Source organism: Lissotriton helveticus, chromosome 7 (assembly GCF_964261635.1).
Source record: "Lissotriton helveticus chromosome 7, aLisHel1.1, whole genome shotgun sequence".
In the NCBI taxonomy this organism is placed as follows: Eukaryota; Metazoa; Chordata; class Amphibia; order Caudata; family Salamandridae; genus Lissotriton; species Lissotriton helveticus.
The window spans coordinates 1,723,175,243-1,723,319,421 of record NC_136068.1 but is presented as its reverse complement, the minus strand read 5'-3'; the positions used below and the strand labels follow the sequence as shown (position 1 = coordinate 1,723,319,421).

Sequence of the window (144,179 nt, the reverse complement as noted above, 5' to 3'; positions counted from 1 at the left end):
GCCACGCCTGTGATAACCTCCTGCAGTGCCAAGTCTGTGACAGCCTCCTGCAGTGCCTGGTCTGTGATAGCCTCCTGCAGTTCCACGTCAGTGCTAGACTCCTGCAGTGCAACGTCTGTGCTAGACTCCTGCAGAGGCAAGCCAGTGCTAGATTTCTGCAGTGTCAAGTCAGTGCTAGTTCTGCAGTGCAACATGTCTACTAGACTCCTGCAGTGCCAAGCCAGTGCTAGACTTCTGCAGTGCCAAATCAGTTCTAGACTCCTGCAGTGCCAAATCAGTGCCAGACTCCTGAGGTGCCAAGTCTGTGCTAGACTCTTGCAGTGCCAATTCATTGATAGCCTCCTGCAAATGCTGAGTCAGTGCTGCACGTCTGCAGTGCCAAGTCTGTGATAGACTCCTGTAGTGCCAAGTCTGTGCTAGACTCTTGAATTGCCAAGTCAGTGATAGCCTCCTGCAAGTGCCAAGCCAGTGCTGGACTCCTGCAGTGTCAAGTCTGTGATAGGCTCCTGCAGTGCCAAATCAGTGCTAGACTCCTGTAGGGCCAAGTCTGTGATAGCCTCCTGCAGCACCACGTCAGGGATAAACTCCTGCAGTGCCAAGTCAGTGATAGCATCCTGCAGTGCAAGTTAGGGATAGCCTCCTGCAGTGCTCACTCTCTGCTAGACTCCTGCAGTGCCAAGTAAGGGATAGCCTCCTGCAGTGCCAAGCCAGCGCCAGATTCCTGCAGTGCCAAATGAGTGCTAGACTCCCGTAGTGCCAAGTCAGTGCTAGACTTCTGCAGTGCAACGTTTGTACTAGACTCCAGCAGTGCCACGCCAGTGTTATACTTCTGCAGTTCACAGTCTGTGATAGTGTCCTGCAGTGCCAAATCATTTCTAGACTCCTGCAGTACCAAATTAGTGCTGGACTCCTGCAGTGCCAAGTTATTGATAGCTGCCTGCAAGTGCCAAGTCTGTGCTGAACTCCTACAGTGCCAAGTCTGTGATAGCCTCCTGCAGTGCCAAATCAGTGCTAGACTCCTGCAGTGCCAAGTCTGTGATAGCCTCCTTCAGTCTCAAGTTTTGGATAGACTCCTGTAGTGCCAAGCCAATGATAGCCTGCTGCAAGTGCCAATTCAGTGCCAGAGTCCTGCAGTGCCAAGTCAGTGCTAGACTCCTGAAGTACTAAATCTGTGATAGCCTCCTGCAGTGCCAAGTCTGTGCTAGACTCCTGGAGTGCCAAGTCAGTGATAGCCTGCTGCAAGTGCCAAGTCAGTTCTAGACTACTGCAGTATCAAGTCTGTAATAACCTCCTGCAGGCCAAATCAGTGATAGACTCTGGCAGTGCCAAGTCAGTGCTAGACTCCCACAGTGCCAAGTCTGTGCCACACTCCTGCAGTACCAAGTCAATGATGCCTCTTGCAGGTGCAAAGTCAGTGATAGCCTCCTGCAGTTCCAGGTCTGTGATAGCCTCCTGCAGGCCAAGTCAGTGCTAGAATCCTGCAGTGCCAAGTCAGTGCTAGAGTCCTGCAGTGCCAAGTCTGTGCTTTTACTCCTGCATTGCCAAGTCAGTGCTAGAATCCTGCAGTGCCACGCCTGTGATAACCTCCCGCAGTGCCCAGTCTGTGACAGCCTCCTGCAGTGCCTGGTCTGTGATAGCCTCCTGCAGTTCCACGTCAGTGCTAGACTCCTGCAGTGCAACGTCTGTGCTAGACTCCTGCAGAGGCAAGCCAGTGCTAGATTTCTGCAGTGTCAAGTCAGTGCTAGTTCTGCAGTGCAACATGTCTACTAGACTCCTGCAGTGCCAAGCCAGTGCTAGACTTCTGCAGTGCCAAATCAGTTCTAGACTCCTGCAGTGCCAAATCAGTGCCAGACTCCTGAGGTGCCAAGTCTGTGCTAGACTCTTGCAGTGCCAATTCATTGATAGCCTCCTGCAAATGCCGAGTCAGTGCTGCACGTCTGCAGTGCCAAGTCTGTGATAGACTCCTGTAGTGCCAAGTCTGTGCTAGACTCTTGCAGTGCCAAGTCAGTGATAGCCTCCTGCAAGTGCCAAGCCAGTGCTGGACTCCTGCAGTGTCAAGTCTGTGATAGGCTCCTGCAGTGCCAAATCAGTGCTAGACTCCTGTAGGGCCAAGTCTGTGATAGCCTCCTGCAGCACCACGTCAGGGATAAACTCCTGCAGTGCCAAGTCAGTGATAGCATCCTGCAGTGCAAGTTAGGGATAGCCTCCTGCAGTGCTCACTCTCTGCTAGACTACTGCAGTGCCAAGTAAGGGATAGCCTCCTGCAGTGCCAAGTATCTGCTAGACTCCTGCATTGCACAGTCAGGGATGGCCTCCTGCTATGAGCTCCTCCTCCTGTCATCGGCCTGACAGTGCTAAAGGACCCCACTTTTTTAAACTTCAGTATTCTAATATACAAGTGTGCATCAGTAAGTAATATTAGGTACCAGGAATATTCATGGTGAAAAGTGTCCATAATGACTTTTGCTGGTGAAGCATTCATTTCGATTCATTGGTAAACGGCGCTCCTGTACACTGGAAACAAACTCTGAAACAAGAAGAGATTGCAGGGTAAAGTTTCGATGTGCAGTATTGGCAAAGACTTTTAAAATACAGTGAGTAGAGATGCATATGTTGTGCAAATGGTGTACACATCGTATGCAGCTGTTTGAAGTTAGTAGTGTGTGGACAGAATGGCAGTTATACTGGAAATTGCACCAGTTGAGTGGTAAGAAACGGGAAGCTAAAATGTGAAGAAGGCAGGGGAAAGGGGAAAGGTAGAGGAGGTGAAGTGAGGACAGTGTTCAATTAATTTAAGACTCGCAAAACGGACCCGGTATGGCTAAACATGCTGACCTGCACAGTAAAGGAAGACAAGCTGAGTGGGCATGTACTACTGACCAGTTTTCCGAACTTTTACAACTCTTCAGTATTTTCACCCTGGCATTCAAATAAACATTCCTTACGTTATTTTAGAACCTGCCTGATTTAATAACACCTCCTCTTGACAGATTGTCTAGGTCCTTGATTTCACTGTTTGCATCAAGAAAGAATTCCATGGCCTTTAGGGTGCAGGGCAGCTGGACAATCCTTGTGACAAGTATTGCCTATATTACACAGAACCACAGGAGTCAGATACTTCTGTGAGCCAAATGATTTACCAAGCGCCTCTTGAAAGAAACGGGGTTGTTGGTTGGCTGAGATGTGAGCCCTGGTCAAGCAGTAACCTCAATCCTTGACACAAGGGAACCCTAAATTAACCTAAGCTCAACACTTTGGTAGCTTTGCACAGAGCAGTCAGGCTTAACTTAGAGGCAATGTGTAAAGTATTTGTGCAACACTTCAAACAGTACTAAAGTGAAACATACCACACTAAAAGGGACCCACACCAAGTTAGAACAAGCATTTGCAATCAGCCGCGGCCGGTAGTGGGAGTACCTGCCGGGCGGTGACGTGGGCAGGGGAGGGGCAGGGTGAGGGGTAGTAAGGAATGGATTACGGAGTTTAACAGGTAAGTAAACCTTTAAATAAAAAAAACTAATTTTGTTGCGTGCACTGCATCACCGAATGTGATGCAGTGTGCGTAACGAAATTCATTTTATTAATTTATATTATTACTTACCTGTTAAACTCCGTAATCCATACATTACTACCCCCCACCCTGCCCCTCCCAATCCCCACATCACCGCCCGGCAGGTACCCCCACTACCGGCCGCGGCTGTTTGCAATGCAATAGGTCTTGCATTTAAGAGAGTTTGAGCTATTGGCTTTGTAAATGACAATGCCTTATATTTATGTGTTGTTTTTAAAATAGCTCCAACTCTCTTAAATGTGAGGCCTATTGCATTTCAATTGTACTTGGCAGCAGTGCTATAAAAATAAACAAAACGGGTTAGGAGACCGTGCTCGTCACAGTATAATTTTTGTATCTGGGAAGCATCACACAAGGGGAGGTTTTACAGCAGCACATCGAACATGGTAAATTGTTCTAGTGTTTTTAAAGCCTGCCAGCTGAGCTGCATCACATATAATGAATACAGAAAAAATGCTACTGCGAGGAGAGTAGGAAAGGTCAGTGAAATGATGGATGAGCTTGGATCCCATGGCATAACACCCAGTGGACTGTGGCCATGCAGGGACCCCAGGTTATGAGAAGGCTCTGGTGACCTAGCACGGTCCTCGCTGCAAAGGCACATAACACATGTGTCAGAAGCAGGGCCAGATACACAGCAGTCATCTGTTTGAGCTGTCCTAAGATCTGCGTGTCCTCTTAAGAACAAATGCAGTTTACCCCCTTTAAATAGAAAATAAATACAGAAACAAATTCTATGTTCCAGATTGCAGGCCTTTCTCTGTTTGCTTCATTCAGACTTGACAAAATTACAACAATAACATAAGGCACTATAAACACAAAAACTCAACTACCTAGTACCCGCATTTATTATGACTGACCATAAGACGTGGTGATACACAAAAATAGGTTGCTTGGGGGTGCAGAGGGTACCTCGTGTACGTGAGATGTGGAAATTGTTGTGTGGAATGACCAGCCATTACATCTAGATGCCGTACCTGTTTTTTGTTGCAGTTTTATATAGTGCAAACTCGACCCAGAGGTATTAGTGCGCTTTACATGAGCACTAGTTACCTGACACATGGCCGCATTTATTTTTGGTAGGCACGGTGAGATTTAGGGCTAGATGTAGGTAAATAATATTTACCGACTCTTAAATACCGAATTTTACCGATTCGGTATTTAAGAGTCGGTAAATATGAAGGGGGGAGATGTAGGACAATCCAGATTTTTTTTTACCGAATCAGTAAAATTCGGTATTTACCGATTCGGTAAATATCGACCGGTAATGCCCATTCATTCCTATGGGCTTTGAAGCCCATAGGAATGAATGGGCATTACCGATTCGGTATTTACCGAATCGGTAAATACCGAATTTCACAAGGGTGCAGGGGGTGTCACTTTGACACCCTCTGGCCCCCCCAAAACAGGCTCGGGTGCCATGTGGCAGGCATACATGCCCCAAGGGCAGGCCTGCCTGTCACATGGCAGAGGTGTGCATGCACACATGTGCATGCACACCGGAATCGGTATTTTACCATCAAATTGGATTTGATGGTAAAATACCGATTCGGTAAGGCTTGTGGGACTCAGAAGAGTCCCACCTACATCTCAAATTTACCGAATCGGTAAAAATACCGATTCGATAATTTACAGAATCGGTAAATTTACCGATCGGTAAATTTACCGATTCTGTAAGAATATGCCCCCTACATCTCAAAATCCATTTACCAGTCGGTAACGGCCGAAATCGGCCGTTACCGACCGGTAAAAGCCTACCTACATCTGGCCCTAAGTGATTTGCCCAGAATCACAGGATGCCGAGCTGACGCCGAGATTCGAACCTTGTTCCCCAGCACCATAGTTGGCAGCTCTGGCCGTTACACCACATGCTTGTCATAAATACACAAACATTCCAATAACAGGAGCACAGCTTCCATAATATAACCCTTCAATAGATTGAGGAACACATGATAAGCATCTCCACGAGCCAGTGGGGGCAGTAAACTTTACCCCATTGCCACTAAGGCCTGGCCCAGGGGAGGCGGAAGAGTGGAGGCATTTATTACTCGAGACAGATGTCGTGGGAACTGCCTCTGGGCACACGCCACTGTCCGGTTTTAATGCAGGATGTGGTTTCCTGCTGGTAATGTCCATTCTGATATCAACAGCGTAAAATAATTAGCGATATTTGCCTGCTATTAACAGGGGAGGCGTCCTTCCAGAAAACAAAATAGAGACCCGGAGATGTGCTAGCCACAGTGGCGATGTGGGACTTCCCCGTGGGCTGCTACAGTGCGAGCTGTAGAGTTGCTGCTTGTCCGCATGCTTCATAGCCCATAGGAATCAATAGGAAATACCGAATCGGTAAATACCGAATTTTAAAGAATCAGTAATTCAATTACCGATTCTTCCTAAATCTCCCTCCTTCATATTTACCGATTCATAAATACCGAATTGGTAAAATTCGGTATTTATGAATCGGTAAATACGATTTTCCTACTTCTGGCCCCAAATGATTTATGACAGCCCAATGATTTATGACCATGATTTATGGCGGCTGATTTATGACGATCAGGCAGAGCGATTTATGACAACAAGATGATGACCGATTTGAAACAGAATGATTTATGATACCCGATGATTTATGACCCACAAGTTATGATGTCCAAATGACACTGAGCCATAACCAATGGTGATAATGTATGATAATGATTTATGACCCCGACCTGAGAAGGTATCCAGGGGAGATGTACAAATATGACGTATGTCATGAGTAATAAAACTGCGGCCAACAACCACCACAAAAATCAATGTCTGTTGGCTGTGTGTAGGAATACATGTACACGGGTATGGTTCAGTTCCGGGAATGGGTGCAGTGCGGCCGTTATGGCATCCAGCATCTGTTTCTGCCTTCCCTGCGAGGACATGAGTCGGGAGAGGACTCATACTTCGGGCAATTCGACTTACCACACCACCTTGAAGTTTCAATATGGGCTCTGCTGAGTGGAGGGGGTATGATAATTAAAGGTGGCTTGCTAACTCCTCTGTATTTACTCAGTGAGACTGTTTTCAGATTTTATTTTCTTGTGGAGCAGGTCACTAAAAGCAGATGAGTTCTGCCAGTTCATTTCTCACTAGAGACAAGCTCTCCTGGAGGCTTTTCACAGGCAGATATGGCTTGGTGAGTCGCACTTGGTTTAGTGAGGAAGCCAGTGGAGTTTCTGCAGCTGTTCTCTCTGGCAGCCTGTTAATTTGAAAAGTGCATCGGCATGAGGGGTAAAAATAAAGCTATTCTATTCCTCCTGCCAGCAGCAGCAATGTTTTATTGAACAACCTTTAAATTACGAGCAGAGTTACCAATTAAAAAGGAAACAAAATGGTTCATCTGTAGAAGCTTTTGGTTTCCTGTACGGAAACGGTGCAAGAGCAGGTGGGGGGGAGGGGATAAAGGAACTCGAGCAACGGGCGGGTGAGGAAAGGGACAAAGAAAGACACATTACGGCACAATCCCATGAAAAAATGGAGAGTGCAACTCTAGGAAGTTTGGGAAGGGAAGGGAAGAGAGGAGTGGGTAGACTTTCCAATAAGGAGCCTGTAAACAAGTTCCCAGCACATCCTCCTATGTCATGGCACACAAAGATGGCGTTGGCCTGTCCAGATGGGCCGTCCGAAAAATGGACAGGGCGGTAACTAAGAAGCCCAATTCCCAATCGTATGCCAGCGTTTACTCTAAATGATGACACCAGCCAATGGAATAGAGGGGCGGGGCTTCAAGTCTCCTTCTGAAATTGTATTGATTACAAGAAGCCCTCACATAGCAAGCAGTGCTTTGCGCTGCAACACCAGGCGTGACCTAAATATATACCAAGACCAAAATGACAAGATCCAATCACTAGAACAGAAAATATGCAATTTTAAAGATTTTTGTTAAAATAGTGCCACAAAGCGCCACCTGTGGCTAGCTGGTCGCACAGGACCAGGACAATGTCACAAGTTCTAGCTGACCTCGATGGATAGTGGACTAGCTACAGGGACCCAGTTAGGCCTGCCGAGTACCTTAAACCCATGTTTGCGAAGCCCTGCGAAGATCCACATTAAAGATGTGTTGCACAGAAAAACGGATGCATTGATTGTGAGATGCGGCTAGGATCTGCATCGTCATTAAGGATCCCGTCGATGGTGCTTGCTATGTGAATTCCATCATCGAGGATGCAGCATGCAGTCAAGGCACTGTGTTAGTTTCGAGGAACTGCGAGGCTGTAATAAGGAGTTAGGCATCCTCATTGAGGCTGCTGTACATGCGGGATGTTAGGATAAATCGCACAATGGCAGCGATTCCTAAGTTCTGCTAGGATTTGCACCGCACAGCAGAGAAGATGTGCTGTTTTCACTTGATCCATAGAGGCCGGCAGTGCACCTTAAGCCTATTTTCAAAGGTCCAGGATTGGGGTGGCACCATTTGGCAGCATAGACTCACAGATGACAGAGTCATTCATGGCCCATCCAGTCTCAACTAAGCTTCCCATTGTGTATGGCTGCCTAGAAAGAATACACACAGCCCAACTGTCAACTACACCCAGTCAAGTGACCCAGTGACAGACGACAGACACTAATTAGCTAAAAGTGTCATTTGTAAAGTTGTAATTTAAAATCTGAATTCACCATCAGTTACGATTTTTCATTACAATTCCAAAAACACCAAACATGATCTGAGTACATGCTCCCATTTGAAAACTACAGATTTTTTAAGATAATAAGGTAAGCCCAATGTTATCCAATGGGAGATGCAGGCCTTGCAGTAATTAAAAACTAATTTAAGAGTTTTTCACTACCAAGACATATAAAAATTAAAAGCTTAAAAGTACATGTCCAACTTTTCAAAGACACTACCTCTTTCTGTCTGTGCTGTCTGCGGCCTACCCTGGGTACGGCTTACATGAATTAAAAAGGAAAGTTTGTGCATGGAGAAATGCTTATTTTCCAAGTCAAAACTACAGTTTAAAACTGCACAAACACAGCTGAAATGGCAGGCCCGAGACATGTTTAAAGTGCCACTTAAGTGGGTAACAATTAGTGCTGAAGGCCCACTAGTAGCATTTCATTTACAGGCCCTGGGCGCAGGTAGAGACACTTTATTAGGGACTTGCAAGTAAGATAAGTATGCTGCGTGTGTATATGTCAATTCTAACATGTTTTAACACCTTACATGCATTTTAGCACTCCCTAGCAGTGGTAACATGTGCCGAGTCATAAGGCCAATAAAAGCAAAGTCAGTAAAAACAGGAGGTCTGAAGGCAAAATGTTAGCTGGAAAGCAATGCCAAATATGCCAGATCTAACACCTCCTATAGGCTACGCTTTGACTTTCAAGGGTGGGCCGTTGAACAGAAAACGTGCTCTTGGATTTTGGTGTAGGATACCATGTTAGGTATGGTTAGCACAATGAAAATGAACATCAATTATAGTACACAGTCAGAGATACATCTTTTATGAATAAGAGGTAAGACATTGTTCAGGTTTATGTCAATGGTGAAGTAGCTAGTACTCAACAATTCGCTTTCATATCAGTTAGATGCTGCCAGCAGTCTGAGAGTCTTCCTGTGCAAGGCATCATCTATGTACACTAAGTAGGTTAAAAAAACAAATCTGAATTGAAGTCCAGGTCTACTGGATTATGATGCACGGTGGGGGCAATGAAATATAGACAGCAATAAGAAAGAATTGGGGAGAGGGAAGTTAACAGGAAATGAGAGACTGTAGATTGTCTATCTTTCATTGTCCCCATGGAGCTCTCATGCCCACTGAAAACTACTTATCATCGTTTAGCCCCAGACACACTTATACAAGTCATCTGCCTACACATTTGCCTATCTGGGGCTACGCTGACTGCCATGGCCATTTCTTGTTCTCCCTGCCTAAACCACTCTCCTGAGGGGCTTTATTGACCCCACAAGTACTCTGAGGACTAGCGGTGTTATTGCGAGCGGTACTAACTCTTGCCACACCACAGAAGTCTCCTGCATCATCTGGTTGGGCGGTGCATACGTATATGAGCCAAACACTCTATAATTGGTTCTCACTTATCTTCTAGACATGCCATATCTCAGTCTACTGCTGCTCCCAGAGTTGCAGATGTTCTTGAGTGTACCGTCACAGGTCCTCATTTCTTCTGATTGTTTGGTCTGATGAGCTACTTTTTTGATGTATGAGGCATCCCTTAAGCTTCTGCAGACATTGCATGCAGATGCCCTTGTTTTCCCACTGCTATTGTGAGAACGAGAAACCATGAAACCACAGCAGTTAGGGCTCCCTTGGTGTCTTATCAAGCCCCTGGCTACCGTTAAGCAGGGCCTGCAATGACAAGAGAATAGCATTGTCACCTAATGCACTCAAGCAATATATAAAGTGCACACACCAGCCATCTCATCACTGAGCTCTCCTAGACTGTCACTCACACCGCACACCAAGCACAGATAGGGCTGGAGCTAGTGTGTGCAGAACAGCCATGTTTGGATATGCCATATACACGCTACGGTGAGAATCCCCTTTTGTCACCGATTAGAGGGAGGGTCACAAACACCAAGGGGTACATAGTTAGATCAATTAATATAATTTATATATTTTTTCTAACAGAACTTGAGGTGAGAAGCTCATACAATAGTGAAGCATGTCCTAGGGCACAACTGTCCTCAACAGGCAAATGGGATTAGTTGGAGTGGTGAGTACGAGTAACCTCATGGGGGGCCAAAGATAGTCAAAGGGGCCAGTCCCACGAGAATAGAAAACGATTCATTAAAATTCTGATGTCCCTCTTTAGTGCACACGAGAATAAGGAAATGGGTCTCAGAGACACCCCAACTCCATATATGAAATGAAATCTGGGGACTTGTAATTGATGCAAGACAGGTCCATAGTAAGATGGGAGAACATTACTGCTTGGTGAGTAAGAGTATGTTAGTAGATGTACAGGCGATATCCAGCAGAGTGACAAAATGATTTGATACTGTATGGTAAAGTATGTGAATGAGGCATATGGACCCTCCATACATAGGTTTATTACACAAAGTAAAGTGAGTAATTAGCACAGTGAGGAGCATGAGTGTTCTGGATAAGTGGTATGATCCTGGGGAATGATCCAAATGGTACCACTCGAGTATGGGAAACGCAATAATGCATGTCTGATTGCAGGAGAGCTTTTACAATGTCAATTTTTTCAGTTTTTATATACAAATGTAGCCAATGGGGTGGACAATATAGAATATTGTATATTTTTGTTTGCAGGTTTTAGTCATTCTGTGTTGTGAATTGTGGGAGAATTATTGTTATTGTCCTGAAGAAGGTGGCTATAATTGGAAGCTCACCGAAATGCGTTGATGCTTTTATATTTACCAAATCTGCCTCATTTTCTGGATATACTAGATGATCTTGCGGAATACATCATTTGTCAAGGATATTGTGTTCATCAGAGTGGTACTAAAAATAGACAAATGTTTAGTGTATTATTTATTTCTCCCTTTATCTATGTATATAGGTGATATGTTCTGTGCCACTTCTTATGTTTCATATTAGAACAAAGTCTAATTAATACAGTAGTGATCCATACTCTGGGATCATTTTTTTTTTATATTGAATAGGAAGTAACTGATTGGCATTTTTAAACACCTTTTTAAATGTTTTAAAGTTCCATATTGGTGTGGAACTACTTTGTTTGAGGTATTTTCCTTTTGGGTGAGCCTGCACAGATTTGCATGTGGAGTGATTGAGTTGTATGAGGATCTTTTTTTCAAGAAAAAGGATTTTTTTAAATGTATTTAATGCATTTTTATATACCGCGCACTTTACCCGAAGGTGTCAGAGCACTGTACAATAGAACCAGTTACGTTACATGAGAGAAATGTTACAAAAATGGAAACAAACAAAAATAGCAGGCCATAGAATCAAAACAACACAGGCAAAAGGAACACAATATCAAACACAGCAAGCACAGAATGTACAAACAAAAATATAAATATATATGACAAATTTACAATGACTAAGAAACTTGCTGGCGGGGTCTGAGAAAGGAAGGAATTACTTCTGAAAGTGTCTTTGTAATAGAAGAGATTTGAGGTCCGCTTTGAAGATCTGGATGGAGGTGATGGCATGGAGCAAAGGGGGAAGCGAGTTCCAGATTCTCACTGCATTACCTGAGAACGATTGAGCCATCAATTTTGCCCTTTTGAAGGAGGGGGGCTCAAGCAGGAACTTTTCCGCATTCGAAAAGGTCTCGAGCCTCCAGACAATTTCAGTTTATTCGCCAGATAGTGAGGGGAGAAAGAGTGCTAAGCTTTGTGGGTGATGCACACCGTTTTGCAAATAGCTCTAGCCAGTGCTTAATTTGTAAAATATTAAGTCCAGGTGCTCAAATGTTTGTAGGAAGTCACACCCACTTCCCCCGACTCCACCCTCTTTCTCCACTGACTCCACCCACGTACTCTGTTTGCTCCACCCACAACCTTAACTGGCGTAGAACAGAAATTAAAGTACCCACCAATCCTGAAAGATATTTTCAGAAGCAATATTACAGCAGAATATTGTATAATAATATAGTACCCCTTTAATTCCTCTTTGTCTACATCTTGCACACGTTATAATGTTGCCCACTGTAGAAATGTGCCTCTTCTGAATCTGACCAGCTCTGCACATAGATTTAACTGTGCATGGCGGCACAGAATAGAACAATGCACAGTATCCATAATGCATACCCTGGGCTGTATATTCTGCATGGAGAAGGGCATCACTTTTACTTTACATGGGCAAATCCTTAACCCAGTCATTCTCTGCATAGGAAAATTCAGTGATGTTGAGAAAAAATAGTACAGAAGACCACCCGCAGGCCTATCCCATCCCCTTCCTTGTCATTTTGAGAATAACTAAATACCCTCTCCAGGCCATGGGTACAGTTATTGAGGTATCATTGTTCAAAACCCCAATTAAATATATCAAACCCATGTCAATCCCAATTTTTCCATATTTTGACAACGGTTGTTTTGAGTCACAGAATTGAAAGCCTGGGCAAGCAAAAGGAATGCTACATAAAGATGTAGATTTTGCTTCTCTTCTCGTTTGGTACAGAATCCCTGTCAAAAGCCATCTTGATTAAACTAAAGAACGCCATTTTCAAAAATCTGTTTCTGCTTGCCAAAGATCCACAAGTAATACATTTGAACACATATCATTTGGATTTTAGGGCCTATATGCATCCAAGTCCCCTGTGTCCTTTTCTACACAATGCAGACTAATCTAGTGTCAATATGTGACTCTGTAATCCACCATTTGATATTTATAAAAAGTAACATACGCCCCAAAAGAGTTCTAGTAGTGTTACACAAGCCACCATGCTGGCTACTCAAAAGTTGGGGTGATGGCCTATTGTGAATCAAGCATCTTGAACACTAAAGACAGATACTCTCCATGTTTCATCCTCGAGCTTTAAAAGACCTGCAGAACCTTCTAGCATCATAAAATCTTGTGATACTCAAAGTATCCCAGAGTGTGGCAAATGCATGTCACCATGGCAAAGTCAGACCATAATATGAACTCGATACTCAAACCTACTACCAAATGCAGAGCTCTTCCCAAGGCTCTCTTGTACTCCCAAAACGCTCTCATAGCCAAGCCCTCACCATACTTATAAATTGACCAGGATCAGTACTTCCCTGGCAAAATAAGCACCAACAAGTCTCAACGTCAGCAGCACATTAAACTCACACTGACAAACAATAACAGTGTCTTACCTCACAGTATTACCTCAATAATTCAAAAATATCACTTCTAGAAAGAAAATCTAAAATATGTATTCTAACATTAACTAGTAATATTAATAGCTCCTATAATAAGATTTGGGAGTAGTTCTACTCTTTTTTTTTGTTTGCAGTTTTATATAGAGCGAACTTGACTCAAAGGTATTGGAATGCTTTAAAGGAGCACCAGTTACATTACACAAAGACACATTCATTGTTAGGCATGGGGAGATTAAGTGATTTGCCCAGAATTACAGGATGGTGAGCCGCCGCCCAGACTTGAGCCTGGTTTCTCAATTCTAAAATTGGCCGCGCTGGCTGTTATGCCACATCCTCTTCCCTAATATTGGGGAGAAGCTTGGAGAGTGGACATTCAATGGCAAGAGTTCCTTGCAAATGATGTGAGGTCCCACAAACTTGCATGTTTGCATGCATTCACAAAGGCACATTTAAACAATGATTTATTCTTGTTGAGGAAAAAGGATGCAGTGCAGTGGGAATAATCCCAAAATTCGTGAGGTGTAGGAGAAGGGGATTGTATCGGGAAAATCAGCATCCCCCTAAAAGAAAAGGTTATGTGTGAACCCCATTTTCATATATGTTAATAAATGTGTAACTGTGCACCATGGACATTGACAAATACGTGTGTATTCCTAGAAAGCTACTGTAATTATAATCTGTGCTTTAAATGGGCTAGTACTTTCAGGGATCGAGTATCTGCACATCTTTCATTTTCAAGTGAGAGTATCTGCACTTCTCAGCAGAGTTCTAATACATTTAATGGGAGAGTACCAGCACTTCTCTGTAGCATGAAGGTACTCTTGAATAGTAAATACCCACACTTTCCTATTTCCATTTCACGCATCCGTTATACTGTCCCCTGGCGCTCTCTCGAATGTTTTGTCCAATTGCACATTATCTATCCTGAAGTAAGTGTAAGCCCAAAGGGGCCGATTTACAATTTACATCTGAGCTTTACGTAGATCAGAATTGGTGTACTAAAAAGAAATAATGCTGTTGGTCGAAAATGTATGTATTTTTTAAATAGTGACATTGCTGTTAGGGAAATACGCAGCTGCCTTCTTTGAAAAAAATTTCTTTGAATGTATTTGCTCCTGGTATGTCTTGCAGGACTGGATATTTGTTCTTTCCTCTGGTATTAAAAGTTTATTAAATATTTGACTGCAAGTTGTTTTTTACTCATTTGAAAACTGATGTGGTTAGATCAGTTTTCATTTCTTTTGCTACGTCAGAATGAAAATAAAATTGTGTTATTTACGTAAGATCTCTGTGAAGTTGCACTCAGCAGAGCATCGGTTATGAACTGTGCAGGGCCCGGGCAGAATACGGATGTCTCTTTCGATGTGAATAGACATATTATTTATTATCACTCATAGCTCGGGTCGGGTAGCCGGCAATGAGGATTATACAGCAGCAGTTCGTCATCTGCAGGGGAATTTGCAAACGAGCCCTGAGTATGATCGGCCCAGTGCACGGTGGTTGCACTTTTTCTAGCATGTTACATACGGTGTACATCAACCATTAAAGTACTAGACAGTAGCACATGTTATGAAACAAACATGAAATAGTTATTAATTACTTACTGCCTCCGAGGCCTGGTTATGTGCATCACGCTGCTTGCTTCCTTGAATGACTGCAGCTGCGCAGTATGGTGGGGCGGGTGAAAAGACGGGATCTTAATCTGATTGGCCATTCCGACCCAGGAAGAAACAATTCCAATTTAAGGTCAAGGAGGGAGGACGAGTCCCATGCCTGCCAAGTATCACGCATGGGGTGTGACACTAACGCATTTCAGTGTGGTGTTCCGCAACACCGCACTGAAATGCATTGTCACGCATTTTTAATCATACCAGTCTGAAACGCGCCGCCGGTATCTATAGCACGGTGTCTATAGCATATTCTGTGCCTCGGCTCTGTGCTGCTTCCCCCAGACTTGCGTTGCCAGCAGCACTCTGGCTCCGTACGTTAATAGTTAAAGAACTGACTGCTCATCTCTGGAGGAGTCAGAGTGCTACAATGTTATATTCTGCCTCCCATGCAGTTAATTTCCTACTGCGGGCGCGGCTTTCAGACACCACTGACTCGCTCTCTCTCATTAGACTGGCAGCTGTCGCCGTGGGGTGCCCCGGGATTGGATGTGACCTCGTGCCTCGGCTCGTCACGTCCTGGAGGAGCCAAGAGGAAGTGAGGTAAGGTGGTTGGCATGTCAGATAAACGACGGGGAATTCAAGAGTCGGCAAGTCCTGGTTCACTGCTGTCTGCCCAGTAAAACCGTCAGGAGGCGGCCAGCATCGAGTGACTAACTAGTCACTCACTTGCCGCTGACCACGTGACCCGCAGGGGCCTCTACCATTCACAGGCCAGGGGAGGGCCTACATGTGGGAGGGGCAAACCCCCTATATCTAACGCAGTGGCCAAGGCCCGGCCTCTCTCATCCTAGGCTTCCTGCGGCTCAAGCGCTGCAATCTGTCTAACATCTGGCAGTAGCTCGGGGTAGTAGTCAACAGACCCATGCATGAGCTCATGGGACGAGAGGCTTGGGTTTCATCAGGCAGTACCAATACAAGAGAACACTTATGGGTACTGCGACAGAGACAGGGTTCACTGGTCTAGATTGGGAGTGTACATATTCCTCCCGGAAGTACAAGAGGTACGAAACAGTGTCGGGAAGTAGCTAGGTGGGTGGGGGGCTCTGTCATCGACGGAAGCCTCCTCCAGAGCTGTGGCGGAGTTACAGGGCGATCTGGAAGCAGACGGGAACAGTAAGGGTACCTCTGCGGCAGAAGGGTACAGTAAGGGTACCTCTGCCTGGCACAGTAAGGGTGCCTGAGCCAAGGACCAGGAGCCGAAGGAGGTTCCGGGAAAACCCGACGGCGCCCCGTTAGTCCTTCGGGCGGTCGGGGGGCCTGAACCGACCGGGGGGGACCCACACCGCTCCGCCCCGACAGGGGGGGGCGGGCGGGAGTATAACGAAGTTGGTAATGTGCTGCACCGTCAGAGCATCGACTCGCCGTGCAAGATGGCTCCTTAGGCATGCGGGACAGCGAGGGGCTGCCTGCTTTGGATCGCCTGTAAGATGACCCACCTTAAAATGTCATACGTATGTTGTATGAAATAAAACCTGCGACAGTTCTTTCCCATAAATATGTCTCCTGAGTTTCATTGGGGAGGAATGGTGTATATGTTCAAGCAGGCGGGAGTGAATGGCGGTGTGGGCACTATGAGTCTTTCATGGCATCAGAGGTGCCACCAACATCGTGGTGATGATTGACCGCCTGCGCAAACTAAGTGCGGGGCGGCTACAAATAAATTAATCTCGTGGCAGCGCTGCACGCAGCATGACAAAGTTATGCAATGTCATGGTTATTTAATCAAACAGGCAACGGGCCCGACCAGCGGCTCAGCCAAGACCCCCGTACAGACCGGGGCAGCCATTGGAGTTGCTGAGCCACATCATAATGCCCAGACCAGTGTTTTCTGCTGCGGGAGTCATTAGGCAAGGTGCGGCCCGTATGAAAAATCGTGTCGCAAAGTTTGTAAGTAGTGCCTCATGATGTATCTCTCCATGCTGTGAATTGTTTTATTAATGGCGCGCTGCTGTGCTGCAGGTTGACTTCATACTTTTACTAATATGACTGAGCTTGGATATTAACTACATGCAGCAATAGAGCAGGTCTAGGAAAAACGAGGCTGATTTGAACTTGATTAATTTCCGAGTAGGGGCAGCACTGACTGTAAGAGTGACCGATCGCCGTCTGCCTCCAGAATGCAGCAGTAGGGGGTGCAAGACGGCCTGCATTGAGCAGGGGTTGCTAAAGTCAGACAGCAGCAGAGAAGGTATTGCATAGACCGGTGATCGGATGAACGGAATGCACACTTGAAGTTCATTGGAAATTTTGGAATGGAGATTTGTTTCTGTTTAAGCGATGTAATCTGTTTTATAGGGACTAAGCACAGGTGTTAATAACGTACCTGCCCTTCATGAAGACAAAGGAAAAGCAGACGGTTAGAGAGGAGATATATATATCCCATTATCTTTCTGAAAACAAATGTGTGTAGGGCCCTCTCTGTTCATCTGGGCGTTATATTACAATTGCAAGTTATCTCATAACGTGTTGCAAAGGTGTCATAGGGACTCGTTGAGCAGCTCGTTTTCTGAGTTTTAATGGAGTGCAAGTTTCAGCTATGGGCCGAATTTAACTGCATCTTTATTTTTCTTGTTTTTGTTCATGTGCGCAGGCCTGCTTAGCATATTTACAATGAATTTAAGAAAATGTCACACATAGCAATCTGAAACCTTGGCAGCTATGGAGTCCCGGGCTAACAATTCATCATAAAGCATGAATGCAGCATTGATTGGTAACAGCCGTAGGGCACCCGTGCTACCATGATTTACTTATGCTGAGCTGAGGCAAGGATGTCTCGTCATGTCACCAGCTGTTTCTGGTGCTCCATGTGCGAGTAGAAGATCGTTAACTCACACTACTAAACATATGTTGCTGACGCATGCACTGTAATAGGTAGACCCGGCCCTATGAAATAAGTGCCGGTGCTAAGCACCGGAAAGCACCGGCACAAATGGGAAGCCATCGGAGAGAAGACAGTATAGGATTTATGTGGTCACTTCATTTGGACCCTGAAATGAAGCGAGCTGCTCAACGGAGGACGGATTTGAGGAGGGAGAGGTGCGATTTGAGAAGGCCAGTCGGAATAGAATTACAATAATCTAGTCTAGAGAGAACTAGCGATTGGACCAAGGTTTTTAGGTCATTCTCCGGGAAGAACTGACGAATCCCCCATAAAAGGCGCAGCTGATAACGTGCGCTCTTGGCAATGGAGTTGATGTGTGAGATTAGGTTGAGTCTTTTGTCAAGTATGACACCTAGGGATTTAGCGCAGTCAACAATGACGTGTTTACTATTGAGTAAATTCAACTGATCCATCCAGGATTGAACAGGAGGCGGGGAGAGAGAGCTAGATATGAGGAGGAATTCCGTTTTGGAGGGATGGAGAATGAGTTGGTGATCTAACATCCAGTTGTGAGCAGAGTTGAGAGTAGAGTTGAGTAGTGAGAGATCATGAGAGGAAAACACCTTGAGGTAGATTTGGGTGTCATCCGCATAGAGATGGTAGAGGATTCCAGATTTGTTTAGGTGGTTCCCTAGTGGTTCCAGATAGAGATTAAACAGAGTGGGAGCAAGGATAGAGCCTTGAGGGACGCCTTGACCAACCACCAGTGGAGACGAGAGACTGTTCGCAATCTTGATCATTTGGGATCTGTCCGAGAGGAATGAGGCAAACCATTTGAGTACTGTGCCTTCCACGCCCATTCTCTGTTGAAGAGTGTTAAGGAGGGTGTTGTGATTAACAGTGTCAAAGGCTGCAGAGAGGTCAAGAAGAATCAAAAGACATGATTTCCCCGAATCAAGTATATGCAGCGCATCATCGATCACTCGCAGCAAGGCTGTTTCAGTGCTGCAATTTTGAATAAAGCCAGACTGGAACATGTCAAGGAGATTATTGTCCATAATGTGTTGGGAAAGTTGTTTTGCAACACATTTGTCTGTGATCTTTAAAAGAAAAGGGAGATTGGAGATGGGGCGGAAGCTATTGAGGTTGTTCGCATCTGCAGAGGATTTTTTTAGAAGGGGGGTAACCTGTCCTATTTTGAGGACCGTTGGGAGGGATCCTTGACTGAGGAAGAGATTAACTAGCCTGGTCTAATAGGAGAGAGTGTTGGTATAGAAATAAATGGCGATGACACTGGGTATAGGGTCAGAAGAATGGTTGGAGGGTTTGGTTTCGAGGATGCATTTGAGGAGATCATCTTCCGAGTTGGTGGCAAAGTTCTGCCAAGTGACTAAGGATTTTTGCTCCTCAATGGGGGTGGGGTAGGTGACCTGTTCCACCAGTGATTTTACCTTTTGATCAAAGAATATAGCAAACTCAGTTGCTTTCTTCGAAGCATCCTCAGGTTTGATGGTTTGGGGAGAACATTTTGGGTTTTTGATGAGGTCCAAAAATTTTTAGGGTCTGTTTTTAGCTGAATCAAGGAGGGATCTGAAATGTGATTTTTTTCCTGGAAGATATGCTTGTGGTATTTGGATCTTGCTGAAATTAAAAGAGAGAGGTTGGAGGTAGATGGAGATTGTCTCCAATGTTTCTCGAAGATTCAAAGGTTTTTCCTTTCGTCATAAACAGCTTTATTGAACCAAGGAGCTGAAGGGGTTGGTCTTTTACTTTTGCTTTGGAATGGAGCAACCTTGTCGATTTCGACTGCAAGGATTGAGAGGCAATGGGGAGTGAGATCGTTGACATCCGTATTGGGGTCTAGACTAGGAAGTGAACGCAAATCAGAATTACATAGAGTCCCAAGATCAATGTTTTTTGTATTGCGAAACAAAGTAGAGACTCTTTTAGGTTGGCCGAGAGTTGTAATGTGCGAGAGGTGAAAACGGAAGGGAATGAGGAAATAGTCTGACCAGTCTACATGGATGGGGGCAGCAGCGGTAAGCTGGTCTGATTTAGAAATACCAAGGTCCAGAATAGAACCTTTGGCGTGTGTAATTTCCGAGCAGTGTTGGACAAGATCATTAGCTGTGAGAAAGGTTGCAAGCTTGTTGGCAACCGAGTCTTCCACGGAGCCCAAGTGAAGATTGAAGTCACCCAGGAAGATCTGTTTGTCGCTTTGTGAATATTGGTCACTAATGTGGTCGATGAGTTCCTCCATGAAGGAAGAGCAATTACCGGGAGGGTGGTAGATGGCATGAAACCTGAAGGGTGAGCCATGATGAACTTGGAGTTCTAAGAAAAAAATTTCAAAAGTGCGAAAGAGGATGGTGGGAAAGATTTTGATTTGAAGGGAGTTTCTGAAGATAATCGCAACACCTCCCCCTATCTTGTCTGTTCTGTCGTTTCTGAGAATAAAATAGTCTGTAGGTATCAAAAGATCAAATGAAGTGTGAGAGAAGTCATTAAACCAGGTCTCAGTGAGAAAGAGCATGTCGAGATTGTGGTGGGTGATAGTGTCAGATATTTACAGCTTGTGTTTGGTTGCAGATCTGCAGTTATGGAGCATACAATGAAGCTCTGACGCAACTGTTTTGGTGATGTGAGTGTCTTGAATTATAAGGGGGATATGGATTAGATTCTTAAATGAGGGTGCCCCTTGCGGGGCAGGCTGGTAAATTCTGACGGAAGAGATGGTATGAATGGCAAATTGAGTAGAATTGTTAGGAGAGGCAAGTGGAGGGGACTTAACACTGGAGGTCTTGTAGCTAGCTAGTAAGTTGGTGATGTCTGTGGAGGACAGACTGTGGTTGGCTTTAATGGGGCGTGGGAGCAAGGAACTCCTCGGGAGGTTATTCGGGGAGATGGATATCTTAGCCCTTCGGAGTGAAATGGAGGCTTCAAGCTGGGAAATGGAAGAGATGAGAGAATCAAGTTTAGTTTCCAAAGAGAGGTGAGCTGAGCACGGAGTGAAGGGTGGCTCAATGGTTAAGGGAGGGAGTGGCCTAGGCGAAGGAGGACAGGGGCATGTGGGGGACCGGGGGTGTTGGGGTGCGAGGGTCGAAGGTGGGGGAGGAATGAAGTAGGCAGAGGTCAGTGGGCTGTGGGGGACTGGGGAGAGAGATGTGATGCAAGGGTCTGAGGGGGGGAAAGATGGTGATAGAAAGAAGCGGATGGAGTAACAGTGATATTTTTACTGGTGTTAAGCAGAGGTGAAGAATAGAGATCATACAAAGGAGGAGAAAATTGAGAAGTAGAAATGGATGGCGAGAGGAGGAGAAGGGAGGAGGAGGGGAATTATGGGAAGGCCATGGGTACGTTGAGATGAGAGGAGAAGGGGCTGTACGGGGGGGGAGGGAGGGAGTTCAAAGGAAGTCCACAGGAATGGGGAGAAGAGAGAGGGTGCAGACCGGGAACCAGGGGTAAGGGGTGTGAAGCATAGGTGGGAGTGTAAGTTGTGGAGAGATGGGAGGTGAAAGGTCAGAGGGAGGGAAGATGATGGAATTACAGGTAGGGGAGACAGGGATGTGAGGCATAGAGGGGGGTGAAGGTTGTAGAGAGATGGGAGGTGTAAGAACAGAATTGAAGGTACTAGCAAAGGGGAAGATCGTAAAGGGGTGAGGAGACGAGGGGGAGGGTAAGGCAAGTTGATCAGTAGTTCAGGTTGTAAGAAAGATGGATTAAGTGGGGGGAAATAGGTAGGGAAGTTAGGGGGCGGGAGAAGTGAGGTTCCGTGACGATTTTACCCGTGTTTGTAACATTGTCGTAAATACATAATTTTGGTATCAGTGAACCGCAAATGATCCATTTAGTATATCCTGGTGTTTTCGCTATGCTACGAGCAAGAGCACTCCAGTTACAAACACATTTCTGTTCTACCCATGGCATCCATCTTAGAACACGGAAGCCATTTTGTATTCCTTGCCCTCACATAGTCAATGGACACACAATGACCTCTTTTTATTTAAGGACACGTAGGCTTTAGCCGGCGATTCACCTTGCGAGTGACACGTGCACCTTAGGCCAGCAACGCTGTAGCAGCATGACTCGGCAAGAACTGCCTCCCCAGCCTGAGGCCAGTCCTGCTATACTGGTTCTTGTGTTCGTTGGCCTGATCATGATTAGGCGGCCGAAGCTGGTAACCGTGCCCATTTACGACCCACAAACATCTCTTATCCTGTCTTTCTATCTTCCACACCTGGCTCTGCTCCTTTCCTTCTGGGCCTTTATTAGGGGGAGGTAACGAAATTTACGATGAGGCGGTCCGGGTCTTGAATGAAGAATTGACATGGGATTATGATGGACTAGTGGGAACCCCTCATTCGTAATGTTTTGACATCAGATACTGTTGACGATTCCTGTGCAACGCCAAATATTTATTGTTTAAGACACGAATGTTTAGAACTGTGGTAACATGTAAAGAATTTGCCCCGAGCAGAATATTTGGTATATAAGGAACAACCCTCTTTGTACAAATTGAACAGGCTCCTAGACACTGCCCGTGTGCAGTTTCTGTGACTTCTGTGTCCCTGCAGTAATAAACCTTTGGTCTTTGACGCCACCATCGAGAAGCCCGTGTTTCTGTTTGTTTGTGCACCGAGACAGGTTGAACTCCGGGGTCTTCGGGTGTTGTCCCTGACACCTCTGGACGGAACCAAAAAGTCCAGAACTCCAATTGGTGCCCAACGTGGGGCGACGTCATTCGGTACCGGTCCAAAAGCCTGAAGAGTTCGAGGAGCTTCGTGTGAAGATTTCAGAGGGAGGCGCCCCACTTCATCGATCCCGGCATATCGCAAAAGTGGCCCCGACGTTCTCTTCCGCGAGGGTTCCCGTTCAGACGGCTGCAGTGGTCCGTTGCCTTGACCGTCGCCCTGTCTTGGACCCGAGGTGCAGTCCTTAGTACGGCGAGACGTGACGGGTTTCTCCTTGGTGACGTCTTCAGTACCTCAGTTAAGTATTTTGTGAGGGTTGCTCCTGTTTGGATAATCCTTTTAGTTCTCAGTTCAGTTCAGTTCTGTAAGATTATCACTGGTTATTCTGGTTACGATAATCATTCTGTTCAGTTCAGGTATCGATACGTTTATCAGTTCTGGTAGGCCTAAGTTCTTGGTTCGAGTGCTCATCTTTTCTGTTTGTGTCTTGTTTGTTTTGTGTTCCGGATTATAAAATGGTAAGTCGGAAAAATTGTATGTTGTCTTGTTTTAGTTGCAACAGTGATTCCCAGTTGGAGGACTCGTGTTTGGTTCCTCCGATTGGAACTCCCCTTTATGATCTATATTGCAAATTTGGTGTGGGCCCTATCTCTTATAACGAGGTATGGATCCGCTTCACAGAGAAAGATGGTGTCCTTAGTTGGCCACTACATGGTAGTTTTGAACCTGACGTTCTCGATAATCTAGAAAGAAGGTTGTTTAAGAAGAAAGCCCGGCCGGCAATGTTTGATTCTTTCCGTTATTGGCGAAAAGAATCTAAACAGAGAGAAATTAAAAAGGTGAAGAAAGAACAGAAAGAGCAAGAGTTGACTTTAGAACAGTCTGCTAGGCAGCTGCAACTCAACGAGTCTGAAAAAGCGATGGAGGTGGCCAATAGAGAGCGTAATTTAGCGATAGACAAGTGCTATCCTGCTTTACCATCGAGTACGACTAAGATAGTAGAGGACCCTGAAAAAGATCCCCTGTTGTCTTACTTGTTACGATCACCCCCACCGTATGCACAGGGTGCTACGGCTCCACCTATACCGAATGTTCAATTACCGGTTGCTGGACAACCTGGTGTTCCCGCTCCCCTGAATCAAGTTCCTGTACCTCCTGTGGTCAATATTAATGTTCCTTCGACAACCCCTCTTCCAGGGTTGCCGGCTTCTTTACCTATGCCTGTGTCGCTCACACCTGCTACTTCCCAAGCTATTTTTCCTGCTACTCCTACTGCTCCTAATCTATCTGTTCCAACTGCTACTCTATTTACTGCCTCTGCTAATATTATGACTCCGCTTTCTGTTCGTCGGAGAATCACTGATTCTGTCTCTAATATTCTATCTCCCTTCTATAAAACTCTGATTAAGACTCCTACCTCTGACTCTGTACAGAGGCGTAGTCAGCTTCCCAGTACTGAAGAAAGAGGAATATTAGATTCCACTGCTCTTAGATGGGTTTCGAAAGTTGGAAGATATAATGTACAAGATGTATTAGATACATTTATGCAATGGAATGAACCGACACAACGATATGTGTTCGATGAAATGTGTTTCCTTCTACGTGAGGAATTGGAAGAGGATGACCCTGAATCAAATCTAGGAGAATTAATTAATGTTCAGAAAGAGTTTGCTGCAGGTATGATAGTCAGTCAAAATATAAAAGAAGCGATGGAACTGGTTCTAAGTTATAGGACCGACTCATCCCTTCGTTCACCGAGAGAGTTAGAGAAACGCAGTACGAAACAAAATCGTCAATATCCAATGAGAGAGGTTCCACCAATTTGGCGTGAAGCTGTGCAAGCTAATGCACCGCTTGGTATTGCGGCCGCTCCGGCCCAATTCCAGAGAGTATGGATACATATTCCATGGAAGCGAGCTGAAGTATTAGCAGTGAAACAGGCCTTGCCAGATCCGCGTAAAAATCCTGCAGGGTACTACAAAGAGTTGGCTCAAACAGTTGACGCTTGTGTATTGAATCTTGCTGACATAGATCTGCTATTTGGTAATGTAGTACCGCAACCAATTTGGGCTAAAATTCGTAAAGAGAATCATCCAGTTGCCCTAGGTGGTGACTGGGCAGCTATAATTGCAGCGGATGGTCAACAAATAGGTGGTTCCAAACCAGAACCCTTAATTGCTAATTTGCCTGGTAGGATAATCGATTTAATGAAAACTTTGATGCCAGCATTGCGCGTTAACTGGGACAAATTGTCCGCGTGCAAACAAAAGAAAGACGAAAGCGTCTCCGACTTTTTCACAAGATTCGAGGAGACTTTCGTGGATCATAGTGGTCAGGATATGAGCACAGAAGGAGGCCAGAGATTATTTGTTGATAAATTTGTGCACAATCTGTTGCCAGAACTTAGTGGTAAATTAAAGAATTCTGAAAGTGCGTGGGCTGTCTCTACTACTGCGCAAATACTTGCGACTGCCCAGTACTATGAAAATAGGGATAAAGAAGAGAAGGAAAAATCAGATAAAAAGACGAAAGATTTAAAAACTAAAGTACTTTTACAGCAAGCTTATCCGCCTCGCACTAATCAGACTAATATGCAGCAAGGGTCCTATCAAAGAACGGATTATAATTTTCAAAGGCCACAATACCAATGGAATCAATGTGCCTATTGCAAAGTGGAAGGTCATTACAAAAATGAGTGTCCAGTTCGGGCACAAAATAATGCTGCGGCAGCTCAAAGAGGTCGTGGTAGTTCCATGCAAAACTCTAGAGGTCGAGGACGAGGTGCTATGCCTCCGCAGACGAGTGATCGCCCTTCTAATTATTTCGACCAGCGAAATGGACAATCTGCCCAACAGAATAGGTCTCCACAATATCATGTTGAAGACTATTATGAAGCTAGTGAGGAAGTTCAGCAAAGTGAGTACTAGGACAGCCATGGACAAAGAGAGGGAGTAGTATCAGTTCCAGTAGATCAGAGTGGGCCTTATGTCGCAGTAGCAACATCAGGTATAGTCGAACCGTTTCTGTTGGATACTGGTGCAGCAAAAAGTTCTATCATACATGCGAAACTCCCTGGCGCACCTTTGTCTGGCTCAACAAACGTTTCAGTAGGTTTTTCGGGCGCCCCTGTTCACAACCCTGTTTCTGGTCCTTTGTCGATTTCTGTTGGACCCTGTCAATTGAAAGCACTCCTGATTTTGACGACAGGTTGTAACGAAAATATGCTTGGTTTAGACTTGTTAAAACGCCTGTACGCGACATTGTACTGTTCTCCAGCAGGAGTACAGCTTACGTTGGGTAAAAGAATAATCTCTCCGATGTACTTGTCGATGGATGCGCTCCCACCAGAGCTGCGTTCACTCCCTGATACTCTGTGGGCGACTGGTCCTAATGATGTAGGTCTATTGGAAATTCCACCCTATGTAGTAACTTTGAAAGCAAATGTCAAACTTCCACGAATTCCACAATACAGAATATCTAGTGAAGGTGAGCGTGCGCTCCTACTGATAGTGCATGATCTGATTGAGAAAGACGTTATAGAAGAAACTAGAGGTAATGTCTGTAATAGTCCCGTACTGCCTATTTTGAAACGAACTGACCCTACAAAACCTCCAGTATATAGGTTTGTAATTGATCTCAGAGAGGTTAATAAAATTGTGATTCCACAGTTTCCTGTGGTTCCAGACATTACTGCGTTGTTAACGTTGATTCCTGCTACAGCAGCATGGTTTTCGGTTGTCGACTTGAAAAATGCCTTTTTCAGCATTCCGATAGCCGAAGAAAGCAGAGATATCTTCGGTTTCTCTCTAGGAGGGCGAAGCTTCAGGTTTAAACGCGCTCCACAAGGCTATTGTGAAAGCCCATCCATTTACAGTCAAGCATTAAAAAGCCAGTTAGATTCCTTCGTACTTCCTCCTGGTTCTGCTTTAATACAATATGTTGATGATCTTCTAGTGGCTGCTGATGACAAGGAAACTTGCAAAACAGCTACGATTTCTTTATTGCATCACTTGTCAGATTTGAATCACAAGGTGTCACCTTCAAAAATGCAATACTGCTGCCAAGAAGTGACCTACCTAGGTCATCTCTTGTCAAAGGAGGGAAGGAAGTTGACCCCAGAGAGAATAAAAGCAATTACACAGATGAATGTTCCTAGCACGCAGAGAGAAGTACGTGCCTTTTTAGGTATTACCTCATATTGTAGGCAATGGATCCCGAATTTTTCTCTTTTAGCAAAACCGTTGGTAGCTTTGACTGGGAAAAATGTTCCGAGTCCGGTACCATGGTCTGCAGAATGTCAACAGAGTTTTTCTGAATTGCGAAATGCACTGTGTTCAGCACCTGTATTGGGTACACCCGACTACAGTAAGCCATTCACGCTCTATGTCCACGAGAGAGAAGGTTGTGCATTGAGTGTGTTGACGCAGAAATTTGGTGATAAACAACGCCCTTGTGCGTATTTTTCATCAACATTAGATCCAGTAGCTAGAGCGTTGCCTAGTTGCTTGAGAGCTACAGCCGCAGCTGCAGCTTCCATTCGACAATCTGCTGGTTTAGTAATGAACAACATGCTAGTGGTTATGGTTCCTCATGCGGTGGATACACTCATGAACCGAACCAAGACGCAACACCTTACCAGTGCTAGATTATCAGGTTATGAACTGACACTGTTAGCTAGTCATATTCAGATCAAAAGATGCAATGTATTGAATCCAGCAACATTGTTGCCGACTAGCCAAGAGTCGAGTGATTCCGAACCACACGACTGTTATTTCAAAACTGAGGAAGAAACAAAAGGACGAATTGATCTAAAAAACACTCCGTTGTCAGATCCAGATGGCACGCTGTATGTTGATGGGTCTTGCTTCAAATTGGAGAATGGTGATGTGACTGCTGCTTATGCAGTAACGACCTTGAGTACGATTGTGGAGACTGCGAGAGTGAGTCAGAATTCTGCCCAGGCTGCAGAATTGATCGCGCTAACAAGAGTGTGCGTTTTAGCTAAGGGAAAGAGAGTGAATGTGTTCACAGATAGTCAGTACGCGTTCGGCGTGGCCCATAGTTTTGGCCGTTTGTGGAAAGAGAGAGGTTTCATTACGTCCCATGGGACTAAGATTCAACATGGCCAGCTAGTTAATGACTTGTTGGAATCTCTAACCTTGCCGACTGAAGTTGCGATTGTGAAATGCAGTGCTCATAAAGCAATCACGGATGATGTTGGTCGTGGGAATGCTTTTGCCGATGAGACTGCAAAACAGACAGCTAGAAACATGATGAGTAGAATGTATGTTTCAACGTCTGCAAGATGGATTTCTGAGTCTGGAATGTGTGAAGACACAGTGGAAAGCGTGAAGGAAATTCAGAAAGAGGCGACTGAGGAGGAAAAACTTGCATGGAGAGAGAGCACGGGTAAATTGGACTCGAGTGGGTGTTGGATTGACTTGTCGGAACAACAGCGTTGGATGTTGCCTGATGCGTATGTGCTTGCAGTAGTGACGATGGCACATGGAACAGCACACATCAGTTCAAAAGGGATTTGTAAGATGTTGGCTCCGGTCTGGAAAAATGATGGGATTAGTAAGTATGCAGAGTGTGTGTGCCGGTCTAGGGATTAGACAGAAGTTTCATAGTGCGAACCATCCCCAGTCCGCGGGTTTAGTCGAGGGTTACAATGGCACCCTTAAACTGAAACTTGCTAAGATACAAGCATCCACGGGTTTGTCCTGGCCAGACGCATTGCCTTTGGCTTTGCTATCAACAAGAGCAACCGTACATTCTAGAGTAGGGCTTAGTCCTTATGAAATAGTTTTTGGTCGTCCTGCAAATGTTTGGGGGGTACCTAGACCAAAAGAATTCAAGCAGCTGGAATACCCAATGTTAATTGATTACCTTTTCGACTTGACTGCTAAATTGAGTCTTATTCACCAACAGGTTTTCGATGCATTGCCAAAGCCACCGGAGAGTTCAGGCCATCAGCTGAAACCGGGTGATCAGGTGGTCATTAGAAATTTTGCAAGAACGAAAAATCTTCAGCCCAGATTCATTGGCCCTTTCCAAGTCCTACTAGCAACGAGAACTGCTATTCGTGTGGCCGGAAGGAAGAACTGGATCCATACGACACATGTCAAACGTGTGCCTCTGCCACTTCCTTACGACAACTGGGTAAAGAAAGGAATCGGTGCCTCTGAAACGGAACAAGTCCCCAGGTTCATACCTTTCAGCGATGCAGAACTGATCACTGATTCACCAAATTCTGACTCTCCTCTTGAAACTGCTCTTTTGAACCCTGAACATTTGTCATCCACACCCAACGAACATTTGCCATCTACACCAAAAGAACATTTGTCATCTGAAAACGTGAACATTGCAACGTCGGCTGAAAATACATTGTTTCCAGACCAGACAGCTCCTGCAAAACTGAGATACAACTTACGTTCTCGCAATATGGACAAATAAAGCAGGAAACTGCCTATTTTCAGATTTGAATTTGCTATACATTGCCTCCAGTCAGGAAGTTTGCTAAAACTTTGTATTGTTTCTTTTTGTTTTAAAAATTGCCTTGCCGTCTGGGTAGCCGTAGGGTCGTGGCTGTGTGCCTAGTTGAATCTGCGGGGGTCAGACACAAGGTCGATCTTTCTGTTAGTTCTGGGAACTCCCAGGGCTGATAGAGGCATTTTCATCTACGTACACATCATCAGTGGTCGCGAACGGTCGTAGAAGATGGAGCTTCCTGAGCTGCAACGAGAAAATGTAATTTATGTTCGCAGAAATAGACTGTACAGAATACTTCACAGCAAATGCTTTCTAATGCAATGTGCAGTTACATTTTTAATTGTTTTGATAACGTTGGTGGGTGGAATCGTCTTTGGTGTACATTTGATTTTTATGCCAGTAACTACAGTACCTCCCCTTGATCCTACTACTTCTACGGTTTCTTCTATGCATTCTTTTCACTCATTTCCTGAACACGAACAAGCTCGACGCTCAGAATTTATTAACAATACATTTGTACAGCTCTTGCATCAACACCAACTGGTAGTTAATACTACAGACTGCTGGGTGTGTGGCTTGATACCTCACACTATGGATAAAGGCATTCCCTATCTAGTCTTGCCTTTTAGCTACAATGGATCATTTCAGGCCTTTCAGACCATTTTTTCATATGCCCTTGAGACCTATCCTCCGCGTCCACCACGGTCCACTAAATACAACTCAGCCAACAAAGCTTTAGTCCAGGGAATCATTGACATGATTAAAGACGTCAATAATACTCCATCTTACCCTAAAGATGAATTACGGGTGTATTTGAGTTGGAACTCTACAGAGTATCGCCTTAGTTTGGGAGAAAGCAAGCGTAAAAGCTCCACTTCAGTTTGGGTCGTGCCTCACCGAGGTCAGGTCTGCTTACAAGGAAATGGGAGAAATCTGAGAGCTCAGCTAGGGAGGAGTGAGTGCGTTGAGACTTACGTATTTCCGTCTAACTCCTCCCCTGCCTTTCTGACTGCTAGGGGTACCTACTTCATCTGTCAGGACAGAGCATATACATGGCTGCCTGCTGACTTCTCAGGTTCATGTTATATTGCTCGATTGTTACCTCCGACATACACTGCTTCTTCAGATTATCACAAGACCAGAGTAGCAAGAGGTGTCTTCAGCAAGGAAGATACCGCTGGTCAAGAAGCTGGAGACTTTTTCAAAGGTTTCCTTCCGTTTTGGGGGCCTATGGCCAATAGTAGAAATCTACGTCAACTAACACGGGTAGTTGAATCTACTATTACAGAAACTGCTGGTGCCCTTAGTAACTTAACAGCTGAGCTTCAGGCGGATCGTCTCATGACGTTGCAGAACCGAATGGTTCTAGACGTAATACTTGCAGATCGAGGTGGGGTATGCAGAATGATCCAATCGAGCTGCTGTGTCTTTATTCCAAATAATGCTCCAACAGTCTATGAAGCAATCTCTAAACTACACAAGATTTCCGACTCTATACACGTAGATAAGGGAAACTGGTCCTTCATGGAGTGGTTTTGGACTCTGGTATCAGCGTGGGGATGGAAGGTTCTGATGGTCATTGGTGTCATCCTAGTATTTCTGTTCTCGTGCTGTCTTATTATCCAATGTGGTCCCGCTCTGTGTAGTCTCTGTGCTGCAACCTGTTTCAGAAAACCACCTGCATTAGGAGAAAAGGCACGAGACAGGATGATGATACAACAACATGTCACTGACCTAATGAGCATAGAATTAGACTCTGACTCTGATATAGACTGAGGAATTGCCTATGTAAGGGCAAAAGGAGGGTCTGAGGTTCCGTGACGATTTTACCCGTGTTTGTAACATTGTCGTAAATACATAATTTTGGTATCAGTGAACCGCAAATGATCCATTTAGTATATCCTGGTGTTTTCGCTATGCTACGAGCAAGAGCACTCCAGTTACAAACACATTTCTGTTCTACCCATGGCATCCATCTTAGAACACGGAAGCCATTTTGTATTCCTTGCCCTCACATAGTCAATGGACACACAATGACCTCTTTTTATTTAAGGACACGTAGGCTTTAGCCGGCGATTCACCTTGCGAGTGACACGTGCACCTTAGGCCAGCAACGCTGTAGCAGCATGACTCGGCAAGAACTGCCTCCCCAGCCTGAGGCCAGTCCTGCTATACTGGTTCTTGTGTTCGTTGGCCTGATCATGATTAGGCGGCCGAAGCTGGTAACCGTGCCCATTTACGACCCACAAACATCTCTTATCCTGTCTTTCTATCTTCCACACCTGGCTCTGCTCCTTTCCTTCTGGGCCTTTATTAGGGGGAGGTAACGAAATTTACGATGAGGCGGTCCGGGTCTTGAATGAAGAATTGACATGGGATTATGATGGACTAGTGGGAACCCCTCATTCGTAATGTTTTGACATCAGATACTGTTGACGATTCCTGTGCAACGCCAAATATTTATTGTTTAAGACACGAATGTTTAGAACTGTGGTAACATGTAAAGAATTTGCCCCGAGCAGAATATTTGGTATATAAGGAACAACCCTCTTTGTACAAATTGAACAGGCTCCTAGACACTGCCCGTGTGCAGTTTCTGTGACTTCTGTGTCCCTGCAGTAATAAACCTTTGGTCTTTGACGCCACCATCGAGAAGCCTGTGTTTCTGTTTGTTTGTGCACCGAGACAGGTTGAACTCCGGGGTCTTCGGGTGTTGTCCCTGACACCTCTGGACGGAACCAAAAAGTCCAGAACTCCAGAAGGTAGTGGAATAATAGGGAGATGCAGAATGTAGAGGTGAAGTGCGGTGTAAAGCAGACGAGGTAATGGGGGGTCCAGTTGGGAAGGGGGCACATTGTTGCTAGTCTTGCGTGTGTCAGTGTTTTTAGCTGTTTTAGTGTTGCTTGCAATGCAGGCTTGGTTGCATGGATGGCGTGCTGACTTGACATTGTTTTTTATTATCACGTACTATGTGTTTGAGCTGCATTTGAAAGTCCGGGGAGCAGAAAGGAGGCCAGCTGGCCTGTTTACATTTTAAAGTTAATAGATGTGTGCTTGGACTGCAATGTTTTTCCTAAGTCGTGCTACTAGGATTAGGAAGGAAACTCTCCATTCTTGGATCCATAAATTGTTGGGAAGGACAGTAGCTGAAGGGACAGCTACAAAAGATATGACCTTGTGTGTTCCATCCTGTAGGAATAAGGAAGGAGTGTGGTAGTCCGCACATGCATACATTTTTTAACAACATGTATTGTTTGATTATTCTGCATTAAGATTCAAGGGGCCGAGCGTGAGCTGTTCCCACTTGCTCCATTAGACATAGACAAAGGCAGATCTAGCAGAAAGTGCTGCAGCGTGGCACCGCAAGCCCTTTGGCTGCGCAACGCTTTGGCACTTTCAGAGCACAGGAATGCAAAATATTTACAATGATATGTCGCATTGCTGTACTCTCCCCTGTGCTGGCACACAAACAGCTGCCATGCGCTGGCACAGGCACCCTTGCTCCATTGTGCAAGGATGCCTGCGTCATGGGGAGATGTGTTTTGTGCAGGAAGGGTCACCTCCCTGCACAAAAACAATCACTATAGGCATTCTTCTTTCAATACGTGCTGTAGAATGCAGCAAGCATTGAAAGAGAAAATAAACAAGGATAAATGAAATAATTTCTCCTCGTTGTGCATCGCTACACCACCCCCAGGGTGGCGTAGCATACTGACACATTTCCAGGTTTACGAATGCTCATAAATCTGGAAATGTGTCTGGATCCATGTGTGTTGTGTGGGAACACCCACAGCAAAACCCATGGAAAGCCCCTTTCACGTAAAATGCTGCATGTAAAGAGGCTGTGCTTACAAGGGCAAGAAAAGTTACACAGGGTGTTTTTTCCTGTCCTTGTAAATATGGGGCAGAGGAATGTGCTGCTAGTGCGACACAAAGAGTGACGTACTGGCAGTGCAAGGGGCTTGTAAATCTGCCCCACAGTTTGCTTTCTGGAGGGGACGCCGGACTATTCAGTTCCAACTGAACTTCTAGACTGAATTCACCACAAAGTATCCAGGTAGACATTGCACGACTTATCACATTAACATAATGATGTATAATTACAAGCCAGTCCATTAGATGCTTTGTTAGAACCAATCTAGGCACACTAGCAGAAGAGGGATGTGTGATGAAATATCATTGGGGGTCACTTGACCTCAGCACTCATTTGCATCTTTATCATTGAGCTATAATATGTGCAATCATTCTAAGGAACTTAGGGGCATATTATCAAGAAACGGCTTTAAGAGGAGGAGCTTGGCGGGCATCCGAGATGGCCGCGTGAGCACAGCGCTCTCCGGACCCCCGCCACTCCCGGCATGATATCCTGAACATATCCTGACTTTTCACGAGGATTTGTGTAGAGGACGCTGGGCTGATCGTCCTGGAACTTTCGGAATTTGATTCTGACCCGGGGTGCCGGAGTTACGGTGATTCGAACTTTTGGGATCCGCCCTTGAGGTACGCCCGGGACTGGGTGAGGCTCTGTGGCCGTCTTGGAGTTGAACAACAGCGGCAGGGGGATTGGACTTGTGGGTCCCCCTCTTAAGTTTCGGTTTCGATTCTGCCTCAGACTGAGACATCTGGCAGGGGAGTCTGGCCTGGGCTGGGTCCGGGGCAAGAGACGGCTGTCGGGCCTTTGGCTGGCTTATTCTCCTATCTGATTGGCTCTATCCTGGTGGTACCCTTTTGGCGGCTCTTTGATCCCGAAGCCTTATTTTCCTGTGCCCATTCCATCGAGCCTGGTGAATCTCTTTGTGACGCAGTTTCCAACATGGCGGGCAGAGGGGACCGAGAGACACGGAAGACCAAGACACCCCTGCGCGGGGGCCCGGTCCAGTCTAACGTTATGGACCGTTACACCCACTCGAAGGGGTTCCCCGGAGCCGCCCTGCCCGGTTCAAGTGCTGCTGACCACATCGTAGACGCGTCAACGGAGCCGTCCTTGCAGGACATCATGGGCGCCATTTCTGGCATGAGGGAGACGATAGGCCAACAATACGAGGCCTTGGCCCACAAAATCGACACCCTGGCCATTGATGTGAACTTGATTCGTGCCGACCTATCGAAAACCAATGAGAAGGTGAAATCATTGGATCTCAAGTCATCCAGCCTCACGGCGGACGTCTCGGAGATACAGACGGAGATTGGTAATCTCCGTAGGGTGAACGATTTCATGACCCGGCGCCTGGAGGACTTTGAGAACAGGGCACGTCGCTGTAATGTGCGCGTGGTTGGCGTTCCGGAGAATCCAGAACCTCACTCTGTTGATCTCCTGGTTGAGGACCTGATCCAAAACTATCTCTCTCCGTCTGGACTGAGTAAATTTTTCGCAGTAGAGCGTGTCCATCGAGTTCCGGGCGGCCAGGGTAAGCCAGGTGCCCCGCCGAGGCCTATTGTTGCGAAACTCTTCCATTATAGGGATCGGGACGCTATCCTGCAAGCATCACGTGTGAAGGGCCCGGTGGCCTTTGAGAACGCCACAGTGAACTTTTATCCGGACTTTTCTCAACAGGTCCAGAAACAGCGTATGGGCTTCCGTGGTGTCAAGAAGCGACTTCGGGACATGGAGTTACGCTACGCTATGCTGTTTCCGACCAGGCTGCGAGTGGAGTACAATGACCGAACCTTTATCTTTGATCGGCCAGATTCTGTGAACGACTGGTTGGACTCTCTGCCTGGCCGACCTCCTGCGACTGAGTCCGACGCCCACCCGGGTGGTGCTGAGGGTGGTGTGGAGAGCTGAACAATTCATCTACGCCTGGGCCCTCGTATAGAGTAAACTCTTCCGGGATTCTATGCCTAAGTGCCTCTACTGTTTGTGTGTTTTCCTCGTCATCTGTCTTGATCGGGGTGGCGGGTGGGCCAGAGCCTTTCCTCCTCCGGGGTCTTTTTGTAGAATGGGGGTTCTTGGGCGACAGGCACACTGCATGTTGGGGTGGCTTTTTAGCATTTTGCAGGGGTGCAGGGTGGGGGGGGGTTTCTTGATTGTTGGGGGGTGGGTGGTTGGGAAGTTCGATGTTTGTGTGTTATGTTCTCAAGGCGACTTTATCTTGCTACTGATGGTTTTTATGTCATGCTCATGGAGGAGGGGTTTCGGCGTTGCTGTGTGGGATGGGGGGTAGCGGGTTGAGGTTTGTTTCGTGGAATGTTAATGGCCTGGGGGATCGTATTAAGCGGAGTGTGGTGTTGAAATGTTTACGACGTTTATCTCCGGATATTGTTTTTCTGCAGGAGACTCATTTGGTGGGCAATACTTGTCATGCGATGAATAGGTGGGGCTATCGCCTTGCCGCACATTCGGGGTTTACCACCGGTTCCAGGGGGGTGGGTATCCTTGTTCGGGCTTCCCTCCCCCTAGCTATTGATGATGTGATCCTTGATGATCGGGGGCGATATGCTGTCCTCGTGGGTCGTTATGAGGGTCGTACCCTCTCCTTATTTGCTGTTTATGTGCCCCCCGGCCTGCAGACTACTACCTTTTCTGATTTGGACCGTGTTTTGTTAGACCTCCCTAATAGTACTCTCTTCATTGCAGGTGACTTTAATTCTGTGTTCTCCGGTCTACACGATCGCCACCCCCCTAGGGACACTCCTTCGGCCCAACAGTGGCTGGGTGGGTTTCTGGACACGTTTGGCTTGGTGGATTGCTGGAGGCTTATGCATCCTACTCAGCTTCAATACACTTTCCACTCTGGGGCCCATGGGAGTTTGTCTAGACTGGATTATTTCCTGATGCCTGCGGCCCAGTCGCCGGCGGTGCGTGAGATTAGACACCTCCCCCGGGGCATTTCCGATCATTCTCCGCTCTGGCTTTGTTTTGAGATGGGGGTGGAGGCGGCGGGCCGGGTTGCTCCTATCAACCCATGGTACCTTACCTCCCCCGAGACCCGCAACCTTTTGACTAAGTCTTTGGACGCCTATTTTTTGGACAACGAGGGATCCGTTTCCTCTGCGATATCCCTGTGGGAGGCCTTTAAGACAGTGATTCGTGGTCAGGCCCTTTCCCTTATTGTTGAATCCAAGAGGGCGAGGGATCGGGAGGTGGTGGCTTATAAGTCTTTGGTCACGGATGCGGCCAAACAGATGTTCCGGGAGCAACAGGGTCGTCTGTATGATGTGGGGGACAAGGCGGGCAAATTATTGGCGTGATTGGATAAGAAGGAGAGGGCGAATCGTGTGGTGCCCGTGATTCAATCATCGAATGGTGTGAGAGTGACGGACCCGATTGGAATAGTTGCATGTTTTGCTGAGTATTTTCGTGTGGTTTATACCCCTGTGTCTGGACGGGATGTTGCTGACTCTCGCCTTCTGTTGCGCGATATAGCTTTGCCCAGTGTCTCCGATTTAGACTGTAAATCGTTGGAGTCCCCTTTTACTACTGACGAGATAGCTACTGCCATTCGCTCACTCCGTTCGGGCAAAGCCTTGGGCCCGAACGGGTTGCCAATTGAACTGTACAAGCTACGTCCTGATAAGGTGGCGCCCTATCTTCGCGACATGTTTTTGGAGTCCCGGGAACGGGGTGTTCTCCCGTATGATCAGCGTCTGGCTACGATAGTCGTAATTCCCAAGGACGGTAAACCGCGGGACCTTTGTTCGTCTTATAGGCCCATTTCCTTGTTAAACGTTGAGCCCAAGGTCCTGGCTAAGCTCCTGGCGACCCGCCTCTTGACGGTCATTAGTGACTTGGTTCATCCGGATCAATCCGGATTTATCCCACATCGCAACACGGCTCTTAACCTACGTCGTCTCCACGGTGCTGTTGCGAGGGCGGGGCTTCTGACGGAACCGGCCATTTTGGCCTCGTTGGATGCCTCGATGGCTTTTGACACAGTGGAGTGGCCCTATCTTTGGGCTGCTCTTGAAAAATGTGGTTTTGGTCCTGAGTTTATCGGTTGGGTGAAGTTGTTATACGCTGAACCCTTAGCGCAGGTAGTGGTGAACGGTAGAGTTTCTGTCCCCTTCTGCCTCGGTAGGGGGACCCGTCAGGGTTGCCCCTTGTCTCCGTTGCTTTTTGCGCTCGCCCTGGAACCGTTAGCTGCGTGGCTTCGATGGGAGCCTTCACTCAAGGGGATCCGTTGGTCACCGGACTTTGAGGACCGCGTCTCACTTTACGCGGATGACATTCTTTTATATCTTACTTCCCCGCGTAAATCTCTAAATGTTTTATTTGATGTTCTTACCTCGTTTGGAGCTAACCCGGGCCTAGTTATTAATTGGGCTAAGTCCTGCGTGTATTTTCTTTCGGGTGTTTTGCCCCCATTGCCGGACAGATTTCCTATCCAGGTGGTCCAGTCTGGCTTCCAGTATTTGGGGATCTTTATTACGCTGGACTCCTCACTCCGATTCGAGCGCAATCTCCTCCCCCCGCTTCTTAGACTGCGACTAGATGTGGCCCGTTGGCGTAAGCTGCCCCTGTCTCCTCTGGGCAGGGCAGCCCTTTTTAAAATGATGTCCTTGCCGCGGTTCCTCTACGCACTTCAGAATTCTTATGACGACGTTCCCGCTACCTATTTCCGAGAGATCGAGAGTCTTCAAAGACAACTGATCTGGGACGGGCGTCCACGTATTGCCCTTGCGAAACTCACCATCCCTTGGTATGACGGGGGCATGGCGCTCCCCGACATCAAGAGATATTACTGGGCTGCCCAGCTGTCTGCCATTAACCACGCGATGTATTCACCGGGTCGGGATCCGGCCTTTGAGATGGATAGACTCCAGCTGCCGGGAGGGGACTTTAATAGAGCGCTTTATTCTAGATCGGCCGGGCGCCATCTTGTGGGCCCGTCCAGGATCGCAGTCACTGTGTGGCGCGCCGCGCATGTGAGTTTGGGCTGGGAGAATCGATTGACACTGGCGACGCCGCTTTATGCCTCCGAACGTTTGGGGTGTCTCTGGTCTACTAAGGGATTCGACCGCTGGGATATGATTGGGATATGTAAGGTGGGTGATGTCTGTGCGAAAGGTAGCGTGAAGTCATTCCAGACCCTTAAGGCAGAATACGACTTGAGTGATAGAGAGTTTTTTCGGTATCTGCAGGTCCGGCATGCCCTGGCCTCAGTTCTAACTCCTGGTGTGACCCTGCCTGAGTCTTCCCCCCATGAAGATCGTATACTAGATGGACACCTGCCTGATAGTACTATCTCCCTTATTTATAAAAAATTGATTCATAGCCGCGCCGACCTGTTGGTCCGCCTTCGGGAGCTGTGGGTCGGTGACGGATTGGAATTAGATGACGAGGATTGGCAGTCAGCACTCTCTTCTCCTAAGGAGGTAGCCATTCCCGCCCGTCTTCGTTTGGTGCAACTTAAGATCCTCCACCGCGTGTATGTAACTGGTCCGCGCCTGGTTGTAATGGGTTTTTCCCTGGATGGCTTATGTAAGCGTGGCTGTGGGATGAGTGCTACCTTTATGCATATACTTTGGGAAAGCCCGTTGGTAGCGGCCTACTGGATTGATGTACTTGATGTGATGACTGTCGTGACTGGTGTTGCCCTGCGGCCTGAGGCCCGACGATGCCTGTTGAACGTGTGGGAACCCACCGATTATTCTGTGGCTCAGGCCAGATGGGCAACCTTGGGGTACATGGTCGCGAAGCGGGACATTGCGCAACTTTGGGGCGCATCCAGACCTCCGGACGTTTCGGTGTGGGAGGATAACATGGACTGGTCCATGTTTCGAGAGAAGACCGTCTATGTGGCTAGGGGCAGACCCAGGGCGTGGACTAAAATTTGGGGTCAGTGGAATGCATATCGTGGAGACATTTGTACCCCTCCCTTGGTTGACACATCCGATGTTACCCTGTCTCCCTAGGCTGACGTTCCCGAAATCTTTCATTCTCTTTTTAAGATTTTCCTGTCCTCCCTGCTGCCCCCCCCCCCCCGGCCTTGCCGAGTCTCATTGATTTACCTTTATCTTCCTGATTAGTGGACTTCCCCTCTGTCATCTGGGCTGACGTGATTGCTACATTCGCCTTGTTTTGGTTTGTTATTTTAATGTTTAAGACAAAAACTGTTGTGTCCTGTCATATGCTTTGTGCAATATTTAATCTGTGATTTGGGCCTGGCCACGGAGATTAATGTTTACTGCATGGTACGTGCTTTGCGAATTAGCGGCCAGCCCGTGTGGTTGTAGGCCCATCTCTGTACTTTTTATCTGATTGCTCAATAAAAGTTTTTAACCCAAAAAAAAAAAAAAAAAAAGAAACGGCTTTAAAATTATCGCCGCTTTAGCGGCAGAAAACTGCCGCTAAAGCGGCGATAATAGGCTTGATAATATGCCCTTGAGAATTCCAATAGAAGCCCATATTCTGGTGTCAACACGGGCTTCTATTGGAATTCTAAAGGACATATTAACAAGCCCATTATCGCCGCTTTAGCAGCAGTTTTCTGCCGCTAAAGCGGCGATAATTTTAACAGCGTGCTTGATAATATGCCCCTTAATGTTAATACTTAATCATTCAGTGAAATGCCAACTGTGGTATATGTACTTATTCCGTGTGTGTGAGGGACGGGGCGGGCGTGGGAGAGGAAGCAGGGCTCCATTTTAACCACCTGTGAATGAAATATTCTCTGACAAATTTGTCAGATGACATAATCCTGACCGCTCGGGCTAAATTCAGTGCAGGTGGAGTGGGAGGCCCCGGCCACCTCTCATTTTCCACGAAAAGTCTGTCTTGCATCGACCTTTTGGGGTACAAGGAACCTACACCAGTTTATAGGGGATAAGATGACAATAGCCTTAAAGGAAGGAGATGCAATCCAAAGGACTCCACCCCAGGCTCTCCCTCACACCAGGGCCCCTTCCAGCAGTGTCTGTGCTCATCTCACTTCTAGGTCTGGAGCTCCTGAACCAGCTGCGCCGTGACACAGCCTGTTGTTGAAATGGATCAGAAGACGACAGGCCCTCTGAACAATCCCAGCCACTGCCTTCTCGGTATACAGGATTGGATGGAGAAGGCCTCTTTAAAGCAGACCTGCAGCAAAACTGAACTGTGGCCCCTGGGTAAGAATAGGAGCCCTGAGGATGGCCCTATCTGGTCCCCCAGCTCTGCGTCCCACCTACACCTGTTGAGAAGGTGAAGCCTTGATCGTCCTGCTTGGTGCAAAGTTAAGGTGCAGATTCATTCAGTTTCCTCAACTTCCTTTCATATATTGTATTGACTGGGAATAATATATACTTTGACTTCAGGTGTCTTTGCTTGTGTACTATCAAATTTGGGGGCTGATTAGCATGGCGGGCGGACTTTGTCTGCCTGCCAAAACCCCGGGAAATGGGACCGCCCGCAATGCATGCAGCAGTCCCGCATATACAATTAGGATGCACCCATCACACTGGCAGGTGCATCCCACATTTTTAACTTTGCGGCGGCGGTGCTGCCAGCAGCACCCTCTGCAAGGTTAACAAGCATTTGCAATGCAATAGGTCTCGCAGTTCTTGAGTTTGAGCTATTGGCATTGTAAATGAGAATGCAGTTTATTTATGATTTGTTTTTTTTAAAAATAAATAGAAAGGCATTGTCATTTACATTGCTAATAGCTTAAACTCTCGTAGAGGCGAGACGTATTGCATTGCAAATGCTTGTTCAGGGAGAAGGGAGAGTGAAGTCGAACCTAAAGTGTGGCTAGAAGAGCTGGAGATGAGAAGAAAGCGCTAGGGGCAGAATGATAGTAAGGGAGAGGTAAGAATGGCATGGGAGTAGTAAAGTTGGAGACACAGGACAGGGATGGACTGAAGGAAGTGTGAAGGAAGGTGTCTGGGAGAGGCATAGAAGATGACGTCACAGAACAGGAAGGTACAAATGGAGGTGGCGGCAGGGTGGAGAGGGCAAAGAATGAATCTAGAAAACAATTAAAGGCAAGGTTGGATGAGGCAAGGATAATTAAGAAGGAGAGACAGGTGGGCTACTAGAAGGGGGAGGGGACGCACGAGAAGCTGAGAAGACAGATGGCTAAAAGCAAGTGCAATGGGAGTTAGAGAGAGAGAAGAGTGGGATGGGAGGGAGGGAGTCTAGAAGCTAGGGTAACGGAGAAGGGTGGGAAAAAGGCAAGGAGAAGTAGGTAGCGCAGTAGTCTGAGCGGAAAGCAGCAGTAGATGGCAAAAAGCAGCAGTAGATGGCGAAAAGCACAAGAGGTCAGCGGGGTAAGAGGGGCGACCACAGGAAAGAGGTCCGGGAGGAGGGAGGCAAGCGTGGGAGCTAAGAAGATGAGGCAGAAAGAGTGGGGGGCCTAGGCGGGAAACCGGGGGCGGTAGGAGATGGGGGCAGAGATGGACAGTGGGGCACGGGACGTAGATACGGTTTAATAATTTAGTAATTCCTCAGAGGGAACGTATTCCTCATTCCTCAACATTGGAGCACAAGGGCGGTGGAGCCGAAGAGGCCAGGGTCAAACTGAATGAGAAGCTGTGTCCACGTGGGCGTGCAGGGTACAGAGCGAGGCAATGAGAGGGTGGGGAGGTGGCACAGAGGAAGGGGGCACAGAGACAATGGGACGGACAGACTCTGGATGCTTAACCTCAACTGGCTGAGACTTATGATTTTAAGAAAGTGCTTGTTGTATATTGTTTTGAGGTTCAAGTCATCGAAATGACTTCCAATAAGGACGCGTGCTGGGGCTCGGAATATGGTAATTATTTAGTGGGAGTCCACAGTACGTTTCCTCGTGTGATGTAACTGGTTGGTGCTCATCTAAAAGCACTCCAACACCTCCGGGTAAAGTTTGTGCTATGTAAAAGTACAACAAAAACATATATTCTGATAGCTTGAGTAAAGCGTATTAACTGGATAAATATCTCACTTAGCCGCCCAGTGGTGTCAAGAGCGGAGCAGGAGGAAGGGAAGGCTACAAAAACGAGCTGGGTCAAGGAAGGGAGAGTAAAGGAGCGCTGGGACGTGGAAAGACATGGAGTGAGGAATGAGAGATGGGGGTCAGAAGGCAGATAGAGAGCACACAACATACGGCATGAGCCATGCGCAAGCAAAAGAAAATTCACATATCCGCTCCTGCCTTTCATGCGTGTTTTCCCCAGCCTCCGCCGGCCGCCCCCGAATCTGTAGCTTCCTGGAAGGATCACAGCGCCGGGCCGTACATCGCCCGCTACATTGCAGAGAATGGCTGTGACCGCGCGCTTTAGGAGACACGCGCTGTGAAAGTGAAAGTGTGGGAGAGCGTGAGAAGAGACGCGCGCGTTCACAGCGCGTGTCTCCTAAAGCGCGCGTGTTGACCGCCCGTGTCTGCTAAAGAGCACGGTCACTGCCATTAACTGCAATGGGTTTATTGAGCTTGTGCACATGTGTTGTCCCACTTCGCAGCATACACAGCGACAATAAGTCTTGCTTCGCGAGCAGCGCATAGCGCTGCATCGCTAGGCGAGTGCTAAAAACTACCCCTTATCTAATTATTTAAACAATTCGTAAAGATATCAAGAATAAACAATGTCCCACAAAAATAGAGTTTACTTCATTTATCAAAAAATATATTTTTCATTTTATAAAAATCACATCATACTTGTATATACAGTAAGTGTATTACTGAACAGAGACGAAATACATAGTATGTATTGCCTCTAATTATTCCATCCTCCCCTATTATAGTTTCGCCAGGCCCTCCAGTCCCCAAATGACCTTCTTTATTTTATTTTACTTTATATTCTTCCCCAGATACCCTAATCTCGACAAGACTGTTCCCCTTGAGTTGATGACTCTGTCCTACAGATAGTCATATCTATATGGAATATTTCATCCTTGGAAAGTAGGTCAGTTTCTCCTTTCTATGTCTCCATCATTCCTCTGTGCAGTGGGTTCAGACTAAGTTTATTTTCCTTATAATTCTCACTGTTCTTGGGCATGTTCACAAAATCTATTCCCATTCATATTGCACACTGGGTGACATGGTGTCTCCTCTACTGCGACCTATTAGTGATGGTGATCTGTCTACCAGTCATCTTGCTCCATCTTTTTAATCATAAAACTTAAAAATAATATATAGATTGATCTGGTCTGCTTGTTCTCACAGAATATTGTGTTTACACTGTATACAGCCGGTTATGACATTTATGGTGACAGATGGCTCCTTACCACTGAACAAAAGTATTAATTCAGCGCCCTGATGAAGGATGGTTTAAAGTATATGAAACCCGCGATGGCGCATTTTCGTTGTTTATGTATTAAATATATTGTGTGTAATTTGTAATGTGTGTTTTTCTCTGTTCAATGTGACACTTGTTTTTTCACAATATATGGTTGTTTTTTGTATGTTATGTTTGGAGACATGTACTGACTTTGTATAGTTCTTTTTCTACATGTTTGGGGCGCTTATGTTACATATGTATTTTGTCTATCTCTTCAGTAAAAAATATATTTTTTGATAATAAATGAAGTAAACTATTTCTGTGGAACATTGTTTATTCTTGATATCTTTACAAATTGTTTAAATAATTAGATAAGGGGTAGTTTTTGTTCTTTGTTGTTGCTTTCACTGGTTCCCCTTATAATTGACATTTTCAGGGACGCTGTCCTGTGTTATTATGCAGAAAATTATTATTATCTTCAAATTATGAGTGTATGCATCTATTCCAAAATTATATCAAACTGAAAGAATATGTCCAGAAAAAAACAAAGAACATTTTCTTGAATCAAAAAAGACAGACTGGGGAAATAGATGAATTTGTCGACGTCTCAGTCGCTGTGGCATGTATGTGCCGCTTGCAGTGACAGCGTTTCGCGTGAGGAGACTTAGCCTGTGTACTGTGTTTGATGGAAGCGAGCAGCTACCACTAGCAAATCCTTTTGGATTGCACATATCGGACTCCCAAATTGCTGAAGAATCTTTCAGAGTTCTTTACAGTGTTTTGAAATCTGGAACATTCCTTTTAATAAGGGACTAGCTTGGTTTATTAACATTTTTATATGACCAGACCTAAGGGACCATTACCATTCTATACTCTTCGTCCTGAAGATGGTCTAACGGACATTTATGCCACTAAGACCCTGTCCTCTCCCACACAGCCGCAGTTCTACGGCCTCCGCCGCAGTTTATTGTTCAGACCTCCCACCTCGTAATCTGTGCTGAGGTACTTCAACTGACGATTCCTGTATTTTGCAGAGGGGCTGGGGGGCAGGATATTGCTGGATGGAGGATTCAGAGGCTGGAGTTCCGAAAATCACTCCTGTCCACATTGGTGTTAGGCCACGCCCCCTCCCAGTTACTTGTTAGTCTTGATATTTCCTCATGGACTTTAGTATATTTACCACTGCCCACAATGTGGGATTCTGAGACAGAGGCAGCATTTAATTATTCACGATTGACAGTTGCATGGTAGTCAAAGTGCATTGACTAATTTATTTTATTTCTGAGCTTTCATACTTAAGCCCAAAGAAAAAGCCACATGATGCTATTTATCATAGATATGTCCCACAAGAATAAAAAGCACAAAAAGTTCATCGCACACAAAAAATGCAAACCACATTCTGAAACAAGAACTTTATACGTTAAAATACACTAAATTAATTCAGAGGTGATGAGAGAGATAAATACTCTACAGTGTACTGGACAATGAGCAGCATGGCGCCATGAATAAATAAATAAATAAATAAATAATTATATATATATACATACATATACACACATACACCTACATACACACATACACCTTCATACATACACACACTATGCAGGACCACATTTGATCAAATCAGTTATCAACAAAGACAATACATCCATTTATATGACATAGTTAAACACGCAGACAACTAAGTGAGTTTTTTTCAGTACAAACACATAAGCAAGTGAGTGCTGAACAGAAGAAAACACGTTTAAGTAAAAGTCTCGAGGTCAGCAATTAATTGGATAGCAGACCATGCTCCAAGATATAAAGTCAACACGATAGCTCAGTGAGCTCAGATCTCTTGGTAGAAAAAGGCAGCCCGCTTTTCAAGAGTTCAAATCTTACAAGGCCAATTCAACACTGTGTGCTGCTAAAGTGGATAAAATAAGAATCGTTTAGGGGAATACTAATTATCTTCCACTCAACTGTCAAAAGACGTAGAATCCGAGTTGTTCACGATATAGCTGGTAACTTATGTACACAAGGTCAATTTTCTTAAGAACTGTAATAGGTAAACTACAAGGTGGAAGGCCAATTTTATAAACATCAGATTCTTCCTCTTCTAAAAAATGGCTTACATAAACAATGCCGGTGGATGTGTTTGGTCAATACAACATGATTGACGGGTTCCGTTCTCAACATCTGAGAAGGTGTGTTAAATGCCAACAGGATTATTTGCAATTAATCCAGGTAAACACCATGTGCAGCCTCAAGGTCACTTAATAGTACAAAGGGCTAAAGAAATCCAACAGTAATTATCTATTATTTGGTAACCTTTTGGCTCTGTCACACAGTTACAACACACCACTGAATATCACGTTACACCTGTAACATTTAACTCAATGCTGCATTTAATTCTCAACGGACCACAAGACAAAAATACATTTCAATAAAACGAAACACTCACCCAAATCCACAGAATTTGTCGAGCTCTGCTAGTCAATATGGAGGAATCCACACATTTGCTTCACAAAAATAGAATAGAAGCTTTGAATTCGAAGTTTAATTCACCATCTTGTTTTGACAGCAGTGGGCTGGTAATCCCCAGAGATCAGCGTCTCCGATTCTAATTACATAATTCAGATAGCGAGTCCTTAGGTTACAGGTGACCGTGCTGCAGAGCTGTAGTATTACTGCGAACACGTCATATTTAATAAAAGACAATTACTCCCTGAGAGCGAGCACCGTACTTATGCTGGAGACGAGTCTGGTGTGTATTAATAGCTGGGAGCTGTGTACTCTGCTCTGCCGAAGTCCCTGGTACATCTCCACCCTCGGTCCCTGGTACATCTCCACCCAACCACGGCGACGGACCTGCAATTCTATATTCATTGGGTTACTCGGTTACAGCATGAGGAAGGGCTGATGTCAGCCCACAGCTATCCTCCGGCCTCTACGAGAGAACGGCTTGGAGGGACTGGGAAGCAAACGTATATGAATGAACCAGGAAAATGAAAAGAAGCGCTAAACTAGAGAAACAAGACGTGAGCAAAACTGAAACCTTCCGTGGGGCGGGACTTCCGTCATCGGAAGCCCGCGCATGCGCCCACGGAGTGCATGGCCAAACAAGCAGTGTTGGTGACGCGGGGATCCCATGCCCAGGGAGAGCCCCGCGGAGGCTGCAGAACTCTACAATGGCAGTAAGTGGGGCTTAGTTGTAGGAGGGAGGGGGGTGCGCTTGTGTGTGTGTGTGTGTGTGTGTGTGTGCGCAAGCGCGTGTGTGTGTATGTGTGCGGTGGCGGTGGCGGCAGGGGTGGAGGGGGGCGGGGGTCTCTGTATGTGTGTGTGCGTGCGTGTCTGTAGGTGTGCTCGTGTGTGTGTCTCTGTATGTGCGCATGCGTAAGCAGGGGGAGTTGTGGCTGTGTGGTACAGCTTTCCAGGAGAGGAGACAGGAGCTGGGCACAGCGAGGGCGTTCACGTGCGTGTGGCCCGCTCAATTCCGACTCTTGAAGAACCGCGCGCCCAGCTCCTGTCTCCTCTCCTGGAAAGCAGAGTCGATGACAATAGGTCTCTGGCGAGACCACGCCTTGCGCGGTTAACACCACGAGACCTAAAAATGCAAGTTGTGCATTTGAATGCACAACATGACAGGCACGGTGCCTGTCACGTTGCACATGCAAATACCTGGGGGCCCGCTACAGGCCCCCAATGTCAAGCACCACATGCCTTTCCGTGGTGGCAAATCCCCGCATGTATCCTAATATGGATGGCAGTATCTATCAGACACCGCCACCATATTAAAACCTTTTCCGCCCTGTCGACTCATCGACCGGGCAAAAAACTGGCAGACGGTCTTTCCATGCACCGGAGTCTCCCCGCCATAGTAATATGGCGGGGGAATTGGGTGGCGGACGGTAGGTTTTGGCGGGCGGATCGCCACCGCCATGCAGGCAGTGGAAGATTTGCCCGCCATTGTAATCACCTCCATAGTATTCAGCAGTACCTAGGGCTCCCAAGCTGCAGTGTTTTGAAAGCGTTGCTGCAAGGAAAGTGGCTGAAGAAGACTGGTCATGTTTTGCCATCTGAGTGACCTTTGCACTGGCTACCTGTTAAGCAGAGAGTGTGCTTCAAGCTTCAGTGTGTGACGACAAGGATATATTATGAGATCCAACTTTCCAGCTTGCAGGGACTGCTTGTTGAACACTTTCCTTTTGTTACACATTCCTCTGATCAATCTTACCTGAAGGGGAGGATGTTGCTTCAGATATATGAACCCAACAATTTGTAACAACCTCACTGTCCATGTTTGTTGTATTTCTCTCCAGTTGGATTTTTTGTTCAGTACAATTTGTCTCTTGGTATTGTCTATTGATCAGTTCAATTCAATTAAAAATTATTTATTCAGCCAAATAAAAATAAACCATAAAAGCACATAGGGGGTGATTATGATGGCAGTGAATCCAACACCGGCAGTCTACCGGTGGCGGTTCACCGCCATCGTGCGGCCAATTACTGCCTGCCAGATCAGGATGGCGGGTGTTATGCCTGTCAGGCGGAAAGCCCATTCGCCACGGGTCAGACAGAGGCAATCGTTACAATTGCCTGTCGGATCCACCCCGCATCTACAAAATGGTGCCGGTGCCTAGCAGGCACCGCCCGCCAGATGTGGATGCTGCATCCCCGCCAGCCTGCCTATGGTGGTACAACTGCCATTGAAAGGCTGGTGGGGATGTACTTTGGGAGCCATTGTGGGCCCCCCTTGTGCAGGGGCATGTTCATTTTGCACTTGGGGGGAACCTATGGTGCCCCTCTTCAGTTCCCTGCACCAGGTGGCAGGCACCACGTGGAGCCTGCCATGCAATGCAGGGAAATGCACAACATACATTTTTACAATTGCGGCGGGTGCTGCAGCCAGCAGTACCTGCCGCAATGGTAAACATGCACAATGACACCGCCATATCAGCGGTGGCATTGTAACGTCATGTGCAGGACCGCACCCATATAGGCGGGCAGCCCCAATTCCCGAGACGATGGTGGACTGACTTAAGTCCATCTGCCATCGTAATCACCCCTACAGTTATCAAGCAAAATAGGAGGACAAGTAGGAAGTTCAGTGCAAGCCATCCATAGTTTTTTTGGCTTGAATGGTTGCTTCAAAAAAAGAGCACATGCGATAAAAATGTTGGTGTGAGCTTAAAAACTGTATATGGAGCAGCGCTACTCTACAATGTCCAAAGCCAAACTCATGTAACAAAGGCTGAATAAAGTGCTTGGATTCTTGCCTATAAAAATTGCAGAAAAACATGAAATGCAAAAGCGATTGTGCAGATTGATTATCATTGGGGCAGGCCAGGCTGTGTTGACAGCGGAATCAGGGGGATTAAAAAAAAAACAATGGACCGGATGTACAACCATTTAATTTTGCGAGTCGCAAATTGCTTCGAATTGCGACTCGCAAACGTGTCTGTACAACAGTGTCTCAGACACTGTTTAGGATTCCCAATGCGGTCGCAAATTGCATGCCTCATTAATATTCATCAGTCAAGCGCAATGTGAGATCCCATTGGGAATGGCTAGCACTCCCAGGGAAGGTGGCATGCTGGGGTCAGCAGACCACTATGTCTGTGAGTGAATTTTTTAATAAAGCAGTTTTGTTTTTTAAATGCAGCCCGTTTTCCTTAAAGGAAATCATGATTAAGGCTCCCGGTTTTCCATTTAAACGGATTTTTACACATAAATACAGACGGAAAAATATTTTTTTTCCGTCTGTATTTATAAATAGAAATGGAAAAATATGACCAAACCAGTGCTCCAGCCAAGTAGTTGCCTCGCCACGCTGCACGCCGCTCTTCCTTATTTCAGTGTCTGCCTGCCCACATTAACACCTGCTGGGCCTTTAATCTTTCGATATGCGCAGGGGAAATTCCTTCCTATGAGGGTCTTGTATTGACCTCTGGCCTGCCCTCCATAGCCCTTTTGTTTCACTGTTTGCTTTTTATGGAGGCTGGGGACGCGCTAAGTAGCTGATGAAAGAACAGGAGAAATGAGTTGATGGCAGGATAGATTGTGAGGATCGGCAGGGTGAAAAAGCATTCCAAAACTCTTTTAATCCTTTCTTTTACATGTGGCTTCAGTTATTTTCTTTTTTTTAAAACTGCTTATTGGAAGCGTGTGTCAATAATAATTAATTAACCAAAATGGTCAAACATAACTTTGCCTTCTAAATTCAGTTAAAGGTTCAATGCTACTTTGCATTAAAAAGTAAAATAAGGCAAATGAAACACGTCTAAGGCCCAGACTCTTCAATGCAGAGATTGTCTCTCTTCTGGAAAATGTATTTTGCATTAGTGAAGGAATTAGTTGAAAAAAAAGTGATTCAAAAGATGCCAGCTCATGTGGGTGTTCATTATTTCAGGCTTTAGAAGTGTGAGGAAAATAGAGCCTTGCAGGATTAATGCAGGGCCTTAATTTCTGAGGAGTGCAACTTTATTCCCACATTAGGTGGACGATTTATACTCAAGACTGCCCTAACCACATGGGAGACTATGGCGAAAGGTGAAGATGGGACGAAGGTGTGGGCATGATACTTTAAAGATCCTTGGTCGTCAGAAATAAGAGCCCTCTGCCTCAAAGGAGGTTGTTTGCTCGCTCAACTGTGGACAGCAACTTGCACCACAGAGTATGCTGCGGAGAGGAGCATGGAACTAGCAATGAGGCACCCAATATATCTAAATTATCATGAAAGCTGTCAGCTCTTCCATGCCCTCTTTGGCCAGGTCACTGACAATGCACTGGTGCACTCATCTAAATTCTAAACATGTTTGCATCTAATAATCATGGCTAGTGACATAGTGTTTCCAATATTGTAACAGCAGCAGCTCAAGAATGCATTGTATTCACTTAATTTGGCGTATATATAAATGTAGCTAAACCTATAACAACCGTGTGCACTGTCTATTTAAATAAATGAGGAAAAATACTAGCTCCAGAGTCTTATCTTGCTTGCGCCAAAAATAAATGCAGATATATACAGATAAAATGACAAACAAATAAATATGGATAAATACGGACGGAAATGCTAAAAAAATAAATACCATAAAACTGGGAGCCCTAATCATAATGCATTTAAAAACAAAAAATGAAACTTTTCAGTTTCATTTTTTAAGGGCAGGTATGGTCCCCAAGGGTAACCCCTATTGCTTGGTTGGATTGGTTCGGGCATTGACTCTCTAATGATCTCTGTTAGTCTCTGATAGTTAATAAGCTCCAACTCTTGCCCGGTCTCTGCTAGACTGTTAACAAATGTTCCTAAATGAGTTTTAAGGATAGTGGATAAGGTTTCAAAGGGCTTTTTTATGCACCAAACTAATCTTAAGCCATCCAACGAATGTTGTGTCATGGATATCAAATTACTATTGCCAGCGAGCCCCTTAACTGTTAAGAGCATAGAGGAGCAAAGGGCATTATGATCTTCCCACTCTGTTGGTAAAATCTCCCCTATTTGAAACTAAGCCTGGGCGGAGGTCGCAGGGTTCCGGCCCGTGGAATTCCCAACCTAGACAAGCGTCTGGGGGATTCCGCAGAGTAGTTACTTCCAAGTCTCCTGACTCCTGAGCACTTGAGAACACAAGAGATATCCGAAATCAATCTATCAACTTCAAAAAATATCTTCGACTTTATTTACGTCCACTAGGTGGCAGTAAAGTACTAAAGTAAATTACGGTTTCCACTTTCCTCCGTACTAAAACTGCAGCGATCATCAGCAGGCACACATACCTGAATGATAAGGTAAAGAACATGCTCAACCTGTGCCGATGCATATATTATACACATGCCTATAGCTTTATGCAGAAAACCTATACAAGAGATGACACGTTCTGAAGCTGTTTTTGGAATTGTGCAAGGCTCACTACGTGAAAGGTTCCTAATGCTATTGAACTGTGTAGGATGACATGCCATGTTATGCTGTCCCTCTCCTCGTTGCATCTGCCTGCAAGGCTGACTGACAGGTCTCTTCGTTCGTATGCTCTGGTGGGTCGGAATTTGATGCAACGCTTCTGTGCCTTTCACATTTGACTTGAGGCACAAGGTAATTCCCCTAGGCCCTTAACCATGGCCCCACAATCAACACAAAACTCAGTGGCAAAATATTTGAAGGGGGAAGGGCGAGGGGGCCTCGATGAATCCCCGCTGGGCTTAGGAATTTCATCTTCGGCTTCTCAAATTCGAAGTCGCTGCTCTGAGTCAGTAGCGTCCTCTGCTCTCGCACAGAAATCAGAGCTTAAGAAGGAAGGGACGGTGCAGGGCTGGGATGTGAAAGCACTGGACTAGGATGAATGAAGAATACTAGTAGGAATCAGGACATGACCTCCACATCCTCTCGTCCTCGTCCCTACCCTGGCCATCTAACAATAAAGAAAGCTCATAAATTCTGCCAATTCAAACTTTGAACACATGTGGCTGAACCATCCAATTGATTGTGAATTAACAAAAGTGTGGGGAGTAGCCGAGGTGGATGATTGCACCAAGATGCCAAGAAAAATATCCAAGCCTACTGATTTCTACGAAAATGGCAGCCCTAACCCAACTACTAGTAGTTGCAGTTGAGGGCTTACTTCCCTTTGTCTCTCGCACCAAATGTAACCAAGAGAGAGTTCAGGTGCATACACTCTAAAATCTTTTCTAAATATGCACCCAAGGCTCTCCTGACATACATCAGTTGTGAAGTGTCCCTCTTCATGAATCTCTAGCTGCAAAAGAAATTTTTAACGGACTTTAGGACAAAAAATGGGACCTCGCCTCAGGACCACTTGGTCTGGAAGAATCTGAAGATAAAGGGTGGAGGGGGAATGTCAATCACCAGAGCACCTGTTTTACTGAGGCACTTGTCCAAGGTAGTAGCTTAAAAGAAAGTCACTTTAAGAGGCAGAAAAAAAACACCAAATAATTCCCGTACGTATTAAGCACAAAGCTAAGGAGGCAGGAACTAAATATTTTGTAAGTGGGCTGTGTATTCCAGTTGGAAGAAATATTAAAAGGACTTTTCAAAACATTCCTGTCTTGTGTGACAGAAGTAGCTCAGCTGGTCAAGACTGGGACGAGGAAGAGAGAGTGAGAATGTAATGAGGGTGCAACGCAGATGCCACAGTCTTCCACATATCACTCCCTCATCCACAAGTAAACTTGGCTTCAATTGAGGCAGAGAAATGAGTTTAAGATGGCACTCAGTCCTACTAGAACTATAGACAGATCACTAGTTAGGGGTGATAAATTCCGCTCCACCAGCAGAGTCCGCGGAGTTTTGCCCACTCTGTTTCGCATGTAACACGGAGTTCCGGCAAAACTCCAACGTCCGCGTAGAGGAGTTTTTTCTCACGCCCAGCTCACCAGCGTTAATTTGGCGAGCACCAGTGAGAATTGGCATCCCCTTTTTCGTGTATCAAGAGGGAAAGAGAGGACCAGAAAGCTAGTCCGTATCCCCGGGATTATATGTAGTTAATCAAAAAGAGACTAGCTCGAAATAGACAGGATTAACAAAAATTAATTTTTAATTTTTTGTTCAAGGACTCAAGTATGTTTCGTCACGGGGTAGTGGCACCTGGTAGGTGTGCTCATGAAGCCCTCACCCACCAACCTAGTTGGTGGCATGCTTCATCATCGGGCCCACCCAGTGACACCTAGCGTGTCCCGGGTGTGCTTCGACGCCTGATTACAGCGGAGCAGGTATGTCGCTGAGTGTGCGGTGAAGGGTGTTATGGAATGTGGGTTAAAACGGCTTGGCGGGGATCCCAGTGCCCCGAGGCAAATTAGACTTTAATAGCTGGGTCACCGTCAGCGGTTAAAAATAATAAGGCTGTTGGATGTTAGAGGCGAGTTACGACCTCCCACATCCTGAAACGGGTCAACATGTTTCAGCCAGTGCCTTATGAGTAAGCTGGCTTTCTTCAGGACGGATAAAATATGTGTGTGTGATTAAAACTAGTGGGTGTATACTTCAGACTATGTGTATACACGCCCTAAAGTGTTTTTCTATGTGTGAGAGGGGGATTCCCTTCTCAAAACACCTGTACATATAACATGTAAAGACAAGGACAAAACATACATGGAAAAAAGAGAGTCACTTGACTGTATTTCTTTGTATACATCTGGCTGCCGACTTTATAGCATTGTGGGTGCAGGCTATAAGAGGCTACAGTGTAATGGTATTGGTGATACCATTATGGTGGGGTTCGCACTAGAAGTTCGAGGGTGAAGTGGCTAAAACACGGTATGTACATAAATAGTGCATAAGTGGTAAGGAAAAAGCAAACGCAAGATTTCTTTCTTACGCTAGTTTTGGCAATATGCTACTTCAAGGCTGAGAAGTGGCAAGGGTTGGCCCTTTGGGGAAAAAAAGGTTTTGGCCACTTAGATTTAAGGAGACCTGTAGGAGAGAAACGCTTACCAGTGATGAAGGTGGTGGATCAACATACTCACAGAATTACTGGGCAGAGCCTGCTTTGGACCTGTAGTGCCTCCTTCGCAGAACCGGTGAGTAATGGCCATAGTTGCTGGGGTTTTATACTGTGGTCGATTGTATAATTGCTTGCACCTGCATTGTAGAGGAAAGAGTAGAGAGACTTGATCTGCCGAGTCATTGCGCTCGCGAGGGCGCCCAGGTGCTTAAGGAGCAGTGGCGGCTGTTCGCGCATGCGCGGTACTGCACGTTCGCATAGCGCATGCGCGGGAAGTAGTGTTATGTCCGCGCATGTGCGTTAAGGGGGTGCGCGCGTGTTGGATAGACGCGCATGTGCTAGAGGTTGATTAGTGCCATCACTGTGTTAAGCGGTTTATAGGTACTGAATAAGTATGATATTGGCACATTCGGGGGTATATTCAGAGGGCTATTGTGGCATAAAATCACAGCGGTACCAGTGTCACCATCAAGGGTGGGGTTCTATAACCTCAGTATTGAGAACAGTGGGGCTCTATCCTCAAGGGGATATTTACAAGGTACCTGTGTCACCATCATGGGTGGAGTTCTCTAACCTCAGTATTAGAACAGTGGGGCTCTATCCTCAAGGGGATATTTACAAGGGGTCCCTAGTGGGGTTGTTTCAGCAGATTAATCAGGATGAACTGGGGACATAGCCTTTAGGTCACGAGTATGCCAGGGAGTTCCAGGGGATGGCATCGTTGAGGCCCTCAGTGGCTGTGGAAAGGCGATATATCCATCGCTGTTCTTTGCCCAGAAGTTTCTTGTCATTCTCAATAGTGCTTTCTGGGATTTGCTCAATAATTGTCCAGGTCAAGTCATTAGGTGTATGACAGTGGGTGATGAAGTGGTTAGTTAGTCTGCTCACGTTCTTCTTGCATCTTATGGTACTTCGATGCTCAGTTATTCTGGTTTTAATTTTTCGTGTGGTCATCCCCACATAGCGGAGGCCACAAGTGCAGGTGAGGAGGTATATTACATTTCGCGAGTTGCAGTTGGTGTGGTTGAATTGGGTCCAGGTCTTGTTGGGTTCGAGGTTCAAGGTTTTGGTGTGTCTAGTGAGGTGACACACGCTGCAGTCATTGCACGGGTAGTGTCCAGTGACCTTGGGCAGTCCCCGTGCATTCAGGACGGTGTTCATAGTTTGTTTTGGTTGATGTCTGGGTCGGGTGCTCACCAGTTGGTCCTTTAGGTTCTTATTTCTCTTGTACGCAAATCTGGGTATGTCCCATTTCCTCTGACCAGAGTTGATTATCCTCCAGTGTTTCTTGATGATTTTTGTAACTTCGTTTGACGCAGTGTTGTAGGTGGTAACACAGGTGATGGGTTGTTCCTGATCCTTCTTGCTGTGGGTCTCAAGAAGGGCGTCACGATTCTGATTTCTCGCCCTTTTCTGGGTTTTACGGACGATGGCTTTGGGGTAGCCAACTGGTGAGCACCCGACCCAGACCACAACCAAAACAAACTATGAACACCGTCCCTGGAACTCCCTGGCATACTCGTGACCTAAAGGCTATGTCCCCAGTTCATCCTGATTAATCTGCTGAAACAACCCCACTAGGGACCCCTTGTAAATATCCCCTTGAGGATAGAGCCCCACTGTTCTAATACTGAGGTTAGAGAACTCCACCCATGATGGTGACACAGGTACCTTGTAAATATCCCCTTGAGGATAGAGCCCCACTGTTCTCAATACTGAGGTTATAGAACCCCACCCTTGATGGTGACACTGGTACCGCTGTGATTTTATGCCACAATAGCCCTCTGAATATACCCCCGAATGTGCCAATATCATACTTATTCAGTACCTATAAACCGCTTAACACAGTGATGGCACTAATCAACCTCTAGCACATGCGCGTCTATCCAACACGCGCGCACCCCCTTAACGCATATGCGCGGACATAACACTACTTCCCGCGCATGCGCTATGCGAACGTGCAGTACCGCGCATGCGCGAACAGCCGCCACTGCTCCTTAAGCACCTGGGCGCCCTCGCGAGCGCAATGACTCGGCAGATCGAGTCTCTCTACTCTTTCCTCTACAATGCAGGTGCAAACAATTATACAATCGACCACAGTATAAAACCCCAGCAACTATGGCCATTACTCACCGGTTCTGCGAAGGAGGCACTACAGGTCCAAAGCAGGCTCTGCCCAGTAATTCTGTGAGTATGTTGATCCACCACCTTCATCACTGGTAAGCGTTTCTCTCCTACAGGTCTCCTTAAATCTAAGTGGCCAAAACCTTTTTTTCCCCACAGGGCCAACCCTTGCCACTTCTCAGCCTTGAAGTAGGATATTGCCAAAACTAGCGTAAGAAAGAAATCTTGCGTTTGCTTTTTCCTTACCACTTATGCACTATTTATGTACATACCGTGTTTTAGCCACTTCACCCTCGAACTTCTAGTGCGAACCCCACCATAATGGTATCACCAATACCATTACACTGTAGCCGCTTATAGCCTGCACCCACAACGCTATAAAGTCGGCAGCCAGATGTATACAATGAAATACAGTCAAGTGACTCTCTTTTTTCCATGTATGTTTTGTCCTTGTCTTTACATGTTATATGTACAGGTGTTTTGAGAAGGGAATCCCCCTCTCACACATAGAAAAACACTTTAGGGCGTGTATACACATAGTCTGAAGTATACACCCACTAGTTTTAATCACACACACATATTTTATCCGTCCTGAAGAAAGCCAGCTTACTCATAAGGCACTGGCTGAAACATGTTGACCCGTTTCAGGATGTGGGAGGTCGTAACTCGCCTCTAACATCCAACAGCCTTATTATTTTTAACCGCTGACGGTGACCCAGCTATTAAAGTCTAATTTGCCTCCGGGCACTGGGATCCCCGCCAAGCCGTTTTAACCCACATTCCATAACACCCTTCACCGCACACTCAGCGACATACCTGCTCCGCTGTAATCAGGCGTCGAAGCACACCCGGGACACGCTAGGTGTCACTGGGTGGGCCCGATGATGAAGCATGCCACCAACTAGGTTGGTGGGTGAGGGCTTCATGAGCACACCTACCAGGTGCCACTACCCCGTGACGAAACATACTTGAGTCCTTGAACAAAAAATTAAAAATTAATTTTTGTTAATCCTGTCTATTTCGAGCTAGTCTCTTTTTGATTAACTACAATTGGCATCCCCTAGCAGGATTTTTGGGCGCTACGCCGACACAATGCAAGATTTTCTCACCGCGGTCGGTCGCTGCCATTCACAGTGAGAAAGTGGCAGCTCATGTAGAAAATCTGCTCAAGTGGCAGCAAAGAAGCAGTGCCCTCTGGCATGCCGCATGGTGCCATTTAAGCTGATTTTATAACGTGGAACAAGCTCCTGATGCTAATAATCAGCACAACGTGCCAATTCCACCTGTTCAATGAACTCCGCAGAATCTCGCAGGGCTTTTATGCAACTCTAGGGAATTCTGCTGAGTGAAACTCAGTGAGACCACTCACCCCTACAAATCATTCTGATTCTGTTTCCGAATTGATAGCTGTTTTGACTCTGTCTTTGTACTTGTGATATTTTAAAATAGGAGTGTGGGCTAAAGGGTGTTTAATATCATTGTGACGAACTGTTTGGTGACTGCACTACTTTTGAATGTTCTAGGCAAGGCCTGCGTGACTTTCCACCGGCTGTGCAGGTCGCCTTGTATGCTGCCCTCAAAGTTTAGAAACTTTCATCGACTTTCATTCTCCCATAACCACAGAGTAAGGATGAAACCGCTCTTGATGCTTCAATTTAATATGTTGAATGCTTTCAAAATAAGCGTCAGTCATCTAAAGTATGCCACCCTCATTCCATTAGGCAAAGAAAACTTTCTATTTTATTTATTTGTTTACTGTTTATTAAGCACACGATTCCCCAACGGGTGTCATTGCGCTAAGGCAAACATGGTACTGCCAGCCAATCAAAGATACCTAAATAGAAGTACACAGAAAAGTCTTCAAACGTTATGAAATTTCAAAAATACACAAGAGCAAACTATATTTAGCCAAGATTGGCTAAACCAAACTTCTGGATTTTTATTAGTGAAAGTTTCTGGTAATTGACAGGGGGTGGTGTGTGTGTGTATGTGTGGGTGGGTGTGTAAGTATAGATGCACTCAATTCACTTACTAATAGAAAGCAAGCCCTAATGGCTTTGCCAGTGCGTGTTATATTTCAGCACTGTTCACTAGCATGGTGCGCAGCCCTGTCCTCTTGGGCTGCTCCGAAGACATTTTATTGAGTTGTTTCTTTACTTTTACATTTGAAATGAAATGAACATAGGTAAGGCCCTCCGCCTGTACTTGACAAAACACAATATATATTCTGGTCACACACAACAATGGCTTTGGCTCAGTTAATGGTGGAATGTGGTTTCCAAGGTGATTTGTCCGTTTGTGTTGTGTAACAGTTAGCCATAGTAGTCGTCGATGTAATAGCTGCTCTGCACGGCAGCGCTGTAGTAGCTGCGTAAAGTGACAATGACAAAAATGGTATAACCCATCCAAGAGATGTTGACCATGAGGCCTATGCCCAAGGCCACGTGGTTCAGGATCAGGGCAGTGGTGGAGTTACTGCGTGCCATGCCTACGTCCCCACGGCTATTGGCGTCTCGTGTCTGTAAAAGAGAAGGAAAGAGGGTCATATTCTGTTTATGTGTGTTACATACTATGATACATACACAGCCTCGGGATGAACCTGGAAGCTGATATTCTAGCATGACTTCACACCCAGCAGATATTAAGAAGGTGCAAAGACCCAAAATCGTTGCCATCTCTAGCAAAGAATACACCTGACTTTCCAGGTGATAGACACACTGAAAATAAATTCATCATCGCCTGGCCTGACATGTCCTTAAATTTAACAGATGAAGTGCAACAGGACTGAAATGCTGTGTTACCGATTTGATGGCATTCTTTGTGCCCATCAACATCCCTGTTCTGCTGCACATGCGGTTCGGATGCCATCAAATGAACGTAGTTTTGGCTGATTTGGATCATGACCTAATAACAGACCATACTTGCCATATCAGCCCTCTGGCTCAATTTAGGCTCACCTCTCATTAATCAAACCTTGTACAGAGTTTGTCACCAGAATAATATGATACTTAGAAACTTGAGGCCACGTACTGGTAATTCTGACATATATGCGTTGATTACCTAGATTTTCTGGAATCGACCTCCATTTGATCAGCGCCATGAACATATCAATATGGAATAGATGCCCGACCTTTTTCCAAAGGTCCTACCTACCAGATTCCATAATTACAGAGCTCAACCCTCCTCCAAATCATCCAATCTTCCAAGAAATCCCAGAGCCATAATAATTGTTGCCTTAGGTTTCAGTACTTGAAAAGTGTTGCTAACATATATCAAAGGCAATGCCTCTTTAGAAATATGTTCAAGACCCTACTGCTCAAAAAATCCTTCTTCCGCTTAAAAGGATAATTCTCTCCCTTCACACTCCTCAACCTATACCTTCCGCTACGGCATTTCCTAGTCAAGCAATCATCTCTGAGTCTGTGTCACATACCATAAGCAATATGATAAGCTAACTTAAACAGTCTCATCTTCCCCTTAACCCATACTTAGTCATCACTCCTCAAGTGTGATAGTGGCTGTACCTTGTGACCAGCTCTCAAATGAAATATCTAGCTCTACAAAGAGCAATGCAATGAGATCTAATGCATCTTTAGTATGAATCATTAAATGTAGCATGTTCCTTTTAGGAGTCCTCCATAAGATCCTGACCATATCTAGCATGAGGATATTTAACGACATAGATAAAATAAAATTTTGCTATTCATCTGCACATATAAGGGGTCACAAATTTGTATCTGCAAGGAAGATCTAACACACTTGCCAGACTGTGGGAACCATGCAAGCTGCTTCCTATTGCCTTTCGGTGGAACCACCCCTAATCCTTGTCAGGTGATTTGTTAGGACTTAGCCTATGTTGGAAACACAGCTTCTTTAATCAATGTTCCCCATCAGAGCTTCTCTTTGAATCCATTGGCAGTCTCTCTTTGCAGCCTTTTTCACAGTTGACCAATCCATCATCAACATCTGTAGGCTTCCATCTAACTCTCTGACAACCTACTTTGAAGAGTGGCCACCTATATCTTTGACTAGCACCAAACTGTCTTTGTATCACAGGTGTTATGAGTAAATTCGAGATCCATGTCTCCACCATAATCTTCCTCTGCAACCTCTTAAAGGAGGCTTTCAAATTGCATGTGGCCTCCCGTAGAATCAACATTTATCACTATGCCTATGGGCGCATGACTTTTATCTGAAAATCTCCACCAACAGTGATGACTCAACTCAAATACTGCCACCAGTCTATTCCAAACTGCCTAAATCAAGCTCAATCCAATTAAGTCTGAATTCATACTTATCACTATCAGCACCAGAGAAGCTCAGGTATCTGCCAAGGAACTAAATGGACTCTGATTCAAAATCTGATTGTTGACCTCCCTCATGCAAAGAACACCTAACTGACTTATTGTCATGCAGAATAAAATCCCACCCTTCCAAATAGCATATAGGAATGACTGTCCAGGCACAGGTACCCTACCACCTGGATGGTACCACTCTGCCACATGCAGGCACCCCCAATAACAGACTGGCTCCACTGAAGAGCGCACGATGAGCATCTTGCATCTCATTACTGCACTCATCTAAAGGAGTTTGACCAAATCAAGAGTACCTGTGTGCACCGGCTCTGGCTAGCCACCCAGGACTGCATTCTGATCAACACATTTAAGGCAGTGCATCAGGAAAAATGATTGACAATCTACCTATTCAGAAAGTCCTATGAATCCTGAAACTATAATAACATCAGGTGTGTGCCTTAAATCTTACAATTCAGAGAGAAGAAAATAACACATAAGGAGACCCTCATTCTCTAGAATAAACTCTCAGCTCATAGAATCTCCATAGAGTACTCTCTCTGTCCAAATATCAATCAGAATGTATGAAGTGCAGTGAATCACCCGATAGGGTATCCAGTCGCTTAGAGGTCCCAAAGGCTTATTTTAACAGTCTGGTCTTGTGGGCCATTAAGAATTCTGGAAGTGAGGTGATGGTCTGGAGGTGCATGGGGAGGCTGTTCCAAGTCTTTGCTGAAATGTGGGAGAAGAGGCATCCTCCACTTCTGCTTCGGAAGATGCAGGAGTATTAGTAAGTGAAAGAGAGGCAGAGCGTAGTCTTCACTATCGCTGTGGAAGTTTAGGCGGTGGTTCATGTAGGCATGTCCTTGATTATGTAGAGCCTTGTGTGTGTGGGTGAGCAGCTTGAATTGGCATCTCTTCTGTGCCAAGAGCCAGTGGAGTTACCTGTGGTGGGGTGTGATGTGGATTTGTCTGGGAAGGTAAAGGATGAGTCTGGCTGTGATGTTCAGGATGATCTGAAGTCTCTGTAGAAGGTGTGTGGCGATTCGTAAGTAGAGGGCATTGCCTTAGTCCAGTTGGCTGGTGATGATGGCTTGTGTCAGGGTGCATCTAGTGTGTAGAGGCATCCACTTGAAGATCTTACAGAGCATGAGTAAAAGGGAGGAAGCAAGCAGAGGAGATGGCGTTGATCTGTGATTTTATGGTGAGCTCATTGTCAGTGATGATTCTGCGGTTCCTGCCATCGTTGGAGGGAGCAGGTGTGGATTCTAGGTCTGATGGCCCCTAGAAGCCATTCCATGGGTTGCTGCTGTTGCCAAAGAACAGAACTTCTATCTTGTCTGTGTTCAGCTGCAGGCAGTTGTTCTTCATCCAGTCGGCAACATTTGTCATGCATCTGTGGAAGTTTGTTCTGGTGGTGGTGGCGTCGTCCATGAGTGAGAGGATGATTTGGGTCTAATCTGCGTAGTAACTTATGTTGAGACCATGGGATCATTTCCTACCTTGAATGACACTCATCGTGCCTTGCTTTCGTTTGCTCCTTGGTGAGGGTTTGCACTTACAATATGCAGATACATATACATTACCATATGGCTCTAACTGAAAGTGAAATGTTTGGTGAGGTTTTGGCCATTTCATAGAAGTGGATGGGCACAGTCTAGGCTGACAGTAGAAAATACAACTCACACAAAGCAAATAACATTAATCATTAAAATACAGTAAAAAAATCTGAGTCTTTACGAAAAGTTTATTTAGTTCATGTCTGCAAAATAATCTACAATGTACTTCGTCTATGGTCTTAAATCTTAACAATAATTCTCATTGTCCAGAAGAATCGGACATGTTGTTAGCATAGCGCAGTGGATAACAAAAAAAAAGGTGTTAACACTTAGAAGACGGAACAGAAATAATACTACTTGTAGATCTTACATACAAATTACTACATTAAAGAAGGAAGGAAAAGGGGAAAGGAGGCCCTTATTATACTACTATCTCTGATATGTTCCTTTAATTGTGCATTGAAATTAAAGTACAAAAGGCCTCGTTCCTCATTGTAACAAATCCAATCTGCTCTTTTTAACCAGTGTTTGTAACATTCTCTGTAATCCACTTACCCATGTTTTGTAAATATTTTGTAATCACCATTGGCAAGTGAAATTGGTCAGCAACAATTACACCCCAGTGGGTCTTTGCCTGGTTCAGGACCTTTAATGACTGCTTCCTTAAACTAAGATGGAAATATTCTGTCCTTAATATTGATGTTATATAATTCCACAAGATAGAACTCCATTAAAAACTTTATAAAATAATTTGTAATTTCATTTGGTCCTGGTGATATTCTTATTTTGGGTGAATTTATTGAGGTCTACAACTCTTGCATTTAAATTAAAGATGTATTTTCCTGCTGCTCCAACAAGTTTGGCATCTGCATTTTAGGAAAGAAGGATTTTTCCGCAATAGAATTGTGTGGTTCTAAGGCATTTAAGTACTGGTCACATTCTTGAAATCTCTTGATGACATTGGCTTTGGTAGTCATTAGCCTTCCTTGTGTGCATTTCATGCAACGTTTGTATGGTCTGTTTTCATTTTTTTTAACTGTAGGCCAGGAGCTGATTCAACCTCTTTTTGACCATCCAAAATATATGCATAATGTGCTTTCTTAGCAGTTTTTTCTGATACACATTTGCTTTATATTTGGTCTTGGGAAGTTCCCTTCTCACTTGCAAGTCTCTTGGCCTTTGTTTATACATTGTCTCCAAATGCTTACTTTTAGCCTCCAAAAGGGCCTATTTCGCCTCTTGTTTCATATTTCAAATGTAGAAATTCTAATCAACTTCATCTTTAAACCTCCCTTTAAAGCTTCCTAAACTATATTATTTGTCTTGTACCGAATTAAGGTTATTCCTCAAAAAGCTTTCAGCACTTTAGGACTGCTATGTAAAACTAGATTACATTTTCACTTGCTTATTTCTGCCATTGTCTTTGGATGTATGTCACCATGATGCTTGATCTTTGGTTCTCTCACAGTCCACCTCCTGACTCTCCATACCAATTTTTTTTTCCTTTTTTCCAATTGCCAACTAACCCCTCAGGCTCCTTCACCTGTGAACATTCAGAGCTGCCTGTATGCAAAGTGTCAGTGCTTAATTTGTAGAAATATTAGTGCCGGGCCCTCGACAGGAGGACAATACCGCTTGAACCATTTGTTGCTCCTGGCAGCGCTGCCAATGACAGCACCAACACACTACTAATCATCACACTCTTAAAAGGGTGACAATTCAATCTTTTCCAGGGCCCCAAAGCTATAGGAATGGCTTGGGATGCAAATACTAATCATTGGAAATGTAAATTGAATTAATAAACAGATGTTGTTGTGCTCGTACCTAAATTTGCCATACACCACTACCATGTGGCAGACTGTCATAAGTCCCAGTGTTGGCAATTGAGTGCCGGTGCCGAGCACCTGAAACCACCGGCTCAAAATAAGCACTGAAAGTGTCAGTCCTATGCCGGCACCGTACCAACTAATGCCAACAACTCTGTCCCCACCCTATGCCCACTCACTCCTTTTCCTGCTTACCTCATTACATTTGTACTAGAATTCACTGAAATGGGCAAAACGTTAGCCATAAGGTTATAGCATGTAACATATTCTAAGCAAATTTGCTTTTTAACGTCATGTAAACTGAGAGCCACAAGGAAGTTGTATCAAGGTGGTTTATGACTCATTCTCTGTTTGAAACATAAAGGAAATGAACCATACTCTTGATGCTAATCCAGCTATATAAAAATGGTGTGATGAAAGTGTAACTCAATGCTTTTTGACTTGTAGACATGGTTTAGCAACTTTTCAGGTACCCTTTATGCATATTCTGTAGGGGTGGAAAAAAAAGAATTGTACCTTTAGAGAACCTTCAAACTATACTGTGCAACAGCTGACCTTCATCCTTTGTCTTCCTCTTTGTTTTACATGAATGTCATGGAGCTTGGTTTCAAGACAGCCATCTGTGTGATTTGATCTGCAAGCATGTGCTTGATGAGTTGGGTACATTTCATTGTCAATGTTGCAGGCAATAAACGTTTGCCACGTTCTTATCATAGTGGAGAAAGTGAGTTTGGGAGAGGGAGGGGATTATCAAATGGAGGTGGTGAGAACAGACTTACCGACCATTAATAACGCTCTGTTGACTACAGCAGAGTTGCCGCAGAGACTATGTTTGCCATTGAGGAGAACCTATGCTTTGGTTTGATAAACCTGACTTTGCAGAGAAATATTAAAGATGCATTGATGGTATGCTATTTAGGACAAATGAACCAAGAGGCCCAACTGCCTCTACATTCAGCACACACCTACCTCAATAAGTCTCATCATATAGAAACCATCCGCTGTTTTGTCAGATATCTCTTCTTGCAAGAAGCCTGCAACACACACTAAGAACAAATCCAATGCATTTCAAAGCAATCAAGGCAAGAGAGTGCATCACAAGGGCCTTTTCCCATAGAACATAGATGCCAGACAAAGCCTAGTAACAATCTGCTGCTAGACAGAGCATACCTGGAAGGAAGCTGCCATCCTGCCATCTGGTGGTACTCTTGAAGGCCCTGTGGGGTCTTTACTTTAGGCCAGTACATGTCACAGGCATCTCCACCACATTGCACACCCTGCCCACATCATACACCAGTCCTGGTGTCCACACACCACTGTGATGCATCATGGACATTGTAGTTCCAATAGTGGCCAAACCTTTCCTGTCTCACATGTCGGAGGTGGTGCTCATTCAGATCATGATTCATGGTTCCCATGTGTACATGCGTTCTGGACATTTCTCTTTCTTAGCACTGATCCGCATTCCGTTCCCATTTCCCTTCTTGTGTCTTCTGGTTTTCCGAGTTTTCCCCCCTCCAAGTTCCAGTATTGCCAGATTCCCTCCATCAGTGGCTCCCTGATTCCTAGCACCTGGGTACCTGTCTCTGTCCCGCCACTTCTGCTGCTTCTTTGATCTTCCACTAATTTCTGGCATGTGAGCTCAGAGTGCATCGTTCTCGTCTTCCCTTCTGTAATACTGTGACCCTGTGTGAACCCTGAATGTCTTGTTGCTTTGTGTTAAGGCTTGCTCATACTGTATGTGTGCCTTGGGCATTTCTTAATTCCTCGTAATTTCCCATTACCTGTAATACAACTTTGTCTTGTCTGTTTCCTCCTAATTGTTGCAGCTGCTCTCTGCCTGATGTATTCCAGTATTACTAGTTCTGTCAGTCCTGTCCTTGTTCGTGTTCAGGTTCCTTTTCTTGCATTTCCGGGTTCATTGATCTGCATCCTCCCAGTCCTGTTCTTCGTGTATCTTATAATACAGTGCTGTGTTTCATAAGGAGGTGTCTGTATCGTTCATCTCACGCTGTTCCATGTTCCTAGACTCTAGTCCTCCTTTTCCTGAACTTGTTTCTTACCTCTGCTCCTCTTGCTCCATTCCCTTTGTCGTCTCTAATGTTTATGTGGAAATCTTAGTTTGCATCACCAGAGGGCGCTAGTGAGTCCTGAAGTCTGATGCCTCTTGCAGAGATTCACTCAGTGCTCGTCTCATCCAAGGCTCTGAGAGATTAACTGCATCTTGCCTTATAGGTAGAGATTTTCCTGTTACAAGATCATTTTCCATAGAACATTCAAGCGATCATTTATGGTTTGTAGATTTAATCATACTTTCCTTTTGCATTCCATTTGTGCATTGCACTATATGTGTTTTCTATCCTATTTTGTCTTCCACAAGTATTACCCAGCTCCTGACTAGTCTTTAGATATCACTCTGCTTCATTCTTCTGCTCCAGTCCTATCCTTGTTCCTCAAAGTTTCTGCTACTCCCAAATGTGTGCCAAAAGCCTCATCCTTAATTCCCATGATCCTGAAGACAGGTAACTGTCCATGTCAGTCACTCTAGTCCCTGTCTCAGCAGGAGTCCATACCAGCCTGGCCTGTTTATGGATACCTCTGTGCTTGATGTGAGAGACTAAGGGATCTCTTGGGATCCAATGATGGCTGCTCTTGCCCCATGACCCTTTCATCTTTGGAACGTCTGCCCCCAGAGATCAAGACTAGTGCCTCCAATGGTTACTCTTCATTGGACTTAGTAGAAGGAGTTTCGGGAGGAATACAGGTGTGCAGGGGACTGGGCATGGTGGATTGGTGGCCTCTGCAGGGTCTGACTTTGCTGCCAAGGCCCCCTGTGCCTGCTGCACTGTGGGTGAAGATTGAGGCAACTAGTTGTACTGCTGGTGGAGATAGTGGAAGCTGTGCAATGGCCTTGTCTCTAAACTGTGTATAAGGAGGAGTGAGTGGAAATAGTGCACCCTCACCACTTCTCTTGAGGGGTGTGCTGTTCTCTCTCCCAGTAAGTATACAAAACAGTGATGGATGGAATGCTTGAATCATCTCAGCCACTGGTAATCACTCGGGCCGCATACCAGTACATTACTATTTTGCACACCATGTCACCTCAGTTTGGACCCAACTCTATGCAACTCAGTCTTGACCCTGCGCCAATTGGAACTTTTCTATTTGCAAATGGTTACCACCACTTTAGATTTGTTTGTAAAAATTAAGGGGGATATTCACAAGGACTTAACTCCGATTTATCCCCACCTTAACACATCAAAAGTGGAGATAGATCTAACACCTGATTCACAAGCTGGTGCAAACTGCAGACATCGCCTGTATTCCCGCGATAACTGCTAAAAAATGTATCTCCATGGTGGACACCACCAACGAACCCTAATGGGATGCAGAGTAGGCATTCCCATGCAAAAACACACGGAAAAACCCCAACACCACTTTCATATCGAACTGCCAGATCTGCGATGTGAAACAAAAACAGTTGATAAGCCGCAGTAGCAGTAGAGAATTAGCACCTGCCTTTTGTTGGTGTTAAGCAGGACAACTACCTGCAGCATAAAAGGGAGCCCCGCCAAGAGCCACACCTGAAGACCCACAGATGCCATGGAGACAATGATCATGCACCGCTGATACCCATGAGGGCCAAAATATCCACCGCAACCACCCCAGGCCCGCCACCACCCCTAGGACCCGTCCCACCCCCTTCCCCCGGGAACATCACACAGGCAGTGAAATTCACCAATAGCCGTCTCTATGTCTAAATATGTCACCAAATATTCACTGTGATAGGGTTATGGTCACTACACTTGGGGTCACAACATCACTTTAAATGTGAAAAAAAATACAAAAACAGAGCAGTCTTCAGTGCAGCGCCACCGGCCACATCCACTCCCCCCAGGCTGGTCGTGGCATATGCCTGCACAGGGTTAGCGCGTTGATAGCGGCAGCCAATTGCAGCAGTGATACGGGCTACCAGTTAGGAGAAGCTCGGTCAGAAATTAAGGCCGCAGCACGTCTACGCCCGTAGCTGCACCAGTGCGTTTCAGGTCACAGTTCACTCTCCGATCGGTACTGCGCTGCAGGAGAAGGCTTGTTTTGACCACTGCGAAGCGTGGAATGTAGCTATGGTTGTTTATGGGCTCGATCGCTCCATTGGTAAAAGGATAATTGCAGGATATAAAGCCCAGCCGGCAGAGCCTGCTGACCAAGTGGCCCGAGGCCCGGACACTACCACTACCACTTCCCGGACCGGAACAGCGCCGCCGTGGTGATCCCCTGCACGGTGCCCGCGGTAGGCACTTGACCCCCCCGAGGCATCGCTAAGGAAAGGGCACCGGGGTCTGGAGAGTGCACGCAGGGGCTTTGTGCCCTGGCCCACGTATACGGGAGGAGTGGAGTGGACCGGGACCCCATCAAACGGCCAAAGCACCGGGCAGAACCGAAATGCGGCATGGCCGAGGTTTAAACCACAAGCTTGCCAATCCGCCCTCCGCACATCATGAGGCAGTCTTTTTGGACCATCGTTCGATCTACGCCATAGGATTTTGATCAGGTACCGACGCTCCCTCCCAATACCTGGCCGCGCGCCCAGCACATAGTTTCACGGAAGGCCAAGCCCATGATCAGTGCGCACAAGCAAGCTCTGCCCTCGGCTCTCACACAAATAATCTTTTTGATCTCACTGCTTCTGACCCTTGGGAAACAAATCCCTCATGTGTGGTCCCCCAATTCAGTGGTGATTTGGGTGGACACACCCTGCTTGATCAGTACAAGCCTCACCATTTTGTGCCTGAACAGATTAACTTCAAAATGGCAAACTTTATACGTTAATTAAACAAAGGACCACTCATCCTCACATCACCTCATGGACAAAGACATAGGACTAATAGACACAGCACGCTACCAAACACAAACAAAGGAGATCGAAAAAGGACTTGCCCCTCTCTCTCACAATTTGGTGGCCATCTTTGAATGGAAAATGAAAAGTCTTACAACAGGTAAGAACTGCCCTGAGCTCTCTTGATGCACAGCTAGTGCGTGGCTGTAGGTCAAATTAATGGTAATTCACTTAGTGTTCAGAGTTTCAAAAGTATTTATTCACCCATATAAGTATTTCTTGATTTGATATGCAAATAGATACATATTTCTTCATATGATTGCACTCTTAATCCAAAATCCATAGCAATTCATGGTAAATGATCAATTTAAGATGACATGGAAACCCCAATGCATTTCGTGCTAGAATAGCATTTCTTCAGGGGGATATTTATCTAGAAAGAAAAAAATAGAGCATATTGTAGGTGTCTGCTGAATAGGAACCACGTGACACACACACATTTTATCTGCGCTAAACATTTGGAGGAAAATACAAATGGGAGAGCACTAAAATAGTGCCCCAGAGCCAAATTATAACTAATGGAGAAAACTGCTCAATCGAGGTTTGAAAAAAGTCAAAATAGTGTGGAAACAAAATACGAGCGTGCGTCAGAAAAAGTGAAATGTGAAAGTCAAAAAAGACTCAGAGTAACTATGTAGTAAATGCTTAAAAAATATCCATAGAAAACGTGTGTAAAATAACCAATGGAATACAATGTCAGAGGAAAAGAAAGCTATAGGTACCCAAGAAAACCGCGATCAAATGTGAAAGCCACCCAGTTCAAACTGTCTATACGATCTAAATAGAGTGAAGCCGTCTCATAAGGAAGACGGGAAAACCGCCACCAGAGTCACCGGAACGCGAAGAATGTAGAAACACTTACCCGTCACCAAGAACGGGCATGTACAGTGAAGGTATGTCCGAGACAGAACCCGGAAGACGCCGAGTCTGCGCACAGGCTGCCACATAAACAGAAATAAGAAATAAAGGTAGGACTAAAGGTAGCGCGGCAATAGAAAAAATGGTAGAGAGAATAGTAGGACGTAAAACAAGAGAACATGTATGACACTACTTGACACAAGAACAGAAAAATAAACAAATAAAAGAGGAACCAGCTGAAATGTGGAAAAAAGGATAGGGTAACGAAAGAATAAACAAGATATGAAGTCAGAAAAAGTCAGGTGTCCTCGAGAACAAAGACAGAACAAATCAAAATGAAATACAATGAAACCAAATACACTGAAAAAAACTCCAATGGGTAACAGTGGAATATATACAATGTAGAAAACATCGTTAAGCTTAGCGAGAAAAGAATCAATTTTCTGTCATAAACACAGCTATAAGAAAGATCATGTATCGAATAACAGCAAAATGTACAGTTCAAAGATGACAACTAAGTTCAATTCTATCATTCAACCCCTTGGGTTGGAGGGCTTGTAAATAATAAATCCAATGTAGTTCCCGTTGTAGCAAATATTTGTTATTGTCTCTGTGGGGAACCTTGTTGATGGTCTCCAAAATTACGTATCGGATTTGGCTGGGGTTGTGAGATTGAGAAACAAAATGTGCCGCCAAACATGACTTCATATTCTTAGTCCGAATATTACTTCGATGTTCATTAAGTCTAATTTTGATTTTCCGCTCTGTTTTTCCCACATATGGGAGACCACATGGGCATTTTATCAAATATACAACGTTGGTAGAATCACAAGTGGCATTTACTTGTAGATGAATAGGTGTACCTTTCGTAGGATGGTTGAGTGTAGTTCCAGGTATAATGCTATTGCAATGTCCACAATTGTAACAAGGGATGGTTCCCTTGTAGGTAGTCGTGTTTCTCAAGGTGGGTTGTTTTACCAGAGATTGTATGTTTCTAGAACGTTGGTATGCAAAAATGGGCGGTTTCTCAAAAATGTTATTCCTACAGACCAATCCATCATTTTAACAACCATTGATGTGAGTTCCCTCTATACTTCCATTCCCCACAGCATGGGCCTGGAGGCTATTGAAACTGCTCTTCTTCAAACCAACAAACCCACAGATCTACAAGTTTTCATTCTTGAACTTATGCAATTCATTCTTCACCACAGCTATTTTAAATCTTCTGACAACCAACACCATCTTCAACTGTCAACTACACTCAACCATCCTACGAAAGGTACACCTATTCATCTACAAGTAAATGCCACTTGTGATTCTACCAACGTTGTATATTTGATAAAATGCCCATGTGGTCTCCCATATGTGGGAAAAACAGAGCGGAAAATCAAAATTAGACTTAATGAACATCGAAGTAATATTCGGACTAAGAATATGAAGTCATGTTTGGCGGCACATTTTGTTTCTCAATCTCACAACCCCAGCCAAATCCGATACGTAATTTTGGAGACCATCAACAAGGTTCCCCACAGAGACAATAACAAATATTTGCTACAACGGGAACTACATTGGATTTATTATTTACAAGCCCTCCAACCCAAGGGGTTGAATGATAGAATTGAACTTAGTTGTCATCTTTGAACTGTATATTTTGCTGTTATTCGATACATGATCTTTCTTATAGCTGTGTTTATGACAGAAAATTGATTCTTTTCTCGCTAAGCTTAACGATGTTTTCTACATTGTATATATTCCACTGTTACCCATTGGAGTTTTTTTCAGTGTATTTGGTTTCATTGTATTTCATTTTGATTTGTTCTGTCTTTGTTCTCGAGGACACCTGACTTTTTCTGACTTCATATCTTGTTTATTCTTTCGTTACCCTATCCTTTTTTCCACATTTCAGCTGGTTCCTCTTTTATTTGTTTATTTTTCTGTTCTTGTGTCAAGTAGTGTCATACATGTTCTCTTGTTTTACGTCCTACTATTCTCTCTACCATTTTTTCTATTGCCGCGCTACCTTTAGTCCTACCTTTATTTCTTATTTCTGTTTATGTGGCAACCTGTGCGCAGACTCGGCGTCTTCCGGGTTCTGTCTCGGACATACCTACACGGTACATGCCCGTTCTTGGTGACGGGTAAGTGTTTCTACATTCTTCGCGTTCCGGTGACTCTGGTGGCGGTTTTCCCGTCTTCCTTACGAGACGGCTTCACTCTATTTAGATCGTATAGACAGTTTGAACTGGGTGGCTTTCACATTTGATCGCGGTTTTCTTGGGTACCTATAGCTTTCTTTTCCTCTGACATTGTATTCCATTGGTTATTTTACACATGTTTTCTATGGATATTTTTTAAGCATTTACTACATACTTACTCTGAGTCTTTTTTTACTTTCACGTTTCACTTTTTCTGACGCACGCTCGTATTTTGTTTCCACACTATTTTGAGTTTTTTCAAACCTCGATTGAGCAGTTTTCTCCATTAGTTATAATTTGGCTCTGGGGCACTATTTTAGTGCTCTTCCATTTGTATTTTCCTCCAAATGTTTAGCGCAGATAAAATGTGTGTGTGTCACGTGGTTCCTATTCAGCAGACACCTACAATATGCTCTATTTTTTCTTTCTAGATAAATATCCCCCTGAAGAAGTGCTATTCTAGCACGAAATGCATTGGGGTTTCCATGTCATCCTAAATTGATCATTTACCATGAATTGCTATGGATTTTGGATTAAGAGTGCAATCATATGAAGAAATATGTATCTATTTGCATATCAAATCAAGAAATACTTATATGGATGAATAAATACTTTTGAAACTCTGAACACTAAGTGAATTACCATTAATTTGACCTACAGCCACGGACTAGCTGTGCATCAAGAGAGCTCAGGGCAGTTCTTACCTGTTGTAAGACTTTTCATTTTTCTTATTTACGACAACACCTGTTTGGAACCAGGAGGTGTTTCCCTGAGCACCTAAAAAAGTATTACTCTTTGAATACCATTTTTACCTTATATTTTCACACCCAAGGAGTGCCACGGTTACATATTCCCATCTTTGAATGGAGCCCCGTCTACAACTCCACTGGTATTTCAATCCTGTTGCTCTTTTCACTTTAAATCATCCCCATCTCTTTACCTCTTATCCTTCTCCTTTATTTTATCCCTCCTTTCTTTGTTCACCCCCAACTATCCTGCCCATGTTTTCTTCATGATCTCGCTACCCGTCCTTCAGATGCTCTCTTCCTTGCCTCTTTTCAACTCTACCCCCATCTATTTTAAATATCAATCCTATTCCTACACTATACAATTGAATTTTTAGTGCGCTTATTTTGCCTCCCCTCTACCACACCCCCTTCTAACCTGCTTTTATTTGCTTCTCTTTTTGTATTTCACTGTACAGAATGTTGTATTATATATCATTATTGTATGTATTTTACTGATTAGGTGGCTCTTACCTTGTATTTATCCTGTAGTTAGCTATCTATCTATGCATACTGCACCTTATTTCATTTGATGTTTACTCTCTTTAGTCATCTCTCTCACTCCTTAACCTTATTCCTATCTTTCTCACGCTTAATCTTAATCTCTAATGTTCCCTTTTTGATATGTTTTATAATTGTTGTGTAATTTGTCTGATTTTGTTGTCCCCCTCTATGATGATGTTCCTTCATGTGGTTCACCCCCATTTCCTATTTTTTTATTTGCTGTTGGCCAAATGTAACCTAGTGCGATATCTATGCATCTTGCATCGTACTTCTCTGGTGTGTGTTCTCCTTAGCTGACTCTCATCCATCCCACTATTAGTTTACTTCACATCTTTCTCATTCTTAGCATTAATCCCTGAATATACATTTGGACGTGTTCTACTATTGTTGTTCATTTTATATAACTATGCTGTCTAATGCTGCTTACTGTATTTGATTTTGTTGTCCCCCCATAGGATGTTCGTCTATTTTGTTCTCCCCCATTTCTTTGCTGTAATTTTGTTTTGGGCTAAATGTATCTCTGCCATAATTCAGACTTTCTATATTCCTGTTCTGATTAATCCTATGATTTAATCTGTTTACTCCTTCTCTCCCTCCTTACTCTCCTAATCATGTCTCCCCTCTCTCTTTCCCCCTCTCCCTCAGTATCGCCTATCTCGAAACTTGGCCCCAACTCTTGGTCTATCCTCTACCCCGCCCATCTCTCCAAGCCGCATCCTCCCTCTATTTATGTCTCTCCCTCCCTCCTCTCTCAATGTTTTGAGACTTAACTATTTTGTCTGATGCCCGATGGAGCTACTTGGTTTAGCTATAGGGGAGATGGGCCTTGGATTCCCTCCTTGGTCGTCACCTACCCAGTCGGTCTTAAGGCAGACTTCTTTTCATCTCTCCTTATTGTCTCTTCCCTAGCTCCTATCCTCTCTCCCCTAAATCTCTCCCCTTGCCTGCTACTCTGGCTACCCCCTGTCCTTTGTGTCCTTTGACTAAGCACTCCTTCTCCCCTTGTTGGGGAAAGATCCAATATTTATACTCTGGAGTCTCAGCGAACCCACTGAGTGAGTCCACTGCGCCAAGGGAGCCACTCACAGTTGAGGTCAGTGGCGGCTGGTGACATTTAAAAGTGGTAGGGCATAAAATGTTTGTTGGAGTGCAACCTAAGGGGAGTTCAGCTGGGTGCTCCCCGCGAGAAAATTTCGAAAAAAAGAGTGGGCAAATGGTGCAGTTTCAAGCCAAATTCCAATGTTCCACTTCATCTGGGAAAAAGATATACATGTGACAAATGGAAAAGGTAATGAAATGCATAATTATTTACTGCCTGTAAAAGCCAACCCAAGAGTATAACCCAAGCCACCCATATCCCAGACCTTGCTCCACAAGTCCCTGTGCAAATCATATCACAAATTTCCAGCACCAACACCTTGTGGACTGTTTTGTCAGCGTTTCTATGTTCATTTATTTGAAATACGTTTTGCTGAATATCTTGTTTGAAAATTCGTGGTTTTTTTTCTTGTTATAAGGCATGCAACGTCTATTTCATTTTGAAGAAGTATCACACTCCTACCTCGCCCATGGAGCTCTCATTGATATAGATTTACAACATTGCGATCATTTCTCTTTAGCAGTCCAGTACATAGCCCCTGCCTTTCCACCTCTTTCCCGCCATACAGTACCCAAAAACATGAACAGTGGAGCAGGATAGTACAGCACCTGAGGAAGAGAGCACTGACAAAGAGACAATGAGGCATGAAAATGGACCAGGGTGCATGCATGGACACATGGACAGAGGGAGACAGAACTTGTCTGACACATGGACACAGAATAGGGTGCATGGACACACAGAGACACAGAACCTGACACATGGATAATGAGACATAGACAAAGACCAGGGTGCATGGAAACACAGACAGAGACACAGACCCTGACACATGGACAACGAGACTTAGACAAAGACCAGGGTGCATGGACCCACAGACAGAGACACAGACCCTGACACATGGACAATGAGACTTAGACAAAGACCAGGGTGCATGGACACACAGACAGAGACACAGACCCTGACACATGGACAATGAGACTTAGACAAAGACCAGGGTGCATGGACACACACACAGAGACACAGACCCTGAGACCAGGGCGCATGTACACACAGACAGAGACACAGACCCTGACACATGGACAATGAGAAATGGACACAGACCAGGGTGCATGGACAGTCAATGAGGCATGAGCATGGACAGGGACCAGGATGCATGGATACACAGACAGGGAAACAGAACCTGAGACATGGACGATGAATTACATAGACACTTTCCTGAGTGACTGTGTACTTATGGTAGAAGCACGCCTATCTATCAGAAATCCTCCTCTGTTGCATGCTAGATAAGTGGCCTGCTTCACTCACTCCCACACATGGTTCTTCAATTAAGCAAATACGCCTTGACTCTCAATCATTCATTGATGGGTGCGTGGGAGCATGGCCTACCTCCAGAAACATTTCTATCTACAAGACTTGTTATGTTTCCGAAGCTAGGCCCTGCTGGCAGTGGCATGCACCTCTGAAAAAAATACACGCTGCATGCCAGAGGGGCCTATCTTCAGAAACATAACATTTCTTGAAGATAGAAATGTTTCTGAAGCTAGGCCCTGCTGGCACGCAGCATATATGCTTCTCAGAGGAAGTGCATGGCAGGGCCTAGCTCTCCTTCAGAAACATTTTGGAGTGGCACTGCACCAGTGTGTCGTGTTCCCGCTATCTAAACATTAAAACTATTTGAAGTGCAGAGTCAGCAGAGTCACTCTGCACTTCAAAGAGTGTTAATGTTTATATAGCGTGAACGCGACCCGAACAAAAGCTGTTAAGAGCTACGGGCAGTGGCGGCTATTTTACATGATGAGCACATCTGGACTTCACAAAGTCCATGATCAAACTAGTAGACAGTACGCACAAACGCAAGTACTTTAATCACAATAAAATTAAAATCGTAATCTTCCCAGCCATGCCTAACGAAAAATACTTTTTTGATAGGCACTACGGGGAAGATTGCGATTTTAATTTTATTAAGTGATTGCCCAGAATCACAGGATGTTGAGGCGACGACGCTGATACTCGAACCTGGTTCCCTTCAGGTGAACCAGGTTCGAGTCTTAGCGTCGATGGCTCAACATTTTATCGTGCAACGTAGTGTGCAGCAGGGTTCATGGCCCATGAACCCTGCTGCCAACTATGTTGCACGATAAAATGTTGAGCCATCGGAATCATGGCTTAATGCTGGCAAGAGCACAGCTGGGAGGCCGACTTTGAAGGGGCCGGGGTGTGTGCGCGAAATGTGCAGTGCAGTAGTCATGGCCGTAATGGCCAGAGCAGAGCTGCCGAATTGGGAGGCACCAAAGTCGGCAGCTCTGCTCTGGCCATTACGGCCATGATGATTGCAGTGCACACACGTATCATTGATTGCCCAGGTGCCTGCAGGCTGTCAAGAAGAAGTACAGTGAGGCACTTCTACACTACAGCAGGCCTGCCGTGCCGGGGCAACGAGGTCACATCAGGTGGAGCTCTCCTGAGTGCTCACAACTCTCTTATCAACTGTCTCCCTCCCCCCCTTACATTTGTGATTACAATGGCCTGCAAGCAAGAAGAGGGGAGGGGGAGAGAGAGGCTGAAGCAGCAATCACTGCAAGGCATCAGACTATAACATCGGCGATCGCTACAGGGAAGTCACGGCTCGGACTTCTCGGGAGGGGGGGGGGAATAACATAAAAAACGTACCCTATCGGCTGATCCCGATCCCGCGCCGCCTCTGTGTCCAGTTTCTGGGCCGGTCCGGACTCCTGAGCAGGAACAGGTCTGGGCCGGTCCAGAGCAGCAGGAACAACATCAGACTGCGCAGCTAGTGTCGCGCTCTCAGCCAATCCAGATGCCAGGATTGGCTGGGGCACGGATACGGCCTGCCCACTAGGAGTCCAGTGGCTGCGATGGCCTCTCGCCCCCCCCCCCCCTCGGTCTCCGACTGATAGTATAGTAGTGGCTGACAGTGCGCATGCTCGGGCTAGTCACAAAAATGACACGCCCAAATCCGAACTTGCGCACTGTCTACTGCGCCACTGTCAATCTCTTGACTGTCACTCAAAACCACGTTGAGTGCTGCTGCAGCCCCGCCCCCACCCAACTGAACTAAGTAGCGTGTCTTTTTTCAGCAGCAGGCAGCGCGAGACTAGTGGAGGAGTTGAGATTTTATTCGTGCAAGCAAATGAAGCAATTGTCAAGTTGAGAGTTGCTTCATTTGCTTGCATGAATTTAGGACGATGATGTGGCTAGTGGGGCAACGCCCCAGCGCCCCCAATGGACGCACCGCTACTGGTTGTGGTATGGTATGGCACCCCTTGCCAAAGCACTCCCTCTCCCCTTTTTGGGGAAGGATCCAGTATGTAGGCCTTGGAGTCTCAGAGACCTCTCTGAGAGAGTCCACTGCGTAAAGGGAGCCTCTCGCAATAGAGATAGGGAAGGGATACCACTTTCCCTGGGATTACAGCTTACTGGACTTTGGACGTTGCCTTGACTCGTCTGCTGGTTTGTGTCCCCGTCACCCTTCCCCTCATGCTGTGTCTCTCACCCTCCCCTCCTCTTTCCCACCTTCATTATCTATTTCCCCCTACTCCAACCCCCCCTGAATCTTTCACCTTGCCTTCTTTTCCCCTTACATATTAGTGCTTATTGTTTATCTCGACCTTACAAGTAACTATGTTGCCATGCTCTAAGAACTGTGTAACCTTTGTAACGATGTAACCTGTAACTATGATCTGATGCTCATGTAAAGCGCTCTGATACCTCTGGGTCTAGCCAGCGCTATATACAACTTTTACAATAAATAAATAAATAAATAAATAAAGTGGCCAACTTGCTGCTCAGCCAAGCCATGCCCCCCTGATTGGTCAGAGTTAAGTGGATTAGCCAGGCTTCTTTGAAGAGGTGATAAAGAGCCCCTGGGTTTAACTAGCTCTGCTGGTAGGGCAGTATTCTGTTACACAGGAATGTCAGAGCAGGGGGAGCAGTTGTAAAAAATTAAATTCAAGGAAAGGGGAAGACTCAAGTGTCATTTACAACACTACTCTTTTGACACCAGCCAGATGCTAGGATTAAGAAAGGAGTTAGCAGATGAAAGGGGGAGAGACTATGGAGATTAGCCATCCTAGGGGTGTGGTTAGCCAACTCTTCTCTCCCTGCTGCAAAATCAGCCATTATGAATTTCTAAAGAGTCGGTGCAGCCTGGGACAAAATAGTGCCACACTTTGCAGGAAGTGGTCAGACCTTTTGGTGGAACTCTTCAGCCCCCTGGACAGGAGTGACCTCCTGCTTGACCCGGAGAAATTGTAATAAGTATCTGAGAAGGGCAGAGTCCCTCAGATCTGCTGCTTGAAACCTAAGAAAGCAAGATGGGCCATGCTGAGAAGTTTGATGTGCATTTCCTACGGCCTGCACACTGAAGATTGCACCTTCTGCATCATCTACAACTACTGTCTGTGGATTTGCCTTGCTGTAAAAGGACTAAAGATTCCCTGCAAGCTACAGGTTGACAGAGCTCACATGGAACATCACTACCAAGAATCCTCAACCTGGAGAACTACCAGTGGATTTGTCCAGGTGGATTATGAAAACTGAAGTCCTCAACTTTCAAGGACCATCTTGGAGCTTCGAGACACTAGGAGTGAGTTTGAGACACTTTGGGACCTTTGGGGAACTTCAAGAAGAAGTTCCAGAAGTTTGGAGAAATTTGGAGCAACTTTGAAAAAAAGCTCTGTAGGTGGACTGACTTAACCTGGTCAGCCAAGCCGTCTGTCCTCAACCTTGCATGTCGTCCAGGTTTATCCCGCTGAAAATCACTGTACATCCTACTTCCAGAGCTTGACTGGGAGTAGGCAAAATGTGAGGCCGGCGAACACTCCCCGAAGCTGGCCTGGTGAAGAGCATCGAGGGACCCCTCGAGAAAAAGCTCCATAAACATTTCTAAGTCCGGACGAAGAAAAGGTGACCGGGAGCAACCGCGAAAGCCAAGTCGCCTGCCTTCAACCACGTGTCGACCTGGATCCTTAGTTTGTCCCGCTGAGACACGTCTGAGGTTGGACTTCCATACGTTTATTCGGGAGCTCGTTGCAAGGCAATCTGGCAAACCCTCACAAAATCTGGACTGGCTGAGAGCTTAGAGAGACCCCGGGAAGAAAAGCTTCTAAGCCAGAAGGTAAAAACGTTTTACCGAGACCTACTGTGAGGGGTAGCCGCCCAGGGCTCCATCGCGGCCGGCCTGAAACTTTGACTTTGACCTGGTCTATCGTGACCAGATACCCCAACAAGGCGCTATAGTTTTCTAAGTGCTATATAATGCTAAATCGTTAAAAATTCATATCTTTGGTTCCCTACATTGGGTTTTTGTTGTTTTGGTGTCATTTTAAAGATAAAAATATTTCCTATTTTTATAAATTGGTGCTGGATTTTTATTATGCATTGTGTTTTAATTATTTACTGAATTGATGTTTTTAAATGCTTTACATACCTGTCTTTGAAGTTAAGCCTGCCTGATCGCAGCCAAGCTACCAAGGGTTGAGCATGGGAATAATTTTCTAAGACCTAGTCTGAGCCCTATACTATGTTAGTGGCCTTATTGCAGATATACATTTGCTCCTACTAATAATCTACTTTCTAACACTAACTATGTGAGTTCTCTGCACCATCGCTCCATCACCCTGGGAGACTAGGGTAACTCCTATGCTGTTAGCCACAGTGGCTAGGACACTCTTCTCCCCAAGCGATATACTGTTGTATGGCGTTTTAGATTCAGAAGGACTTTTCCCGATTCATGCCCTTATATAGGTACAATCCACGTTGACCTTATTTAGGCATGGAAATCAAGCCCTTATTTAGGCATAGCCCACGCTACCCAAATACAGGCATGGCTACTTTCATCCATTCAACAAACGTCACAACGATTTCTTGGAAAACCAGACTCTTAAGAAGAAGGGACTTCCCCTAGCCTGGATATTGATTTCTCCAAGAAACTCATTATTATGCATGAACAACTATTCCTTAGGGGTTCATCCATGATGTTCATATGCCCAACTTTACGTCAAAGCTGGCATTCTTAAACACCTTCAAGGTATAAATAGACCTTGCTATTGCAAAGCACGGTGTGATTTGGTGCAGTTCGATGACCTACTTGCGCGATGCAGCTTGCTACAGCAAGTGCCGAAGGAAGCCGACTCTCCAGCTGCGCACTTACAAGAAGCTGTCCTCCTCTGCCGAGAATCCAGCTCCAGTGTTTCTGACTCCCCTTGCGAGGTGTTGGGAAATCGAGTCCCGAGACAGAGATACCAACCTCCTTCATTCTAAGGTATGGAGCTGATTAGAACCTAGAGAAACCTTTGGCAATTCTTGGCAGAACTAAAACTTATGCTAAACAATACTTACTTCTTCCCTCATACTAGACCTAGGTTAAGTACATTGGAGTAGGCGTATTTTAGAAGCACCAGTTGAGAATTTTAGCCTGTGTTATTGATGTATGTATTTTTATATGGCTTAGAAACCATACAATGCTATTACAGTATTATTTTATAATACTATTCTCGCTGGACGCATTATACTTTGCATTCTGTCTAACGATTGTAGCAGTTCACCTCTCTTGCATGAGAAAGAAGACTGTTGAATAAACCTTTCATTGAAAACGCCCGTCTTACTATTTCTCTGCACCTCTGTAGAAACGAAGCATGCATGATTGAGTAAAATAGTTATCTATTGTTTCTACGACTCTGAAGATATTTTCCAGTCCTAGTGAAACAAAGTTGTCATATTTATGCGGTTGTCAGAAACTAATCCCGTCTTGTGTATTCAAGAAAGTTTCTAGTGACCTCTGAGCTAGCTGGCACTCAGAATTAAGTTTAGTATATTCGATAGAGACCTACTGACCTAAGTCCTACGTCAAATCGATAGGATATATTATTCCAATGCGCAGAGCCTATTGGGAATATAGGAACTACACTACAACACTAACCAACCCTGGTATATGCCTATCAGTGGGTTCTGTGCCCAATTGGGATACTTGGCATCCCCCTTGTAGTGCCGAACATGTTGACAATCACAGCACTTGGGGCTGCATTTCCTAAAGCCTTACTATTAGTGAACCATCTTTTTTTTGTTCAGGTGGGGATTGGGAGTCCGGACATTTGGAACTAGCTTGGGCCCTTTTGAGTACTCCTTGTTTTCATGCAAATCGACCCCCTCCTTCTTCTGATCTGGACACTGCCCTCTCTTATTGTGACCCGCCCACCCCCTCAGGAACCTTCATAGGGACCCTGGTGCTTTGCCAGCGGTCTGCTTACTTATCAAGCTCCCTGGTGTCAGTGAGCCTACTATCAATCATTGTTGGCCAGCTCTGCATTGAAATTACTGAATATGTGCTCTTGCAAACAGATCATACAGCTGTTTGAAATCATTCACCTCACTTCACCCAACCATCCAGTGCCATCCAAAAGGAATCCACACAATCCACCCAGGACTGCTGGGGCAGCTTCTGACTGTCCCTACATTTCTGCCTGTACTTTTCTGGGGTAAGGTCATATTTTCTGACAGGGGCTTACTTCATGGGGGGATACCTTATCCTGTCCCCCTTCTCTAGGGCTAGTAGGGCATCCTGCCCCTCACTAGGGATATGCTCCCAGAGGCTAGCATCCCAATTCTCCTTATGGATCCTGTGCATCTGTAACGTCACCTCATGAGCTTCAAATTATTTGTCAATGTCAGCCCCCACAACAAAGTTAAGCACCAGACCTTTAGGAAAGTGGACCCTCTTGTCTCCAGAGGGCACAGTAGGGAGACTGCCACCAATATAGCTGGGCTTCACCTACTTAGCTCTGATGAACAGCTCTCTGAGACTTAGCTCACAGGCCATTCTCCTTTCCTCCATTGCTAGTGTCTTTTCCTCCATCTTGAGTACAGCCATCTCCAACTTGAATCCCCTCTCCTCGCTCCTCTCCACCAGCTCATTGGGGGACAGGCTGCGGGAGCGCACACAGCTCCCTACCCTTGCAGAGGGCTCCAGTTCAGAGGCCTAGTCTTCCCCCTCAGCTGCAGGCTGGATCTCAGTGGGCCCCTCTTCTGGTCTCCCCTTCTGTTTCCTGCCTGCTGCTGCACTAGAAAGCCAGACCACAGAGGAGGCTTGGCTGGGCCACCCATCTTCCCTATTTCACCTGGATTAAGGTACTGTACTCCCCTACCCCCTCGCTGCCTGCTGCCCCTATGCCACCTGCTGCCCCTGCACTGCCCTCTGTCCCTGTGCTGCCCTTTGCCCCTGCCCCAGTGCTGCCTGGTACCCCTGCGCTGCCTGCTGTCACTGCACTACCTGCAGCCCCCTTCCCTGCACTGTCTTCTGCCCCTGCACTGTCTCCTGCCCCTGTGCTGTCTGCTGTCCCTGTGCTGCCTGCTGCCCCTGTCCCTGCACTGCCTGCTGCCCCTACGCTTCCTGCTGTTCCTGCACTGCCTGCTGCCCCTGTCCCTGCACTGCCTGCACCCCTGCATTGCCCTCTGTCCCTGTCCCTACGCTGCCTGCTGTCCTTGCGCTGCCCCCTGCCCCTGCGCTCCCCTCTGCCCCTCTCCCTTCAGCCCCTGCACTGCCTGCTGCCGCTGCACCACCTGCTGCCCTAGCGCTGCCTGCTGTCCCTGGGCTGTCTGCTGCCCATGGGGTGCCTGCTGCCCCTATGCTGCCTGCTGCCTCTATCCCTGCCTCCTGTCCTTGCACTGTGCTTCCTTCTACTCCTGTCCCAGTGCTGCCTGATTACACTGCGCTCCCCTCTGCTCCTGTGCTACCTGCTCTTGGACCACCCACCAAGATCACTAATGGAGGCCTCCACATGACCATGCAACAGTCACACTCATTGCCAATGCACCGCTGGTTGGACACAGCCCAGTGACAGGACCCCTGGCCCTTCTGCCACACAACGGTACAACTCCAAGGAACTCCTGGACCTGGACCCCAGATGCCAAGCCAGCTGTGTCTCATCCTCCCCATGATCCAAAGGACCCTTCACATGCGGACACTGCCACTTCTCTTGCGACATAGCCTTTGAAAGATCCTGCACCACTCCTGCCCACAAGACAAAGAACACCCCGCAATTGCTCCAATGTATCCTGCTCAGACCCCGCTCACTCTGCAAACAGGCTACAGGAATCTGGGGCACTATCACCACCCTCACCACAGATGTTGCCTTCATCACTGAAATGTGGCTCAACCCCTCCTAGAACCCAGACATTGCCACTCCCGCTCCTGAAGGCTACAAGATGATACACCAATACATCCCTAACAAACAAGAAGGAGGTATGGTCATCATCTTCAAGGAAACCATCAGATGCACCATCACCAATGACGGCCCCACACCTCACATGAAACACCACAATTTCCTACTACAAACCGATGCAAATACCACGATCAGAGGCACCCTCACCTAAAGAACTCCGGGACCCTGAGCAACATTTTGCGATGCCATCCCTAACCTCATCACTCCCCTAGCAATCGACTCTCACCACTACATCTTACTCTGCAACATCAACTTCCACAATGACAACCCCAGTGACGCCAACTCCATTGCCCTCCTGCAGAACTTCAACAACATCGACCTCACCCAGCTAGTCACTGAACCCACACACAAAGCCGGACACATACTTAACCGCATTTTCACCTCCAGCGACAAAATCAAATTCAGCCATACCACAGAACTCATCTGGACTGACCACACCATTGTACACTTCACTATCACCGATACCCAGCACACCATCATCAGGAGTCAGATTTACTCCCACCACAGCTGGAGCAAGGCCACCAAAACTCAGTGGTCACAGACCCTCAAGACGTCGCAACCCGAGGCCTCAACAGACCTCAACCAGGCTGTCCAGAACTTCGCCGCCTAAATCACCAACAGCACCGACAGTCTCCCCAATAAAACCTAAAAAATCCAACAAGATCCCCAAACATGCCAACTGATACACCCCAGAACTCAGGACCACCAAGCACAACTGCCACCAGCTGGAGAGTGATAGCATGCCACTAAGAACCCCGCTGACAGAGATGCTCAAAAAAACACCCACAGCAGCTATCACAGGCACACCCAAGAAGCCAAGAAAACAACCATCACCACTGCATTGACTCTGCTGCCAACCACACAAAGGAACTCTTCAAAATAGTCAAACAACTCTTCGACCGGACAGCCACATAGAACACCATTCACCCCTCCCAAGAACCCTGTGAGATCCTCTCAGACGACTTCCACAGCAAGATCATCAACATCTACAATGATTTCAACTTCCAACCAGCCACACTCAACCCCGATGACCACAACCAACCAGCGAACACCAGTCAAACTATCACCACCTGGTCACTGCTCACCAGCCTGACCACCTCAGCCATCATGTCTTCCATCCACATTGGGGAACTCAATCTGCATACAACTCACAAGCATCCTCAACACCTCCATTTAAACTGCAACCTCAATAGACAGATGAAAAACCTACAGATGTCAGACCCCTCCTGAAGAGACATATACACAAAAGGAAGTAAGATGAAAACAAATTGCAATATTTTATGTATATATAAAGCTAAAACAGGAGCACATTCACTTTGGTAAAAATGCCCTCACCCACAACATGTTGTAGCATGCTTCAACGCAGGGCTGCTGCAGGAACACCTCAGTGCAGACCAATGCTAGAGGCGGAGCAATAGGGTGGGGTAGACAATACAAACAATTAGAAAAGGAAAAGAAAAGGATCCTAAATGGTTGCAGAAAATGAGCGTTAAAACTGACTAAGGGATATCGTAATAATAATAGTTTTATTCCTGGATTCCCTTGTAAGGAGTAAAATAAAGGGCGAGAAGATACCCTTGGATGGTGGTGGAGTAAGTGAGTTATGCACTCTCCCCCCCACCACCCCCCCACCCCCCTCCGTTCTGCATACAGGTCAACATATTTCTGCCGTATTCTGATTTTGTACCGGCCTTCGTCAGGACAAAAGGGATCCCTATGCTTATTTTCCTTGTTGTCACATATACCCCTGTACTATATGTTACTCCACCTGTTACTATGGTGCAGTCCAGTACACTTACTCGTCAATGTAATCTGTAATGGAAAGAATAAAAACCAGTGAAAACAGTCTGTACAGTTATTTAACAGACAAACAACATAAATAATACAAGTGAAGGGATTTGTGCTCTCTGTGATAACTTCATAAAAACAACCAATTTGGTGCGACACAGGTGTTCTGTAAAATACAGATTATACACCCTTTTATTTGTGCAAAGAATGGCCCTAATTCATTATGAACAGTTAGTGCGAATGTCAAACTTCCAAACATAGTGCCTATGTCACAAAGCTCAGTGAAACACATCAGTCTAGAATTGGTTGTGGAGGCTCAACAAGCCCCCCACCGTACTCTTAGTCTTAGATGTATCATTAAAACTACTTTGGGGTCATACATATCCCTCCACTCAGCACACCTTACCAAGTTTTCCCGGTATGAGCGCTAGAAAGGGCAGAGGAATAGAGGGCGACCCCCTGTAGTCGCACACTATGAGGAGAAATGGTTGTTAGGTAAGTACTGGCAAATGCCCAGAGTGCATGCTTAGGGTAAAACTAGCCCTGTTCACACTGCTAGTATGTCACAGTGAGGGTACAGCGTGGCCTATAAGTAGCACCACTCGCCCATGCAGCAAACACACCAGACACCTGAAACATATGCCAGTTTCCCCAGTCGTGATCTCCGTGTAGACATCCACTGTTAAAAATCCCCTACGCCTTCCTTACTTCATCAAGGGTGGTCAGCCGCTACCAAATTGGTGCTCTCCAGGTCCAGCGTAGATTCACGGCCATATGGAAGACCGGTAGCCCAGATAAAGAACAACATTCAGTCACGTGGTTAGTGTGAGACGTGTAATATGTGTATGGCGTAACATACACGGGAGACAAGACTAGAGCGGTAACTTGCGCTGTATAAGTCAAAATGACTTTGGTTTCGGGGCGCAATTGCTCGTATGATGTTTCTTCAAACAATGAGAGAGGCAAAAATAACGAAAAGGACCAATAGTGATACAGACTAAACCAGCATACGATCAGGAATGCCAGAGACTTCTGGGTGATGAAAGGAACTACAAGGGCCTATCCAGAGACCATCAGCTGATCTGAGAATGGACATCTCTATTTTGATAGAAGAGGCCCTGAATAATGGCTGGATCTCTGAACACGAGGCCAGGTTCTTGCAGCAGAAAAATCCTCTTACAGCTTCCTTCTACATGCTACCGAAGGTACACAAAGCTACAAGACCGCCACCAGGCAGACGTATCGTGGCTGGCATAGATTACATTCTTAAACCGTTGTCACAATTTTGCGATTTATTTTTTAAACCTCTGGTCCAAAGTTGAACTGCTTATCTGAAGGACACCACTGAGGTCCTTTATCTCCTCAGTAACATGGACTTTAATCCCGATGAGGAATACCTGGTGGGTTTAGATATTGAATCCCTGTACAATAATATCCCTCAGATGGAGACCCTGTGGGTAGTGGAGGAGCAGGATTGGCAATTTTCAGCAGGATTGGCAATACTGTACTCCACGGCCTTTATATTACAACTGGCTGAGATAGCTCTCACTAAAAATGTCTATGAGTATATGGGTACTCATTATTTACAAACCTATGGTGCATCAATGGGGAGTCCCTTTGCGCCTAGTCTAGCGTGGTTGTTTGTCTCAACTTTTGAGCAGAAACACATCGTTGATGCTGGTAATCTTTGGGCACGGAACATCCACACCCGGAAACGCTTCATAGCTGATGTCATCCTCATATGGAACGGAGACAAACAATCTTTAACAGATTTCATGCAATGGTTGAACACATGTAGAATCTTTTTGCACTTCACCTCCACTATCACAAAGGGAGGCTTCCCATTTCTGGACCACATGAGGGGAAACTATCCACTAAGGTCCATCACATACCCACAGATAAAAATGGACTGCTACTGTTTGGGAGTTTTTACCCCAAATCTCTCAGGGAGAATCTCCCAGTGGGGCAGTTTCTGCACTTGCGCGTAAATTATTCTTAACTTGAAAATTTCAAAGAAGAAGCAGATCTTCTATCTGAAAAACTGGATAACAGGGATACCCTGCATGAGTGGTGCGTAGAGCGCAGAAAAGAGCATGGAACTGCCATAGGGGAGCCCCTCTGGAGAAAGCAGAGAGAACAGAGAAGAAGAACACCATCTGTGTTACTACATTTACCTATATAAAACGAATTATCCTCAAACATTGGCGGATACTTAATTCCAGTGGCCTCCACTTTTTAAAGCGTTTATTCTCCTTTAGAAGGAGTTCTAACATCAGGGACAATTTGGTGCATTGCAGACTTCAAGCCGACCCCTGAGGGGCTCCGAGGGGCGTCTGGGACCTCCCACCTGTTACAGGACACACGATATGTGGCTTGTGTAACGTTTGTAGATCAACTACTAACACCAAATGTGTAGACGTGGGCATCAGTTACCCATGGGAACAATGAGTGCATACCAACTGCAACTCCACAAATATTATTTATATGATCAGTTGCCCATGTGGGTTTATCAACGTTGGTATGACCTCCAGAAATGTGAAAGTTAGAATTATGGAGCACAGGAGCAATATCGATTGTGCAAGGACTACAACATGCCTCACATTACATTATGTGGAGAAGGAACACACTGTTGCAGATATGTATTGGACCGTGTTGGATAAACCATACATCTCATCCAACACTAGGAACCCCACTAGGACCCTTTTCATATCTGAACAGAAGTGGGTCTACAGGATACGGAGTCATGAGACCTCCTGAACGACGACATTCCATAGACCAATCTGGGTAGGTCATAGGAAATTACAGTTGTCCTGCAGCAGAGTCATGATGTAGCCTTTTGATTGGTTTTGAGTTTCCTGGTTCGACACCCAACCAGGGAATGGGGGCCTGGGCTTGTTCTCCATGTAGATTGTAATGCAGCCTGCATGGAGAACGAGGTAAGTGTGCATGACTGGTTTGGAAGGCCGGCCACACAGTCACTGTGCACTTAGGAGTGGGCAAACCACACCTCCCCTGCACTGCTCCAAGAGCAGAGCAGCCCCCCTACTCACCTGCCCGCAAAGCAACAGGAAGCAGCCTAAAACGATAATAATGCAAAGTTAATTTTATGTTTCTGCTTCACTCTGCTTAAAAGCAATGGGCTGACCTCCCCTGCCAATGCAGATGAGCCAACCCTGGGTATTGTGCAGATTGGTCAAATGGACTTAAAGTTATTAAGAAAACAAAAAATAGTCTTCCTAGGTAAATTCTGGCCTAACTATAACTACACAGTGACGCCCACCATCGTAAAATTGAGAAAATTGTAACCCTATGCTTACCTTTATGATTTTCTGCTGGTCAATATTCTAGTCACAATAATTTTCCACATCAAAATTTAAAACACGATTTTCAAGTCGTTATTCCTCAGAACAACAGTCAGACATAGTTTTTCATTGCGGCAAAGGGTGATATATGTGAAGCGATTACAGGGAGATTGGCAGCCGGATGCAGAGGATGATCTATACATGGGGAGCACTTTGTGATGTACATCAGGGAAGCATAGTATGATGTTCATGAAGACAATCCACGGCAAAATTATGCAACATCTAATTTTCGCATGTCATGCATGTGACTTGTATACATCTCTTTCTGCTCTAATCACAAAGCCTGTACATTCATATAGCACGTTAGTCACCAAGGGCCAGATGTAGGTCATCCCAATTTACCTATTCCTAAATACCGAATTTTACCGATTCAGTGTTTAAGAATAGGTAAATGGGATGTAGATACATTTTCGGTCAAAATTACTGAATCGGTAAGATTCTGTAATTGCCATTCATTCCTATGGGCCTGGAGGCCCATAGGAATGAATGGCAATTACAGAATCGGTAAATACCAATTCGGTAAAATGGGGGAAACATTCAAGGGTGCCAGGGTGTCACTTTGACACCCTGTTGCACCCCTGAATCGTGCTTGTGTGCAGATGTGGCACACATACATGCCCTAATGTATGTCTGCCACATGGCACAGTTGAAAATGCACAGATTTGCATTTTCAAAGGTATTCCTTATTTACCACCACCTTATTGTTGGTGGTAAATAACGAATCCTAAAATGAGAAAAGCACTCATTTGAGTGCTCCCAACATTGCAAATTCGGTAATTTACCGATTCGGTATTTTAAGGAATCAGTAATTTATCGATTCCTTAAAATACGATTTGCAATTTAGGCCACCTACTTCCCAAATGGCCAATAATTTCGGCCATTACTGACCGGTATTGGGCCACCTACATCTGGCCCTTAATCATATAAAAACAATCTCTTTAAAGACAAATTCCTAAACTACCAACATTCTTCTTTAAAACATTGTAACGCCGATAGGTCTGGCTTGCATGAGTCCTGATTAAAATATTCCAAAATGCTTGCTCTAACAAAAAAACAAATAAGCAATTGCTTTCCGTCTACAATGTATCAATGAGTTAAAAAACGTAATGGTTTACGATTAAGCGTACTTTAGAAATATAAAATAGGTCCACATCCATCGCAACAGAAGAACTCTGTAGGAGGCGGAATGATAGACAGTCAACAGGGGAAGATAAGAGAGAAATGATCTGAGAGGATCCAAAGACTACTCTATGTATATGTTAAGCAATTGGTAACAATAGGCCATGCCGACAGTCAAAAAATGACAATAAAGTCGACTATACAGATAATTGGTATTCGAATTTGTAGAGTATGCTTCTACAACTACTACTATTGTGGTATTTCAGCACTTATTGAAACCTTTTCTGAACGTTATGGTTGGATGTCTTTGTGGGTGAGCGGTCGCCTGGCTGGGAAGTGGTTAAGGTTTTATATCGGGCTCCCAGGAGAGGCATGCTGTTGTACACTCGCTTAACTGATTATCTTGTGTCAAGAAGTACACGAGGCCTAATTAGGCAAAGGCAGAAAGGCCAAATATAATACAGATCAGGTCATAGTGTTTCATTGTCCTCATGCCATATGTGAACAGATGGTTCTCGCATTAAATGACATCTAATGATGGGAGCATGGTCCTACATCTGAGCATGCCTTGGTTGCACTCTTCACATCCCCACATTGTAGTGGATATTATCAATGCAATATCATTGAGAGGGTGGATATGGCCGTATTATTAGGCCTGTCGTTAGCCTAGAACCTTTGATTTTTAATGAAATTATATCTACAATATACTTACTTATAGGGGCTTTAAGACAGTTCTCTTCATCAATGACCAGTTGTTGTGACAGTGCAACATTTGTCTTCTGCCCATTACATCATACAGCACAGAGCAATGGGTCAGCTCACTTCTGCCATTTGCTAAGTTCACTGTGAGTGACAGCAGGTTTTACAAGAGGCACATCTGCACACAAAGTAGTTCCCTTTAGTGCCAATGACTGATATGTAAATGTATGTTTTTGAGACCAAAAATATATTTTTGATTTTACCCTGTGTTTTTCATATTGGCAACGGCTCAGCAGCTCCACCAAAAATAAAGTTTACAATAACCACAACAAAACCAAACAAGCATTGACAAAGTCAAGGGCCAAGCAGCTAACACCGGTCCTATTGGCATTGCTAATGGATGTTTTTTGTTCGACATGTCTGTGTTAGGCACACTTAGCACTGAGGATTTTAATGTTAGTAGAGGACATTTAGGAAACAAATGCAGCAAGTATGTGTAAATATATTGTCCTTTAGACACATGCCAGGTAAAGACAGGTGAGAGGCTAATATGGAAACTTGAAGGCGGTTTTCAATTGTTTGCAAAGCGATGTGTGCTCACCTGACTTCACAGGTGAGTGGGGAAGTTGGCTATGGGGAAGTATACTGTTTGAGTTGATTGTTCTGTTGTTAAATACAATAATGGCTCATAAGTCGGATATAAAATTTGCGAGCGACAAAGCTTTTGATATGTAAATACAACTGGCATATACATTTTTATGAATCTTACAAGCAGAAGAATAAATAAAGGAGATAAAATGTGAGAAGTCTAGTTGTAACTTTTTCCCAGAGTAGTGATACACAGAGAATGGACAGCCTGTGGACAGCATGTGATACTGAAAAAGGAAATAGTGAAAGGGAGACATTAGTTATGTACCACGCGACCCCTTCCTCCACTGGGCCAGAGTTTACACCCACTCTGCTTTAGCCATTGTGCACCCTGGGCTCTCTACTAAGCTTCAGGTCAGCCAGGTCAATTAAGATACAAAGAGGCAGGAATGAATGGGTTGGGAGAAAGAAAGAGTTGGAACGAGAAGGAGAGAGAGAGAAAGAGTGTGCAAGGGAGAGAGACAGGAAAGGCAAAATCATGTTTCCATTTTGTTGACCAATACATACTAATGCATAGATGTCGATGTCAAAGAGGTGGCACGCGTGATATCATGGACCCTTTAACCCTTAGTGACATCACACGGTAGACCCTTTGTCCTACCATACCTTCCCCATTAGCCTCCTGTTTGCTACCGAGGACAGGAAGGGAAACTACAGATTGTTGTATACCTCTTCCAGCTTTATTTGTTTCCTGTTGCTACCTCTGCCTTCATGGTCTCACACCAAGGAATGCAGCGACAAGTGAAGGGTGAGAGCATGCACTACCCTCCTTCAGGTTCACGCATTAATGCATTCAGCAGGGGCGACTCCTCTGTAATGGTGGAGGAGCGTCGCTCCACTGAGTCAGTCAGAGGAAAATGAATGATAATATAACAATGTTATAATTTTTTTTCCCCTGATAAACTGAGCCTGGGAGTCTTGGGCAGGGCCAGGCATTGCATCGAAGAGGAGGTGATACACAATGTAAACTGCCCATGTCAGCTTGGCCGGCCATCTTAGGCGGACCAAACGAATATACACATTTAAGTTTCTCCAACCCGGCTGTGTTGCGCAGCCGGGTTGGGGAAACGCCTCAGGCACTACGAGGCCACTCCAACCAATCCTGGTGCTGCTCTCATGCTATGAGAGCAGCATCTGGATTGGGTGGGGAGTCTCTTCAGAAGTCCCAGGGACTGCTGAGACACCACCCCCCACCCCAACCCTGAAGTTTTGTGGCGGCCGCCACTGGAAGTCAAGTATGGAAAAATTCAGATAAGGGCAATGTTTAAGCTTGGCACTACCTTATTCTCATGTCCATACCCCCGCCTCTGATTCATAGTCAGTCCTGTCTGTGTTTGCGTTTGCACAGATCATACACATGAGCACTACCAATTCAGGCAGGAGACTACTTACTTGTTAAAAATAACCTAATTTTACCTTTTTCCCACTTAATATCACCTCCACTCCAACGCAAGTTAGTGGGGAAGTTAAGGGGCATATGTATCAAAATCCCTAGTTGCGAATCTCAAAATGAAAATGTTTGCGATTCTCATTTTGAGATTCGCAATTTGCGTTGTAAATAAAAAATCGCTAACGAATTGCGATTTCCTAAAAATCGCTAAAAATTCTCAGAAACTCGCTTTGCAATTCCTTAATTGCAAAATTCGCAAATTAAGAAATAGCAAAAAACGGGAATCTGCAATACAGGTGCAGCCTGATGACATCACACCCAGGAAGTTGGAGTGATTTGCTTCACCTGATTGCCTGAGCCACAGTCAGAGGAGTGAGCACAGCGGAAGAACATCCACAATGGAGTCCCAGAAACAACATGAGGGCAAAGAGGGAGAAAAAAGGAAGAGGAAGCACACATTTAGTGACAAGGAGCAGGAGGTGCTCATTGAGGAGATGTTGCGCAGCCATGAGCTCCCTTTTGGAAAGAAGGCACTCTGGGTCCCTGAGTCCAGGAAAAGGAAGATCTGGCAGGACATCCAGCAAAAAAGCTAATGCTGTCTGTGTGACCCATCGCACGGAGGAAGAATTAAGAAAAAGATGGTACGACATGCTGCAAAGGTTGAAGGAGAGGGTGGCAACCAGGCTGAAGAAGGCCAACAAGACCGTGGGAGGAGCATCCACAGCAAAAGACCCAACACCCCATGAGGAGCTGGTGGAGTCAACACTCCTGCCTGAGAGCGTCAGTGGTGTGGCTGACAGACAGCTCCGACCCTGCAAACAGCAGCCAAGGTAAGATGCATGCAAAATATAGCCGCACACATCTCCATCCCATGCACAAAGTCAGGAATGCACGAAACCCAAACTACACATGTGACTCCGGTCCACTTCTTACAGCACACCCAGCAATGCATCATGGGAGACGTAGTCAGATCCATGATAGTGTGTCCGTGAGACATAGCAAATTAAATGCGACATGTGAATCAGTGAAAAGGGGAAAAGAGAGTGTCAGAAGTTAGCCAATACAAATTGTAAAAACTTTATTGAGTGCAAAATGCAGACATTGTCACAAACTCATGAATTCCCCTTTACATCCGCAGCAGAATCCAGGACACTGGAAGACAGTGCAGAGGGCGAGGATTTTAGAAATCCTGAGGACCAGGCTGATGATGAGGACTCATGCGACGACACAGAGCCCACACCTATCACACGCAGGAAGCGCATAAGTGTGCCTTCATTGCCCACATTGGAGGATGACACAGAGGCCACAGGGGAGGAGAATGAACAAGCAGAGACACGGCAGGGTATCTCACACATGCGTGGACACCACACCCCCCAACTGAGGGAGCCAGGAACTAAAACACGCAGGTCAAGGGCCAGGACCATCAGTGCCACAGTAGAAGATCCCACAGTCTTCGCAGGCCTGGAGAACAGCATGCTGCAGGTGCAGCGCCTGCAACAAAAATCATTGAGGTCAATAAATTGGCAGCTCTGCAAATTAGACAAAAATCAGCGCTACATGGGAGAGGGCATCATGGCCATGGCAGGTGCCATACGTGACCTGTGTGTGACATTGAGCAGTGACCAAGTAGCCAGGGACACGGCTGCTCAATGTGCTAACGCCCGTCTGCACAGCTACACCAAGGCAGTGAACTGCCTGTGCACCACCACAAGCAATTTGACCCATCGCAGCATAAGCATGCAAGTAGAAATGTCACACTGCTGCCACAACATCGCAAGAGGCCTGGTGCAGGTCACCAGTGCTTTAGAACAGATGCAGATGGCAAACACAGGTGGCACAGCACTCATGGTCTCAGGGGAGAGTGAGGAGACATCGAGCAGGAGTAGCTACACACCAACATTGCCAGATACAAGAAGGCGCAGTGGCAGACAGGGTGCAGCACCTAGGTACCCAACGGAGGGCACTCAGCCAGGAGAACGGCCAGCAGCAGTCGGTCACCGAAGGAGGTGAACTGTACACTAAACGAGTCGCACCAATGGGTGATGCAACCCCTCCCTACAAAGTCCACTGTATTTTAGGACTACCTGCACTGTGGACATAACATGTGCTGTGGACAGCAACAGTCATTGTGTTTGTCAGACTGTTTGACACACTTTTATCCTGCTGTTTAAGGTATGGCTAAACACAGAACTGATTAAAATAATTATGTTGCCTTATGTCATCCTTACTCACCTAGAAGTAGTTCTGTGTGATCTCATCCCTCCTCTGACATCCGGCAGCGGCCCCAACTCCAGATGCTGATCTGCCAGGGGTTCCTGGGTCATCATCGTCCGATGTATTTGTATCAGTAACGTCAATTGTGGTGCCTTTTTCCATTGCCATGTTGTGGAGCATTGCACAGCTTGCCACGATTTTGCAGCAGGTCTCAGGGCTGTATTGGAGTGCTCCTCTGCATTTATGCAGGCACCGGAACCGGCTCATTAGGATCCCAAACAAACGCTCTATGACACAGCACGTAGATCTGTGTGCCCTGTTGAATCTCCTCTCCCTTGCATTGGCTGGATCCAGATACGGGGTCAGCATGAAGTCCCGCACTGCATAGGCATTGTCACCTGCAGGGATAGGAACAATAGAAGAGTCACTGTCTCCCCCCTCACAAGATGTACTGTATGGATGGATGAGTGCGATGCATTTACCTAGCAGGTAGCCCTCACAAAATTTGCCAGCACTCAGACATCTGTGTGTCCCACTATGTCTAAAGATGAAAGAGAGTACTGCCTGGGTATTTAGTTACAATGCCATTGATGATATTCTTGGCATTGCACACAACCTGTATATTCAGGGAATGGTAGCATTTACGGTTTCTGAAGACGTGTTCATTTGTTGATGGGGGGTGAGGGCCACATGGGTCCCATCTATGCAGCCAATAATGTGGGGGAAACGTGCAATCTGGTAGAAGCCCAGTTTGGTTTGCTGTAATGTCTGTTGTGTGCTGGGGAAGTGTATGTAATGTGGTAGCCTCTGTAGTATTTAATCTAGGAAGGCATGAGAGAAGCGCAACAGGGCACTCTGTGAGACCTCGCCATCTGCTGCTATCACCCCTTGAAAACTCCCTGAGGCCAGGAGGTGCAGGGAGCACAGGACCTGTACATGGGTGGCAATTGTTTGGGTCCGGCGTGTTGGGTGTTCCAGATAGGGTTTCAGCTCCTTAATCAGGTCTAAAATGGCATTTGGGTTCAGCCTGTTCTTCTCATAGATCTCCTCTTCAGTCTGCTGGAACAGAGTGACGCGCAGTCTGAAGATCCATTCTTGTCGCATTCTCCTCTGTGCTACTGCCCGAATTCGCAGCCTCCTGGCTATTACATATAGTGCTGCCATTGTGGAGAACCTGATGCACTGTGGGCTGGTTTAAGTAGCTTGCTCCTGGTTATCACCTGCATGTACTTGGTGGTAATTGCGATTTGCTAATTTGCGAATTTTCATTTTTTGCAATATACAATTTTTTCATACATTTCATTTAACATTTAGTTCAGTTTGAGAATTCGCACAGTAATTCGCAGAATTATTGTTTCACACATTAAGGAATTGCAAAATTAGCGATTCCTTAATATTGCGATGCGAAGATGTCTCATACATCGCGTTTAGCAATTTTATACTCGCAAACGCAGTTTTTTTGCGATTCGCAGCTTTTGTGAATAAAAAATTGTTTCATACATATGCCCCTAAAGTCCTTCTATTTTCTTCTTATAATTCAATCTTAACTGTTCTGAGGTGGTGTTATTATATGGGGGAGGTGGAGGAAGAGTGAGAGCAGGACAAAGAGAAAGCGCTATAACTCCAGCAGGAAACTGCAGAAGGAATCCTACTCTGCTTGAGCCCTGCAGTATTGATAGGACACAGTGGAGGGGAAGCCACTCTCTCCAAACTGGCATGGGAAAATCTACAATCCTGCAGCCTTCCTGCACTCAGCTGGAGTAATGTAACAGCACTAAGGGCTATATTTATCATATGTTCAGGAACCCCAGCGAGACACCTTGCTGCACTGCGAGAAAGGGAGAGGAAAGGAATGCACCATATCTCGAGAGATGGCGGATTCATGCTCTCTCCTTTCACTGGCACACTTTTGGGTGCCTAGCGTAAATGCAGGCACCCTTGCACTATGGTGCAAGGGTCCCTGCGTTGCAAGCAGAGTTGTTTTTATGCAGGGAAGAAACCTTCCTGCATATAATCATGCTTTTCCCTCTTTAAACATGCTGAAGAATGCAGCACACATAAAAAGAGGAAATAACAAAGAGAAATAAAGATATTTCTCCTTGTTAAGCCTCCCCTAGTTAGGCATAGTATTGTGACGCATTCCCAGGTCTATGACTCATGGTAAATCTGTGAATGCACCAAATCCGAATCCCTGACAGAATATGGACTACCACAATATTGATTTACACATACATCGGGACATAAATATGTTCGTCAAAAATATCGCCCCCCTATCTTTATAAGCACGAAAATCATGAAAAAAATCTGTAGTAAAAAATATCGATGTACAAATTATCATTTTAGTATATGTATAAAAAAGAATGTAAAATAAATTCAATAATAAATGTAACTTTAAAAAATGTATTTAGATGTATTTGTAAATCTTAACAATTATAAGTAATAAATGTAAATTAAAAAAATTAAACATAAATCCATAAAGGGGCAGATTCCGATTCGGTAAAATCCTGTACGAATAGCCGTACGGAGCGTTTTACCCATACGAAACGTATCATCGAACGTCCACATACGTACGATGTAGTACGAAGCGTACCCAAAGCAGTTCTCTGTCCGAATCGTACCATAGCCCGTACGACTCAATAATCCATACGAATCCCATTCGGAACGCGCAGTACGCGATGTCCGTATGGATCAACGCATCATTTTCCGACCCAGCAAGTACGGTTCGTCCAGTCAACACTTCGTACAACTCTTTTTTTATGAGAGCTCAAAACGTCTAGAAAAGCAGAATTCGACTCGAAATGCATGCAAAACGGACCCCCGGTACGGTTCGTACACCCCATGATCTTAGGGGTAAGGTTCGTACACCTACGATCATGGGGTACAATTCGTACACCCCATGATCATAGGGGTACGGTTCGTACACCTGCGATCATGGGGTGTACGAGCCGTACCCCATAATTGTAGGTGTATGAACCGTACCCCTATGATCATGGGGTGTATGAACCGTACCCCATGATCGTAGGTGCATGAACCGTACCCCTACGATCAGGGGGTGTACGAACCGTACCCTATGTGATTGTGTGGCTCTCCATACGAATTGCTCATACGCGAAGTTTACCGTACGAATCGGGTACTCATTCCCCGGTCCGGATCGTACTTGTCGGGTCGTACGGCATGTTTTTGATTCGTATGGTTCACTTTCAGGGTCCGTATCGTACTGATTTTCCCTTGCTTTTCGTACGGTTCGCAACGATTCTGACGTATTTTTTTACTACCGATACTACTACGCGATTCGGACGGATTTGTGCCCATACTTGCAAGATCTCTCCAACCCACTATGTCTCTTCCATTCACAGCTACATAGACTTTTGTAATAATGGACCTTCCTAAACATACCAATGTAGACCAGAAAAATTCATTGTCTATATCCTGTTCCCCAAAGGTCTTGGGGTTAGTGTCAGGAGGAGTCAAAGCTGTCGCTCTTGGCCAGAGCTTGTAAAAGGTACGATCTTCCAGGATAGTGACGGGGCACCGGAATTTGCCATCACCGTTACCTCCTTACCATCAATTACAACGTTAACTATAGGTCCCCTAATCTTCTTTCTTGAAGCAAGACAAGAGACCTCTGGCAAATCAACAGTCAACAACACATCTGAGAACCTGTAACTACATTCCAGCAATTCAACCTCAGAGTCATTTACACTCACATTGCTAATCTTAACCTTGTTAAGAGAGTTTCCCATGCTAGAAGCCCCCCTGCAAACACCTTAAAAATGACCCATTTTATGACAACAATTACATTCTCTACCTATTGCATGGCAATATTGGTTATATTTCCTATGTGATTCATCAAACCACAGCAAAAGCACACTTGCTGATGCATCCCTGCTGACCACACTGTGTTTTCTATTCAGATAACTATTTGCTATTGACAGCACAAACAACCTCCTCCATAAGGCAACTAACAGAGGATTGAGTTTGCGCAGTATGTTCAGACAGCACTTTAGAAGTGACAATTGATCTTTCTATGCTGTTGGCCACATCAATAGTTTCCACAGGCATAGGATTACGACAAGCCATCAAGCGTTCCTGCACCTTTTTTGAAAGGCAATAGAAAATAAATTGGTTGTGTATATAAATGTCCACATGGTCACCAAATTCACACTTAGCAACTAGCAAGACCAGCAGGGTGTCAATATATTCCTCTATAGTCTCATCACATGACTGTTTCCACATTACAAAACTGAATCTCTCTAGCAAAACACTAGATTCATCAGAGTACTGTTTCCTCCTCCTTTCCTTTGCTTCCAGATAAACATTTGTTCAACGGCACAGGAAAAGACGGAGGCTTATCAAAAAATCTCTGTCCATCCACTCCCAAATGATTAAATAACAGGGCCATCTTTCAGGGAGGATAGAATTTATCTGCATCAATGGCAGTCAAATAGTTTTCAAACACATGAAGCCACTCCAGCCATTTAATATCAGGTTTCCCCGCTTTCTGCAAAAAGGGCGGTGGCTGAATTACTCCCTGACTCATAGCCATTTTGGAACAAAAATGGGGGGATGTATCATCAAAGCTTACCTTCTCCGAAACAAGAGTGTGTGAGATAGACCCTTGACAGGCTGGCTCTACTAAAAAAAAGTAAACGGCTGCCAGAAAGCGTAACCAAAGCAAAGAATAAGCACCAGCAGAATGGCGGAATGCACAGTTGACTGATCACAAATAGCAGCAGATCGGTGAGGCGAGAAGAGGTCACAAAATATGCTTGTCCATTGCGCATCAAGCAAAAGAAAGAACAGCTCACCGCAAATGTCTCTGGAAAGCAGGTTAGGAGCATGGCTAGCCGGATTCCCAGCAGAGAAGAGAGTGTCACACAAACATTGATGACGTCACAGAGACTCAGTGCTTGACCTGCTGACTGCCGCACTCAACAGTTAAGTCTTCCACCCATGCGCTGATCTCACTTCAGGTCTTGTGCACCAAGCTCACCAAATCCACACAGAAATGCACTGAAAGGTAGCGACCCAATGAAAAACATGACAGGTACTCACAAAGTCTTTTTTGAAACAGCAGTTTCCAGAGTTTTCAAAAAAGTCACCTCCCCTAAGCAATAAGCATTGTCGGTGGTTCCAGTCGATGTAGGAGCCACTGCTTGCACCGCACTCCGCACCGCTTCGCTACACGCTGCACAGACGTCACCGACTCCATCGCTGACTGATCCGAACATCAACTGGCTCTGTCGCCGCACCGTGATCTGCCAGCACCACATCGAGCACCTTCTCTCCCTGCTATTCAGGCCTTGGTCTCACCAACTCCAGCAACGAGCCGCTGCCTGCACCGACCCGTGAGGACACCGCATGCTGCAACGCTTCCATGTCACATCGCAACTGAGATGGTTGCCCCGACCGACTCGCATCGGCGCGTTGGCCGCAACAAGAAAGGTACTGTCTCTGAGTCTGTTGACGCTTTATCTGACCTGTACCAATGCAGTTGGCTAGAATTGTTAGACTCTGTCATGTTCAGTATCGCGGTAACCCCGAACGGAGCTACCGAGTCGGAGAAACTGTATTTTCACGTTTTTCCTGCAATTTAAAGGTTATTTGGAACGTTAACTATTTTTACAATATTGTATGTTTGATTTTTGTTTTATTTGGTCTTGTTTGGTTTAGATAAAGACTACTTGTTTTTCTAAACTGGTGTGTTGCCCATTTCTTGTTTTTTCACTGTATTACTGTATGAGTGCACAAATGCTTTACACAATTCCTCTGAGAGAAACCTGACTGCTCATGCCAAGCCACCATGGGGGAGACCACGGGTTATTTTAGAAGTGTATCCCCCTTACCCTGACTAGGAAGAAGGGTTCCTACTTGGGCAAAGGTGCACACCTCTGCCAACTAGAGACCTCCATTTCAAACACTAGTTATTTAACATTACATTATTTTTAACTAACTATTTTAAATAAATTTCTTTAAAGTCGATATTGGTCCCTGTTTCTGGTCATTATTTTCTTCTACCGTACTTTTGACAATATGGGCATTATTAAGACTTTGGCGGTGCAGGGTCGGGTCTGCCCGGCTGCCGCACCCCAAAGCTGTGGTCGGGCCGCACTCCAGATTAGAAGTTTTCTCCGGTCTGGCGGGCTTTTTGTTACCGTCCCCATGGCGGTGCCTCTAAAAATGGGCACCGCAATTGGAATGCCTAAAGCCGTTCCTTCACAGAATGGATTAAAGAGTCCATGCAGTGCAGGAACTGATGAGCATGCACACAGGGGGGCACATGTTGTGCTCTCCTGTGTGCAACCATAGAGCCTGAGGAACCTGGGGACCTGTAGGGCCCCTTTTGTTTCCTCTCTGCCACACTTTTCATGGCTGTGGCGCCGGTAAGCTTATTACTGCCTCCTGACCGCCGCAACACTGCAAGGGAACGGGGGTTCCATGGCGGCTGCGGCAGGGCAATGGTGGTTCGTCCACCCATATTGTAACAGGGATGTCGGGAGGGCACATGAATCTATAATGATAATTATTTGAATTCCGAAATATGGAAAGAAAAAGAAAAGAGCCCGAGGTACTTTTACGTAGTTATACTGCAGCTGGAAAAACCCATGTGTCACATTAAACTGCAGGTTTTTAAGGCCAAGTTTTATCATTTTTCTAACGATATAGTAGATACTTAAATGGTCCATAAATTATTTTTGCTTAAAAATACACATTCAGCTCCACCATGTGGTGGATTCGCATAAATCTGTGCAAACTAAGGACCGATTGTTGCTAAGGAAGTCAACTGAGAGGTTTACATCACTGAGCTCTCAAACCTGTATCTTGCACATTTTTAACAAATTTCTTTGTATTATTGCTTAGTATACAAAGCTAACCAACAAAACAAGATGTAAATGAGGCAAGGCCACTGCAGGCTTCTCTTCTGTCTACTTTTCTCGGAGAACCTGAGCTACACAGTCTCGAAGTAGGAAGTCAATGGACAAGTTGAGGATCATCAGTAAGGGAGGGTCGCCATCAGGCCCCCATAAAGACACACAGACCAACGTATATGCAAACACAAATGCTCAGACATAGACATGTTACCCAGACACACACAAAAAACACTTTCAAGTACTCATATATACATTTACAGACACACATCCAAATATACACGCGAACAAAGACCGTACATACATGTTATCACATACCAGGGCAGAGGAACACCCTGCGATGTATTCAGGCACATACAAGCCTACATATAGGCATCAATACGCATAGGAACATATTTGCAGGCACACAGAAATACAACTATCATTCAGGCACATACAAACCCCTACACTTATATTCAAGTAACACAAAGGACCGGATTAGGAGTTGTGTAGAGGGAAATTATCACATGGAATTCCGCTCAACACAATTGTAAGTGACACCAGGCCTGATCCTATCGTCTGGAAAATCTGGCCAGTAAATGTGCACTGGGAAAGGACTACATTGCAGCTTGGATCTGACCCTAAGCCAAGGCATGGGAGAAGAATGTAATGCTCCCCGCTGCTAGGCAACATTGTCTCCGACACTGCCCCACCCTTCCCACTCATGTTCCGAACCACCCGCTACCCCACGCAATAGCCCCGACAGACATGTATCACCTACCTAGAGCAGGATTGAAAATGCCTGCATTAAAATGCCCAGATTCTGGAAAACCATAATGAGTTCCACTCAGTAAACCCTGATCCACCCAGTTATTCCCAATTTCTAGTATATTGAATTCATAAGTACTGGTATTCTTTGCAGAGCTTCTGGCTGGAGTTTGTAATTCTGGCCACTCTAAGTCTCTGCAAAGAATTCCTCACAACTTTTCGTCTGGCCGCAGAAGAACCATTACAAACAAAGAAAATGCACATGCCAGTAAACATGCAAGAGAAGACAATGTCCATGCAAATGTGGAGGGTGATACATGACTCTCAGGATTCCTTTTCAGTAAACATGTGGATACATGGATGAGAAGATGAAAGCATAAATGTGACTAGACAGATGTTGGTTGATGTAACAATTGATTAAAAGATAGATGAGAGCATGAGTTGATGGAGGGATGAGTATGTATGGGTGGATAGATGCACGCGTAGATATTGGTAGATGGCAGCCCATTCATTCATACATACATACATCCATTCACTCACACGTCAGCTTACTCATTCACCACTCATTTGTTTATTTATCAAATCATTAAATTGTTCCTCCCAGGACTCTTCCTTCATCACCCATCTTAGCATTCACTCATCCATTCATCTCTCCATGCACTCAGTGACCAATTCACCCATTCATTAATGCACTTACTCATTCATATTTCCATACACTCTGTCACATTCTGTTTGATCCATTCTTGCAATCTTGGGTTCTCCCGAATTTTGATACAGTCTCACATTCACCCACTCACCCATGCACACACACACCAACTCAGCAATCAGCGAAGAAGCCAGAACTATTGTATGTCAGAAATGTGGTATGCACACCCTGCAGGCATGCACCCTTTTGCACACCTAAAATAGTTACTATCTTAGTCCGTTGGCAAGTTTTGGCCCTTGGTTTGAAGGTAAAGAGAGTACAAAAGACTGCAATCTTGAACTTTCCTTTCCTAGGACCCACGTTTTTTGGTACTGGGTGTCTCCTCACACGTCTTTGTGCTGGAGAGAAAAGCCAGAGACTTCCGAATGTTCATCAATAAACACAGGGGCATATTACCAAGCAATAGCGATAATTATCGCTATTGCTTGGTTAGAGATAACATTTTACCGCTAAGCTGCGGCGATTTTTATCGCAGATAAACCTTATCGCAAATGCGATAAAAAACGGCCGCACTGCATGAATATCGCTGAAAAGTCAGCGATATTCATGCATTACCGAGCTAATGCTCTTAGCCATGTTATCCACCTCCCATTGGATAACATGGCTAAGAACTTCTCAGGGCAGGTGTTAGCTTTTGGAGATATTCGCGCTTAGCGCGAATATCTCCAAAAGTTGGTAATAGGAGATAGCGATGTTAGCGACTGTTTCCAGTCGCTAACATCTTGGCACGCCCACTTTGGATATCATTAGTGATAAATATCACTGACATGCAAAGTGGGGCCCAAGATGGTCGCTATCTCCTACTAGCTGTCGCTAACTGGTGTTAGCGACAGCTAGGTAATAGGGAGATAATTTTATCTCTGCTTTCTTGGCTATTAAAGCCAAAAAAGAGGAGATAAACCCCCTTGATAATATGCCCCAGAATGTTTACTTTCATGACCTTTCATGGGAAAACATGACAGTGCTGGATCTGGAAGATGCTTACGTTCATGTGTGCATTCATTCCACCCTCTTTTTGTTTAACAGTTTTTCAATAATAGATTTAATATTCAATGCTAAGTTCTCCCCTTCAGCCTCAAATCATCTCACTGAGTCTTCACACAGGTTCTGGCACCTTTGGAACTCCCTCTCTAAACCTTTTTTTCCTTGTGTGCCAATGCCTTGCTCCCTCTGGTTTGCAGTCAGTTTCAGGGACAAGGCACGGGGCATGAGGAGTGGATGCTCTTCTGTGTGCTTGGCCTTCAGATTTTCTCTCTTCCCCATACACCTCAGCTTCCCTCTCATTCCCCAAATGTTGCCATGTGGAGAAACAACAACTTTTGTTTTCGAAGTTGAGATGTTGGGGCTTTCAAGATTAGGGGCTTATTCTGAGTACGGAAGCCCACAGGACCGCCATACTTGCAGTGGCAATTCGGCCACTGCCACCACTGTGGGTCTGCCGACAGTATTCAGAGTGTGGCAGTTGGACCGCCACCTGACTGCTGAGCCTGAAAGGGATCCAGGAACCTACAGCTGTTGCACAGCAGAAGGGAGCAGAAATATGCTGGCAGTGCTGCAGTTTGGAGTGAGAAGCTGGGAATGAGACACCACTAGACAACTGTTAGACCTGGCATCATTGGCATGAGTCTCTCCTCCATTTTTTCTGTTTGCCTCCTCTGTTTACGATGTTTTTGCTGGTATATTGCTTTGGCCACTGTGCCACTGCTGATCAGTGCCACAGTGCAAGTGCTCCCTATGTGAAATTGCTGTATTGATTGAATTCCATGTTTGGCTTATTTGGTTTACTATCAGTCCCTAGTAGCGTGCACCAGGAGTGCCAGGGCTTGTAAATACAAATGCTGCTCGTGGGCTTGCAGCACGTGTTGTGCCACCCACAAGAGCGGCCTAGTAAAAGTATGTCTGAAGGTCTACCATTGCTAGACCACGTGCAGTCTGACTGTCACGAGGACTGCGCAAGTACACCTACTTGCCAGTCCCTAAACCTTCCCTTAACTTCATGTTAGTCACCCCTATGGTAGGCCCAAGGGCAGGGTGCATTGTAAGCATAAGGTAGGACAAGCCTGACAAGGTTGGCATGTCCTAATAGTGAATTACAGCCATATTCGTTTTTCACTAGTGTAAGGTAACCTGCTCTCCATCAGTTAGAATGGGCTGCCAGGATTATTAATGCTATAATCCTAGCGGGCTCGGGGAGCATGATGCAATGTCGAGTTTGGTATCCCTGAACTCAGGGTTTAATAACGCATCCGTTTGTGTGGATGGTTTTTGGACTCTGTGTTTGAAAATAGCACTTTTAGAAAGTAGCTATTTTCTTGTCTAACTGTCTACCGGTCTCTGCTGGTTCTGGTGTGTGTGTGACAGGAGCTGGGTGGCTCCAGAGGTCTGAATGAGTCAGTGTGGGATGAGTGGGGCATTTGCATTGAGAGTAGGGGAAGAGTAGCTCCTGATAGCCTGCCCTGCCTGATACAATGCTGGCTCCGCCCCCCTGCCAGGCGACTGATGACTCTGTGCCTGCCTGGGACTTTCCTGGTCCACCACCTGCCGGGCAACTGATGGCCCTGCCCCTGCCAGTGACAATGCTGGCTCCGCTCCTGCTGGGCGGCTGAAGACTCTGCCCTGCACAGTGAATAGGCCAGGTGCTTCGGCCTGGCAATACCCACAACAAACCCAAGATGGGGGGAAATTCCCCTGCCTGGACAAAGGGATCAAAGCCAAAAAGGGGTATAAGAGAATGACCCCTGAACCAAGAATTTAGATCACTTCTGACAAGGAAACCTGAACCAAGGACAAGAAGCCTGCTGATCTAAGGACTGCCTACCCCTTCTGCCAGAGTGCTGTTTGTTGGGGGAATCCTGCATTGCTTCTTTATTTTTGCCAAGGAACCAGGAGAGAGGAACTGTGTGTGTACTCTCAATCTTTGCTAAGAAAATCTCCAAGGGCTGGAAGAGTGCCAGTCTCCTGTTGAAGTCACAGGGCTAAAGGACTTCATCTGCTTAAAGTGCTGTTTGCTGGAACTTGTGAATCCAGCACCTCTGAAAGAATCCAGCAATCTCGACGCCGACGGACGCCGCCGAATCCAGCTCGACATCGTGAGTAACGGCTCCAGTGTCCCGCTTCCTCGACGCCGGCCGCCGGGCCCGATCGACGCCAGCAACAACGCCAGTGAGTAGTGAGTTCGGCTCCAGCTCCAAGTGACCTTGTGTCTGCACCGCTGCTGATCGCATCGACTTCGAGCCCTCTCGACGCCGTGAGCGCTGCTCACTCTTGCAACATCGACATCGACGACGCCGTATCCTGCTTCATCTCGTGAGCGCTGCTCCCGCCTGACTTCAGTCGACGCCGCTGCAGATCGCCCCGACTCCGAGGCCCGATCGACGCCGAAGACGCGACGCCGGACATCTCGACGCCGCTGATCATCGAGTGCTTCACTTTTCCAAGGTACTGTGTTGTGGGGGTCTGTGCGACTCCGGGCTCGACGTAGCGCTCCTCGCGGTCGACGCCGAACCTTTGGATTAACTTTGCCTCGACGTCGTGTGACTCCCGTGTGAGTTACATTGTTGCCAAGAACTGTGTTTTAAAGAAGAAGAGTTGCTTTTGATACTAAAGACTTTGTGCTAAGAAGAAACCGTGCTTGAACTATTATTTTTCCTTCCAAGAGTATTTATTAAGATTGTGGTATATTTTTGTCGTTATTTGGTCTTTTTTTTTTTTTTTATTGAAAGTTCATGCCAATTTAATATACATCAAAGCATAAAAGTACAGAAACACAGAATGCATATATATTAATAAATATATAAATATACATAAACACCCAATAGAGGCAGGCGGTGCTTAAAATATCGGAAAAAGAGGATGTCGTATGTAAAAAACAGAGATTTGGAAAAGCGATGATCGTTAAACATGAGACAATCAGGAGAGCATCACCTTTAAAGGGCCCCCAATCTTGACAACCGCCAAGTAGCCACTGGAGCCCAGACTTGCTTCCCCATTTCTCTGGATTTAAACCCCTTCACGGCATACAGTTCTGACTCGATATTGTGGATCCCTAGCATCCTACAGATCCACATTTGAAACTTTGGAACCTCGGCATCCTTCCAAGCACCGGCAATTAAAATTCTCAAGACCGCTGCTGCTATAAAAATAAGCGCCTCACACTCTATAGTAAAACCCAGTTTAGCATCGCAACCAATTATTAAAAGTGTCGGGGATAGGTCTATTTTGACAGCTAGCAGCCCCTCTAAAAAATCTGCGATTTCCTTCTTGATTGGACCTAATTTCCCACAGCTTGAAAACATATGTACCACATCGGCTGGCCCGTTCCCACACCTTGGGCAGTTATTATCCAACCTTTTGCCCCAATCAAATAATTTCGCCAGTGTGTAGTATAAGTTAAAAAGCGTCTTAAAATGCTGTGCTCTTAAGTTTGAGGATCGCAAAAATCTTTTATCCATAAGTAGGGCTTTATCCAGATCTATATCCGGATCCCCTAATTTAGAGGCCCAGGCTGTCTCCGTCTTAACCATGTCATCAGGGAGTTCTTGCAAAAGTAACCTGTATATTTCCCTGATTCTGCGGCCACCCCCCTTCATATAATCTAGTAATGCACATCTTTTGGATAAATTTATACAGGGTCTTTTTAATTTTATTGTATTAACCAACTGTATATATTTGAACTCTTGGCACCCCTGAAGTGAGTAACGTGACCTCAGGAGTTCCAGGGGCCTACATACATCCTTTATCATTACTTGGCCTAATGTAGTGATTCCCTGTTTTTCCCAATGTCTCCATGAGCCATCACTGCTTAGATGCGGGAATAGTCCTGAATTCCAGATTGGAGTATATTGATTGTATCTTGGGATCCCTTGATTTTTCTGTACAGAAGACCAAAGCCCCCAGGCATCTTCCAGTATTTTATAGCCTGAAGTCTTAAAGAAACGTTTGTCATATCTCCTTAGCAATACCCTGTACGTTTCCCTTCCTAGGGCCAGCTGAAAGAAGGAAGGGATATCTCCCTGAGTATACGTAATATCGTTGGGGAAGAAAAGTAAGGCCATATCTGTCAGCAAACAGGACCAGCTATAAAACCTCAGATTTGGTATTCCGAGCCCACCCCTTTCCTGAGGAAGAGACATGAGTTTACTTGATCTCCTCACTTTGCCATATTGCCAAATAAAATTCATAAATACTGCCTCCATTTCCTTGATCCATGAATCGTCAATCTTGAATGGGATGGACCTAAACTTATATAAAATTTTTGGGAACATCGTCATTTTGATAACGTTGGCCCTGCCTATTATTGACAAACGCAACGTATCTATCCTTTTTAAATCTTGTTTCATTTTTGCCAGTAGCGGTGTAAAGTTGTCTTTAATGATATCTCTTGGGTGAGCATTGATTATTATTCCCAGATAGACTACTGAGTCGACAAATCTATCATCGCGCTTTACTATATTTCGAGAACAGAGTACTTGCGTTTTTGCCACATTTAGGCGATATCCAGATAGTTTCCCAAAGTTAGAGGTGATACTGACTATTTCCCTCATGGCGCTGTCTGGGTCCGTGGTAGTTACGGCTAAGTCGTCCGCATATGCAAGGACTTTAGTGTGGTATCCATTGATGGTAATTGGCTTGATTCTGTTATTATTCATTATAAGGGTTATTAAGGGGTCTATATACAGTGCGAAGAGAATAGGTGAGCACGGACACCCTTGTCTCGTGCCCCTTGTTATTTGGATCTGTCCTGAACTCTCGCCCATAAGCTGGATACTTGCAGTGGGATTAAGATACATGGCCTGAATTCCCTGTAAAAATCTGGGACCAAATCCTCTATCTTCCATCACTCTCCACAAGAAGCTCCACCTAACCCGGTCGAAGGCTTTTTCAGCGTCGAGGAGGACCATTGCGGCCCCCCCCTCCCCGGCAGCATGGATGTCAAATAATGTGATTGCTCTTTTTATATGGTCAGTTGTGCCCCTACCTGGAACAAAGCCATGCTGCCAGGGAGATACTGGGGTCCCAATGATCCTCCCCAGACGCGTCGCAAACAATTTTTGCGTATAATTTATTGTCGCTATTTATTAACGATATTGGCCTATAAGAGCCTGGGATCTGTTCCGGTTTACCTTTCTTGTGGAATATCACAATATTAGTTTTGGTCCAAGATTCTGGTATAACTCCTGTGTTGATAACCCCATTAAATAGATCGAGAAGAAGAGGTGCTGTTTCTTTTTTCAGATATTTATATACCTCCAAGGGTATAGCATCTGGCCCTGCTGCCTTACCCGCTGCTAGATCTTGTAATGCTTCTAACAATTCGTCCATGGTAATTCCCTGTTCTAGGGTTTCCCTTTCTATAGAAGTGAGTTTAACACCACTTTCCGGCCAAATTACACCCGGTCCCCCAGTATCCAATGTTTCCTTATACAGATCTTGGTAGAATCTTCTAAAGACATCAAGGATTTCAGCTGGCTTGTTATAGGTTTTATCCCCCTCTTTGATTTCAGTGATAGTATTCTTAGATGTGGCCTGCCTTATACGTAAAGCCAATTCCCTACCTGCCTTTTCCCCGGTTTCATACACCCTTGCTCTTTGGGTTTGATATTCTGCGGCAGCTTTCTTGGCTAATTGCCTCTGTATTTCGGCCTTTAAGCTGTTGAGCCGATCCAAGCTTTGGATACCAGAGTTCCCCTGGCACACATCCTTCCTATGTTGTTCCTCTGCTTCTGCTAATTCTCCCAGCAAGCGTTTCTTTTCTTCCTTCACTTCTTTCCACTTTCGGGCGTTGTAACTGATTGTCTCCCCCCTAAAGCCTGCTTTGAAACTATCCCAGACAGCAATACGGGAGGCACTGTACCTATTTTCATCGAAAAAGGACTGGGACCAATTCTTTACATGCGCTATATAGTTGCTATCAGCTAATAGCTTTCTATCAAACGTCCAAGGTCTAGCTATTTTTGTATACATATTAATAGCGATTGATAAAACTAGCGGGTTATGGTCTGATATTAACCTTGGAAGCATTTCAATCTCTACATTAGGGAGATAGGTAGCCGATACCAGAAAATAATCCAACTTTGTGTGCTTATTGTGTGGATATGAGAAATACGTATGCCCTGGATCATCTTTTTTTAAGCATCCCCATACATCCCTCAGCCCATGGGACTGGATTATGGAAGACACTGATCTGAATACCCGGGGTTTACGACCTGTATAAGGAGTGTTACTAGCAAAGTTTGCTGAGATATTGAAATCGCCCGATAATATTATCGGGGCTGGCCAGTTAATTAATTCCCTCTCTATATGATCCATCACCCCCGGGTCATCCAGATTAGAGCCGTATATCGAGCAAACAGTTATGCCTACATTTAATTCGCATACTGCCCATCTTCCAAATGCGTCGGCCTTACTACTTTTTGCCCCCCCTAAACCAGTCCTGCCAATGATTGCTACCCCTTTTATCATTGAAGTCTGTGAAGAGCAGGACAGGATTTCGAACCCCCTTAGATTAAGCCAATGCCTCTTTTTCCAAGGTAAGTGGGTTTCCTGTAGGCATACAATATCAGCACCTATTATTTTGATATACTCTTCTAGTCTACCCCTCTTTTTCCAATTATTCAGACCCCCTATATTCAGGCTTACCACCCTAAGCTTAGACATTGCCCTGAGGGAATTTTGACCACCAGACTAGCCAGCCGAATGCCCTCCCAAGAATATCATAGATGTTCTGGTTTCCTTCAAGCTTTTTAATTGCATTAATGTATGTATTCATTGCACGAACTTTCTTTTCTTTTACTTTCCCCCCCCCTGCCCCCCACCCACCCCAAGCGAACCCCCCCCCTGAACCCCTCCCAAAACCCCACCCTTGTGGAGCGCGCAGACTAAGTCTGTGCGTGTGATGGATGCAGACGAGCGGTGGACTTACTGCATACTTTGGTGAACCCTACCTTTAAACAAACCTTGTGCCCACAATATACCACCCCCCAAGAAGAACACGAAAATCAGAGATCAAAAAAAAAAAATAGGACAGAACTAAGCTACCAGCAGAATTCCTGCGTTGCCCTCATAGCCTGTGCTTTGCCTCTCATGAATTACATCATTCTTTTAGACAGAACATGGAACGGCTGAGATAGAAAAGGGGACAACAATGCTTGCCTTAAGAGTTGAGTTGAGTCGGATTCTATACTGTGTCCAGAAAATCTTGGGCTTTAATTTTAGAGGAAAAAAATATTGTTTTACTAAGATGGACTACCTTTAGCTGAGCTGGATTTATAAGATACACCTGTATTCTTTTGTCTTGAAAGGGCTTGATTAGCTGTCTCAATCTCCAGCGCCTTTCAACGGTGGTATGGCAAAAATCGGGCCTTACAAAGAAGAAGCCTCCCTCAAAAGCTCTTTTGGTATCCGGTCTTGCCTTCTCTGCGATGGATTGTCTCAGCAGAAAGTTCCCTATGTAAATCAAAATTGCTCTGGGCTTGTCTTCCGGTCTGGCATTCTGTCTTATTTTAAACGTTGTCGTTATTTGGTCTTGTGCTAAGCCTTATATAAAAATCCTTATTTTTATAATACTACTGTGTCGTGTCCATTTGTAGTGTATTCACTTTATTACTGTATGTGGTCATAAATGCTTAACGCACTGCCTCTGAGATAAGCCTGTCTGCTTTGCCAAGCTACCAAGGGGGTGAGCAGGGGTTATCTAAGTGTGTGATCCCCTTGCCCTGACTAGAAAAGGTGTGTCCCTATTTGTCAGAAGTGTATACCTCTGCCAACTAGAGACAGCCGCTTCTAACAACAACCATCACAGCTGATTGCAAAGAGACACAATGCGGTCCGTTTCTATGCGAACTTGTTCAGGTATTGGTAATTACTAAACCGACTGAGAGCTGAAAGGAAGCATCAAAGAAAACATCACTAGCATGGGGCAAATCACCCTTCCAGAGCACAACTAGGCTTCCAATTAACCGACAGTAAGCATTCCAATACCTTTTGTAAAAGCACCGCCCGTTTGGCAAAATTTGTGCCATTCACATTTTAACTTGCCTCTTTTCGCCTGCAAATATGTGAATTTATTTCTCTATTCAATCAGATAAACCAGTCCACGCCCTGAAGAGAATCCCACAAACCACCTTGGGAATCGAAACTCGTCAGCATTACACAACGCGGGGGCGTTCACTTTTAATTCAGGTTCCCTCACTAGAAATGGTATTTGAATTGTCTCACTACTGGGCCTAATTTCTCTTTTGCCCGTGGGTAGCTGCTTCTTGAATTTATTACACAATGTGGATGCTAAAGGTTGTCCTAGTAGCTGCTCCTTTATTGAACTGAGACGGGTGATATAATGTTTAGAGAATTGTTGTTATGTATCACGCCTCATGCATTGTTTGTTACATTACATTACTTCATCACAAAGTCTGTATGTCTTTATTTTATTTATTTCATTAATATGTATAATTTGTTTTTGACTGAAATGTATCCACCACTTATCTGGCCCATGATTAAATGTGGAGTAAAGTGTACAGAACGAAGTAGCAAATAAATGCTTCAATCCCATATCAATTGAATTGATGGCCTTTAGTCTGTTAAATTGGTTTAGCAGCTTTTGAATGTGACGTCTAGGACAGCTCTTTTCTTGGTTTACTACGGCCCCATCCAGCCATCTAGGGCCAAACCCCTTGTTTCTATTAAGCGGCAGTGCTGCAGCGGCACCGCAGTGCATATTGCAAGTTGCCTGTCCACCGCTCCTTTCATGGTGGTGAGCCCTCCATCAAAAGGGTGGCAGAGAGGTAACGAATGGGGCCCTAACAGGGTCCCCAGCCACTCCTGAGCCTGAGGGTGCATGCGAGGGGCACATGTTGTGCACCCCCTTGAATTGCACACAGTTTCTGCATGTTGTTGCATCCATAACACTCAGTGTAGGAATGTGCTGAAGGTACTGTCACGGGGGCACCAGCATACAGCAGGGTCATATGGATTGATATGCTTGTATCAAGAGGATAAAGCAAAACCAAAGGAAGATGACACAATATTAATCATGCTTACGACAGCAATCTAATCAATTTGCTGTTTGAGATTAATCGAATTGGACCATTACTCCTCTCTTTATCATCAGACTAAACTGAATGAAATAAAAGAGTTTCCATAAGACGTGCTTGCATCAAAGAGATCTCCACAGGGTTATACTATTCCTTGGACATTAATTCAAGTAACTGGCTGTTCGGCATCACTTAAATCTATCCTTTATGATCCAATTAGACTGGTTGAAATTTATGACTTCTCAAGTTGACAAGATCCCCTTTAAGGCATGCACATCCGTATACCACACAAGGGAGTTTGAGGTACAGCCATCTAGCTTGTGTAACCTCCCTCTCCATTTGATCATCTGAAACATAGATTAAGTTGATGATCAACGTTAAGATAATTTGTGGCTTTCAAGATGAAGGCACAGTGTGCGCTGAAATGCGCATAGAAGATCCATCTCATTTCCACTTTGTATTTTTGTCTTCTGTTAAGACTGTCTGTTATTATGTTTATTTGAGAATAATGGTTTGTCTGTATTGTGTTTGCAATTTGAAACACTTCCAATTTAAATATATTTATGAATTATGTCCTCTTACTTTTTTATCATTTGAATTAAAGAAATTCACAAGAACTGTGCGACTCACTGGCCACCTTCTTCCATCGCAAGATCGCAGACATCCACGACAGCTTCAACACCACGACCGCCTCGACTACGCCAGACTCCACCTCTCCTGCGAACACCACCAGCGCCAACCGCCTGACCTCCTTGTCCAACGTCGACGACGACGAGACACGCAAGGTCATGAACTCCATCACTCAGGATCTCCGTCAGACCCGTGCCCACACCAAGTATTCAACAAAGCAGACGCAGCCATCGCACCCCAACTACCGAAGGTCATCAACATCTCCTTCGAAACAGCAATATTCCCGGAAAGCTGGAAGCACGCCGAAATCAACGCCCTCCTCAAGAAGCCAAAGGCGGACCCCAAGGACCTCAAGAACTTCGGGCCCATCTCCCTGCTCCCGTTCCTGGCAAAGGTCATCGAGAAAATCGTCAACAGGCAATTTGCCCGCCACCTCAAAGACAACAACATCTTGGACTCGTCCCAGTCCGGATTCAGACGAAACCACAACACCGAGACAGCCCTCATCGCCGCCACAGACGACATCAAGCGCCAACTAGACAACGGCGAAACATCAGCCCTCATCCTCCTGGACCTGTCAGCCGCCTTCGACACGATCTGCCATCGCACTCTAAAGACACCCCTCTAAGAAGCCGGAATCCAAGAGAAGGCCCTTGACTGGACCACGTCCTGCCTCTCCGGCAGAACCCAGAGCATCTGCCTCCCACCCTTCCGATCCGAAGCCACCGACATCATCTGCGGCGTCCCCCAGGGCTCATCCCTCAGCCCGACACTGTTCAACGTCTACATGGCCCCCCTCGCACAAGTGGCCCGCCATCACAACCTCAACATCATCTCCTACGCCGACAACACCCAGCTCATCCTCTCCCTCACCAAGAACCCACACACCGCCAAAACAAACCTCCACGAGGGAATGAAGGCCGTCGCCGACTGGATGAGGAGCAGTCGTCTGAAACTGAACTCGGATAAGACGGAGGTCCTTATCCTCGGACCCACCCCCTCAGCCTGGGACGACTCCTGGTTGCCGACCACACTGGGAACAGCTCCGACACCCACTGACCATGCACGCAACCTAGGATTCATCCTCGACTCTTCCCTCTCCATGTCTAAGCAGGTCAACGCCGTCTCCTCCTCCTGCTACAACACCCTCCGCACGCTCCACAGGATCTACAAGTGGATCCCGACCAAAACAAGAAGAACGGTGACACAGGCCCTCGTCAAACACCTACAACGACTACAACGCATCCAAAACGCCTCCGCCCGACTGATCGTCAATGTCCCCCGCCATATCACCCCCCACCTGAGAGACCAGCACTGGCTCCCCATCGACAAGAGGATTACCTTCAAGCTCCTCACCCACGCACACAAAGTACTCCACAACGCCGGACCAGCCTACCTGAACAGCAGACTCAGCTTCCATACCCGCACCCGCCAGCTTCGCTCCACCAGCCTCGCCCTCGCCACTGTCCCCCGCATCCAACGAACAACCTCCTGCGGCAGATCATTCTCCTACCCCGCCGCCAAGACGTGGAACAGACTCCCTACCCACCTACGGCAGACCCAAGACCTACTCACCTTCAGAAGACTCCTCAAGACCTGGCTCTTCTAGCAGTAGCGGCACCCCACTCCCCTCAGCGCCTTGAGACCCTCACGGGTAAGTAGCGCGCTTTACAAGTACTCTGATTGATTGATTGATTGAATTTTCACAAAGTACATATGTTTACACTGAGTTCATTAGAGATTATGCTGTTGAGTAATGTTAGACCTGACACCCTTGCCGTGGTTTTCCCCCATCTTTTTGCCTCTGTCTCCTGTATTTTTGATGCTGTGCTGGATTTCGTTTTTGCTGGTTTAGATGCTTTGGACACTCTGCCACTGCTGATCAGTGCCAGAGTGTAAGTGCTCCCTATGTAAATTGTCACATTGATTGGGTATACCTGATTGGCATATTTGTATCACCATGAAGTCCCTAGTAAAGTGCACTGTGTGTGCCAGGGCTGGTGATGACAGATGCTACTAGTGGGCCTGCAGCGCAGATTGCGCCACCCACATGAGTAGCCCTAAAATGGTGTCTCAGGCCTGCCAGCGCAGTGCCTGTGTGCAGTCAGTGGACTGCCATGTCCGCCTGGCCAGTGTCCCCACTGGCTGGGCCTAACCCTTCCCTGTCTGTGCACATCAGTCACCCCTATGGAAGGCTCAATGTACCCCCCTGGGCAGGGTGCTGTGTATGGGTAAGGTAGAGCATGTACTAGTGCAGGTCACATGCTCTGGTAGTGAGCAGCAGCCATTTTGTGTGCTCACTACTGTAAGGTTATCTTGCTCCATAGAATAACATGGGGGAGGCTGGTCCCAATGGATACCAGCCTATCTTCTCATAGGAACAAGATGGACATAAGTGATTGATATCCCTGAACTCAGAATTTAAGAACACATCTTTTAGTAAAGGTTGTTTTTAAATCCTGTGTTTGAGAATAGTACTTTTAGAAAGTGGCTGTTCTCTTGTCTAACCTTTCTGTGTGCCTGGGCCTGCTTGTGGATTGACTGTCTCGTTTGAGGGTGACAGGGGCTGCAGAGCCCCCAGGAGGTTGTCTGAGTCAGCCCATGGATGAAAGGCTGCATCTGCTGCCAGGGAAGTGGGAGGAGATAGCACCTGATAGTGAATAGGGCTGTGCCTGCCTGACCACAATGCTGGCTCCACCTCCCGCTGGGCGACTGTCACCTCTGTCCATGATACTGAAAGAAAGAAGGGAGCCAGGAAATCCCCAGTGCTCCAGCAACACTCAGAAGTGGTTCAGACCGGGCTCAGGGCCCACTTGCACAAAGACTTCAAAGGACTTCAAAGACTTTTAGGGGTATAAGAGAAGGACCCCTGACTACAGAAAATTAGATTCTACAATCAAGAGGAACCTCTGCTGGAAGAAGGACTGCTGGAGAACTGAAGGAAGATTGCCTTGCGGTGTGCTCTAAGGGCTGACCTGTTCTGCTGTTCAACTAAAAGCTGAGAAGAAGAAAGGGGCTTTGCTGTGTGCTGTGACCCTGCCTGCTTGAACCCAAAAAAGACTTTGCTGTGTGCTCTGTCTTCAACTTGAATCTCCAAGGGCCTAAGAAGAGCTGGCCTCCTGTTCCTGGAACCCAGGGTTAAAAGGTTCCTCAAGAAACTGAAAACGCTGTAAGGATCGGGCTGTTTTGGCCGGGTGCGTGCTTATGACCAACTGCTGAGCGTGGGCAGAGATCGGTGTGCTCATCGGCACATACTCAGCGAGGGTCGGAGGTCCGTGGTGTCTCCCCTCGTGAGTTCTGCACTAAAGCGGTTGTGTGGCCGGGAGGGCGGTCTTGCCATGACCTGCGCCCTCAAAAATCATCTGCCGCCTGTTCACCGCCGCTGCCCGGGGCCAGAAACACCCTTCGTAGGTTGCCGTCCTGATCGGAGCTGCGGGGCCGAAGATCGAAGCCGCCGCGCTCCCATTGGTCCAAGGAGACGAGCCCCCCCAGTAACACCGCGCTGGGATTGGCCCAGCGCCGCCGCGTCATCGCCGAGGCCGCGCACTGATTGGCTGTCGGCTCAACATCGTCAGGGGCTTGTCCCGGGAACCGCACTGCCGTTGGCTGACTCCCGGGTGGTTGCCAGGGCTCGCCTGCAGAGCCGCGACCTGATTGGCCCATCACAGAGGAGCCGCGCTCAAAGACGCCGGGAGCCGCGACGCGAAGAATAGCCTTCCCGGAGAAGACCCGTCCTCGCCGAGGGAACCGCCAGTGCCTCTGTGACCCCCGGCCTGCCGTCCCAACTACCAAGTGCCTGCATACCTCCCCCGCCGCTCGTTGGATTGCCGAGAGCGGGCGGGAGAGCAACCGGGACCGGCCGGGGCTGACATCAGAGGTCTTCTGGCATCGAGGCTTTTGGGGTGAGCGCTTCATCACAAGGTGTGGGATATTAACCTGATAGTGTCCATGAGGGTGCTGGCACGACGACCTGGGAGGCGCTCACATTGTCGAGGCTCAGTAGTTTCAAGAGCCAGTGCATTAGGTTACCTGCGCAGGCATTGCTTAGTTTACTCGTTTTAGAGCCACTTTGAGATAAGTCAGTAACGTTATTTTTACTACTGATTTTTAGAGACTTGAGACTGATTCTTATGTAAGAACTTCCTGAACACAAGTGCAACCAATTAAGATTAAGTGCAACATATTCCTAAAGAAGTAATTATCGTGTATTGGTGATTTTTACTGCTGCAACTAGATAAAGTTATATTTTTTATATATACTTACCTGTGTGGTCTCAGTTTGTGGTGGATTGGGGATTATTGTTGTGTTAAGTGCATTTATTATACACATTGCCTTAGGGATAAGCCTGTCTGCTCGTGCCAAGCTACCTAGAGGGTGAGCAGGGGTTATCTACTGTGTGTAATTCTTCACCCTGACTAGAAGCAAGGGTCCCTACTTGGTCTAAGGTACTTACCTCTGCCAATTAGAGACCCCCAGATCTAACAAGTAATATGGTCTGTTCAGTGTCATACACCGTTTATTTCCTAGGGTTTTCTCTTTCATTCTGCTTCGTAAAGGTGTTCATCCTTTGGTCTGTGAACACCATGGGGCTCATTATGATGGCGGGCAGACATCAGTCAGCCCGCCATCATAACGGTGATGGTACCGCCTGCCAGACGTGGCATGCGGTGCCTGCCACTTGGTGTAGGGAACTGAAGGGAGGTACCCTGGGTACACCCCCATTCCCCCCCCACCCGAGGCCCCCAAAGCCAATCCCCGCCGCCATGGAAAGGTCTATCACTCACCCACATCCTAATATGGAAGACGTGCCTGCTAGGCACCGCTACCATATTATAGGCCTAGCACCACCCGGCAGGCAATTGTAACGATTGCCACAGGCAGAAAAGAGGCAGACTGTCTTTGCGTCCACCGTGATACCCACCACCATCCTAATATGGCAGTAGGTAATTCTCATTTCGATTGCGGTGGCGATTGTTACACCATCGTAATGAGCCCCTAAATTATTCTTTGTTTTCTGCAGGATGCATTTCAGATGGGTCTATCTCCTTCTACGATCTGAGCCCTATGGTCAGCCATTCAAGCTTTTTTGGACACCAGTGATGACTCAGGAGATGTTGATCTTTTAGTGACTTGTCTTTTGAACTGTTTTTTCTGTGATTGTGCCCATTTTAGGCCTCTTTCCCCTATGTAGGATGCTCTTTTCATCCTAAAGATCTTACAGTCTCCTCTCTTTGAGCCTTTGAACTCTTGTCCGCTTTCATGTTGTATTCCTAGGAGCTGCTGCCCCTACCTAGAGAGTGGGAGAGCTGATCTCTGGTCTACCATTCTCCTTACCTCAGGTTCCTTCCAAATCAGTTAGTTCTTTATCATGGTCCAGGTTTTATTCCCAAGGTACATTCTGTCTTCAGTTGCACTCAGGACATTGTTTTTCCTGTTTGAGTCCCAATCCTTCTACTCCTGGTGAGGCGCGGCTTCAATGTGTAGATATCCCCCATGAGGGAGTCTTCTATTGAGGCTACACAGCTGCGCCTAGTAATGCGATTCCATGTTCAGTCATTTTCTGGTCTGCTAGAATAAACCCTTCCACTTCTCTCAGTTGCTCCTTGAGATCAGTTATCTCCATGTCCTATGACTTTCTGTATTCCCGTGTCCAGTTGGGGTGCTGGCCACTCTACCTGAGATAAACCTGCTTCTTGGGAAGAGGAAATGGGTACCTCTTTACGGGACAACTGCTTGGCTCCTCCTTGGTCCAATCCTTCCGCCTTTTTTTTTATCTCTTTTTTAGATTCACAGCAAGCAGAGAACCAACAGGCACATCACGATTCGACGCACACCTACATGGTTGATATGCAAATTGCATTTCAGTGTATAGTGATCTCACCCTCCGCTGTCCTCTTTGGATTCTTGCTGGAGGGGGCGTCAGATGGGAGGGGATCTTTTGGTTGTGATGCGCCAACTTCCCTACTGCCAGGTGATGTTCACTAAGGGCTTCTGTGTTCACTAATTAAAATCATCAAGGGTGTGTACTGGCCTTGCTTGTTCTGGTGTTTTTTGTTTTTTCTCACCAGCACATAAGTCAGCTTGGGTATATCCTGAGTTAAAAAGAACTGGGACAAGGAAGAGGAGGTGATGCTTACTAATAGTGCTTCTGATTTAAAGGTCATAAATCTGTCTAATAAAATTCTGAACAATGATGAGATGTCTGTCTTGAGTAAGGGCCTCAATTTTTGTCCTACCCAGGGAGGGGATCTCGTGAATGTACACATAGACTTGTATAAATTTGTAAGAGTGTTAAAGAAAACAGTGCAGACAGCAGTTGAAAGAGCAATCAAACTTGACAGGGAAAACACGCTTCTCACCAAAAACAGAAATCCGAAGTCATCCAATAAAAAGGATGGTCCGGTCAGATTCGTGACCCAGTTCAATACCAACATTAAGAAGGTGCACAACATTCTCAGAAAAAATTGGGGCACTCTAAAAAACATCAATAGCTTATCTGGTGTTATCACGAATCAGCCGCAGATAACATACCGCAAGGGTAGATCACTAAGGGATACCTTATGCAAAAGCTATGTCACGAGTGATAAGAAGGTATGGTTCCCACCGAAGCCTCTGGGCTTTTTCACCTGTGGGACTTGCAACATATGTCCCTTTGGTCGACACAGAACCAGTGAATTTTCAAATATTTCATCTAAAAAATATACGATCGATGCCTTCATCAATTGCAATACACCCTACGTAGTATACATTTTGGGCTGCAGTTGCGACAAAATATATGTGGGTAGCACAGCACGCCCATTAAAGATCAGAATCCAGGAACACCGTAGGGCGATTATTAACAAGGACAGCCGCTACCCAGTCAGCATGCACTACAAAGATTCCCATCCAGAAGACTCAACTTTCTGGTTTTTGGGAATCGATCACATCCCACAGGACAACCGAGGTGGGGATCGTGAGTTGGCACTACGACAAAGGGAGGCAAAATGGATTTGTCGTCTGAGGGCCACTCAGATGGGGCATAACACGGACAGGGAACTTCATTTTTTTCTGGAATAGTGCTGTCTGTACCGGAAAGGTCTCATTTGATTAACATATATGGATACCATCTAAACTGTAAAATGGTGCCATTCCCAATATAGATACTGGATGGCAACCCATCATATATGTTATGATACACTCATATGTTGTTCGTTAATTTATGTGTCATGATAATATGTCGTTGTCTTTATCATGTGACATCTGTATTCTTTTTCTCACGATAGTAATTCATGTGTCGTGATTAAGTTATTGTCTTTGTTATGGGGCAGTTTCCAGGCTCTTCTCAGTTACCGTAGTAGGATGGCCTTAATAACAACAAAAATAACAATAATAGCAATATTCGGTGGGATCGGATATACCTTCCCTTTAAAATTCTGGGAGTTATAATAGCTTATGTCAAGTCAAGCTCATTCTTTTTTGCTATATCTACTCTTTAAATATTTAAAAGGAACACTCTTTGTATACCCTCTATACATTTCCCTTTACTTAGGGACTAATTGTGGAGCATTCTTACATCGAATGCGATTCGCTATATGAATTATAGGATTTTTTATAACATCAAAGTATCACAGGAATTGCCTTAAATAATTTGTTATAGATATCATACATGTCCTATAAAAATATCCTTAGCATTAGTGTGCCTCGGGGACTTCCTTAACAAATCTCCCTTGCCTTTGCTGAAATGTACAATATCGTATTCCCTTAGAGTAATTCTCTCGTTTTGGCGGCATGTTTAGATTACTAACACCACCTCAAGATGGCGCTTTCATAAACTCCGACATGGATTCTGCCATGGGCGGAAAATGAGCATGTTATAACCGATTCAACTTAGTGAATGATTTAAGTGGACGTCCCAGCATTAGTGCGTCCCGCGAACTCCTTAGTGTATTTCCTTTTTTTTAAAAACTTCAATGAACTACCTTACTTTTTTATCAATGGCCCTATGGTTATAATCACCACTCTAAGATGTCGCCCACTCGTCGTCTTTAATCCGACCAGGACACTATCACGTGCGGAGGTCGTTCGCCACTAGGTGCACAGGTGTGTGCAATTAACATATCCCTTTATAAACAAAGGGCTTACATGCTTCCTTCGCTGAACGCCGCACACGCCGAAGGTCTGAGAGCCGACACCCTATTACAGGTATGTTCTAAAGAGATGGACATGGGAGGGAACGCCTCGTTATACATGGATATCTTAACTATATGGGTTTTTTAATGGTTACCCCAGGTTCGGCATGCTGTACTAGAAGGCTTTGAACTACTGATAAGCATTTGGCCATTGACTAAACTTCGAGGAACCCCGACGCTTGCAAAACACATACAAGCTGTCACCAATTGAAAAACGGGTACGGTTACATTTTTATCGGTCTTTATAGTTCAACCACTCTGACTATATTTCTTGACGGGGGTTATACTTGTCATTCTAGGTTCGGCAAGATATATATTTCCTTTCCATAACTGCTCAACAGTATTTGGTCTGTGTTATTACCTTGGGAGAACCTCGACAGCTGTTAAAACGAACAGAGGCTGGCACTAATTCCTAACGGGTACAGTTGCATCTTTCTTGCTGTTATCAGACTGCCTATGCTAATATATGCGTATATTTAGGGTACGGAGCCATTAAATATATACTAGAAAAATTGTCCTTCATGGTTCCGACGCTATAGTTCCTCATTGTGAGTTTTTTTGATTACAGCACTAACTCACAGTAGTAAGCTCCTCAAAACGAATTATAACTATCGTTGGAATCCTTGGTTATTTAAATTTCCGCCTATTCCACATCTCGAACATCTAAGGTGTTTGTTTGTTTAACGTTATACTGATTTGAGTTCTCTGCGATTCTTATAGGTTTCCCTTTTTATCTGCGCAGGACACAGATCATCCCAGGAACCACAGACTGACTAATGCTATCTTTACACATGAGGTATATAAACTTTGAGCAGGAGTATCAGTAATGTGCAGTCGCTACATAATTCTTGGTTTAGGACCATGGAGCTCTAAAACAGCTATTTTACCTTAGGTCCGTACTAGGGATGAGTGTTCAAATATGATGTTCTAAAAACATGTTCACCAATAGTTGTTGTCGCATGAACGCGAGATCCCTCGGGTCATGTTTTTATCCTTTGTAAGCCTCTAATGGGTTGATTTTCCTATGAATTTACTACTGTATAATTTCGTTCCTTTCTATTTAGAACGCACTTTCGGCCTACACAGTGCAATACGTGGATCTATGTGGCAGTCCGAGTGTTACTGCTCTATCTATTCACGGAGAAGAGCAAACTGCAATACTCATCCTATCAGACCTATCGCACATAAGAAATCATCCCGAACACAGAAAGAAGTCTATGAGCTCCAGAAGCTCATAGGCAACCTGACACAAAACTCGATAAAAATCTCACAGACAATTGGGAAAATCTGGGAGATGGCATTAAGTACACACACTAAGGTCTCACACATCCAGAATCTGGTACTTAGACCCAACAGACCTATCAGGACTAAGCCCCTGTCAAATGAAGAAGCTCTTTCCTTACTCGAATCGTATGAACAACCTGCCTGCAATAGGGAGGAGAACATCAAAACAGTACCTATTGACTCTAACAGAATGTACAGAAAGAATGACAGGAAAGCAATTCATCAAAACTTACAACATATTCAGCTAACAGCTTCCAAATCCGATAGCGAAAAACTCGTTTAAGCACAGAAACCCCTGAATTGCCTACTACTTAATTGTCGCTCGGCGACTAAACACGCATCAGACATAGCTGCCCTCATCATTAATAAGGAAATTGACCTGGCCATCCTCACCGAAACATGGCTCAATGAATCTTCTTCTCCTACCATGGATCTCTTAATACCCCCACAATACAACATCGTCAGATTAGACAGACCAAAGAATGTGGGAGGAGGCATAGCTTGCATTCACCGCTCAGAGATTGAGGTCTGCCAATTCCAATCTGACCCCCTAGAATCCTGCGAATACCTTGGTATTAAGGTGAGAACACCAAATAATCAAAACTGCAACTTGCACGCATTCTACCACCCACCAGGAGAGAACGCAAAGTTCACAGAGCAACTGATGGAGATCATAACGACCAACTCTAATTCGGAGGTCAATAACATATTCCTGGGCGACTTTAACCTCCACTGGGATGACGGCAATGACAAACTGGTCAACTCGCTCAAAGACTTCCTCAGTGAGCTAAAACTTATACAATCTTGCAACCAACCCACGCACTCACATGGAGCGACCTTAGACTGGATTATTTCAAGAAAGGATGAGGCATCAATCCTCGCTATAGACCCATGTGATTGGTCGGACCATCATACCATAACATTCGCGTTACCTACAATGAAAAAGGGCAGGACCGTGCAACCACGCAATCTCAAGAAACTGATCAGAGACACAAAAGAGGCGAATATCGAACTACTGGTCGAAAGGTGTGAGACAGACCTGAAACCACCCAACAATAAGCAGAATGTTAATGAGATGACTGACCACTACCTAACCTCAATTGGCAATATCGTTAATGATACCATGCCCCAAAAACTGAAAAAAGTCGCAGAGAAACCAAAAAACCCTTGGTTCAATGAATCACTGAATGAGGATAGGCGCAAACTGAGAATGGCCGAAAGGAAATGGAGACAGCATCCCTCCTCCCCTGAACTGAAAGCCCTCAGAAAAACAAGGAAAGAATATAACAAAAAGATTATCAACTCCAAAAAAGAATTTATCAGATCTGAATTGGACAGTGCCTTAAATAGACCACGAAAGCTCTTCGAGATTTTAAAACTACAGTCGAATAAACTGGCCAAAACGGTTCATGAGAAGACAAAAACACCCATAAGCTGCGAGGAATTCTCTGCACACTTCACGGAAAAATCCAAAGTGCTAGAAGTTGAACTCACAAATGCAGCAACTAACATTATGACCCTTCCTCCACCTAAAAATGAGGCAATCGTCTCAGCAGAGGGTCCTCAAACAAAAAATAAGGCGAAATGGGACACATTTGAATTATACGACCAGGGAAAAATCGCCAAAACACTGGCGGTACTTAAGCCAATCAACCACTACCAAGACCCTCTACCGGGAAAATGTGTAAGAGAAATCAGCCACACTCTAGTTCCGATATGGACCGACATAATAAATGCCTCACTTACACAAGGGACCCTCCCGGACTGCCTAAAAACAGGGCAGATAATGCCCATCCTCAAAAAACCGACGGCTGACGCAACTGACCCGAACAACTACCGACCAGTGACCAACATCCCTCTACTGGCCAAACTCATTGAGAAGTGCGTGCAGGGCCAACTAAGTCAACACATCGCTAAATTTTCGCTACTTGACGATTGCCAATCAGGATTCAGAACGGGTCACAGCACTGAAACTGCGATCCTGCATATTGTTGATGACGCCCTACAAGCCCTAGACCGAAATCAAACATGCTTATTGATCCTCCTAGACCTGTCATCAGCTTTTGACACGGTAAAGCATGAATTGCTAATGACCAGACTACAAGACAGGATGGGTCTGTCAGGGAACGTGCTGAAATGGTTCAATTCTTTCCTACAGAACAGGACTCAACGATACCTGGTTAACCAAGCAATCTCCGCCCCGAGCCCCAATGCAATCGGAGTTCCACAAGGATCAACGCTCTCCCCAGATCTATTCAACTTATATGTTGAACCTCGCACGGAGATCCTTCAAGAATCACAGGTATCCTATCATATGTATGCAGACGACACGCAACTATACATAAAAATAGCCTCCCTTGAGGACATCGACCTAATGAACAGAACACTAAAGAGAGCTTTGCGATGGTTAACAATAAACCATCTGAAACTAAATTCCCAGAAAACAGAATTCTTGCTAATTTCACCGACAAAGAGCCAATCTGAAGTTAAAGAATGGACCAAACTGGTGACGGCGCTAAATTGTACCCCGACCCTAGTTAATTCAGTCAAATCACTTGGAATTATACTAGACGAAAACCTCGACATGAAAGATCATATTAACGCAATGGCCAAGAGCGCCCGCTTCCATTTGAATTACTTAAGGAAAGTGAAACCCTTTATCTCAGAGTCGGATCTAAAACTGGCTATCCAATCACTTGTCATCTCGAGGATCGAATACGGCTGCACCACATTAGCGGGTCTCCCGAAAACAGCCACAGCACCACTAAAAGCCTGCCTCAACGCAGCGGCTAGACTCATTACGGGAACGAGAAAATACGATCACATTTCCCCGCACCTGAAAGCACTAAACTGGCTACCTTACGAGGCCAGAATCCAAATGAAGATGGCCTGCATTACACACAAAGCGGTCCACCACAACACGCCTAGATACCTGGCTAAGAAACTTAAGCTTTCAGGGGGTAACAGAATAACCAGAAGCGCAAAAGAACCACTACTACGACCAGCCTTTTTCCACAAGAAAAAGACCTACAACCGAGCATTCTCCGGAGCGGCCCCCAGAATATGGAACTCCCTCCCTCCAAACATCAGGATGATTCAAAATACCATGACATTCAAACGGGAACTGAAGAGCCACATGATGAGTAAATACCCGACATAGAAAAAATTAAGAGGACTGAGACGGTCACCTACAAGAATGGAGGCCGCTCCTCGCCATGAAACATGACTGTTGCCGTGTTCAAGCTGAGGCTAGACACCTATAACTATATCTCACAGTCAAACATTATAACTGCTACCTCATTGTATTTATCTACCCATTTCATCTTTGCGATGCACTTGAATGCCTTATAACCCTACCCCACCGAGCTAGATGCGATATTTCTGACCTGAGCTCAGCCTGCTCGTCATCTATTGCTAATTGGGCATCTAATAGGGGTATATATATCTAATCACATCCCTACAATACACTGCCTTCTACCTCATATCTATTTTGTTACTATTAATGTTAATATAATGTCTATATGTCTTTTCTTTCCATGTTAAGCACCTACTGCTAATTGCACAGATAATAGGAACACTCATATCTAATCACAGCGTTGAGTATAGTACCTGCTACCTCAGATCAATTTGTTATTATCAATGCTATTTGAATGTCGATATGTGTATTTCTTTCCTTGTGAAGCGCTCTGATACCCACGGGTCTTGTCCGCGCTATACAAAACTCTATAAATAAATAAATAAATAAATTGGTAAGCACAATTGGCTTTTTTATTCGTGACAGCTTGGTGGTTGTGGATAGACCCACATTAATCTTACCCCACTTCTCACTTACATAGTGTCGGGGTTCCCCTGACCTACTACTCTTAAAATCATATTTTGGGCTAAGGGGATCCAACTAGGGTAACACGTCATCTCCTGTGACTTTGGCACTTTATGACCTAGGACGGAATATCCAGTCCCTCTGTTTGTTTAAGTCCGTTCCTCGAAGACTGCCCTCTCTTATGTATTTATTTCTTCACATTAACTCAATGTAATCATGACTTTGTCTTGACTGGTTCTATTGTATATATTTTGTATATATTATGTATGTCTTATATAAATAAGAAAATTCAGGTTTTGTAATTGGTTTTAACAGGTACCCACTAGGAGAAGGGTATCAGTCACGGTCACTATGACATCAGTAGAAAGGTACTATACCATGATAGTTCTTTCAACATATAGGATCCTTTTCAGAAATTATGTCAATACGATCATGGCAGTCATTGGTTCTGGCTATACTGTTAAGATGTCATGGAAAATATTAGCAATGATATAATTGAGTTTGTATTTTCTTGGGTTTGTTGTATGTGTAACACATTTGTATAATTGTTATATTTTCCTTTTGTAAAAAATGTTTTTTTAAAAATATTTTTTGTACTTCAATTTTTTTGTTGGCGTTGCCAATGAAATATTTATGTGTGTATATATGTTTATAATTATTACAGCCCTGACGAAGTTCCAAAAGGCAAAGAGTGGAACGAAACGCGTTGGCTGTGCCTTTGATGCTTGAAAGAAATCCAAAATAAAGAAGAATTTATACAAAAAAAAGCTACTTCGGATATTGACTTTTCTTAGAGTGCACCTTCTTTTTCTGTTTCAAGATGCTTACTAATGGGTAATCCCAATTCCTTCTTCTTTGCCCCAGTCCTTACAATCCACACTCCCTTCCAGGGTGGCCTTATGGGGTCTTTACTTAAGGCAATTGATTACACCTTCAGGAGTTCGTGTGTGTGATACCAAGCAATATCGTCTGGCAGGAGTAAAAGGGCGGAGCCTCTTCTGGTGAGGATAAAGGATCATTTTTGGGTTAAAATATGCAGCAGGGAGCCAGTCTGCAAGGTGCCCACGCCTCATTCCATAAGGCCTGGGGCAGGGAAGAAGAAATCAGAGTAATGGGATTACTGGCAAGTAACGAACGCATTACCATCCCATTCGGCAGCACATAAGCAGCTCACTACTTTCCCCAGTTCTTCTACAAGCATTTCTTCCCCTCATCTCAGTCTCCTAATAATACTACTGAGCACACCCTTTGGGTCTTAGTACCAGCACATTTTTCAATAGTCACAAATGGGGTAAAACCCTTTGGTACTTATGGGCTTTTCTTCCTTTACACAAAAATTCCCTGGTGTGATATGCTGGACTCTGGGCGAATATGGTCCTTCTATTTTTCCTGCTCTAATTCTGCAGGAGTAATGAAAAAAAAACTGTATTTCTTGGCCGGATGGCGAACGACCCTAAAATAGACCACTCTTGGAATACAATACACTATGACCCACCTGACCCACACTAATACTAAACACCCTAGCTTTGCTACTGATGTAGCGTGTAACCCACGTAGGCAAGCGTTTCAACACCCCACGTAGCGCTATACAAATGCTGCAATACGATACAATATAATAAATCTCTTCCTGCATAATTGTTGTGGCCTGAAGCTGGTGCACACAAGCGACTCCCAAGCCAAATAAGGATGGAGCCAGAGGCCCGCCCAATCATTCTAGGAACCGTGGTGGTGAACCAACAACAGCGGAGAGAACAACACACTGTCGGCTTCTGCGAAAGGCTACATTGAACAAACACGGAGCACAGCCCCGGGCAGTTAGCAGCGGGCACCGTGTCATTATCTCACGTTTCCTCGATTCCCCGTGGGCGCCAGTTCTCCAGCGCTGCCTGGGCGACACGTCAGCCGCAGAGTGGCGGGCCCGCCCTCGCATTCCGTTATTCTCTGTTAAAACCTGGGCACACACAGCAGTTTAAACATGTGTAGGTGCGTGCATCCGAATGTAAACACGACCTCGTCAGTGCGGTTTACATTTCCACAGTCCCCCCTCCGCTACCTCCCGTGCCCCGTCATCTGTCTTCAAGGCCAAACCGGGGGTGACCCCGGGCACGAGACGTGCTGGGCTATTTACAGCTCACTCGAAACCCCGCACCTGTCACGAGAGAGCCTCTCCTTACAGTAAACAAACTGTCTGCAGAGTGCTCCGCGGCTCGCCTGAGCTACGCTCGCACGATATCAAAACGTGGAGAAATGAATGAATGCAACATTGGCATCTGCAATACTACCCGGTAACAGCAGTGAGACCCTGGCACCCCTGGCAAGGTCTCCTCCGCCGTGGCCTGTTTGTGGCACTGCACTTGGAGCCCAGGGCAGGCGAAGCTCCCACTGGTGCAGCATGTGCAGTGACACCGGGGTCCTGAGTCCTAAGGGGGCCCATTGAACTCTGATCATTTCTGTATTTTAGCATTCAAACAGCAGCCGGGAGGGAGGGGGCGTTTCCTTCCTTGCACTAGGGCCCATGGCACAGCTCCTACTCTCTATTGGGCGTGAGGTGTTGGCACCTACCTTTATAGAGAAGACGAGGGCAGCGATGCCGATGGGCAGACAGCAGCAGATCATGGTGAATATCGAGTAGCCCAGGCAGTCTCGGTGGTAGGATGGCACAGGGGCGACGACCACTCCTGGCTGGGTGGTGACCACCACAGTCTGCCCGGGTGGGTACCCTGCGTTGTATCCGGTGTAGAAGACGGGGGCCTGAGGGCTGGCAGGAACGCAGTACAGGGTGTTGCCAACGCTAGGGTAGGGTGGAGGTGGGGCAGTGCCAGCCTGCTGCACGGCAGGGGGGCAGCTGTCTCCAGAGCCCTCGGGGATGCCTTTGGGGGGCTCCGAGTTGTCCATCTTTGCTTCTGCTGCAGAAAGTCTTAGTATGACTTTTTTTTTCCTCCGAAAGGACAGGGCACAGCAGACGCCACACAGAACAGGTGCCTACTGAAGAAATGATCACCTGGGAACCCAGGGCACTTTACTGGTAATGAGTGGTGTTGAACAGGTACAGGGTCAACAATGCAGTCAGCTGGCATGAGATCATCAATCCTTTCTGAAACCCCATCGCCTGGTACTGTGCAGGGGATGGAAGCAGGGAAGGGCAGGGTGGCTGCACCCTGCAGGATGTGAGGAAGAAAGTGGACCCGCTCTGCTGCTCAGTGAAATAGTAAGATTATCTTGAAGTATAGGATGGGCCACTGGAACTATGCAGCAGAGGAGGGCCAAATTATGCGGCAGGGTTGAGCAAATTATGCGGATAGAAAACGCAAATTATGCAGCGTTATGTAACACATTTTAGGTTTAAATTTATTTTCATTGTTCGTTCACGGAAACAGTGCAAGTCCATAGCATAAGCGAGATAGCGCAAGAGGGTCACTCCTCATATAGCAAATACAACTTTTAAATGGATCCCAACACCCCATCCACCCCCTCCATTTTCCCACCTCCCCCTCGGGCACTCAACACATAATCAATGGTATTATTGATGACAAAAAACACAGAGAGCCTCATGGCCTGTGATTTATTCCGATTGATATGAAAACCCAAAGTTTCGCCTAATTCTCTCAGTTCCTCTAAAAAAAAAGTGGAAGGGCATCTCTGGGATTACCAATTGCCACAAGAACATCATTGGCATACAATGTGATGACGTGTTCCTCACCCTCAATACGTATTTCAGTAATACCAGTATGATCCCTAACCCTCTGAGCAAAAGGCTCCATATTGAGCGCGAACAGCAAGGGTGATGACGGGCTTCCGTGCCGTGTGCCCTGCCAAATGGGACAGAGGGCAGAGCTCTCCCATTAACTCTTACCGAGGCCTGTGAATCCCCGTAATGGCTCAGCACATTGGCCCTAAATCTTTCTCCAAAGCCAAGATGTGTTAAAACCTCTCTGTCAGATATGGCCAGTGAACACGATCGAATGCCTTCTCAGCATCGACTCAGAAGAGCATAACTTCCTTCTGGGATCGAGCATCCTTTTCTATGAGGTGTGGCATTCTTTTTTTTAAGTGGGAGAGGTGTGGCGCCGCGGCCAGGGCGATTGACGCTGGAATCTGGGGACCACGGTTCGATCCCCGGCTCCGGCGGCAGGTTAGCCCAGCACCATGTGACTCTGGGCAATAGCTCGCTTAATCTTCCCGACGGCCCCCCAGCGCCTAGAGATCCTAACGGGTGATTGTGCGCTATACAAATGTGGATTATTATGTTTGTGTTATATGCATATTGTTGCTGGGGGATAAAACTGGCTTGGTCTGGGGCCACTAATCCAGGCTTCAACGTGGAAAGGAAAGCTGCCAGAAACACTTGTGAAAAGTTTAAGCAAGGAACTCTGCCTATATGACCCACAGTGCCGTGTGTCATTGCCAGGCAGCGCATGACTACAATCGAAGAGTCTAACATCGAAGGTGGGATGGTGCCTGGGCCTGTAAATGAGTTAAAGACCCCAGTGAGGAGGTGGGGCAACAGGGCGCCAAAAGTCTTATAAAACAGCTCTGCGAAGCCATTGAGGCCTGGGATTTTAAGGAGCTTTTGTCTCGAGATACCCGTTATAACCTCTTCGGTTCATATCAGTTGTTCAAGTCCTGAGGCCTGATCCATCGTCAGGCAAGTGATGTTCATGTGACGCAAATAATGAGGTGGATTCTCTGACGGTAGGTCCTGTGCTGTATAAAGATTGGTGTATAATTCCCTAAAACGAGAAGCAATTGGCCCGTCTTCTCCGATAAGTCCCCCCTCCTTTGTAAACAAAAATGTAACACCAGTAACTTGGTGTTGGGATCTAAGTTTGTTGGCTAACAACTATCCGCACTTATTCCCTATGACATAGAAGGTATGTTTAAGGTGTAGCAGAGAGTATTCTACTTTGTCTAGATCAAGACCCACTAACTGTTTCTGTGCAGCTTCCAATTGGCACTATATTTTGGGGGCCCCTGTAAGATAGTGAATGCGTTTTAACTCTTTCACTTGTCCCTGGAGTTGTCTTCATTTCTCTTTCTGTAATTTATTACCTGCCGCCGATAAAGCGATACATTTGTCTCTGATGACCGCTTTTTATGTGTCCCAGACCATTGCGACTGGAACCTCAGGGCTATCATTAACACTGAGGTAATCCGATATTGCCTTTTGAATTTGCTCTACTACAGCATGTCTGTGAAGGAGGGTCTCTCACAAACACCACGGCAGAGCCCTGTCATTAATGCAAGGCACCTTCAATTCCAAGGAAACTCCGAAATGGTCCAAAAGTGACCCTGGTTCCAGTTCTACTGATGTAACAACAGCTTGAACCTCATGATAGCCTAAGAAATAATCCAAGCTGGTATAAGATTTACGTGCATGGGAATAAAAGGTATTATCCCTTGTGCTCTGGTTTCAGTTTTGTAACAGATGTTCCGCCACAGATCTACCAGGCCAATCTCCCTCAACCAGAGGGAGAGGAGTTGGCCTAACGGCTAGGGTGGTCGAACTCGATTATGGGGAACTGTATTCGAGTCTCTGCAATGACGCTGGACATCCTGTGATTCTGGGCAAATCACTTAATCTCCCCGTGCCTAACAAAAATGAATGTGTGTCCTCATGTAATGTAACTTGTGATATGTAAAGCAATCTGATACCCACTTCAGGTCAAGTTCGCGCTATATAAAACTCTGCAAAATAAAAACAAAAACAAAAAAAACAGAGAGCCCCATCCAAAGAGACCACTCTGCCCCTCCCTCTCTAGAGGCAGATGTCGTTATCAAAGAGCAAATTAAAATCGCCCCAACCAAAACCCATCAATCCTGAGCTGTCATTGTGTCTGCCACAGCTCTGCGAATGAATTGTTTCTGCTTCTCATTGGGGGCATACAGCCCAGGACAAGAGAGTGTGACCCTATACTTATTCTGTAAACAAGGAGGTGGCCCATGATTTCTGCAACCTTTGAACGCATCCTACCCCTGAAAGAGTGCGACACCAATATTGCAACCCCAGGCCACTTACTTGCCGTGGAAGAAAAATACTGATGTGGAAAGGTCCAGGTCTTAAACTGGTGCCAGTCCCTCGCTAGTAAATGCATTTCCTGAAGCTAGCAGATATCTGCTTTCGTCTGCTCTAGGTAAGAGAGAATGGTCTGCCTTTTTAAGCCCCTTAACATTAAGAGTTACTATTCTTAGATTATTCTGAGGCATACCAGTGGCATTAGCTTGTCATGCTGTATCTCGACAATTCTACATCGCCCACCTAATCCAATTGATATGCTCATAGGAATGACCCACCTGGTTAAAGATTTCATCAATATAGAGTGGCAATGTCAACTGAATGAGTGCCCTTGCAACAAACCCACCCCACCCCACCCTACCCCCCACCAAACAAAAAATGAACAGGAATAAAGACAGTGTCTTGGAGAAACCAGCCACCAAAAATTCTCAGCAATACTCCAGCTGGAAGTAGGTGTAGAAGGTCCATGGTGGCCATTGATCCGTGCAGGGATCACCCCCCTTCTTTCCCCTCAGGCCCCAGCCAAACTCCCGGATTGCAAAGAAAGAGTTTTGCTGTTTGCCAGCCCTGGCATCATCTTGAAGAATCCTAAATCGACAGCTCCTCAGTTAGCTTCTCCAACACTGCCTGTTTCTCTCGTACAATTGTAGCAAAGTCAGGTCCGAAGACAACAAATTGAAATGCAGTTCTCCGCCACCGCAGACATTTATTGGTTCTCCTCCCTGCAATGGTCCCATCTGCCAAGGCAGAGCCATCACTTTCGATCTTTAGCAGTTTACAAGCCTACCTGAGAGAACCAATCTGATACAACTACCCTTCCCATCGAAAAATGATACGAAAGGGGTGTCCCCAGGAGTATAGAATGCTTGTGTCTCTAAGGAAGGACGTCACTGGTCTGAACTCTCGCCTTTTCTGAGGCGTTATTGCAAATAAATCTTGGAATAAGTGCAGTGTATAGTCCTGGAACTGCACTGGCGAAGAGTCTCTCGATTTGAGTAGTATTCTTTCCTCGAGGGGGAAGTCATGCACACATGCCAGGATATCAATTGGGCGAGAATCTCCTGACCTAGGAAGGCCTACTCGATGTACTTTGTCTAAACTTAAGTCCTTAGTTTGTGTGTCCCCCAGTATTTTGGCAAAGAGAGCCGTTACATAGCTTCTAACAGTGTCCCCCTCCGCCCTGAAGGCCCCCCCTAATTCTTATGTTATTTCCCTGGGACCTGTTTTCCAAATCCTCGGTATGCGCTTGAACATTGATCTGCAGATCAGTGAGTCGTATGATTTCTTGTTGTAATTGTTCGATTTTCTCATCTCTAGTAGTCTTGTGTTGCTCCAGGGTGTGAACTCTGTCCCCAATATCAGTTACCTCTCTCTGGACTGCCTGTATCTCCTGAGCCAAGTCCCTCTTGATTTCCTGAAGGTCTCACCGGAGGAAGAAAATAGTCTCCAAAGTAAGTGAGTGATTGGCACTTCAGCATTTCCCATTTCCGGTGATACAGCCCGGCTAGATACAGCCAATTTGTCTCCAAGCGGGGGGAATGGCAGACGACTCTGCGAACATATCCTTTAGACTATTTGATTGTCATCCTTGGATGGCCTCCTAAAGTGCAAAAAGAAAGGTGGGTGCGAGTAGTAGTAGGTTGATGCCTGGTGGAAATGAGTAGCTATATCAATGCCGGCCACAGAGGAAGCAATAGCTGAAGGGGTGAGATTCTCCTCAGCCTTCCTCACCTACGGCTCTTCAGCAAGCTAGTTGTTTCTGCCCAGGTGGTCAGCTCTTCAGACTTTCCCTCTCAGTGATCAACAAACAGGGACAGACCTTCCCTGGGATTCAACGCTCAATTCAGGAGATGAACAGGCCAGAGGAGAGTGGCCCACCACATTCTTATACTCCGGGAGGATTTCATGCAATCCAGGCTTCAGAACCAGAAGGCAGCCAGAAGGCAGCCCTGCAATGGAGCATCTGCCACCCTAGGCTCTCTCAGGAGGAACAAACTGGGTCGCATAGCAGGGGCCGGCGTCAACACTCCCCTGGCATCCGCTCCTCACAGTGCAGCCTTCACCATACCGCAGCTCTTCGATGCCACCCGGGCTCCTAGGACCCATGCAACCTCCTTCACTACATCAATGCCCCTGGCCGCAGAAGGGAATGGGGCCTCAGCATACAGCACATCAGGTGTGGCGCCGTGGCCAGGGTGACTGACGCTGGAATCTGGGGGCCATGGTTTGATCCCCGGCGGCATGTCAGCCCAGCACCATACGACTCTGGGCAATAGCTTGCTTCATCTTCCCAACGGCCCCCAGAGCCGGGATGCCTTCAGGTAACTGTTCGCGCTTTACAAATACTGGATTACATTTACATTTAGGAGGACCAGTCCGCCCTATCCAAGGGCGCGGGCTCACTCACGCCCCAATGCGTCTCCTGGGCCCACCGCTCTCAATCAATCAATCACAGAACTTGTAAAGCGCGCTACTTATCTGTGAGGGTCTCAAGGCGCTGCGGGGGGAGAGGGGGGGTGGCTGCTGCTACTGCTCGAAGAGCCATGTGTTGAGAAGCTTCCTGAAGGTGAGTAGGTCCTGGATCTGCCTCAGGTGGGTGGGGAGGTCCAGGCTCTCACCTCCATCTCGCAGATGGGCCTCTTCTCTGTACGCCCATCCCAGAAGCTCCAGCACACTCACCCGCCATTGGGGAGGGGAGCCCATAGCTCCGTGAGCGTTCTCTCCTATCTCTCACCAATGCCTCCTCCAGGCGACTGCCAGTCCATGAGGCCAAAGGCGCCGCAGCTTTTGGCCGCACCCGTCAGTAAGACATCAACCAGTGGAGCTCCCCTTCAAGCCCCAGCTGCAGCGTATGGGAGCGGGCACAGCGACACCTCCCGAAACATGCCGGTCCCTCCAGGCCCCTTTGTCAACCAAGGGTCCTCCAAGGGCTCCTTCCAGCACAACCGGAATAGGGGTAGCACCGCTTTCAGGGGCAGAGGGCTCCAAGTCAGAGTCCATCTCTACTTGCAGCCAGCACTCCTTTCGTGTCACAGGACCCAATTCCAGGCCGCAGCTCCTCCGAGCTATCAGGCTTGAAACCAAGTTCCCCCTTGTCATCTTTCGAGGCCGGGAGGTTGCTAGGCTCTCCCAGCACTATGCCATGACTGTAGCAGGCGAAAATGTCAGGGGTTTACCGGGCTAGGTCACTGTCAGTCCGGAGGGAGCACGAGACACATCTTATTCACTTACCATCTTGTCCTGCCCCTGAATGCTGCACATTTTGTGATAGTAATGCGCCATTATTCTGTCATTTTTAGGTCGAGCACCAATGCACATTCATTGTCTGCAGGACCTGCTGTCATCAATAATACCACTCTATTCCCTCCTGCTACTCACCATAGGTCAGAGTCTTGCGTCGCACTTGTTTACTGCCTAACAATTGGCACAACCTGCGATATGTCACTTTCCTTGTTCTGCAGAGGAGCACCTGCTAAGTACAGTAAAATTACCCTTTGAAGTGATGAAAAGATGCAGTATATCTTGAAAATCCTTTATTGCAACATTTTAAGTAAAATAGAAGAAACAAGCGAGCTCCAGGAAACACAGCTAACAGTCCAGGGCACAGCTACCAACTGACCCAAAGGACTAGAATACTCAAAAGCTAACTTACATTTTAAAACTTGCTCATGCACGAGTCTTAAAGGCACAATGTAAAATACAATATTATAAGTTAACATAAAGTAAATCACAATACAACACATCCCCCTCCTATGAACAAGAAAGAAAAAAAAAAGAATGAAATAGAGAGGAAGGGGGAAAAAATGATACAACATGGTAAGGCATAAATAAGAAATAAAGATGAACATAACATAAGGCAAACTACATCACATATTCCTTAAACCAATTAGGCAAAACTCTTTTTCTCCTATTACAAAAACCTTATCCAAAAATTTAAGAACCGTATGTGTAATTCTTTCAATTCTCCAACAGGTCCAAAAATGTCAACCGCTACAGTGTCCCAAGGAAGATTAGGGATTAACCCTTCACTCATTCCAGGTCTCAGGGTCTTTAACGATTTGTCTGCTGAGCAGCAAACAGGACAACTTTTAACTAAATTCTCAATATCTTTATCAACCCCCGGCCTCCAAAACACCCTTTTCACCAATAATTTTGTTCTGACAACACCAAAATGTCCTTCATGACATAACTGCAGTACCCTTTTCCGTAATATTTTAAGGGGAACAAGTCTGTCTCCTCTCAATAACAAATCTTTGTCGAGATACAATTCCATTCGTACTTCCCAGTAAGCTTTCAAACATCCTGTGATGTTTCCTTTTTTTGGCCATCCTTTACAAATGGAACCAATCACTTTCTCCAAATCCTCATCTTTACGCTGTTCTTCTGCCCATTCGTCCTTACTAATGGCGGGTACACCTGAATCTTGTATGAACGCTACACTGAAATTTCCCCATGGATCATCTATGCACTCCTCTAGTGGAATGGGTAAACTTGATAAACAATCTGCAACTACATTGTCTCTGCCCGGTACATAAACCATCTTATAAATGTACTCTTTCATCCTCATAGATATTCTGGCCAATCTGGCAGAGGCTACTGCAGTTCCCTCACTAGAAAGAATGCAAAATAGAGGTTGGTGGTCAGTGCCAATGATTACAGGCTTTCCCCACACAAAGGCACTAAAATGTTCCAAGGCCCATGCGCAAGCAATTGCTTCTCTTTCTATAATTGGGTATTTGCTTTCCGCAGGGGATAGTGCTCTAGAAGCGAACATAATTATTTTTTCTTTATCCTCTTTTCCCTTTTGTGATAGGATAGCACCCAATCCATTGTCACTTGCATCTGTGGTTAATAAGCATTCTAAATTAGGCTCAAAACTAGATAAGGCATTCACGCTTTGTAAGTCCACTTTAATTTGTGAAAACTCTCTTTTACATTCTTCTTTAGTAAAGTCCGAATATTGTACACTTTGGATGCAAAATTATTTATAAATTTAGTGCAATATTCTGCCATTCCCAGAAATGACCTTATTTCCTCCTTAGAAGTGGGAGCAGGTGATCTCACGATATTCTCTACGAGTGACCACTCCGCCTCTCACGAGGCCGGGTCACCCCCCTGCCTCCCACGCCTGCCGCTGCTGCTACCTGCCTCCTGCCGGACTCCTGATTGCTGCAGAGCGACCCAGCCGCCGCTGGGCCGCCCGGATCTCCCCCGCCTCCCACGCTTGACCCAGGGACACCGCCTGCCGGCCAGAGGTTCCCGCCACTGCCCCCCTGCCCACCACCAGCCCATTGGCCGCCCCGCTCCCGCCACCCAGCTGACCCGCCCACCCGGCTCCTTACTTAAGGGGTCCGCGGGGTCAGCCAGGGAGTGACCACTGTGCCTCTCACGAGGCCGGGTCACCCCCTGCCTCCCACGCCTGCCGCTGCTGCTACCTGCCTCCTGCCGGACTCCTGATTGCTGCAGAGCGACCCAGCCGCCGCTGGGCCGCCCGGATCTCCCCCGCCTCCCAAGCTTGACCCAGGGACACCGCCTGCCGGCCAGAGGTTCCCGCCGCTGCCCCCCTGCGGCCCTGCCCACCACCAGCCCATTGGCCGCCCCGCTCCCGCCACCCAGCTGACCCGCCCACCCGGCTCCTTACTTATGAATCCCCCAGAGCGACCGCGCAGCGGACGCGCGCAGCGGGAGCACCGATTGAGCGCCGAAGGTGCGCCAAAGGTAAGCTCGTCTGCGCCCGTCCGCGCCTGGCCCGCGCCCAGCGCGAGGACCCCTGGCCCCCACCGTCGGAAGCCGACCCGACGGACCTACGACGCCACCGAACTCAACGCACTCAACACCGGCCGAACCCCGGGCTGCTACCGAGCCACACCGAGACGCACCCACGGACCCTTCAGCTGCCAAGTTCACCTGCAACCGGACCCACGCCACACCAGCACCCACCAAGCCAAACTCCAGCAGCACCCACCTGAAGTGCATCCTGCTCAACACCCGCTCCGTTCACAGACACGCCGTCGAGCTCTGGAACCTGCTCGACACCACAGCCCCAGACGTCGCCTTCCTCACGGAAACCTGGATGAACGCCTCCTCAGCGCCCGACATCGCCATCGCCATCCCGGACGGCTACAAGATCATCCGGAGGGACCGCGTCAACCAGACAGGAGGAGGCATCGCCATCATCCACAGGAACACCATCCGCATCATGACCGACACCGACGATACCCTCGCACCCGCCGAACACCTGCACTTCCAGATCCACGTCAACCCCAAGACCACCCTCAGAGGCACCCTCATCTACAGACCCCCGGGACCACGCACACAATTCAGCGAAGACATCGCCGACTTCATCAGCCCACACGCCCTCCCCTCCGCCGACTACATCCTCCTCGGGGACCTCAACTTCCACCTGGAGAACAACAACGACCGCAACACCACCACCCTGCTGGACAACCTCTCCAACCTCGGACTCAAGCAACTGGTGACCACCCCCACCCACTACGCCGGACACACACTCGACCCGGTCTTCTCTTCCAGCAAGGACATCGCCTTCAGCCACGCCACGGGACTCCACTGGACGGACCACAGCTGCGTCCACTTCAGCTTCAGAAGGACCACGGTCCACCATCACCAGCAACAGGTTCCCCGCAGAAGTTGGAACAAGATCACTGCAGACCAGCTCGCCGCTTCCCTGAGCAAGAACCCTCCCACCAGCACAACGAACCCGAGCCAAGCGGCCACCAACCTCACAAAATGGATCACCGTCTGCGCAGACGACCTCGCCCCTCTGAAGACCCCGCCGAGCAGACCCGGCAGCAAGAGAGCCCCATGGTTTAACGACGAACTCAAGAGCTCCAAGAAGAACTGCAGAGCACTCGAGAAAACCTGGCGCAGAGACCCAACATCGGACAACATGACTGCCCTCAAGCTCGCCACCCGAAAACACCACCAACTGATCCACGCCACCAAGAAAACTGCATTCAAGGAACGACTGGACATCAACGCACACAACAGCAAGGAACTCTTCAACATCGTGAAAGAGCTCTCCAACCCCAATGCCGGAAACAACGACATCACCCCTTCGCAAGACCTCTGCAACTCCCGCGCCTCCTACTTCCACAACAAGATCGCGGACATACACAACAGCTTCAGCACCCAACCGACGCACGCCACGACCGAACCAGCGCCCCCCACCACCACCCTCCGCGCCTGGACCCAGATCAGCACCGAAGACACCATCCGCACGATGAACTCCATCCACTCCGGATCTCCGACCGACCCCTGCCCTCACCACGTCTTCAACAAGGCCGACGCTGTCATCGCACCCCACCTGCGGGACATCATCAACACCTCCTTCGACACCGCCACCTTCCCGGAGAGCTGGAAGCACGCCGAACTCAGCGCTCTACTTAAGAAACCATCAGCCGACCCCACCGACCTCAAGAACTACCGCCCCATCTCGCTGCTCCCGTTTCCGGCAAAAGTCATCGAGAAGACCGTCAACAAGCAACTGGCCACCTTCCTCGAGACGAACGGCTCCCTCGACCTCTCGCAGTCTGGCTTCCGGGCCAACCACAGCACCGAGACCGCCCTGATCACAGCTACCGATGACATCCGAGCCCTGCTCGACAACGGAGAAACAGCGGCCCTCATCCTCCTGGACCTCTCCGCGGCCTTCGACACTGTCTGCCACCGTACCCTAGTACAGCGCCTCAGCAACGTCGGAATCCAGGAGAAGGCTCTGGAGTGGATCATCTCCTTCCTCGCCGGAAGGACACAGAGAGTCCGCCTCCCCCCGTTCAGATCGGAGGCCACCGAAGTCATCTGCGGCATCCCTCAAGGCTCCTCGCTCAGCCCAACACTCTTCAACGTCTACATGAGCCCCCTCGCAGCCATCGCACGCCAGCACAACCTCAACATCATCTCCTACGCCGACGACACCCAGCTGATCCTCTCCCTCACCAACGACCCCGCCACCGCCAGAGCCAACCTGCACGAAGGGATGACAGAAGTAGCCAAATGGATGTCGAGCAGCCACCTGAAACTGAACTCGGACAAGACGGAAGTCCTCATCCTGGGATCATCACCCTCCGCCTGGGACGACTCCTGGTGGCCCCCCGCCCTGGACAGCGCACCCAAACCCACAGACCACGCACGCAACCTGGGCTTCATCCTGGACTCCTCCCTCTCCATGACCAGACAAGTCAACGCCGTCTCCTCGTCGTGCTTCAACATCCTACGCATGCTACGTAAGATCTTCCGATGGATCCCCACCGAGACTAGGAAGACGGTCACCCAAGCCCTCGTCACCAGCCGTCTGGACTACGGCAACTCCCTCTACGCCGGAACCACCGCCAAACTCCAGAAGAGACTCCAGCGGATCCAGAACACCTCAGCACGACTCATCCTGGACATCCCCCACCGCAGCCACATCTCCGGACACCTGAGAGACCTGCACTGGCTCCCGGTCAACAAGAGAATCACCTTCCGGCTCCTCACCCACGCACACAAAGCCCTACACAACAAAGGCCCAGGATACCTCAACAGCCGCCTCAACTTCTACGCTCCCAAATGCCAGCTTCGATCGACCAGCCACGCCCTCGCCGCCGTCCCCCGCATCCGAAGAGCCACCACGGGAGGAAGGTCCTTCTCCTACCTGGCCGCCAAGACTTGGAACTCCCTCCCGACCCACCTCCGCCTGACCCAAGACCACCTGGCCTTCAGGAAGCAGCTCAAGACCTGGCTGTTCGAGCAGTAGCGGACCCCCCCCCCCAGCGCCTCGAGACCCTCCGGGTGAGTAGTGCGCTATACAAATGATTTGATTGATTGATTGATTGACTGAAGGCTTTGGCTTAACTCCCTCCTCGCTTATAATATGGCCTAAGTATGAGACACTCCTTTGTCCAAATTTACACTTTGTCAGTTCAATGGTTAAGCCTGCTGACTGTAATGTTCCAAAAAGCTGGTGTAACCTGCAATCATGTTCATCTTGGTTGGCAGCCGCAATCAAGATATCATCCTGGAAAAGACAAACTCCCTCCATTTCACCAAACAGTCTGTGCATGAGTTGCTGAAAAACAGCCGCGGCCGACGCAAGCCCAAATGGCATACCCCTAAACTGGTAGCACCCCAAAGGCGTAATAAAAGCCATAAGACTTCTCAATTCTGGCTCCAACACAACCTGATGATAAGCAGCAGAGAGGTCAAAGTTCGAAAACCCCCTTAAAGAAGACACCATCTAATTTATTTTAGGCAATGGAAACTTCTCAATCACAATATTGTTATTCAGATGGCGCAAATCAATATAAACACATTTTTCTGTTGGGTTTTCGGGCAACCACGACTGGAGAAATCCATTCAGATGATTCAATTTCTTTGATGACCCCCTTAGATAACAAACCTTGTATTTCCTTTTTGACTTTCTCCCTAATTTATATAGTAATAGGTCTTATCTTATGAACTTTTGGTTCTGCACTACCTTTAAGAACAATTCTGTGCTCAAATCCTTTAAGTGTTCCCAATTCTTACCCAAAAACCTTAGGAAATGTATTACTCAAAACATCACCCAAATTGCTGCTTTCATCCATAATAAGTACCCTCTCAACACTATTGGGATCCAGTATTATGTGCAAATGTTTCTGGTCAAACCAGGCCAGAACAGATAACCCCACCTTGGCTACATACAATTTTCCTCTGGTAGATCCTCCTTTAACCACTTGGATGCTAAGGCATGTTCAGGGGGTCAATGTTAATTCCATTGAAATCAATGGAAACTCCATGACGAGCTGGGCTCGTCATGAGCGTCGAAGGGGTTAAAAAGAAAAGTGAACCATCTGAATCGCAACATGTCAATCCTCTCTCCTGTATAACTTACAGGATTCACATCTGACACATTCAATGGATCTCCAATCTTATCTACAAATTTCCCCTTCCATACATCTTCATTTATAATAGTGTCAGGAGACCCTGAATCTGCGTAAACATTTACGGTCACCCCCCTAAAGACAACTCACATATGGGTTTGCCTTCCGTAGAATCATCCTTTATGTTCAAGACCAAATTTCCTCTCACATTCTTCACACAACTCTCATCCCCATCAAATCTTCATCGTTACACTCCTCTTCATTCCAAATACATTTCACATTACTGCGCCTACGGCACATTTTGCTGAAATGCCCTAAAAGTCCACAAATGGCACATTTCTTTCTTAAAGCCGGGCACTGCTTGCTAAAAGCTAAATGTTCCTTACTATCACATCGATAGAATCTTCTATCGTCAGGTGTCTTATCTCTTCAGTAGTTCTTTAATGGTTGATTCGTCCCTCTTCCTTGAGTTTGTTGAGAATGGCTCTTAGCTGTATTCTGTATTTTAAACACTGCTCCAGGTGTTTTTTTCTGACACCTTCTCTGCTTCTTTAATTACAGTCACGCATCTGTCTGACATTTCAGATTTTCTCATTATAGCCAAAACATCATCAAGTGGTGCATCCCCATTCACCCATAAACGGTCCTGTATAGGTGAATTATTATTATGCATGACCAACTGATCTCGTATTAAATCATCATGAAGATAACCAATATTGCAGTCAGTAGCCAACTTTTTCAAGTCATCAAGCCACTCATCTACCATTTCATCCTTAGTCTGCTTTCTTTGAAAGAATCTGTGCCTTATTACACCTATGCACAATTTCGGAGCAAAATACCTGTCCATATCCTTCAGATAGTTTTCAAAAACATCTAAATTAGTATCTGCAATGTTATGCATCCGTGAGTGGGTTTTTAATCCTACTGGTCCTAATGAATGGAGGAGTATACTTTTCTTCTGTTCTGGTTTCATTTTCATTTTCCCTGCCTCATCGATTGCACATATATAGTTTACAAAGTATTCTTTCCACTCCGCCCACTTAATGCTAGGCTGTGAACCAGTAGCCCAGAAAGGGTGTGGAGCACTAATGGAAAAATTCTGTTGTGCCATATCTTCTTCTACAACGTCAATATTATGATCCCCTTGTGATCCATAAAAAGTGATGACTTTATAACAATGTGCACTGAGTAACTGATTTATTTTAATAAAATTATTCCATAAATAAGTTGCTTTGTCCCGACAGTCTCAACTGTTCTTTTATTTCCTTTCTGTTCGAATTAACCCCTGATTAAATCCGCAATTATTAAAATCCACTTTAATTATACTTTGCTTTTATTCTTGGAGCTCTGGTGAGTACTAGCAACTTATTATGTAAATTTGTTTTGTCTTCAAAATGGCCGCTAAGCAAGGTCACCCAGCGTGACCTTGCACAATGATGTAATTTCGCCTTAGCACTATGTGCATACTCACTGACGTATTTAATGATCCAGACCGCATCTACGTCAGCAGCTCAGCACAACCCTTGCGTATGGAAACCTCGCAGCTGCTCGAAAAATGCAGCAGATGGCGAATTTCCTATGGCGATATCCAGCATTTGAAACCTCCTTAACACTGGCGGATGCAGACATTTGAAAGTGGTGAGGCGTAAAATGATTGTCAAACTGCACTGTAGCGATCTAGCATATTGAGCATGCCCGAACAACCTAAGATGGGGTTGTGGGGGCTCTCCCCGCAAGAAATGTTTGAAAAAAGTGTGAAAAATTGTGCATTTTCAAGCAAATTTGATAAAGCAGGAAGGTTAATAAAGCAATTGTGAAAGTGCAGTTATTATATTAATAACGAAATGTCATATAACATAGGTAGCTGCTTATTCAGTATACCCACATGGTGTTGTAGGATTTGTTCGTCCAA

At 46.0% G+C, this 144,179-nt stretch overlaps 1 protein-coding gene across 1 annotated transcript; it reads right to left on the bottom strand.

Moving 5' to 3' along the window:
- Positions 1-57,827: 57,827 nt before the first annotated feature.
- On the bottom strand, positions 57,828-129,358 carry LOC144767643 (uncharacterized). The gene is made up of 2 exons (XM_078651041.1): positions 128,960-129,358; positions 57,828-58,193 (listed from the first exon to the last, which is right to left on the bottom strand). Exons 1-2 carry the CDS (start codon positions 129,290-129,292, stop codon positions 57,987-57,989), a joined length of 540 nt encoding a protein of 179 aa, XP_078507167.1. The 5' UTR covers positions 129,293-129,358; the 3' UTR covers positions 57,828-57,986.
- Between the last annotated feature and the right edge of the window lie 14,821 nt (positions 129,359-144,179).

Bases quoted from the DNA above. Each gene is read 5' to 3' on its own strand.
- LOC144767643 (XM_078651041.1), bottom strand. From the start codon at position 129,292: ATGGACAACTCGGAGCCCCCCAAAGGCATCCCCGAGGGCTCTGGAGAC. The intron at 58,194-128,959 runs GTAGGTGCCAAC...TCTCTTTTACAG, and splicing joins CCCTCGTCTTCTCTATAAAG to ACACGAGACGCCAATAGCCG.